At 44.9% G+C, this 142,386-nt stretch overlaps 5 protein-coding genes and 3 long non-coding RNA genes across 14 annotated transcripts in view; 4 read left to right on the forward strand and 4 right to left on the reverse strand.

The window, feature by feature from the left end:
• The first annotated feature begins 284 nt into the window (after positions 1-284).
• Positions 285-10,840, forward strand: TMEM272 (transmembrane protein 272). Of its 5 annotated transcripts, XM_083435501.1 has the most exons (6): positions 285-972; positions 2,079-2,406; positions 5,606-5,687; positions 6,586-6,645; positions 7,832-7,914; positions 10,004-10,840. In XM_083435501.1, the coding sequence occupies exons 3-6, from the start codon at positions 5,630-5,632 to the stop codon at positions 10,364-10,366; spliced, it is 564 nt and encodes a 187-aa protein (XP_083291627.1). In that variant the 5' UTR covers positions 285-972; positions 2,079-2,406; positions 5,606-5,629; the 3' UTR covers positions 10,367-10,840. The 5 variants fall into 5 exon arrangements, with proteins under 5 accessions (XP_083291627.1, XP_083291626.1, XP_083291629.1 ...); XM_083435500.1 differs by lacking the exon at positions 285-972 and having other exon boundaries at positions 1,917-2,406; XM_083435502.1 differs by lacking the exons at positions 285-972; positions 2,079-2,406 and adding an exon at positions 5,206-5,244.
• Positions 10,841-15,490: 4,650 nt separating this feature from the next.
• Positions 15,491-29,079, forward strand: DHRS12 (dehydrogenase/reductase 12). Of its 2 annotated transcripts, XM_083435465.1 has the most exons (11): positions 16,174-16,233; positions 16,320-16,827; positions 17,552-17,685; positions 19,635-19,717; positions 20,925-21,017; positions 22,273-22,354; positions 24,118-24,179; positions 25,726-25,830; positions 26,635-26,725; positions 27,307-27,444; positions 28,145-29,079. In XM_083435465.1, exons 3-11 carry the CDS (start codon positions 17,625-17,627, stop codon positions 28,258-28,260), a joined length of 831 nt encoding a protein of 276 aa, XP_083291591.1. In that variant the 5' UTR covers positions 16,174-16,233; positions 16,320-16,827; positions 17,552-17,624; the 3' UTR covers positions 28,261-29,079. The 2 variants fall into 2 exon arrangements, with proteins under 2 accessions (XP_083291590.1, XP_083291591.1); XM_083435464.1 differs by lacking the exons at positions 16,174-16,233; positions 16,320-16,827 and adding an exon at positions 15,491-15,687.
• Positions 29,080-29,341: 262 nt separating this feature from the next.
• Positions 29,342-77,651, reverse strand: WDFY2 (WD repeat and FYVE domain containing 2). Of its 2 annotated transcripts, none has more exons than XM_083435425.1 (12): positions 77,410-77,651; positions 57,325-57,392; positions 55,004-55,077; positions 45,123-45,177; positions 41,577-41,727; positions 40,458-40,570; positions 38,980-39,106; positions 37,483-37,588; positions 33,947-34,048; positions 32,702-32,832; positions 31,616-31,724; positions 29,342-30,325 (listed from the first exon to the last, which is right to left on the reverse strand). In XM_083435425.1, the coding sequence occupies exons 1-12, from the start codon at positions 77,544-77,546 to the stop codon at positions 30,296-30,298; spliced, it is 1,203 nt and encodes a 400-aa protein (XP_083291551.1). In that variant the 5' UTR covers positions 77,547-77,651; the 3' UTR covers positions 29,342-30,295. The 2 variants fall into 2 exon arrangements, with proteins under 2 accessions (XP_083291551.1, XP_083291552.1); XM_083435426.1 differs by lacking the exon at positions 77,410-77,651 and adding an exon at positions 75,054-75,104.
• LOC310675281 lies at positions 67,102-70,727 on the forward strand. Its single transcript, XR_014510027.1, has 2 exons — positions 67,102-68,140; positions 68,510-70,727. It is a non-coding gene; the product is annotated as an uncharacterized lncRNA (long non-coding RNA).
• A 4,570-nt stretch (positions 77,652-82,221) lies between the features above and the next one.
• Positions 82,222-85,382, reverse strand: LOC310675245. Its single transcript, XR_014509990.1, has 2 exons — positions 84,893-85,382; positions 82,222-82,664 (listed from the first exon to the last, which is right to left on the reverse strand). It is a non-coding gene; the product is annotated as an uncharacterized lncRNA (long non-coding RNA).
• Positions 83,478-85,254, forward strand: LOC310675242. The gene is made up of 2 exons (XR_014509984.1): positions 83,478-83,717; positions 84,269-85,254. It is a non-coding gene; the product is annotated as an uncharacterized lncRNA (long non-coding RNA).
• An 8,454-nt stretch (positions 85,383-93,836) lies between the features above and the next one.
• On the reverse strand, positions 93,837-114,820 carry SERPINE3 (serpin family E member 3). The gene is made up of 10 exons (XM_083435424.1): positions 114,725-114,820; positions 113,061-113,139; positions 105,512-105,802; positions 103,357-103,593; positions 102,057-102,254; positions 99,958-100,156; positions 98,170-98,270; positions 96,624-96,710; positions 94,861-94,944; positions 93,837-94,019 (listed from the first exon to the last, which is right to left on the reverse strand). The coding sequence occupies exons 3-10, from the start codon at positions 105,768-105,770 to the stop codon at positions 93,976-93,978; spliced, it is 1,209 nt and encodes a 402-aa protein (XP_083291550.1). The 5' UTR covers positions 105,771-105,802; positions 113,061-113,139; positions 114,725-114,820; the 3' UTR covers positions 93,837-93,975.
• A 19,382-nt stretch (positions 114,821-134,202) lies between these two features.
• FAM124A (family with sequence similarity 124 member A) overlaps positions 134,203-142,386 on the reverse strand; it is a 15,479-nt gene continuing 7,295 nt past the window's right edge. Inside the window, exons 3-4 of the mRNA XM_083435359.1 lie at positions 139,781-140,511; positions 134,203-137,076 (exon numbers count right to left, since the gene is read on the reverse strand). Of these exons, the coding sequence (XP_083291485.1) occupies positions 136,291-137,076; positions 139,781-140,511 (1,517 nt within the window). The 3' untranslated portion in view covers positions 134,203-136,290. The remainder of the gene's footprint in view (positions 137,077-139,780; positions 140,512-142,386) is intronic.

The following is a 142,386-nucleotide window of genomic DNA, read 5'->3' on the forward strand; positions in this document are numbered from 1 at the left end:
GCGTGCTCTGGTCCAGGGGGTCACGAAGAGTCGGACATGACTAAACAAGAACAATGCAACTCTTCTTGTTGTTAGCCCACCCATCTAACTGGGTTGCCCCAGCCACTCTGAGCGGATTCTAACATATACAAAAACATTAAACATTAAAAAAAACTTCTCTATACAAGGCTGCCTTCAGATGTCTTCTAAAGGTTTAATAGTTACTTACCTCCTTGGCTCGGGAGTTGCATAACTCCGTACCCTCCAACATCTCTCTGATGAAAATAGGGACGTCCTAAGGGAAAGTGGGACATTCTAGGATCAAATCAGGAACTGGGGTGGCTTCTGTAAATTGGGGACTGTCCCTGCAGAATAGGGATACTTGGAGGGTCTGCAAGACACGCTTGAAGGGTGTACTTCTGAAGAGGTCTTTCGTAATTCCCAAGGAAGGGTGCACCACAACTGCTGGGGTGACCAGTGAGAAGGCCCTATCCTTACTCAAGGGAGTGGGCTATGGGAAGGCAAAAATGGCTAGCTTGCCCTGTTATCATGCCCTATTAGCATGATTCATAGACAGTCAGGATATTGGTATTTATAATTTGAGTACACAAATGATCTGAAAAACCTGAACAGCTCCATGACCAGAGGAACCAGAGCAAATATGGCATTGGACTCAACTCAACACCACCTTCTTGTCTCAAACAATGGCAGTCTCTGAAGTTGCCACTAGTAGTAGTAGTAGTAGTGTGTGTGTGTGTGTGTGTGTGTGTGTAATTCAGAAGTTACCTTCCATAAAATTCACCAGACAATGTTACGCTTTTGCAGGAGAATTCTTCAAAAGCTGAAAATATAATTGGAGCAAGCTTTGAATGTGCAGGAGCAGTCCTCATAATGACAATGATTGCTGCTCTGGCCTAGGCTGTTATATGAAAATCTATTCATTTCTTCTTTCTTAAAACCATCCCATGTATTCATGGTTCTTTGTAAGCCATGGTGTGTCTAAATTGCTATTAATTTGGCAGGTTGATTTGAGTAATAAGGGGGAAATCAGACCTTTAACTCCTCTTTTTGAGCATTGACATTATCAGCATTAGTCATCAAGGTTGGGTGCTTGTTCACACTTCTCCCTTCTGGGCCGAGGGTGTCGCAGGAGGGTAGAATGGGAAAATCGGAAGTTCAAAGCCTAGGCCCTGCCCAAATGCTTGACCATTGGCTCAACAATCCAGTCATTCAAAGCCCAATGTGCCACATGGAAGAGCGTGAGTGCCATTTGAAGCCTAGATGTATCGTGAAGAAATAGCTGCAGATCATACATGGCAATGATCATGCTATAGAGGAGAGAACCACACAGGGTTTCTTTGTCTGTGTGATTAAATCCCCTTGCCCCAATGATCTGGTAGTTTAACACAAGGGTCTAGATTTACCCTGTGAACATTACCATACCTTTAAAGTACATTCAAAGCACATTCCCCCCCCCCCAAACAATTTTGAACAATTGTCGTTTGTTTAAGGCTTGCTTAACTCTGTGAGGGACTCAGGTGGTGCTGTGGTCTAAACCACAGAGCCTAGGGCTTGCCGATCAGAAGGTCGGCGGTTCGAATCTCCGCGACGGGGTGAGCTCCCATTGCTTGGTCCCTGCTCCTGCCAACCTAGCAGTTCGAAACCACGTCAAAGTGCAAGTAGATAAATAGGTACCGCTCCAGCGGGAAGGTAAATGGCATTTCTGTGCGCTGCTCTGGTTCGCCAGAAGTGGCTTAGTCATGCTGGCCACATGACCTGGAAGCTGTACACCGGCTCCCTCGGCCAATAAAGTGAGATGAGCGCCACAACCCCAGAGTCGGCCACAACTGGACCTAATGGTCAGGGGTCCCTTTACCTTTAACTCTGTGAGGGGGTAAACTTATTTGGCTTATTTGAGGGGGGGATGTGCTTTAAAGCTTTCTTGTGTACGTAGCCTTAGTCTTAAAGATCCTGACCTCCTTAGACCCACCTTAAAATCCCAGGGTGCGAAGAGGGGCTGGCTGTTAAACCACTCTGAAAATTGCACTGAAACAACCCAGAGGACATACCTGCTTTATGACTACCTGCTTTCATAAAAGTTCCAGGTCTCCTTTACTGTCCTCTGGTGGCAAGTTGAATGCATGCAGTTGCTTGGCTGTGGAGGGAACCGAACGTGGGAGTGCAGGGAATAAAGGATAAGAGCTTTCATCGCAACAGCAGGAGCAGAGAAACAGAGAAGCAGAAGCTCACAAACAGCCAGTGACCCCCAAAGGGGCTTCAGAACGTAGGAATTAAACGCCTCAGCTGCTTCAAAGACCTGGATGCAAAGAGAAGCTTTATCCAGTGTGTCACTTAACACCACACACTTTTTCTTGAGGAATATTGGCTCCAGTTTTTTCTTCCCAGATCTCTGCTTGGAATAGTAAGGTGAGTAGGGAATGGCGCTGGGAAGCAATTGCACCTGACAGTAATAGGTGGGGTTGCCAGCAACTTTAGGAACAGTGTGGCATTAGCTGTTGGAGGGGAAAGTGAGTGTGTGGCTGCTGCTGTCAGTCTTGAATGATGAAAAGGGGGGGGGGGAATAGGTTGATCCTGGATATCTTGAGGATCAGATTTTGTTGGTGTAAAAGATATGCAAGCTTTTGAGTTGCACAAATCTCTTCATCAGGTGGGATGGAATTGCTCGTTTTCTGCCAGCAAGGCTTTTAAAATGGTCTCCGATCACTGATTTTGCCCCTTGCAAGTTGGGCCAGTTGCACCATCTTCACAAGCTCTACCAGGGTTTCCTTTCCCCTGGTGAAATCAGTTCAGCTGGCATTGTTCATTATGTCATGCTAACAGCAACTAAGGACTGTCACAGCTAGAAGCAGAGCCTACATTTTTATCTGTTCCTGGAACTTCCTTTCTCAGCAGGCACTGGGCTGATCTAGCTTTGGTGGCTCATTCTGTAAGGTGATTCCTTGCTTTGTGCTGTACAGTGGTACTTTGGTTCTTGAGCTTAATCCGTTCTGGGAGTCCGTTCGACTCCTGAAACCGTTCGAAAACCAAGGCGCGGCTTCTGATTAGCTGCAGGAGCTTCCTGCAGTCACGTGGAAGCTGCGTTGGACATTTGGCTTCCAAAAAACGTTTGCAAACCAGAACACTTTTTGTTCGGAAGCCAAGCCATTCGAGAACCAAGGTACCACTGTATTATTGTTCAGCTTCATCAAAGGTGGCCAGCATGGTGTCACTGGACTACAGCTCCCATCATCCCTCACCTTTGGCCATGCTGGCTGGAGCTGATGGAAGTTGGAGTCCAAGGACATCTGGATAACATCATATAGACTACCCCTGGTTTTTGACTGATTTTATGGACTGCAGAGCTAAAGTGGGTGCACCCTGGGCCTCACCACCTGCTAAGAGGAAAGGGATCACTGGGACATTGCTTCCTGTGGCTCCCAAGAAGAACAGCATAGCAAGGGGAACATCAGCCTAGCCCAACACATCAGCCAGAGATGGACCAGAAAAGACTCTACTCCAGGTCATGTTGCTTGTTTAGAAGGAGGGGAACTTTAATCTGGCCCCATCCTGCAGAGGGCGAGGGGCTGCTGGGATAGCTCAGTTGATAGGAGCATGAGACTCTTAACCTCAGGGTTGTGGGTTTGAGCCCCACAACGGGCAAAAATTCAGGGAGTTGGACTACACAGCCTTCATGGTCCCTGCCATCTCTACACTTCTGTAATCAACCAATCCCAAACCTGGCATGCTCCAGATGCTTTGGTGTGTGTGCATCATGTGTGTATGTATGTTATCGTTGCTTTAAGCCGAGATGACTGAGAAAGACGGGTGCAAAACTTCAAAATAAGTAAGTAAACAATAAAAAGAATGTATACTTGTTGAGAGTATTTATTTGCCAGAATGAATAATCTAACTATCCTTTCAGCTAGGAAGGTAAATATTGCCCCCTTACACACACACACACACACACACACACCAGTTCATGCTGTTCAAAATTGTGGAACAGCTGCAATGGCCTGAGCTTCTTTGAAGAGTGGTCAGCATCACAGGCCACCCACAAGGCCCACTCCTCAGTAACAGTGGCGTAGCGTGGGTTGTCAGCACCCGGGGCAAGGCAAGTAATTTGCGCCCCCCCCCCCCGCTGCACTGTCCCTCCCCCAGATAGTCCCTCGCTCTCTCTCCGCACCGCACCGCACGCCAGGCACCCTCCCCTCCACAGTGGGCGGCGACCTGGCGGCTCGGATCGGATTCGCACAGCCAGCACTGCAGTGAGAGAGAGTGAGTGAGCCAGGTAGGGGCAGAGAGCTGTGAGTGCGAGCGCGCGCCCCCCCCCCCCCAGATGTTGCGCCTGGTGCGGCCGGCCCCCCCCCCCGCACTCCCCACGCTACGCCACTGCTCAGCAAGGTTCTGCTGCCCAACCTGCAGAGTATTCTCCCTGCTGCAGCTCGTTCCCATAGGCATCTGACCAGCAGCAACCTGTGGAACAGGATGATGGACTAGGTACAGCAGGACTCTTCTGATGTTCTTGCTTTGTCACTCCTCCTCCCTGGCTCCCCATATCTGCTGCCTGAGGTGGCTGCCTCACACTGCCAAATGTTAGGACCGGCCCTGCTGTAGCGTCAAGAGTAAATCATGGCAGACTAGGGGGACAAATAGCCTGATATTGTATAAGGCAGCTTCCTGTATTCCATGAAGGATCCGGCTGTTGAAACAAGCACACACTCCTCCATCAGCTTGGAACAAGCTAATGGATGTTTGTTGCCTTGTGTGACAGATCTATAAATAGTGTGCATTTTAGAATCTCTCTCTAGATTTTCTCCCCTTTTGCATTTGAGGTGCTGTTAAGATGTTACATCTGTTCCAAAACTTATTGGGGAAGAATGTGTAATTGACTGAAGGGAAGAAAGTATCTTATTTCACCTACAAATGCCAGTTAATTCTCTGGGCATTCCTGTGACATCTGCGGGAGTTTGTAAGATGATCCCAATCCTGGCAGTGGGTGAGAAGCCAGACTTAACTTTTAAACATGGAGAACTGGCCTTTTAATTTTTTTAAAAATGACTGAAGCACATTTATCTATATGCCAGTCTCCCTAGGCTGGAGTTTAGCTGTAAAGTGAGAATATTATTTTTTACGCATTCCTGGCTTGTCTATGTCATCATGACTACACAAATTTCAGAACAGTTTTGCCTTAAAAGTCGAAATGTCTAGACAGTGGTGTGATTCTGCCTCCTGCTCTTTTTCTAAGCATTTGGACAACACAACAGTGTAAGTTTAGCAACTGTTTTGGTGTTTTCTGCTTCAGTTCTGCATGAGTTTTCTGATGTCAGTTGCCTGAGGTTTCAAACACAATGCATTAAATAGCATCAAAAGCATCAAAACTCATGCCCTAAGCCCCCTGCCTTAGACTTCCTCTTGAGCTCAGTTTTGTTTTGTTTTGCAATGAGCTTCTGGCCCCTGGGTGGCTGAATGTCTCTGACTTGCGAAAGGATGAAGACTCGTGGAAGCCCTAACCAAGGAAAGAAAACAAAAAAGTGGCCTTTATAGTGAGACTCTTCTTAGTTGATTTTTGCAATTTGTGGGTGTGTTTTAAGTTAAAATCATACACATGGTTTCTTGTTTCCTCAAGGTCTGCAGAAGACTGTCATTCGCAATGGTTGCAGGCTTCGAGAAAGCATGCCATCGATGCATCTCCAAAATTGCCAGCAATGGTAGGTTTCCTGAGAAAGGGAGATAGTGGCAAGAGATCTGGAGCACTACAGGGATTCAACAAAGGATGCTGATTGCAGGTCAAGCAGGGAGGCTGCAACCAAGCAATACCTGTCTCAACTCAGTTTGCATCACTGCCTGATAGCAATGGATGAATCCATCCGTTTCGGTTCTCAAAGTTTCCCATTGTTCCAATTTTAAATGCAGTTCTCCACACGGTTGCAGTAATTTGCATTAAAAATAATCCGTATGAAACTGTCAGCATTTTAGTGCAAACTTCTAATATGCATTTCTTTGTATGCAATTTCCCCAAATAAACACATTTTTGCAAAACAATTCCCCCAAATGTAATGTATGTAATTTCCCCTAATATATGCATTTTTGGGCACATTTTACCCCAGTATCTCCTGCCAACCTAGCAGTTTGAAAGCACACCAAAGTGCAAGTAGATAAATAGGTACTGCTCCGGTGGGAAGGTAAACGGTGTTTCCGTGCACTGCTCTGGTTCGCCAGAAGTGGCTTAGTCATGCTGGCCACGTGACCCGGAAGCTGTACGCCGGCTCTCTCGGCCAATAAAGCGAGATGAGTGCCACAACCCCAGAGTCGGCCACGGCTGGACCTAACGGTCAGGGGTCCCTTTACCCTTTACCCAGTATATGTGTTTTTTACACATTGCTATTGCAACATTTAGAGCGGTGAGAATTTTGAAAAATGGCTGTTTCAGTTCCTATATTGTTTTGGAAAGTATGAATTAGATAGGTTTGCCTTTAAATGAGAAGAGAATCTAATTGCTCCTTCATTCCTACTGTCTACCTACATGTGTATGTGAGTGACAAAAATGGAGGGCATTTGGGGGATGTTTTAATCACGAGCTATAACTCGTCTTTTATTTCCTTACAGCTTGCTTCATTTTTGGACTCCTTGCTTTCCTGGCATTACCACTGTCTATGGCGTTTACAGGTAAGTACACTTCCCAAATAAAAAAAAAATTACTATAGCAACCAGAAGATAATGAGTTAAATGATATGGATAAAACCCAACATTGTGCAAGCAGGTTTTTTGCTTCCCACCTTCCAGAGCAGGTTTTTGGGTCTGGTTGGGGTGGGGGAAGAGGGGAGTTGCATGAAGTCTGATTTGTTTGTGCAAAACCACGATTGGATTCCAGCTTCATGTAGGAAATTAGCAGGGGTTTTTTTGTTTCCCTATCTCACGAGAGCCATCACCTCCTAAATTCCTTGCATGTCAGACAGTTGTTGAAACTGCAGGAATCTGCTGGAAGGACGTTGGTTATCCTAACTTTGGCAGGAATGATAATGATATTATGATAATGATATTATGATTATTTCTTAGTCACTTAATCTTGCCCAGGGCAGCCCAAAGCAACTTACAACCAACCAACCAACCAACCAACCAACCAACCAACCAACTCCAGATAGATTACAACCAATGGGACACGGGTGGCACTGTGGGTTAAACCACAGAGCCTAGGGCTTGCCGATCGAAAGGTCGGCGGTTTGAATCCCCACAACAGGGTGAGCTCCCGTTGCTCGGTCCCAGCTCCTGCCCACCTAGCAGTTCAAAAGCATGTCAAAGTGCAAGTAGATAAATAGGTACCGCTCTGGCGGGAAGGTAAAAGGCGTTTCCATGCGCTGCTCTGGTTCGCCAGAAGCGGCTTAGTCATGCTGGCCACATGACCCAGAAGCTGTACGCCGGCTCCCTTGGCCAATAAAGCGAGGTGAGCGCTGCAACCCCAGAGTCGTCCACAACTGGAACTAACGGTCAGGGGTCCCTTTACCTTTAGATTACAACCTAGAGGAAAGAGAAATACATTATAAAAATCCCACCCACTTCTAAAAGGCCACAGATATTCAAAGGCCATAGGCCTGGTTATAGAGGGAAGTTTTTGCCTGATGCTTAAAGATATGTAGCGAATGCACCAGGGGAAGAGTATTCCACAAATGGGGGGCCACAGCAGAAAAGGCCCGTTCTCATGTTGCCACCCTCTGGAATTCTCCTGTTATATTACACGTTGTGCAAAATGTGTTAGGGCTGTAGCACCACTGCAGTTGTGAATCAGTGCACCTGCCCTTTTGCTTCTGCACGTGAGACTTGATCGAAATAATTTACTTTGTTTGTTGTTCCTCAGGAATGAAGTTTTTAGACGACTGTCCAGTCCAGCCGCTAATCCCCTTATATCTGCTTGTGGGTGGTGTGGTTGGCAGTTTGAAGGTATTGCTGTTCACTGAACAATATTTTCCTCTGAGGAGATTTGTAATGAAGTTTGTATGGAATTATCTTCACTCATAGAAGAGACAAAAAAAGCCCAACCACCATGGTTATATCTTAGTGAATTAACTTCAAGGAAATAAGGATCTGACTCAGGAGGAGACTTCTGGATTCAGAAAGGATCACACATGGTGTAGCCTTTTAAAAATGTTTCTATTTAAACTATTTTATTCAGTACAATAGTTTTGTGTGTGAATCTTTTAATGTCAGTTTCCTCTCGGTTTCTCATTTTTTCTCACTCTTTTCTCACATTTCCACATCAGTCTGTGATTATTTTTTTAAAGTCCACATGAAAATCCATCAGCATTTTGATGCAAATTTCTTTGCACTACTTTGTATGCAGTTTTGCCTAACATTTATTGTAAACCACTTAGAGATGTTGCCACGAAGAAGCAGCAGCATATACCGCATTTTTCGCTCCACAAGATGTACCTTTTTCCTCTTTAAACCTATGGGAAAATGTCTGTGTGTCTTGTGGAGCAAATGTGTGGTCCCTGGGGCTGGGGGAACCCGGGCTTCCTTCGCCAGCCCAAGCTTGGGGAGCAGCTCCCCGGGGCTGGCGGTGAGGGAAGCTCGGCTTTCCCCACCGCCAGCCCCACAAGCGCGGGGAGCAGCGGAAAGGCTGCATGCAGCCTTTCTGCAGCTCCCTGACCTGCTCTTTGGGGCTGGTGGTGGCTTTCCCCAAAGAGCAGGTTGAGGAGCAGTGGAAAGGCTGCTCCCCGAACTTGTGGGGCTGGCGGTGGGGGAAAGCCGCGCTTCCCACACCACCAGCCCCGGGGAGCAGCGGGAAGGTTGTGCGCAGCCTTTTTTTTTTTTTAAATAATATTTATTAAAAGTTTAATAGTTACAGAAAAAGAGAGAGTAAGAAAAAAAAGACAATAAAAAAACAATAAAAAATTTAACAAGCAATACATCAAAAATAAGGGAAAAAAAACAGAAAACAACAAGAAAAACAAAAAAAATTTAAAAACACATCCAATATTCCATATCTTTACCTTTCATTTACTAGTTTCATCGACCTCCTCACACCTCCCTTTTTTGTATTCTAGTTCAATTAACTATTTCAGCAAATCCTTTCCATCTTTCTCAATTTTTTGTTCTATAATTTATCTTAACACAATCTATCTTTAAATTTTCCACTTTAACCCCTTAACAATCAGTTTTTACTTAATTCTTTATAACATTTCATTCCAGCATTCTTCTAACATTCATTAATTTTGCAATATTTCTGTAAATATACTTTAATTTTTTTCCAATCTTCTTCCACCGACTCTTCTCCCTGGTCTCGGATTCTGCCAGTCATTTCCGCCAATTCCATGTAGTCCATCAGCGGTTGTGCGCAGCCTTTCTGCTGCTCCCCGACCTGCTCTTTGGGTCGAGTAGCTCTGGGGTAGCCCAGGAAGCCTCCTCAGGGCAGCGGGGAGCCTTCATCCCGCTGCCCTGCGGAGGCTTCGCGCGGCTATCCCTGGCTTTTGCGGGAGGTGGGGGAAGGGACAGAGCGAGGCTCTCTCACTTCCCCCACCTCCCGCAAAAGCCCCCAAGAGCCGCATATTTGTTATCCTTGAATTCCCCCCCCCAAAAAAAGTAGTTGTGCCTTATGGTCAGGTGCGCCTTATGGAGCGAAAAATACGGTAAATGCAGTGGCGTAGCGGGGGGGGGGTGCAGGGGGGCCGGGCGCAACATCGGGGGGGGGCGCTCGCACTCGCAGCTCTCTGCCCCTACCTGGCTCACTCACTCTCTCTCACTGCAGTGCTGGCTGTGCGAATCCGATCCGAGCCGCCGGGTCGCCGCCCACTGTGGAGGGGAGGGTGCCAGGCGTGCGGTGCGGTGCGGAGAGAGAGCGAGGGACTATCTGGGGGAGGGACAGTGCAGCAGGGGGCGCAAATTACTTGCCTTGCCCCGGGTGCTGACAACCCACGCTACGCCACTGGGTAAATGTTGTTAAATGAAAACAAATGTTTGAAACCAAGGAGCCAAATCTGGAATATAATGATCCCTCTGGGATTTTTTTCAACCTTTGTGCAATGTCTAGGTTGGTCTTCTGCTCTTTGACTCCACCCGCATGAGGCAACTGCTTACCAAATCGGTTATGATTGACGACGACGACGACGACGAGTATCCCTGGAGACAGAATGCTCACAAATATTACATACACCTCACCCTCAGCCTCTTCCTCTTCCTCTGGTTCATCCTCGGGAACTACTGGGTGTTTTCCGTCTACCTACCTAATTTCATCCCACCTTTCCATCACCCTCAAGATTACTGTGATAAAATCCTGTACGTTTTTGCAGTTGGGGTGCTTGTCGTGAGCCACACAGTTCTGGCTTTGCTGATCTTTTGCAGCTGCTGTGTTTATTGCTGCTCCAGGCAACGATACGCCACAGAGGAGGACTGAAAAGGGGGTGGAAAGCCATAGAAGATGAGCCGTGGGACTATTAGAGACGCAATAGGGAAGAGAATGAGGCAATTCTGGTATTTGTTGGTCATGGTCACCCTCCCTGAACACATAGAGCATATGACTAGCAAACTCCATGGAGGTCTGTTTTACATGGTTTTTTCTCTCCTGTGGAAATAAATGTGGACGATAGACAAAGTCTGTCTATTTGAAAGGTAGTAAAAGGGGTCTTTTTTGCTCTGGCGCATGCCAAGGAATGCCCTGGAAGTGAGACGCTTGCAATGCCACAACACGCCCTTTTTTTTTTAATGCTTTCTCAAACGTATTTACTGATTTCAGTGGTAGAAATGACGGAAGTCTGAAAGTTGCTCCAGATTGTTTGCTTATTGAGTATTTATGTTGATTTGCTTGCACAGACGTTAGGCGATGTTTGGTCTTTACTGAGTGTTTGTTCCTATTTGTTTGTGGAGAGGATTTGCGTGTGTAGGTCCCCAGGCCACCCCTCAATAACTTCACACATAACACGTAATTTTAGTTTTTGTTTGGGGGCACTATTTTGGCCACAACTTTATTAAAATACAAAATCAGTGAGTGGTTGTTTAGACATTGGTTATGACTATCTGTCCTCCTGCCTGGGACAGAACTGACATCCCGAGGTCCGATCGGTAGCCAGTAGAAGGGAAAGTCAAACTTGGGGGTCATTTGAGCTAAGCGTCGGACCCACGCTGCTCACCCCAGCAGCTCCCCAAAAGCTTGCTGGCCCTAGTCCCATGACAGGGATTCCCATGACAGGGATTGGACGAAATCGTGGCAAGCCCCAGGATTCCTTTAACGGAATTCCCTTCAGCGCAATAGGAGGGGCAGGCACAGCCTATCCTGACCCCTCCACCACCAGCATATTATAACCAATGCCTAACCACAACCTTACAAGTTGTGACGAATTGCTGAGTAGTAGGCAAAAACCAAATAGCACAGCCAATCACCAAATGGCAAAATTCCTACTAGGCCCCTGCGCCAAGGCAGACGACCCCATGACAGGCAAAGCAAGGTCAACCGGAAAAGAGGGTGGGCGGGCGGGCGGGTGATCCGATGCACTCTGCAAAGAGAAAGAGAAACCAGAGTGCACCAATATTTAAAGACTATGGTCCCACCCACCCAATTTGCAACATACAATTTGCCCCAGCAACCTGGTTATCCAATCACAATGTCAAGCAACAACTATTAACCTGCCTGGCAACAAGAGGCCTGGCCCGGTGGCCCACACCGCAACACGTGCTCTCATTTATTGGAGAACACGCTATACGACAATGAACATTTGCTTGCACAGAACTTATACTGCTTTCTATTAATGATTTACATCACACTTTTTAGAGCATTTCCACATCATTTTCTTTTTTTCATGTGGGTTTGTAGCGGCAGAACACTGCACAAACCTGCATTTTGGCTATGTGATTGAATCCCAGTTCTTTTCTTTCAAAGAAAGTAGCAGCTTACGTTTTCTTTGGTTTGTACAAAATTTTTTTTTGAAGGACTAAAAGTAATGAAAAATTTTTGATCACCTACTCAAAGGTCTCTGGTTTCATCTCTAAACCACTGCAAGAGGCGTGAATTTACATATTACATGTACATATTACATTTGCTTTGATATTGCATTGTTTGCACTTTCAGGATTTCAGCTTGTTTCCTAGAATGATGCATGTTGTGTATATCTTCTTTGTGGATTGATGTGATGAAACAGCTACTTCTTCATGACAGCTGTAATGTGCCAATAAGGCAGCAGCATTGAGATTGCTTTGTTCCAGACTCTGGTGCCTCCAAATCTATGGTACCCGAAAATGGTATGAAATGTGTTCTATTTGTTACTTTTCCTCCATGTAACATCACTACACAGTTATCTGTACAGGATTTTTTTTTAATAAAAAAACAAAAAAAATAATAGATAGGAGTTTTAAAAACCTAAATACAGTGGTACCTCGGGTTACAGACACTTCAGGTTACAGACTCCGCTAACCCAGAAATAGTACCTCGGGTTAAGAACTTTGCTTCAGGATGAGAATAGAAATCGTGCTCCGTTGGCGCAGCAGCAGCAGGAGGCCCCATTAGCTAAAGTGGTGCTTCAGGTTAAGAACAGTTTCAGATTAAGAACGGACCTCCGGAACGAACCCGAGGTACCACTGTACTTACAGATCTTTATCTTTTTTGCCTTCACAACAATCTATGAAGTAGAACATGATACAGATACTCTTACCACCGTAATTGTGGTAACCATGACCCCCGCTCAGTGTTGACAAAGACCAAACACCAAGCTTAAAAGCAGAGGTGTGTTATAGCGCTAATTAAAAGACCTTTTGAGAGTGGAACATGCATTAGTGTGCACTCCACAATTATTTAAATGGTTAGAGGGGAAAGAAAAGTTCTGGATATGGATGCAGCCAGCCAGGGAGGCCATTATAGATAATTGAGGAATAGTCTTAAAATGCTTTTTAGAAGTTGTCCATTATCCAAATGCCTCCCCATTTGTGTAATACAATCGTTTTTACTTTGAAACAAGAAGAAAATAATTTAAGTCCTCCCATTCCATTTATTGCTCTACTTCTTCAAAATATATAGAGAAACACTAGAACACGTGGAAGGAAATGTTGTTAAGTAGAGATGGATTAAGTTCATTTCAAATTCCATACAGTATTTCTTAGACATATCCCTGCTTTAATTTTGTGATTATACATTTGTGTGTGTTTTTAAATGTAATGAGTTATATTGCAATTTATTTACAATACGTACATATGAACTGCTTTGTGTTTCAGAACGCTAGCAATGGCTTTGTATAATAAAGTGATTCTTGCCAATTTTCATAAAGTGTTATTTTCATATTGAAAAGTTTCCTACTGTAAAGCTTGTGGCATATGCATAAACAAGCGTAAACATACCTTGAAAATAATTTTTAAGTCTCTTGTTTCCCCCCAAAGCGGGGTTATTTATTTTGATGCTCTAGCTTCAGCAACAGTCAGGTATGGGGGAAATGGCAAAATAAAAGCACTTTCACAGGGAAATCCTGTAGCCTGGACACCAGGTGAAAGCTATGCTAAATGGTCCACCAGTGCAGCAGGGAGAAATAGAACATGTTATGGGTGCGCTCTGACTCAGAGACCAAATTTGGCCCACCAAAAGTGGCCATTTCACTGTTTTTCACCATGCAGAGTGTTTTGCAAGCCTTGCATTGGGCTTCAAAGTCCCAACAATGAAAGATTTATATTTGCTTGCTTCAGTGCATGGCTAGAGGCAGCTGCATGCACATCAACTAAAGCAACATGGAGCTTGAAAATAATAATAATAATAATAATAATAATAATAATAATAATTTCTTTATACCCCACCCATCTGGCTGGGTTTCCTTAGCCACTCTGGGCGGCTCCCAACAGAATATTGGAAACACAATAAAACATCATCTTTATTATCAATATTTTTGTACTACTAAAAATATGAAAACCCTAAGAAGTTTATGCAAAAATGCTAAAATCAAAGTTTTAGATAGCTGTATCACAATGCTACAAAATATGATTGCTTTTTCCAAAACTCCAGGCTACATCTACTAGAACCACCTGACTGTCTGCTTAAAAAAAAAAGTGTCAACAAAGCAGAAGAAACAGATCTTAGCCTCACAACCAAAATGCAAGCCAAAAATATTCCTCTTGTGAAGATCCAAAAAATCCAAGAATCTCCAAATCTTAAGAACTACAACACAATCTGTTAAAAAGCAGCAAGAAAAATGTCGTCGTCCCCCCCTTGAGCCTGATTTTACAGTACTCTGCAATACTGGAGTGATCTTAGCAGCAGCGCCAGTGAGGACAGGCTCATGTGATGGGGAGATAATCAATTTATGAGTGAGGGTTTCCTCCATTAAACACTGATGTCTACATTTGTCCCATTTTATTTTATTTTTTTTAAAGATTTTTATTGATACAGCAAGAAAAAAGAAAAAAACACAAATACCAAATTACACACAGGAATAACCATAGACACATAATTTTCTTAGCAAACAATAAAACATATATTGGTCTTAACAGTAAAGACCCAACCTCCCGTCTATTCCATATTTCGATTTCATATTACTTATTGCCAATACACACTTTTATCATAATTAAACTTTTTCTTAATATATCTAATTTCTTATATCTACCTTGCAGCTATTACTGAAGTTCCTCGAATGCTGCAACAGAATTTAAACTACTATATTTATTTTCCAGATATTCTTTGAAAACCTCCCATTTTGAAACAAATTCCTGTTTTGATTTATTCTTTATTTTTTCTGGTAGACCATCTAATTTGGCATATTCTGTCAGCTTTTGGATCCAATCTTGTATAGAGGGGATTTCATTACTCTTCCATTTTGCTGCCATCAGAACTCTTGCTGCCACTATCGCATATAAAAAGATACCCTTCCTCTTTTGCGGAATATCCATACATTTGTCCCATTTGAATTGTACCTGTAGTCCCGTATATCTGTTTCCCTAGAGATGCCGGGTGTATGGATCCTTCTTTCTTCGGCTTTTTGGTGTCTCAAAGGAAGATTGGAAATAGGCATTTTTTTTTCTTTTTTTAAAAAATTATATTTATTAAAAGTTTAAAGATTACAGAAAAAAGTAAGAAAAAAAAGAATAAACAATACAAATCAATACATTACAATACATAAAAAACAAAAAACACAATACATCAAACAAAATGTATAATTTTTTTCTCAATTTTTTGTTCTATAATTTATCTTAACACAATCTAACTTTAAATTTCCCACTTTGGCCCATTAACAATCAGTTTTTGCTTAATTCTTTATAACATTTCTGCTAAAACCCTATAACTTCATTCCAGCATTCTTCTAACATTCATTACAGTGATTTATGTGCCTTTTCTGTTTACTTCTTAAATTCTGACTGTGCAATATAACGGGCCTACTCAGAAGTAAGTACTGATTGCTTCGATGGGACTTCACCTTCCTCCCAGGTGTGTTGCGTAAGTTACTTTTGTGTTATACCGTTGGCCAGAATAATAATAACAATTTATTATTTATACCCCGCCCACCTGACTGGATTTCCCCAGCTGCTCTGGGCGGCTCCCAACAAAACATGTGATGGGAGTTACACAAGGATTCCTCTCACACACCCGCGGCCTAACGCAGCGCCGCCACGGGCCAAGTCCAGCTCCGTCGCCGAGCGCCGCCTCTTCGCCAACGGAGGAGCCGGGCGAGGGAGCGGCCCTCGCCCCGTCCTCGCCATGTCCCTCTACAGGAACTCGGTGTGGTTCGTGAAGGGGCTGCGCCATTACTGCCGGTAAGGGAGCGGGCGGCATGAGGCGGGGGCTGCCATGGCCGTTTCCACACGGCGTCGGCTTATGGAGGGAAGACGAACCCCCCAAGTACGTGGGATTCGAGCCCATTCCCCCTCCTCCGCCCCACGCTTTAGGGACTTTTATGTCACGGGAGGGGCGTTTCCACGTTTCCTTTTGCGGGACGGGCGCCAAGTTCGCGCGAGCCCCTTTGGGTTCGCCGCGGTTCGAGGAGGCAGTTCGCCGCGAGGCGCAGGCGGAGGGAGGCAGAGAGAGGGGGTGGGTGGGTGTGCATTAAAAGGCGAACGAGGCGCACCTTTGCAATTCTTATTAATAAATTATTATTAATAATAGTCCTAACTAAAAGTTGTCCCTGCAGTTCCGAGGTTTCGGGTTTCGGTTCTAGGCTAGTCCTAAGGCTGGCCCCAGCCGTGGTTTCTTAACACCCCCCAGTTTTGCAGCGTTGTATAACTTTTTTGCATTCAGTTGGAAGCTGTGGTGTCATCTAGGAAGCAAGTCTTGCCCTGGCAAGATTTTAGATAGACACGTGTGTAGGTGCATTCACATGACCAAGCAGGGGCTACTGAACATCAACAACAACTTCTTTTTCTTCTTCTGTATATTGTCCTTTATCCAGAGATCACAGTGCAGTTCACAACATAAAAAGACAAAATGAAAACACAAAAATAGATAGTTTTCTCTGATTGTGGAATAAATGCTCTCCCCAGAGATCACATGTCTTTAGGCGCCAAGCAAAAACATTCCTCTTTAGCCAGGCTATGGCTATTAAGTAATCTGTAGTCTGTGAAAGTGGGGGAGAGAATTGTTATGATGACTTATTTTATTATTAGGCTGTGGCTGTCTGTCAGCATGCTTTTTATGATGTTACTATGTTTTTATCATTGGCGTTCTATGTTTTTAATATTGTACACCGCCCTGGGATTGTTTGATAAACAGCGGTATATCAATTCAATAGTAGTAGAGCAAAACAAGCAAATTGTAGTAGTAGTAGTAGAAGAAGAAGAAGAGCAAAACAAACAAATTATCTGCCTCCCACATACACATTAAAAGGCCATAGGATGTTTATGAGCCAAAGGCCTGGTTGAAGAGAAATGTTTTTGCCTTGCACCTTCTTTAGCTGCTAGGTGAGTCTCCTTGGGGTGATGCAGGATCAGGCAGCAACAGGCTCTGGGCAGAGGTTGAGGGCAGGGCCTGCTACCAGGAGGGGTACTTGCAGGGCCACTTTTGCATGAGGACTGTATGCCTGAATGCAGGAAGCTTCAGCAAAAGAAAGTTGTTTTTGGCCTGAATATAAGCCTCACTTTCCCCCCAAATTCCGACTGTGAAAAGTGCAGCTTATATTTGCAACATTACAGTATGCAGCCAGGAGCGCGGGGCGCCCGCCCCGTGTGTATGCCCCACCCGTCCTCTCCCCAAGGGCCCCCCCCCTCTGCCCAGTATGCAGCCAGGAAGGGAGGGGCTTATATTCGGGTATGTTTTCTCCCCCCCTCCAATTTTTAGGTGCGACTTATATTTGGGTGTGGCTTATATTTGGGCCAATACGGTACTTGAATGTATGTTGTTAGAAATAAAAGTTACCTGTATTGGTAAAGCTAAAATTCCAAACCTTTTGTTTTCTACTAGTTACTCTACCATTGTGAAAAGTCAGCTGCTAATAATGCTTGCATTATATATTCAATCTTTTTTTTTTATAGTTTACAACAAAAAATACACTTTAGAGGGAGGAATTGAGTAATATTATAAATGTATAAAACATTCAAAAACTTTTCAATAAAATGTCCCCCCCACCCCTGTTTAATTCTTCCCAAGTATTCTTTCCCAAGCCTAAGTTTTCATTGACTTCTGCAGGAGTGGCTATGAATCGGCAAGCAAACACTTTGTTCCAGAAGACTTGGAAGTAGATGTAACTGGAAGGCATTTCATGGTCACTGGAGGAAATAGTGGCATTGGCAAGGCGGCTGCAAAAGAGATAGCCAGAAGAGGTAAGTTGAAGCAGTACTGCTGCTATTGAGATTATTTCTGAGGCTGAGTTTATACAAAACAAGAGGTCTTATTTTCTCTCCTCAGTTGTACAGTTGTATCTCTTGCTACATCAGTCTCCGGTTGCGTTTTTTCTGGATACGAATGCGGCAAACCTGGAAGTTTATACTTCTGGGTTTCGCCGTATGCGCAGAAGTGCTCTTTGCGTCTTGTGCATGCGCAGAAGTGCTCTGCACACCTTGCGCGTCCGCAGAAGCAGAGCTCTAGTTGCAGACTCCGGAACAGATTGAGTCCATAACTAGAGGTACCACTGTATTGACAACTGCCTGCAGAAACCTGGGTGGGGAAGAGGTGGAAGAAAACCATAATATTTAAAGAGAGTGGTTACAGCTAGATCTTCACCTGTGGTGTGAGCCCGGCTTCCACCTGAGTTCACAATTTGCACAACATCTATCAAGTTGAATAGTCTGGCTAGGCCCTTCTCCCATGTTGCAGACTGGCTCCCGCAGTTTCTTTCATTTTTCCTTGTAGTGCCACATCTTTGTTTATCTGTTCTTCTGTTGAAGGAAGACTTTTAAAAACAGTAGCAATCTCTGGGGATCGAAAGGAATAGTGCATTGTCATGAGTGCTAAACAGGTGGCTTTTGCTGTAATTATGTAGAACTTGGTTTTTATCCATGTGCCTGCTTGCTTGCTTGTTGGGAGCTAGGCTCTGAAAATATGCTTTAAATAAGCATGGTCTGCACACCTCCAAACCAACCCTACTTGTTACATCTTACTTTACATATAGTGTGAACCAACTGCTTCACAGTGGCAGAGGACTGCCACCAGACTCTGGGAGATAGCAGTTGTTACAAGCATGAGACTTATAATACGGATAAAGCCCCCGTTAGCCCCAGTGTGGATTTTGGAGGCTGCTTACATAAAAACAACAACATAGACTATAGAGCTCTCCACAGTACCTAGTAACCCTGAGTGAGCTGCTTAAAGCATTCTGGGTGGTGTTGTGTGCAAAATATTCTCATTTTTTTCTATGGCCACCAGTGCTGAAATAGCATGGAGCAGTAGTGTGTCACATTTTCTTTCTCTCTGCTACTCCTAACCTCCCATGTCAACTTGTCTGGAGGCCAGTCACATGAGTCTTCCTCCTAAAAAAAAGGGTGAGTGGGAAAAGTGGGGGTGGGTGGAGCCAATATGAACCAGGTCTCCCCAAGATCAGGTGTTCAAAGATAGGAGATTATCTTTTTGTCTTGCTCCACTAGCACTGTATTTTAGCAGTTGCTTCCAGTGAATGTAAGAATAATAGACCTGGTAATATTTCAAGCACCCTGTAAGAGTGTGCTATTTGGAGGCGTAGTTTGGCGCTCTTGGTAAGGAGACATTGGTGCCGCTGCATCCCTTGCATCCTTGCCAGAGGAGCTGAACCAGAGTGGAGAGGCATGATTTTTGCCTCCCACCCCCGGGCCTGTGCCCTTGGTGAGGGCCAACCTGGACAGCCCCTAGGTATGCCCCTGGTGCTGTTGAAGTTCGCCTTCTAAATAGCTAAGGGACTTTGAGAGGAATTCAGCATAGCACTGTGACCATTGTTCCATCGGTACAAACATTTCAGGTAACCTGCAGAATGACTCCCCTCTCCTCCTGTTCTGGGGATTACCTGAGCCCTCAAGAACCAATTGGGAGTGGGAGAAGAGGGGAGGAAAAGCTTGATAGTGCTAGCAGAAGCCCTTGCCAGGCTTCAACTAGCAGGGCTCATTGGTTGAATCCAGCCCCTAGCTGCCCGAAGATCTGCCATTTGTCCAAAACTTCTCAATTATAAAAAGGCATTCTCTGTGCATTTGCGCAGATTAAACATTCTGTCAGATATGAAACTATATGGAAACTTGATTTGAATATTTCTTTCATGCAGATAGTTCTATAGTCCTTTTCACTGATTGTTTCTGAATTCTTTCAGGGGGACTCGTTCATCTAGTTTGCCGAAACAAAGACAGAGCTGAGGAAGCTAAGAAAGAAATAACAACAGAAACTGCTAATCAGGTAAGAGTTGACCTTGGATGTTTTTTCTTCTATGCTTTCTCATTGGAAAGATTACATGTTGCATCCAACTAAGTCATACTTGTAGTATATTCATTCAAATTATTGAAAATGACTAACTAACGTCCATTTATTTCAGTAAATTCCAACCCTACAGGTTTTTGTGGACAATTCGCCTGTCGGCCACAGTTGCATTTCTTTTGTTTGATTGCATTTGCCACCGCTGAATAGCGCTACAAATCCTGTCCCTGTTTCTGTGGATGTTTGGATGTATTTCAGCTCCTGGAATTTGAAATAAAAAATTAACGTTTTTTGGAATATGGAACCTGGTATTCAAGTTCCACCACAGTTACAGCTGGATCAACTAAATGGAGGTTTTTCATTCCATGTTCTGACTCAGATGATATTTCTAGTGCATAGCTAAAAGTAAGATTAAAAAAAAATCACCAGAAATTATTAGTGTCCTTTTTTAAAAAATAGATGCTCCCGCATCTAAGGGAGTGACAAATATTGCCACAAATGCGCAACAGTCAATTTTGCATTAAAACTGCCTTAAAACTAAGAAAATGTGCTCCTTCTTTGGATCCATCTGTTCTATAATGTAATTTAAAGCAGTGTTATGCTACTTTAAACAGTTACTGTTTCCCCCAATGAATTTTGCATGATGCTGAGATTAAAATCTTTACCTCGGAGTCTCAGACAGTGGTACCATGATTACCTTGTATGCACTTGCATTTGTGGAATAAGTAGTCACAGCAGTGAGCAGCAGCTACATTATCAGAAAAATGAACTTTCATTCTATCCTCTCCCTTCTATGGAATCTTGAGTCAAAAATAGCTTCTGGCGTTATGAATCTCATTGTGGGCAGCACCTGCAAGTTGCCAGGTTACTTCTTACGCAACACATGAAACAGTCCCTATGTTGTGTTCTGCATTTTTTGCTGCTTGGATTTCTCTGTCAACTACAAATATTCAAAGATTCTCTCTGCCATTCAGATACAGCTTGGCTAAGTGGATATATTGTGTTCCTGCTATCTGATTATGTAGTGTTGTTAAAGCATGTTAAATGAACCCTTTCAATCTTGTGGTGGGGTGACTGAGCTGTGCTTGGGATGTAAGATTTGGAGCCAGGTGATGCTGCAGAAAGCTACTGAATTGGTTGTAGGAATTTTTTTGGTTTGGTTAACAACTCTTCTTTTCTCCTTTCCTAGAATGTTTTTATCCATATTCTGGACATGTCTGACCCCAAAGGAATTTGGGAATTTGCTGAACAGTTCAAGAATGAACACAGATTAAACGTCTTGGTGAGTTGGGAACTTAAAAGTGAAGCCCATCTCTAGGGATTTGGTGGGCTGCCAAACATTGACACCAGAGTTTGAAACTCCTATTGTTCTGGGTGCATTACGCAACAGGGAATTTCAGTAATTCGAGCAGTTTCTGAGTTGTGGGAGCTGTACTGTGCCTAAGTTTTTACATTAAAACTGCCACTGCTGGAACAAAAGGAGGACCTTTTTCTGCCTCCCCACTTCCAGCTACTCTCTGAGAACCTGTGAAGGGACCCTCATAAGAATATTAGGGGGTGGGCAGGGGAAGTATGGCTTTGTTTTTTGCAGTCTTCAGATGAGGACTAGACTATGTGAAAAATGAATATAAGATTTTAGCTGCAGTTAATTCGTTTTCAGCTTTGTATTCTTGTTATAAGGGTCGCGGGTGGCGCTGTGGGTTAAACCACAGAGCCTAGGACTTGCCGATCAAAAGGTCGGCAGTTCGAATTCCTGTGACAGGGTGAGCTCCTGTTGCTCTGTTCCTGCTCCTGCCAACCTAGCAGTTCCGAAGCACATCAAAGTGCAAGTCGATAAATAGGTACCGCTCTGGCGGGAAGGTAGACGGCGTTTCCGTGTGCTGCTCTGGTTCGCCAGAAGCAGCTTAGTCATGCTGGCCACATGACCCAGAAGCTGTACGTCGGCCAATAAAGCGAGATGAGCGCCACAACCCCAGAGTCTGCCACGACTGGACCTGATGGTCAGGGGTCCCTTTACCCCTTTATAAAAAAATTGCGCCTAGACATTCTGTTGTGGTGCCCATAACCTCGGTTTAAGGTGCCGTTTAGCTCCTAGCTTTCACACCTCAGTTTCTAACACTGATTGACACTACCTAGCAACTAGCAGTTACTTGCTTGAACAAGAAACAATTTGGTAATATTCTTTGTACTGCCAGCACTGTAGCCAGAAATTCTAAATTTCTGTGCAAGCGTTATTTTCACATGGTGGCTTAATGCTGCACAGTTGAGATTTATCATTCTTGAAAGTATTGTATGCAGCATAGTGCTTTGACTCCCATAAATGGGAAGCTGCCTTACTCCTTTCAAACCATTGCTCCACCTTGCTCAGTATGCAGTATTCTGTTATCTATACTGACCGGTAGTGGCTCTTCAGGGTTCCAGGCGAGAGTTGTTTCCAGTCCTACCAAATTCCTAGAACTTTCTGCATATTCAAAGCGCATGCTCTGCCACTAAGGCACAGCACAGATACATATTTTAACTATATTTTCTTCTTGTAGGTCAACAATGCAGGCTGCATGGTAAACCAAAGAGAACTAACGAAAGATGGGCTTGAAAAGAATTTTGCTACAAATACTTTGGGTATGTAGGGCAGTTTTCCTGGGAAGTTGTCGTTGTCTGGAAGCGGAGGTTGTGCGTTTCTGAAGTGTTCTTCTGAAACACGCTTGGCTAATGTTTATACTGTCTAATAGGGCCTCCTGACACATAATACAGTGGTACCTCGGGTTACATACGCTTCAGGTTACATACGCTTCAGGTTACAGACTCCGCTAACCCAGAAATAGTACTTCGGGTTAAGAACTTTGCCTCAGGATGAGAACAGAAATCGTGCTCCGGTGGCAGTGGGAGACCCCATTAGCTAAAGTGGTGCTTCAGGTTAAGAACAGTTTCAGGTTAAGATCAGTTTCAGGTTAAGAATGGACCTCTGGAACGAATTAAGTACTTAACCCGAGGTACCACTGTAGATTGAACATCCAGTTCACTCTTTTAAAAAGCAACAACACAGAGGAAGAAACATGCATACAGAAATAACATACTGTTGAATTGGATTGCCATAGATAACCTTCAAATTGTTTTCTTCCTTGTCCAGTGAGGGTCAGACAAGAAGCAGTGGGTTTAGACTAAAGGAAGGTGGTCTTGGGTTTAACTCTGTAGGTGAGAGCAGTTCAGTTTCTTGGTTGTGAAATGTATCTCTGGAATTTAGATTAAACAGGTTAAACAGGTGTATGCTGCTGTTTTACACAGAATATCCTGTTTTAGGGCATGCAACTGTACTTGGATAAATAATCAAACTGGGATGCGGATGGCGCTGTGGTCTAAACCACAGAGCCTAGGGCTTGCCAATCAGAAGGTAGGCGGTTCGAATCCCCGCGATGGGGTGAGCTCCCGTTGCTCGGTCCCTGCTCCTGCCAACCTAGCAGTTCGAAAGCACATCAAAGTACAAGTAGATAAATAGGTCCCGCTCCGGTGGGAAGGTAAACGGCGTATCCGTGTGCTGCTTTGGTTCGCCAGAAGCAGCTTAGTTATGCTGGCCACATGACCCCGAAGCTGTACGCCGGCTCCCTCAGCCAGTAAAGCGAGAGGAGTGCCACAACCCCAGAGTCGTCTGCAACTGGACCTAACGGTCGGGGGTCCCTTTCCCCTTAAGTAATCATATATCAGGTTTTTAACTTGGTGCATTATTTGAATGGTCCTCTCAAATAACAGGGTGCTTCATGCAGTGGCGTAGCGTGGGGGTTGCAGGGGGGGCCGGCCGCACCGGGCGCAACATCGGGGGGGGGGGCGCTCGCACTCGCAGCTCTCTGCCCCTACCTGGCTCACTCACTCTCTCTCACTGCAGTGCTGGCTGTGCGAATCCGATCCGAGCCGCCGGGTCGCCGCCCACTGTGGAGGGGAGGGTGCCAGGCGTGTGGTGCGGTGCGGAGAGAGAGCGAGGGACTATCTGGGGGAGGGACAGTGCAGCGGGGGGGGGCACATATTACTTGCCTTGCCCCAGGTTAGGGGGCGCAAATTACTTGCCTTGCCCCGGGTGCTGACAACCCATGCTACGCCACTGGTTTCATGGTCCAAGTACAAAGTTTTAATGCTGAGTCCTTTGCTAACTGAAGGATTGCTACTGCACTTCCCATGGGCATCTGCTTTGCTGCAGTGAGAATAGAGTGCTTGACCTAGATGGACTTTGTCCTGATGCAACGGGGCTCTTCATTTTACTTCTCTTTAAAAGCCTTGTGAAATGTGAAGCAATCCATCCAGCTGAAGGGTAGGAGAATGAAGTTTTATTAAATATACAAAAAACAAACAAACTTGTGGAAGATAATACATGCTAAACATTTTTTATCTTCTAGGTACATATATTTTAACAACAGCCCTTCTACCTCTCTTGGAAAGAGCAGATGACCCTAGAGTTGTAAGTTTGTATGTCTTAGTTTGGGGAAACTTGGCTGTCCCTTTCATTGTCATTCGTGTTCTCAATATTCATAACTCCTAGGCAAGTCGGTGCTCTACTGTTGGGCAAAGGGGCCCTATCAATTATGATTTTCCTCACTGCAAGCGGACCACTCTCTCCGCCTTCAGAGGAAGAGATATGAAATGTTTTGTAGTGTCTGGCAACCCACCCAGGGATAGGAGGACGGTGAGGCGCATTGTAGCTAATAGCATCTTAATTGGGGAACAAACTAATTTAATGTCTGACTCAATGCCACGACAAACCATTGCCTATGCTGGCACAAATGTTGAGGTGCCGTGGTGCTAATGTGTACCTTCATGCTTCACTGAAACAGTTTTATTTACACAATCCAAAATGTTTGGTGCAAGCGAAGCAGTTTAATTGCCTCCTTTAGTGTTTGCCCTCCTGAGTGGGAAGTAATGTTTTGCGTTGTGTCAGAAGCCACTGAGTGTTTAAAAGAATTACCATTCCAGTTTACAAATGAATTATTTCCAACAGCGGTGTATAAAAGGTACAGTTATATATTTCCAAGGGGAAAGAGTGTCAAAGACAGAGAGAGATTTGGCCTGTTCTGCTCTGGTCAGACCTCACCTGGAGTACTGTGTCCAGTTCTGGGCACCACAGTTCAAGAAGGACACTGACAAACTGGAACGTGTCCAGAGGAGGGCAACCAAAATGGTCAAAGGCCTGGAAACGATGCCTTATGAGGAACGGCTAAGGGAGCTGGGCATGTTTAGCCTGGAGAAGAGGAGGTTAAGGGGTGATATGATAGCCATGTTCAAATATATAAAAGGATGTCACCTAGAGGAGGGAGAAAGGTTGTTTTCTGCTGCTCCAGAGAAGCGGACACGGAGCAATGGATCCTAACTACAAGAAAGAAGATTCCACCTAAACATTAGGAAGAACTTCCTGACAGTAAGAGCTGTTTGACAGTGGAATTTGCTGCCAAGGAGTGTGGTGGAGTCTCCTTCTTTGGAGGTCTTTAAGCAGAGGCTTGACAACCATATGTCAGGAGTGCTCTGATGGTGTTTCCTGCTTGGCAGGGGGTTGGACTCGATGGCCCTTGTGGTCTCTTCCAACTCTATGATTCTATGATTGATGTGGTTGCATTTTGTGTAAGAACCTTTGCAATGTTTGATTTGAGTAATTAATCCACTCTTGCAGTGTGACTTTTAAAGGGCCATTGAGAAGATAGAAACCAACAGGTCAAGGGAGTCGGCCGGCATTGTGAATGACTCTGAATTTCAACATGCAGTTGCCACTCCTTGGGTGGGGGCTTGTGGCACTAGATGATGTTGGACTATACATCTCATCATCCCATGCTGGCTGAGGCTGAATGCAGCTGGGATCCAGCATCTAGAGAACCACAGGTTTCCCACCCATGCTTTAAGTGAACTGCTAAACTCACATTGTCATTGTGATTATCTACCCAAGTTGCATGTAAAAACAAGTCTGCTTGTGGATAAGGATTTCATAGTTCCTTTGGTTTGTTTATTTTATTTTGCAGATCACCGTCTCCTCAGGAGGAATGTTGGTTCAAAAACTAGATGTATCAAACTTGCAATCAGAGAATGTGGCATTTGATGGGACAATGGTCTATGCGCAGAATAAGGTAAGATCTGTAGTTCTTGAACAAACAGCCACAGACTACGTAGCTGCTTTGCAATCCTGTATTTTTGTCACACTATACATTTTATGTACTTTGCTTGCTCTTTCTATAGATAATGCTTTAAAATATTCTATGTAAAGTCTTGTCTTACAACCAGCACCCATAACAGTTGAGCTATTGGGACTATTATACACTTGTCAAGTTGGGTCTTTATTTACATAGAAAAGACTCCTTTAACTCACTGTATCTCATAGAGGCATTGTTCAGTTTGGAGATTCTAAAGTCCAGATATTACTTAACGTTAACTAGTTATTATTTAAGAGAAACTTGATTTTTGAAAAGCATTTTTCCACCCTGGTTTCAGGTGTAAGATTTTGGGGGGACGACAACGACTTTATTGGGCAGTACCAAGTGGGTGGTCATTCTCCACTTGCTTGAAGGCAGGAGAAAATGTCATTACTGTACCTTTGCATCACCCTCTTGGAATGGTAGTTCATTTTTCCTGCTTTGCTTGAAGCAGACCAGATTTCAGAGGTGCTCTTCTGGCCTAGTGTGTGTCATGAGTAGTGAGTGTGCAATGAGGGCTATACTTGAGAGCTCCTTTGCCCTTCTCTCATCTAAAACTGGAATAGAAATAGAAACCTGCCCTGTTGTCACACACAAAGAAGGCAGGGCACAGGCTAGCTGCAGTGCTGAGCTTCCAAAGGAAGAAATAACTGTGCTGCCTAAGTCAATACTGAATATGAAGATGCCAGACTAATGGCCTATTGATCTTTTTTCAGTTTTATGCCTTTTGTCGTATCCTAGAGACAGCAAGTGGTCATGACAGAACAGTGGGCTAAAGCACATCCCAGTGTTCACTTTTCTTCTATGCATCCTGGCTGGGCAGATACTCCAGGTACTTGTTGCTGAGCAGAAATATTTAATCTCTTTGGCTAAATCGGGAGTGGGGCACCTGTGGGCCTCTCTAGCTGTTACTGGACTACAAGCTGCATCATTCCCAGTTGTTGCCTGGGACTGATAGGAGTTAAGAGTCCAACATTCACCCCAGAGCTAAACAGAGAGTATCTTTTGCTATTATACGAAGGGAATGGGAGAAAGCGGAAGGAGAAGTGGCACACTCTTATTATTCCTGTTTCTCTTTGAACTTTTGCATTTCTTTCACCTCATCCTTGGTTTAGCTGCTTTGGAGAATCCTGCCACCTTGCAGGTAACTTGTGCCCATGCATAACTTCGAGCACACGCCATTGTGTTTAAAGGGCTCTGTGTTTTCCAAGCGCTTAGGTAGTGTGAGGAAGAATAGAGTCTGGTAGCGTAAAATCATATGGAGTGTTAAGGTTTGTAGGAAGTAATGTCCAAGGGCCTTTTGTAGACTGAAGCCCAAGATTAGGGTAGTAGCAGTCAAAGAGCATAATTAGTGGTAGGCATGTGTTTGTCGGGAAGCTGTTACATATGCTTATCACAACTGTCACCTTGCAGCAGTGAGGTCATCTATGCCAGATTTCTACGAGAAAATGAAGAACAGATTGCGGACGGAGGACCAGGGGGCAGACACGGTGGTATGGCTTGCAGTCTCCCATGAAGCAGGCAAGCAAGCAAGCGGGCAGTTCTTCCAAGGTAAGGGAGTTAATGTATCATTGAACGCGGTATAATAGTAGAGAAGGACAGAATAAGCTGTCCCTAGTAATATACATAGGGGCACAGGTGGCACTGTGGGTTAAACCACAGAGCCTAGGGCTTGCAGATCAGAAGGTTGGCGGTTCGAATCCCTGCAACGCAGTGAGTTCCCGCTGCTCAGTCCCTGCTGCTGCCAACCTAGCAGTTCGAAAGCACGTCAAAGTGCAAGTAGATAAATAGGTACCGCTCCGGCGGAAAGGTAAACGGTGTTTCCGTGTGCTGCTCTGGTTCGCCAGAAGCAGCTTAGTCCTGCTGGCCACATGACCCGGAAGCTGTACGCCGGCTCCCTTGGCCAGTAAAGCGAGATGAGTGCCGCAACCCCAGAGTCAGTCACGACTGGACCTAATGGTCAGGGGTCCCTTTACCTTTAGTAATATATATAAACCAAATAGGGTAAACCTAAAAAAATGAACACATTGAACTCATATACAAACTGTAGAGGGCTAGGATTGGCTGCAACTCCCTACTGAATATATATTGTGGAAACCTGGTTTTGTCGTGCTACCCTAACTTTATGAACATTTACATTCCTGCAAGCTCTGTCCTCCCTTCAGTTCACTGATAGGAAGGTCAGAAAAGCAGGTTCAAGAACCCAGGTTCTTGATTGTTGAAATAATTTATTTTGCCCTTTTGTTTCCAGACCGGCAGCCTGTTCCAACCCACTTACCACTTGCACAGACCAAATCTTCACCGGGCGATGAAGCAAAACTGATGCAGTGTCTGGAAGAGCTCTCACAAAAGTTTAAACCCAGATAATCACTAGAGTCTAGAAGCATTAACAGTGTGTACTGAACTAGTGACCTCTTGACAATCTGCAATTGGAAAGCTATAATATGTGCAAGTGAGTATAACATGCTTTATTATAGGGCAAGAAGAAAGGCACTGTTAAAAATTCAGTGATTCTGTTTTGACATGCTTTGCATCTTGATAATTGTAGTTTCTGGAATGTTTTCTAGAAGAAAGTTGAAAATACTTGGGCTGCAATTTCATTGAAGCTAGGTTTCAGTCAAGAAAACTGTAGGCATACTTTAGTTTGCAAAAGATTTGATTATGGAGCACAAAGAAGAGTATTATTTGTATGCCTACATTTGCATTTTCTCCTTGTCATGCTGTGACTTCTGTATCCCCTTTATTTCACATTTCTTCTTTTAAAAATCCCAAATGCTTGGGGATGAGATGCCGTGATGGTGAGTGCTTGTATTATTAACATTCCTGTCGGAGCAGTGTCTATTTTCTAAAAATCTCTCAAGGTGCTAATTGTAAGAAGGCTTGGGCCCATCTTCTTTTTATGTAATAATCATGCATCAAGAATGCCCACTGTGCCACAATAAGTATGAAACAGCCCACCTTCTGGAATCACAGAATTGTGGAGTTGGAAGGGACCCCTAGGGTCATCTAGTCTAACTTCCCTGCAGGAATTATACATGACAGATGGCCATCCAACCTCTGCTTAAAAACCTCTGTAGAATTGTAAATTTGCTAGAATCTAAACGTTTTTGAAATTGTATTTTGGTTTGCACTTCTGAAGTTTTCCTGCAAGAAAAATCTAATTAAAACCTAATGTTTGAAAAAGCATTCTGTTTGTTCCAGGGCATCCTTTTTTGAAGGACGGACAGCTACATTTAAGTTCATATAGATATCTGTATGAATATTTAAGTTGGCAGTACTTTGCATAGTTTCTTATGTAGATAAAGCTCATATATTTTGCACACTGCTTTCAAAAATCCCAACAGAGAAAGGTGAGTGGGAGTTTCCCTGTAGGAGGATCTTCCCAGTTTGGTAGAAAATTAAAATAAATGGCAGAGGTTTAGAAAATAGATGAGTCTCTTATACCAGATGCTATGAAAGGAAGTTTTTATTTCAGCAATTTACTTTTTGAAAAAGGCAGCAAAACAAAATATGAAATTAAACCACATTAATTTGGGGAGGGGGGGCAACATTGAGAATTAGAAACAAATCACAGTTATCAGCCATTTTAAAAATACATCCTGCCAGAGAGGTGGCAGGAATGGAATAGTTAGTTTCAAACCATGCCCAGTAACACTAGCATAATTCTCACCCTGCCTTCTAAAAAAAATGTTCAGGTATCACTGGTCCAGCTAAACAAGAATATTTCCACACTGGCAAGGTATGGTAATTGCATAAAACTATTTTATGCAGCTCTCAGTTTGAACTGGTTTCTGTGCTCATGGGTCAAGCCTGAAAAACAGCTTAGCAACTTTAGAATTTGTTGCTAAACAAGCATTTCTCTTGGCTAGGCAATGAAAAAGACTGGACGTTGTCTAACTTTTTCTCCCCCTCACAACCCACAGTACCATTTGCTAGTATGTCGTTGCAAAGGACGACCTTGACTGTTGAGGTTCTTGCTCAGTGACTCTGCTGGGAAAGATAGAAAGAGGAATCCTTTGCTTTGCTTTTAGCCCCTAGGAGCAGATTCAGCCTCTCCAACCTAATATTGCAGAATGCTACTCACATTTGCAAGAATTCCTCCACGCCAAACAGCACAAGTCGACAGAGAACATGAAACACAAACCGCACCGCACACAGACTCCCCAGACAAGTTCCAAATGGCTGAGCAGAGCCAGATTGTATAGTTGTTAAGTTTAAAAAAATATTTCTTGCATTTTGAGAACAAAGAAGTAGAGTGTTTGGTGCAAGTGTTCACCCTGGATCTAGTACGTCACTTGAAAAACCATCCGGAAGTTAACAGTCGCCACACAGCTTGCTTCATCTTCTGCAGTACATTGAGAATCCCTTCTTCAGTAATGCTGCTTTGTGTTTCACCGATGCATCAAGATACTACAGGTGTCATATCCCACAACTGTTAAAAAGATACAAATGTGGGCAGTGAGAAGAGATTCAGGTGAGATTTACTAAATTATTTGTGGCTAGTTCTAACAAGTCGACAGCGGACAGGGAAGAACCCAGTGAGGGACAGATAAACCCAAAGTAGGGTGGCATGCGGTCTGCCTCTTCACAAAAGTGTTAGAAAATCAGATATATAAGTTAATTGCCAAATGCCACCTTAAACCTAGGCTGTGGTCACCACAACAGAATGTCTGGGCACCATTTCCCCCGCAATGGAATTATTCATTTCATTTTTATACCATTTTATATTTTAAATAAAAATCTCACATTAAAACATCAAATAAAGCAATCCAGAATAAAACAAACTCAAACTAAAACAAACTCAAATAAAAGTTCCTTCTCTAAATGACATTTTACTTTCCCCATATGTATTTTCCTACTTAATTTAGGGACGCGGGTGGCGCTGTGGTCTAAACCACAGAGCCTACGGCTTGCTGATCAGAAGGTTGGTGGTTTGAATCCCCACGAGGGGGTGAGCTCCCGTTGCTCGGTCCCTCTCCTGCCAACCTAGCAGTTCAAAAGCACGTCAAAGTGCAAGTAGATAAATAGGTAACACTCCAGCAGGAAGGTAAATGGTGTTTCCGTGCGCTGCTCTGGTTCGCCAAAAGCAGCTTGGTCATGCTGGCCACATGGCCCAGAAAAACTGTCTGGACAAACATCGGCTCCCTCGGCCAATAAAGCGAGATGAGCGCCGCAACCCCAGGGTCGTCCGCGACTGGACTTAACAGTTAGGGGTCCCTTTACCTTTACTTAATTTAGATAGCTGCCCCATAGCAGAAGTACTGTAAGAAGCCAGTGTGCTATAGTGGTTAGTGTTGTACTAGGAACCAGGAGATCAGGGTTGAAAAATCCCCACTCAGTCATGAAGCTCAGTGGGTGAGCTCTGACCAGCCACAGGGCCCTTGAAATTATAAATAGCAAGAAAAGGCAATTCTGCCTTGATATATAGTAAAGGTAAAGGGACCCCTGACCATTAGGTCCAGTCGGGTCCGACTCTGGGGTTGTGGCGCTCATCTTGCTTTATTGGCTGAGGGAGCCGGCGTACAGCTTCCGGGTCATGTGGCCAACATGACTAAGCTGCTTCTGGCGAACTAGGTTGGCAGGAGCAGGGACCGAGCAACGGGAGCTCACCCCGTCGTGGGGATTCAAACCGCCGACCTTCCGATCGGCAAGTCCTAGGCCACCCGCATCCCTCTTTGAGATATAGGGGGCATACCTATAAATCCCACCAGGGAGTACTTACCTTAATAACTTTGTCTGTCCCAGATGTCAGGAGCCACCCTCGTGTTGCATCAAAGTGTACATGGACGACATTGTGTTTGCTGTCATGGAAAGTGGCTGTGGGAGCACGCCTGAGGGAAAAGAAAACAATGAGTGAAAAAAGCTCTGCTTTAGAAAGGGTGGTGGAATCTATTAGTAAGTTGATTTCTCATGTCTGTGTTGCTCTGAGGGAGCATCACTATGGACACATAATTCTTAAGGCTTGGAGAAGAAAATTACCAACAATTATCATAGAATCATAGAGATGGAAGAGACCACAAGGGCCATCGAGTCCAACCCCCTGCCAAGCAGGAAACACCATCAGAGCACTCCTGACATATGGTTGTCAAGCCTCTGCTTAAAGACCTCCAAAGAAGGAGACTCCACCACACTCCTTGGCAGCAAATTCCACCGTCGAACAGCTCTTACTGTCAGGAAGTTCTTCCTAATGTTTAGGTGGAATCTTCTTTCTTGTAGTTTGGATCCATTGCTCCATGTCCGCTTCTCTGGAGCAGCAGAAAACAAGCTTTCTCCCTCCTCTATGTGACATCCTTTTATATATTTGAACATGGCTATCATATCACCCCTTAACCTCCTCTTCTCCAGGCTAAACATGCCCAGCTCCCTTAGCCGTCCCTCATAAGGCATCATTTCCAGGCCTTTGACCATTTTGGTTGCCCTCCTCTGGACACGTTCCAGTTTGTCAGTGTCCTTCTTGAACTGTGGTGCCCAGAACTGGACACAGTACTCCAGGTGAGGTCTGACCAGGGCAGAATACAGTGGCACTATTACTTCCCTTGATCTAGATGCTATACTCCTATTGATGCAGCCCAGAATTGCATTGGCTTTTTTAGCTGCCGCGTCACACTGTTGGCTCATTTCAAGTTTGTGGTCAACCAAGACTCCTAGATCCTTTTCACATGTACTGCTCTCAAGCCAGGTGTCACCCAATTAGTCTGTTGCAATATCAGTTTCCCACAGAAACTGGAATGTTTTGTCATGGATGGGTGGAAGGCAGGATAGGTAGACCACAAGGAAGGAGGGGAGAGGACCAGGGGCTGCTACTTACTCCTCATCTGTTATCGATTCGTAACAACTATCACAGACTCTCACATCAAATTCGAACCCCATCAGTGGTATGGAAGAGCGCTTTGAACTGCACTTGCCGCATACTGCCTTCCCGCACTTCCGGCAATGATGCTGAAATTAAAAACACAGCGAAGCGCAACTTGGACGAGATGAACGAATAAGGCCAGACATATTTGTTTACATGTTGTAGCTTATCCTACAAAGTTACAAGGGTATTTTGTAAGATTTGTCAATCCGGATCAAGAATTGGCAACCTATTCTGGAGAGGAGGAAAAAGATGAAACTTTATAGCTCCAACTCTATCTAAACCAGCATTTCATAACATAAAGCCACTATTTCTGTAAGAGACATTGCCTGCCTTAAAGAAACACACTTTCCCCCTCTAGACTGCAATCCTATCTCAACATAGGATCAAGTGCCCTCAAAAGCCAGCAAAATGAAAATCTATGGCAAAACAGTTCCCAAAACCTTCCAATTATGACAATCGCATTTGACTTACAACTGCAGCCTTCTCATTTATTTGAATGCTTCAACCCTAACAAACAACTCATTATTGGTGGTAATAATATATTGATAATAAGTTTACCTACGGGCTTGCATGCTAAGTAACATGAGCAGAAGGCAAATAAAACGTGTGTTTAAGTTTGAACAATGGATGATTTCACCTTTCCCCAGCAGCTCCCCACACAGCTGAGCAAAGCCATTCAAAGCACAAGGTATTCTATGATCCACCTGATACCCCCTTCTTGATGACATCCACATTTTATGTACAGGGAGCAGGGCCTACCCATGAGGCAAAGTGGGGCAACCAACTCAGGATCCACAGCGGCAGCAGATCCCAATGAAGATCTTAATCCACCAGGGAAGAGGGGCACCATTTTGTGGTTCACCTTAGGTGCCAATATGTCTTGGGCTGGCCCTAACATGGAGGAACTGAGAAATCCACCACAAACACCTGGGTTTGAAAATATTACATTATTTCAGTGGGAAAGGTCCTTATCTACACCAGTCCCATTTTAACTAATTTGTACAGATTCATTTCCATTGGCTTCTTTTTGCAAACCTTGGATTTCACTCAAGCCTAGTGATACTCTCATCTTGGCTGTTTGGGCTATATAAGGATCCACATTAGGTGAATGAGTTCACTATTTAATTTAGATAGGACACTGATCAAGTGAAAACAGGAGTGTGCCTTCAATTATTTAAGGAGCAGCATACCACATACCTGTCTAAGGCCTATTTTCTTGCAATCCCACATTTGTTTGAAGTTCCAGAAGAACGGCTGATCACACTTTTGACAAGAGTCGCTATCCAGCCATTCAGGCGTCTAATGCAAGAATGAAATGGAAAAAGCATCAAGTCTAGCGGCAAGAGGATTCTATTAACAGATCAAAACTGTAACAGGATTAGGGCCTCTTACGACATCCAAGCTAACACTCCACTATGGGGCTGGTTCTACTGTGCAGCCAAGAAATTCCACATTAAAGTACTTCATGCAAGTTGGCAAATTTTATACATATTTTCTTATTTTGCAGAGTTTACCTGCACGGCCTGAGAGGCAAGACGTTACAGGGCAAACATGGTTTCCCAACACTGTGATTACTAATGACAGGGGAGCACTAATGGGCAGGAAAGGATGTCTTAATGCTTTGCATTCCTTGTCCATTTCTCCATGAAACCTTCCCCCAGCATGCTCTGAGAACAGAACATAAGCTAACAAGAGAAAAACTGGCTTGGCGAAGGACTGGTAGCAGGGAAAGCATTAAGCATTTCCTTCCAGCCTGTCATTTCTCTTCTGTCAAGTGACTTTTTACCCCACACATTACTCTTAACCAGCAAACATCTCTTTTGCCAGGATAATATATAGTCTCACCCGAGTTGAGAGTGGTGTGGCTGAATTAAATGCATTTAATTATAAGCAACTCTCAAACAGAGTCCCTGATCCTGAAAAGCGGGTTCCCATCAGAATGAGACACTCTCAGCTTCACAAAAGGGCACTTTTAATAAACTCAAACCTGGTTAAGAGCCAGAGTGCCAACAAAAAGAAACCCTTCTGAAATCCTAAGCCCCATTCTTGCCTTCATTTCATTTTCACACTGAATGCAGAGAGGGAGGGCCACTTCATTAGTTGACCCAGTCCCTGCTGACTGCATGTTCAGCCGGCAATAACAATGGGCCACATGTGTACACGTATATACAGGGTCTCACTTGTGTACATTGGGTCTCACTTGTGTACATTGGGAAACCAGCGTATGTCAAAGTTCCTGGTCATGCATATAGATGTTATGCCTATAGGACCCATTCTGCCCTATTGCTGGACTTGCTTCAGGTCAGGGATGAGGCCGCTGGCCACAATACTACTCCTCCATTTGGTCAGTCTGAGCATGAAACGAGAGAGTATACAGAGATACTGCTTTCCTTCGTCTACTGCCTAAAAAGAAAATACCTTATATTTGGATACAAACTGGATCAGCTCCCCATGCCCTGGTTCAACACATCTGTGCAGAATCGCTGGTCTTTTAGATCAGAATCTTTGCTTGCTGACAGCCTGACCCATATGTAAGCCCATTTCAAGCTGACTATCAGTGTTATAAAGTAGAAGGCTAAGATAATCCCACTGTCAGAGGTGGGGAATTTCAGGCCTGGGGGCTGAACGTGGTATCCTGGCCACTCACTATCTGACCTTATATTTGAGGAATACTGCTCAGGCCATATCCCCTCTCTCCTGGCTGTATCCTTCAGCAAATCTGCTCTCTGCCCTCCATAAGCGCCAGGATGGACTGTGTACTTTAACTGCGGAAATGTCTGCTGCTCACCTGGGTGGAAATTGAATACAGGGACTGTATACACAGGTACATGGAGACAGAAACCTCTGACGTGGGGTTGGAAGGTAGCAAACTGAACAGGTCTGTTGCTCCGTCCACTTTTACTTCTAGTCACACCCATTTTTACTTCTGGCCCTCCAGAGGTTGCTCATAAGGGGACGCAGCCTTCAAGCTGAAGGTTTTCCCCACCCCTGAGATACAGGGACACATGAGACAGAAAATCTACACCTGGACACTGGACTCAAGTGCCATCAGTTCATTACCAAGTGCATCTCCATAATCGTGAGCCACAGCTTTGATAAATAGGCACAGAGATTTTTTTTATAAAACCAAGTTCTATTCCAAGAGACGGATTCCATACAGATTGAATTAAAATTTAACAGAAGTAGTCATTCCAGTCCAGTGACTGTTTATGTCTAGGATTATAGACCGCAACTGCAATGCCCTGCAAAGCATTGTCCTGTCCAACAGGAACTAGTTCTGCCATCCTTAATGGTGCAAGACTGGAATGACATGTACAACGCAGCAGGGAAGTTATTCAGGGCAAAACAGAAACTTGCCGTTTGTGTGAGGCAAAACAAAACCTTTGTTTTTCTAACTGCAGCAGCAGAACTTTCCACAGGTTGGAAACTAGCCTGTAGCTGATAGTTAAGAGCCTTTTCCACCTGCTTTTTCAAAACAAGGAACGTGATTTCTTGTTAGAAATCCAGTGGGGACTTCGTATTCCCAGAAATTGATCTGCAGATCAAGCCAGCACCAGGTTAAGACTGTTTGGGGATTTTGATTCATCTGTGATCTGTTTTTTGAATATAGGAGGTTCTTTTTAGTTTTATTGCCTCTTGTTAGTGTATGCCACCATGGATCAGTCAAAAGTGCAGGATACAAATTTTGGAAATAAATACATGGCTGACATTTTTTAGATGAAAGAGCCATTTTCCAATTACTGGCTCTAGCCTTTGTTCAAAGCAAGCTTGTTTAACCCGGTTAAGTATTGCTTACAACTTGCCCCACCCCAGGTTCAAAACATAGCTGAGCAGAAAGGTCTGCCACAAATCTGTATCAGGCAATACTGTAATAACAACAGGGAAATTCTTAAGAGTAACTGGATTTAATGTTTCAAGACTGGAAATTCATGTCTGTAATAGAAAAGGCATTCTACAAAGAAACTCACTCCTAGGAAGAAATATGTACAAATTCCTAGAACTGCCTATGTTTAAGACACTAACTGACCCACAAAGCCTTTTGTTCAAAATCACCTGAGTGCAGCAACAGAGGGATTTATAAAAGTTAGGCATAATCCTGAGATACAATTTTCTTCCTCTCATACTACTAAATTTTGGGATTACCCAACGAGCTGTCGGTAGAGCATGAGACTCTTAAACTCATGGTTGTGAGTTCAAGTCCCTTGTTGGGTGAAATTCCTGCATTGCAGGGGGCTGGACTAGATGACCCCGTGGTCCCTTCCAACTCTAAAAATTCTGTGATTGGCAGTAGATGCAAAACAGGTAAGCACTTCTTCACTGAGTTGATAATTAACTTTTGAAATCCGATGCCCCAAGATATGATGTGGGCCACCGGCTTGGATGACTTTATAAGGGGATTAGATAAATTCAGTGAGGATGGGTGTATCAGCAGCTATTAGCCATAATCACTAAAATGAACCCTCCATATTCAGAAGATGTCTACAAAAACATCTCTCCCTCCCTGCACAATGTGTCACACCTACAACCCTTAAGTAATGCCCATTTAATGCTGAAAATATCAGTGGATAAACAGATGTACCTAATAGAAAAAAGTGCTATATGAACCCAAGTTGTGATCAAGATCAAAGAGAGACGTTTGGGAAAACTGGCCTTCAGTGTACTCTCAAAAATATTCAATACTGGAAAAGCTGTCGTTTCCCTGACCAGATAAAGGAGAAGAACTGAGTATGCACCTCCTGTCTCTCAACATCCATATTCCAGACGACGATTCCTCCATCTGCTCCACAAGAGATAAGCTGCCGTGTGTGATGGGCATAGAAGAGTGACTGAACTTTATCGCTGCAGTAAATATACAAAAAATAAAAGTTAGAAGACAATTGATGAGTAGGAAACAGCAATCTGAACGTGCCCATTTCCCTCTGTGTCAAAGAAACACATTCATATGCTTGGAATGGGTCAGATTCTGCAGCGCAGAAAGCCCAGTTGTGCAGATGAAACAAAAGCATGACAAAATTAAGCAAACCAGAACAAACTATAGCACCATTTGCGAGGAGCAACAATTTCAGCTGCAAGCAATTGTACACCCAAACATAAGTTGTCTATTTCTGTACTCCCGCCCCGGTGTGTTGTTCTGGAGGTCCTCCTGCCATCCAGAAGCAAACATTTAAGGGTCTGGATTCCAAGCTTGCATCTAATCCTACTCCCCTTATTTAAAAAATAAATTCCTTCAGTGAGACGCCTCACCTAGCCTTCATAGCATCAAATACATATTTTGATACCCGCATCACATCCTGCGAGGAAGCTCAGAATGGTATCTACAAGGACTCTCATGCGGGGTTCTCAAAGGATTGTTGTGAAGATAAAACTGCATAAATCAGGCCGAGCTGCTAACTCAATCATCCAGCGAGTTTCAGGACTGATCTAAACCCCGCCCTCTATTCCGAATTAAATGGAATCCACTGCAACCCATTGCACCTCATGTTGGTTTAAAATTTGGAGGAGTGAGAGTTCTGAAGGCTATCTGCACTTGGGTGCACATGTCAGTTCTGGAAGTGTGAATTAGATGGGTTCACATTGTAATTCAAAATTCTCACTCCAAATTTTTGCAATGCAGTAATCCACCCCCAAAAAGTACAAAATGGGTCATTATATAGGGAAAGTGCTTGCAAAATTGTGTACGTTAGACAAAATGTCATACAAAGTTAAGTTTTCCTGCAAACTTTTTTAAGAATTGCAGAATGATGTGTAGATGGTGTGAATTCCACAAGAAATGAGAAACTGAGATACCAAAACGTGTGTGTGTGTGTGAAGTTTGTTTTTGGGATAGCCAGGTTGCCTGTCAATCAGAACAAAATCAGCCACAGTGTAAGAAAGGCCAAGAGGATGCAAAGAGTAGCAGCAGTAGTTGCTAGGAGTGTTTTTAATTGGCTCTTTACTCCAGGGGGATGGGAAACCTGTAGCTCCAACTCCCAACAGCATGCTCAGCACTCAGGGACAATAGGCCTTGTGGTCCAACACCTTCTGGAGGGTCACAGATTAACCGCCCATTTTATACTTTACTTGCTAGAAACCAGTTTTTTAGAGCGTGTGGGCTGATTTGAAGGTTCCTGAATTTTATTCTGAAAACTTCATTATATCCACAATTCTCAGTGAGAGATATCTGCCTGAATAAAAGCAGGCACGTTCTGTGGGCGAGATATATCTAGAAGGGCAAAGCATTTGATCAGTACTTGTGTCCTTGCAGTTCGATGGCTGTTCCTTTTCTTCCTCCGATGTCCCACATAATAATGGAATGATCAGAACTGCCGGAGAACAAGACACGCTGCACAGGATCCCAACAAAGGGCAGTGATTCCACCTGGAAATATTAGGACAGGGAAGAGGGGAAAGGGAGGATTTTTACTCTTGAAATACAGGAGCTTATGTAAACTGCCAGATCATCATCAAGTAGTTAAGGATTTGTCTGCATTTGCTTTAAATCTTTTAAGAGCCTGGGAACTGGGCTGGCAGCATTAACCCTATAGATGATAGACATGCATAGGCTTACACTAACCTGGGGTACTGATGAGGAATTCCTTCTCCTCCTGAATTTCACTTTTCTCACCCAATTGTGACAAACCTGAGCTTGAAGCATCAGTTAGAAGAATGCACTACTCTATCTGTACTGTCATCAAACTGGGGCAGTCTGCTTGTGTGCAGCCTATCTTTGAGCAGACTTGCTCTTTATGTAGCACAGCTGTCAAACCAATGGACGTCTTTTGCATGCGAAAGGTGCTGTGCAATCCCTCAGTGACAGTACAGCTTTGTGAACCACCACATGTACTTTGCGAACTTTGAAACTTCTTTCACTGACATTATTTTGGAGCTCTCTATTCGTTGGAGCTCTCTATTCCTTTTCTGAACTTAAAAATGGAAAGCGTAATGTTGGTGGTCATCAAAAGAAGTTTAAAGACTGTCTCAAGGCAAATCCAAAAAAATGTAGTATAAACACTGACAACTGGGAAACACTGGCCTGTGAGTGCTCCAGCTGGAGAACAGCCTTTACCAAAGGTGTCATGGGCTTTGAAGACACTCAAACTCAGGACGCAAGGGAGAAATGTGCTAAGAGGAAGGCACGCTTGGCAAATCCACACCGTGATCATCTCCCGCCCGGAAACCAATGTCCCACAGTGGAAGGACGTGTGGATCCAGAACTGGCCTCCACAGTCACTTACGGACATTGTTAAAACCGTGTTTATGGAAGACAATCTTACTTGGCTGTGAGTGATTGCCAAAGAAGAAGACGACGACATTTACAATATGCTGCTCAAGCTGCATGGCCCTGTAAACCTTCAATAAATTTCAAGCAACCGCAGCAGCTAGAAAAAACGTATTGCAAAGATTGAAGCAACTCCCACAGCCCGAAGCAAAGTGCAGGGGTGGCACTTACCGTGGGGGTGGCACTCCTAGGAGTGACGCAGTGGCTCGGCCACCTGCTGGCTCCGAGCTGCCCAAAATGGCATGGGTCTTGCACAGCTGAGGGGGAGGCAGCAGTGGACCCCATGGGTGGCTCGCCCTGGCACAGGGCACACAAGCCTCCTCAGGTGCCAGAGCAGCTAGCTACGCCGCTGCCCACAGCTAAGAGGCAGTTTCCTAGCCACTTGCATGGCATTCCCCATTAGTATTCATACATAGCAATCCCAGGGAACTAAACATGCACCGAGTCATACCTGTATGTCCCCTAAAAGTTGTGATCAGGTTGCTGTTTTCTTGCTCCAGTTTCAGGATGGTCACTTGCCCGGAATGATCGCCGATAAAAACATGCCGGGTCTCCATATCAAATCTGGCGAGGAAGCACTCAGGAATCTAACAAAGTTCCAACTCTTTAAAAGTGTGTGTGTTGCTACCTTTTTGAATGACTTTGCACAGCAGTCCCCAAAGGACTACGGTTGCACCTCAGGGCTGCTGGGCAAGAGGCAACATCCGTACAACTCATCTGGCAAGCACTTGAGCACAGCAGCACACAGCACATGCTCACAACTCACAGTCTGGCTTCCATCGCTCAACCTCAACAAGATCATCGTCCCTGGAAAGGGATGCTTTTCATTATGTGTCTGTGCATGCCAGAAAATACCTGGGCAATGGAAGCTTTACGTCTCATGCATGAGGGGAAAGGACTACTATACTATGGATCTATTCATGTTTTTCAGTGACAGCAAATTCATTTTCTATGTGGCACCAAAAAATTTCTGCCTTGGTAATAACGTTTGTCTTTACAGAACACACTACTGGAGGCATTCATTCATTCAAATGCACACATGCACACATTTCCACTAGTTAACCCCAGCAGCAAGCAACACACAAACCACAAATGCTAGGGTAAGTCAGCGCTTAAATCTCAGAATGTTAATTAACCACAACCAACCACAAACATGAAATCTTGCCGCCCAGATTGGCATCCCTAATTCAAGTTACGGTTTTTGTTTCCCTGAGATGTTAAAGCTGACTTGAAATTAATAACTTGGAAAGTGGTTAAAGGATTGCTTTTTGAGAAAAAAGGTTGGTTAAGAAAAGTTTTGGATTCCCCTAATGGCACAAGATACAATTACTTGCTGTTTATACTGCTTATATTTTGTGAACTGCTGCAAGGCTCAGTTTACTTTTGGCAGCTATTATTGGCAGCAAAGTCACTTTTACAAATTCTATGCTCACCATTTTTGGAGCACAACAAGGTTATGAAAATGTAAACTCTGAAAGCTCTTATAAATCCTTAAGAATTAAAGCAACACACACACACCCCGCCAAAAAAAAAGGCGAATGAGAGATGCCACAATTACTGTAAAGGATACTGGAGTCCGCAGGCACCTGCAGTAATGCGGTAAGTGCCTAGTCGCTGCCCACTTTCTGAGCAATGCCATGTGAAATGCTTATCCTGTCCTATGCTCAGGATCCATTCCATCTCCAGAACAAACAGAACCATCAAAACTCTGCTCTGGTGAGCTGCAAAAGGAAAGAGGAAGAGAGGCATTAACATCTTGTGTGGGAGTTTCTCCATCTCCACCTCCCATCTTCCACTCCATCCTTAAAGGTAAAGGTAAAGGCCCAGTTGCAGACGACTCTGGGGTTGCGGCGCTCATCTTGCTTTATTGGCTGAGGGAGCCGGCTTACAGCTTCAGGGTCATGTGGCCAGCATGACTAAGCCGCTTCTGGCGAACCAGAGCAGCACATGGAAACACTGTTTACCTTCCCGCCACAGAGGTACCTATTTATCTACTTGCACTGGCATGCTTTCGACCTGCTAGGTTGGCAGGAGCTGGGACCGAGCAACAGAAGCTCACCCCGTCGCGGGGATTCGAACCACTGACCTTCTGATCGGCAAGTCCTAGGCTCTGTGGTTTAGACCACAGCGCCACCCGTGCTATTCACATTTCTTCCATGCTACCCTAATCTGTGCTATTTTCATGTATTCTTTAATGCCATTAAAATGGGGTGGGAGGATCAGGCCTGGTGTAAGCCTGATTCAGCTAGAGAGAAGCAAAGTGCTGGTGGGGTTCTGCATGTTTGGGGTGGGGGGAGAAATAATAGCTGGCTGAACAGAGTACACGGCCCTAAAAATGTGCTGCAATTAAATGCGGTGTTTCGGATGTCAGAAAAACAACTGGTCAAAAGACGAGGCAGCAAAATGCCAGTGTGAGCTATTCCTGCTTTCAGTGACCATAGTTCTTTCACCAGGCGAGAGAGACCTGGGGTTCTCCAGATGTTGGATGATGGGACCGCAGCCCAGCAACATCTGGAAGGCCACAGGTTCCCCACCCCTGTTCAACACCAATAGGAGAGAACAAAGGTAACAGAAGCCACTGCAATCACTTCCACATGCAATTAATTCATACCACATTTAAGATTCCAGAATTGTTACAACATCAATTTTGTGGTTTGTTTTTCTGGGTCCACCACAGCACAGTTAGCCATTTTATTTGCATCCTCCCCATTAAAAGATGGGGGTGGGGTACTCAAACAAACAATCATCTGTTCAATCCAATTATGTATTTATTATTGCTGTTATTTATTAACCACCTTCTACATATATGCCTTAGGGCAATGTACAAAATATGGTAATAACAACTGGAAAATGAATTAGAGTGCTGATTAGCCTTCCTCCTCTCATCAGCTCCATGTCACACAATGCTATTCAAGACGGCTTTTGTTAAAGAAACCACTGTTTCGAAACACCATGCTTTTGGATTCCCAAATGCTGGCGCTTTTGTCAGTATATGGAAACATCACAGCTGCAGACAGCCAGATTGTTGACATCACATGATGCACCTATCTGTGGGAAAGAAGAATTTCCCAGGAAGTTCACAGGCTGGAAAAGTCTCTGTGAAGAGTGTAATTTGAAACCTTCCGTGTGCGCATGTACAGGAAGTTTGTCAGACGTGCTGGAAGAACTGAACTGACAAGACGTGTTTTTCTGTAGTGCTGTAATGTCAGAAATAAACACCATGTAAATAGATTTCTGACTACTTTTTTCCCCCCTGCGGAAGCAGGAGGGAGGGGTTGTGCATTTTACCCACGCTTGGGAAAATGTCGCCTATCAAAATCTCCCTGGTCTGTCTGGATGTCAGCCAGAGGAGGTTACCGGTAAGCAAGCTCCGAGGACAGTGAGAAGGGGCCAGCCTCTATGGAGGGGGCTTGCAAACCGACAAATGTTGACCAAAAATGTTAGAAATGTGTGCGCCGCTGAGCACAAGCGGGAGAACTGTGGCAGCTGCAGCATGCAGAAGCCAGAGCACGGCTTAAGTACTCTGGGGAGGATACAGAGAAGGCTGGAGAGAACTAAAGGATGTGGTGAGAAATTGGCTTTGATGAGAAAACTGGCTTCCCACAGTTGTAACAATAGGTTTATCAAACACCTCCGCAGGCTTTGAAAAACCAAATGCAAACTGCAAGCACAGTGTACAGACCAAGCAGGTATAAAATTATGATGAAATCAGTGCTTTTTTTAAGGAGGCCAGAGCTGAACAGCTCTAGGAGACCTTAAGTATCAAACCTTACAGTTTTGAGAACTACAGATTTAACTATCATTCAAGTTACACGTTCTTTGTGGAGTCCAATGCACAAGGCTGCCTTTTTGAAGTGCACAAAGTTTCCAGAACTATTTCCTGCTCTATTTTTTTTTAAGAGTTCAGCAATTCCTAAGGGATTTGCTATGTATTTGGGGGCCTGAAAGATGCCACACATAGGGAAGAGGCTGAGCTGATTTCGCTTTGTAAGCGACAAAACACGGAACAGAACAATAAATGAAATGCACAGAAAGGTAATGTAATTCTTTAAATGTCTTTCACTCTGTCCCTGTGATTCTCCAGACAGTGTTTTGAGGTGGGGTGGTCATTCTGATCCACATACAGCAAACTGCCCCTTCATAGAATCATAGAGTTGGAAGAGACCACAAGGGCCATCGAGTCCAACCCCCTGCCAAGCAGGAAACACCATCAGAGCACTCCTGACATATGGTTGTCAAGCCTCTGCTTAAAGACCTCCAAAGAAGGAGACTCCACCACACTCCTTGGCAGCAAATTCCACTGTCGAACAGCTCTTACTGTCAGGAAGTTCTTCCTAATGTTTAGGCGGAATCTTCTTTCTTGTAGTTTGGATCCATTGCTCCGTGTCCGCTTCTCTGGAGCAGCAGAAAACAACCTTTCTCCCTCCTCTATGTGACATCCTTTTATATATTTGGATGTGTTTTGAGGTGTGGGTGATCATTCTGATCCACATACAGCAAACTGCCCCTTTGTTTGGCCTCTGAATCTCATGTTCTGCAACCATGTGGTATCTGAAGAAGTGTGCATGCACACAAAAGCTTATCCCCAGAACAAACTTAGTTGGTCTCTAATGTGGCACTGGACAAGTTTTTAATTTTTTAATTTATTTCGTCTGCGTCAAGACCAACACGGCTACCTACCTGAATGTGGCGTATTTGTTACTATACTATGTTTTCACACAAAAGCAATAGGTCTGGGAAGTATAGACAACTCATTTCAAACTCACTTGATATTTTCAAAGTGCATACTTGAAAAATGACCAAGTTCTCTTTTTAAAAAAATGAATTCATTTCAAAAAAATAAACACAATAGCAGCCAAACTATTACTTCATAATCCATAATCTAACAGTGAAGAGGACAGAACAGATTAAACGTTTTGGAGATGTTTTGGCTTGTTTGCAAAACCATTCTAAACTTTCCCAGAAAACAGTCTCAGGCCTGCCGGAACTTTAAAAAGAGCTGATCTAAATATTCATAAGCCTATGTGGTCTCTTGTTTTGAAGGCCAATGAGGCAAGATAAGATAAAAGTAAACCTCTTTTTTTTTCCCTTCTACAAGTAGGATTGCATCTCTTACCCTGGTAACTTTTAAGTGGAGTCATCTTGTTGTAATCTTCTGATAAAATAAATTCCTGGAAAATAACAAAGTAGCCACTTTAGAATGTGAAGTACGAAGTAGATATCTACAGAGTAGTTTGCAATGTAATGTTTCTTGTTAAAATCCAAGAATTTATCACTTTGTTCATTGCTCTGGACTGGAGTCGCATCTTTTTAGATCAACATGTGTGGAAAGTTAAGCTCATCAACTCCATCTGCCCAGTTAGCAATACAGAAGAGCTGTGTATGGGTATCACAGTTAGGGATGCATGGAACCTATATCCCTGGTCTGTCTTCTCGGCCTCTTCACACTCTGGGGATAGCTGTGGAAAGTCCACAGAATGGCTTGCATATCTTTGCTTTCCTCAATACACTTGTGGGCATGCAGAGTTCCCTCCTTACTCCAAAACAGCAGAGATGCATTACAGCAATGGGCTAGAAGCAGCGTGCGTGTTTACTAGCTGCGGAAGGAAATTCCTATTTCCACGGAGAACACATCAAGAGAGCCACCCTCAGATTCAGTTTCTGCTTCTCCCTGCTCCCCTTTTTGTCAGGTACAGTGGTGCCCCGCAAGACGAATGCCTCGCAAGATGGAAAACCCGCTAGACGAAAGGGTTTTCCGTTTTTCAATGCGCTTCGCAGGACGAATTTCCCTATGGGCTTGCTTCGCAAGACGAAAATGTCTTGCGAGTCTTGAGATTTTTTTCCGCTCCCCACCCCCTTTTTCTAAGCCGCTAAACCGCTAATAGCCTTTTAGCAACTAATCCACTAATCCCTTAAGCCTTTAATAGCCGCTAATAGCCGCTAAACTGCTAATAGCGCTAATCCGCTAATAGGGTTGCTTCGCAAGACGAAAAAACTGCTAGACGAAGAGACTCGCGGAACGGATTAATTTCGTCTTGCGAGGCACCACTGTATATGGAATCATTTTATTTTATTTTATTTTATTTTATTACAGGAAATATTTATAGGCTGCTTTCATTGAACTCATGCAAGATGATAACAACAACAATAATAACAATAACAATAACAACAACAACAACAACAATAATAATAATAATAATAATAATTTATACCCTGCCCATCTGGCTGGGTTTCGCCAGCCACTCTGGGCGGCTTCCAACCGAATATTAAAAACAATACAGCATCAAACATTACAAACTTCACCAAACAGGGCTGCCTTCAGGTGTCTTTTTAAAGTAAAATTGTCTTTTAAAAGATCGCTTACACAACAGTTAAATATACAAATGAACAGGGAAATAATTTGCACTGGCAGGCACTGGTTCTTTTCCCCCCGATGGTAAGTCAGTCAATATCCAGAACCTTGCGTCTGATTATAACAGCCCCCCAACTTTGCACATATACATGTGCAAAGAACTATTGCCAAGGAAATAGTGCTCATTACTCGTGTCTCATTCTAATTCAACAGGAAGTTAACACTTGGGTGAAAGTGTACTGGCTCCTTTGAGCCCAAGGAAGCGAGACTTCTATGCCGCACTGATGTTACCGTTTCACAATACTGACAATGAGACTCATGAGTACTGTTCGTTCAGACCAAGCATCTGTGTCTTTAGGCAGGCATGTGATTTAGATTAAGAAGCAGAAGGGAAAGCTGTGCAACGAAGAAATCAAACGAGGAACTAAATAGCGAGGACAAAACGAGAGGACGCCAGCAACGACAGGAAAATCATCGTTACCACCACCAAAATCCTATCCCAATTTTTTTATTCAATAAAGTACTCAATAAAAAAGGTAAATGTGGGTATCTCAGAAACCCGGCTTAGCACAGATCTCAAAAAGATGACAAATTTACATGAAGGTAGCACTGCCTCCATTTCTTCCCCTTCTGTTTGCCAGGTCCCATCACCTCCTGGCAAATCGAAGGGGAAGAAATGGAGGCAGTGAGAGATTTTACTTTCTTGGGCTCCATGATCACTGCAGATGGTGACAGCAGCCACAAAATTAAAAGATGCCTGTTTCTTGGGAGAGAAGCAATGACAAACCTAGACAGCATCTTAAAAAGCAGAGACATCACCTTGCCAACAAAGGTGCATATAGTTAAAGCTATGGTTTTCCCAGTAGTTATGTATGGAAGTGAGAGCTGGACCATAAAGAAGGCTGATCGCCGAAGAATTGATGCTTTTGAATTATGGTGCTGGAGGAGACTCTTGAGAGTCCCATGGACTGCAAGAAGATCAAACCTCTCCATTCTTAAGGAAATCAGCCCTGAGTGCTCACTGGAAGGACAGATCCTGAAGCTGAGGCTCCAATACTTTGGCCACCTTATGAGAAGAGAAGACTCCCTGGAAGATACCCTGATGTTGGGAAAGGAGAAGGGGACGACAGAGGACGAGATGGCTGGACAGTGTTCTCGGAGCTACCAGCATGAGTTTGACCAAACTGCGGGAGGCAGTGGAAGACAGGAGTGCCTGGCGTGCTCTGGTCACGAAGAGTCGGACATGACTAAACGACTAAACAACAAGAAGCACAAAGCCATGAGGAGAAACTGAAAATCTGTAAATTTCACCCAAGTTTGTTTTGTTTTTTTAACCCAATGGCTTTAAGACAAAATAACAGCAACCATTATTACGTGGAATCTAAGGGAAACTTAGCCCCGGTCATCTTGAGGAGAGATCAGCCTGGGTAGAACTGCGCCCCTGCCCAGAGCTTTGCTTGAGGTTTTCGCTGTTTCACGCAACAAGCAAAGCTAAATGCTCATCTTTCTCACATGCATAGCTTCCTCTGGAGCCCAGTCAGGCATTACGGCTGCAATTTGACAATATTAAAGAACCCAGTTCTCCAGCAACTTGATCACATACTTTCTATTCATAATCCACGAATGGAAAAAAATAAATCAGAAATCCAGCTTTGCCCTTTGTGTTCTGTTCGTTTGCAAATATTTATAATTTTGAATTGCCATACAAACCCCCGCATGGTAACCCAGATGATCCCAATGTTTAACAGCAATAAGCCTTGTGAAAAAAGAAAAAAAGCTACTCATAGCAATCACTGGAAACTTGTCAATAAAACAGAAGCCAGACTTTACTGACTATGCTACCAGTACAGATCAATATCCAACTCTGACCTCACTCAAATATGCTTATCGATCTTATGATATCCTACGGTCAATTCCCTGCTGGCAGTTTCATTTCTGTTATCCATTCCACTTCCTCTCTGCAACTTAGGAAGCAAAATGGAGGCTCCTTCCCTCCACTTCGGGTGACTCCTTTGCACAACAGCCAGGCCTCAAGAAAAGCAAGACTCTAATGGCCTTGATTTTTGGACTCTTACATGCCAAAGACAACACAGCTTTGTAATGCCGTGAAGATTCAGCAACACACTGACTTAAGGGAAGACGGGAAACATTCTTTAAAAAAATCACAGGAGAATCCCACCCTCTCTTGGGAGTGCACAAATTGTTCAGGATTAGAAGAGAATAAAAGGTTCCAATTACAGAAAATGATCTATTATACAGTACATATGATGAAGCCTGGCTTAAATTAAAAAGCGACTCGAATATACCGTATTTTCCCATGTATAAGACTAGGTTTCCCCCCCGCAACAATAATGTCAAAAATTAGGGGGTGTCTTATACACAGGGCCATTTCCCCCCATTTTCTTAAATCTAAGTCCCCAAAAATGTCTTATACATGGGGGCGTCTTATAGACGGGAAAATGCAGTATTTTGTTTGCTTTTAAAAAGGTGCATTTTAAAGATTGCACGTCTGTTGGGATAAATTGATAAAGAAGATAAAGAAATCCAAGATTTCTGAAGACAAGGATTTGGAAAAAGAATGGAGCTTGAGGAGACAGCTGGAAGGGAAAGGGGGAAAGAAAACAATATTATTTGTTCTCATTTCTTCCCACCACCTCTTTTAAAATGCTGTCTTTGGCTTGCACAAAATTAAACAATCGCAATGGAAGAACAACAGCGTTTGCTGTATGGTGAGCGACCCTGTGATCACACCTACAAGTTGTGTGAACAAATAACTACTGGGAAAGATGTGCCCCCCTTTTTTAGCCTAATAAAAAGGGGAGCAAGCTACAAGAATAACGATTGAGGCTGAAATTGTGTGACTAGAATGCTGCCCAACTGCAAGTACCCCAAAGTGTCCAGTGAATTCAACTCAGACCCATCCCTGAGACACATGTTCTTAATCGGCTAATGAGTTACCCGTGTGTTTTGCTCTATAAGACGCACTTTTCCCCTCCTAAAAAGTAAGGGGAAATGTGTGTGCGTCTTATGGAGCGAATGCAGGCTGCGCAGCTATCCCAGAAGCCAGAACAGCAAGAGGGATTGCTGCCTTTGCTGTGCAGCGATCCCTCTTGCTGTTCTGGCTTCTGAGATTCAGAATATTTTTTTTCTTGTTTTCCTTCTCCAAAAACTAGGTGCGTCTTGTGGTCTGGTGCGTCTTATAGAGCGAAAAATACAGTAACTTTTTTTATTTCAGGAACCGAAAAACCCTCAATGTGGTTTACAAAAGACAAAACAGTAAAATCAAGAAAAAGTCACACTCATGCTTTAAAACACACGACAGTCAAAATACTAAAACAGATTTAAGGTCACCTGAAGTTTCTAAGCATCTGGGTAGGCTTGTCTAAACAGGAATGTTTTTAGCAGGTGCCTAAAAGGATACAGTGTAGGTGCTTGCTAGATCTCAACAGGCAGGGAGTTTCAAAGTTTAGGAGCTTCCCCACTAAATGAACAGAGTTCTTACAAGCCACTCTTCTCATTGGCAAAGCCAGTTCCAAGCCATTTTGCTGTCTTGGGGCAAGATGGTGCCCTCAACAACTCATGCAGATGCTGGCTAGACTGGTGAATCTTGCTTCAACGCTGGTGACAGGAGTGAGGAGATTTCACCCCTCCCATATCCAAGAATCTCCTGAGGAGTCTGCTGATTCTGCAGAGAGGAGGAGGCGTGTTCTGCTCTCTACTTATTCTGCTCCAGCACCACATCAAAGGGTCAGTGAGTGAGTCGGCCAGTGTGTGGGTCAGTCAGTGTGTCGGAGAGAGAGAGACTGAGTGTTAGAGATCGTGTGTATAGATAAGGTTGCTGCTAAGAGCAGCTGCAGGCACTCAGTGCGGTTCAGCATTCTTTATGCTTAGATCTCATTTAGCTCTGTACAGTGGTGCCTCGCAAGATGAAAAGAATCCGTTCCGCGAGTCTCTTCGTCTTGCGGTTTTTTTCGTCTTGCAAAGCAAGCCCATTAGCGGATTAGCGCTATTAGCGGTTTAGCGGCTATTAGGGGCTATTAAAGGCTTAAGGGATTAGCGGATTAGCTGCTAAAAGGCTATTAGCGGCTATTAAAGGCTTAAGGGATTAGCGGATTAGCTGCTAAAAGGCTATTAGCGGCTTAGATCAGCTGATAAGCGGCTTAGATCAGCTGTTAAGCGGCTTAGGGGCTTGGGAAAAAGGGGGGGGGGAGGGGAAAAAAACCCCAGGAATCGCAAGACATTTTCGTCTTGCGAAGCAAGCCCATAGCAAATTCGTTTTGCGAAGCACCTCCAAAACGGAAAACCCTTTCGTCTAGCGGGTTTTCCGTCTTGCGAGGCATTCGTCTTGCGGGGCACCACTGTATATAGTTGTATAATAGTTGTAGATAGAATAAAGAAGATATTCTACAGAGCTGCTCTCCGAGTTGTTTATATACTCTTCTATACTCTGCTGTACTCTGCTGTGCGACGACTGTCTACTTGTGGAAGTGAATCCGGTGCTCACAACTCTAAGCTGTGAGTCCACAGCACTTTGACTGGAAGTCCACTGGAAGTGCTACCTAGCTCGCCTAGCCCAGTCGGGGCTGAAGTGGATGAGTCCAGTTAGTGGCACTGGCTCAAGGGCGATGCTGCCAAGGAGAGTGTCCTCCACCTCACCCAAGGGAGGGAGATAGCTTAAGTGGTGCAGGGCAGGCCACACATAGCTCTGTTTGTTTTAACCTAAACTAAATGAAATGTACTGTAGTCGAAAAACCATGAACTCCTGTCTTTCCTGTGAACTAACTAATAATTGCCCCCCTTCTTTCACAAAGAGATGCGAACATCTGCAAAGTAGAAAGTAGAAAGGTTTGGTCTATTTAAGCCAGGCTTCCTCAACCTCGGCCCTCCAGATGTTTTGAGACTACAATTCCCATCATCCCTGACCACTGGTCCTGCTAGCTAGGGATCATGGGAGTTGTAGGCCAAAAAAACATCTGGAGGGCCGAGGCTGAGGAAGCCTGGTCTAAGCAGTTGTGTTTGGGCTGCTTGCATTGATATTTTGACTGATACAAGATCGTTAAAGCTGAAATGGACTTCTGCCATCTGTAAACTGTAAACCATCTTTATAATGTAACAACCTCATTACAATAATTAATGTGAATGTTATGTGATAATTTGCCATTTGTAATATTGGTGAACTGGAAAGTTTTACATCATTCTGCATTAAATTCATGCACTGATAGGATTTGATCGAAGGATTTGATTATGGTTATACGATTATCTTTTTGTATTGTCACTGGACAGTCCCCACCATGATATTTTACTGCTACATTTCATATGTTGAATACCCATTTTACAGTAGTTCCTTCTATCTCATGTTCCATGAGCTAGATACCATGAGGTATCATTCAAAATATTTGAATTGCCTCAAAAGCCTTTCTGAAATCCAATCATATTTTCCTTCTGTTTACTCTGCCAATTGCGATCAAAAGAGCTGTGCTGGCATAAAACCATGCTGACTGCTAATAAGCACTTCCCTTCTTCTAGGTGCTTACGGGTTTGCTGTTTAATATCTGCTCTAGTATCATCTCAGGTCAAGAAAGTCAAATGAGTAAGTCCAACAGCAAGTTGCTGCTCCAATGATCAAATACTGTGCAAATTCTTCCAGGGACCAAGCTAGTTTGCTCTGTACTTCCCTGTACAGTGGTGCCCCGCAAGACGAATGCCTCGCAAGACGGAAAACCCGCAAGACGAAAGGGTTTTCCGTTTTCAGAGGTGCTTCGCAGGACGAATTTCTCCATGGGCTTGCTTCGCAAGACGAAAATGTCTTGCGATTCTTGAGGTTTTTTTCGCTCCCCAACCCCTTTTTCTAAAGCGCTAAGCTGCTAATAGCCTTTTAGCAGCTAATCCGCTAATCCCTTAAGCCTTTAATAGCCGTTAATAGCCGTTAATAGCCCTTAAACTGCTAATAGCGCTAATAGCGCTAATCCGCTAATGGGCTTGCTTCGCAAGACGAAAAAACCGCAAGACGAAGAGACTCGCGGAACGGATTCTTTTCGTCTTGCGAGGCACCACTGTATAAAGGTTTCCATTTTGGAAAGCGGACCATCTAACCACTGTATGAAAGTCATCAACTATCATCTACCTGCAGCAGAAAAAGAGGGATGGGAAACATGGGATAGGAGGGACTTCAGGAACTGGTGCCTAGTTGCCTTGTTTTCCCCTTCCCTCCTGTTTTGTTAAACATTTTAGAGTATAAACCTGCCAGCAGGGAATATCTTGGTTTTTTATTAGTGCTGAGTGCTGAGTGATGCTTCAAGCAATAGGATAATTAATAGTAAATCCACACCCCTCCCCAAAAGAAAGAGCATCAGGAAGATGACTCCAAGGGATGAGTCTCTGAACTGGGTGGAATCCACAACAGACAAGTTAAAGCAGTCATTTTCCTGGAGTTTAAAAAGAGCTTTTTTAATATCAGCTTTCAAGTGATACCACATTTTATGTCCTTTTTTGAGATGCTTGGCTCCCATTCTTTCCCATTTTATCTCACGTTTTAATATCAATGTAGCGTTTGTGGAACTGTTCTATCTGAAAGCCACGTTGTAAATTCGGTGACTTTAAAGGCAGGGTGAAAGCCTCTAATACAAGAGACCAGGCTCATTTGAATTCAGACCAATCCAATGTTTTTGGAGATGGTCCTTCATTGCCCCGATCTCTTTTCACTATTCCCTACCCTGGTGTTTGCAAGTACTGCTAAATGCCTCCTTATTTGCAAGGACTGTGGCAAAATAGATCAGGAGGTAATTTCTGTTTTCCTCTAGCTCAGTGTAGTCTGCCTCATACAAGCAAAAGGACAGAGGCAGCTACAGGGGCCTTAGGGAAGGGGGAATGGAAAGAAAAAGTAAAGAAGATACACTGCGCCTTCGGGATATATTTTGAGATTCCCAACTGAAAGTAGCCTATGAACAAAAGGACAACTAGCACTACCGGCCTCAAGATGAGGAGAAAAAGGTGCCCTTCAGCAGTGATGTCTAGTGCTTAATTTTTTCCCATGGAAAGATTTCGGTTTCACACGTTCATTAGTAACAATGAATTGATGCAAACTGCAAATACTGCATTAGGCAAGCTTAGCCATTTCACCATTCAGTTTTGCTTATTAAAAGCTAGTAAGAAGAAGAAGAAGAAGAGTTTGGATTTGATATCCCGCCTTTCACTCCCCTTCAGGAGTCTCAAAGCGGCTAACATTCTCCTTTCCCTTCCTCCCCCACAACAAACACTCTGTGAGGTGAGTGGGGCTGAGAGACTTCAGAGAAGTGTGACTGGCCCAAGGTCACCCAGCAGCTGCATGTGGAGGAGCAGAGACGCGAACCCGGTTCCCCAGATTACGAGTCCACCGCTCTTAACCACTACACCACACTGGCTCTCTCTAGTAAAATAGACACACTAAATTAGATCACTCTCTAGGGCAGGGGTGGGGAACCTCTGGCCCACCAGATGTTCCTATTTAGCCAAGCTGGCTGGGGTTCATGGGGGAAGTATTTCGGCAGAATCTGGGTTGCCAAAGGCTTCCCACCCCGACTCTAGGGCACCAGCAAGATTTATGGTCTAAATTATCCTATGCATATTGCCCTAATTTGCATAGGATTAATTTCCAAAAACCCACATTACTGGACCTCAGATTTGTGCAACAGGAAGGATGGCAAAGATGAGCATTCCTAACCCTGGCAAGACAACGCAGTTCTCCAACCCTTAACAGCGCCTTTGAAAACTAGCATTACTGAAACGTGCTACAGCTAGGAATTTCCGTCCACGGGGCAGGCTTCTAATTCTTTGCACAAACCTATCTCTGAACTCTTGGCACTGTACAGATCCATGTACCTAGTAAATAAAGTAGGGAAAATCAGGAGTTTTCTCAGAACACCACCTTTGATATACTGTAAACCACCTTGTGATCTTCAGATGCAGGACAGTACAGTGATGGGAAGTTTTGTTTCTGCCTAGAATGTTCAGTTCATATTGAGTTCACCTGTTCCTGTTCTTAATGCGTGGTTGACCACATCTATGGTATGCGATGGTTATGCCCTTTTAAGTTTTGCTATATCAATCATTAGTTTAATGAGTATATCAATCATTAGTAAATAGTTTAATAAGGAGGTTTTCATACCTGTCTAACTCTGTGTTCCTTTCCCAAACCTTTAATCTATTGATGATTAATGCCTATATGCAGCCTATATGCAACCCTTGCTTTGTCTTTGTGTTACCCAATCAGCAACAAGCACATACGTGGCAATGCTGTAATATTCAATAAAAGGGACTCTCTGAGACATGCTCAAGAGATGCCTCCCGTATGACACTTGCCACTCGTCTGTCGTTTATTTCAACCCAACAGTACAGAAATTTAATAAATAAAATAAATTAATATTTAAATGTTTTACTCATGATTATAAAAATGGTGTCCATGGGATCCAAGCCCCCTAGTAATGAGAGTGCTACTGAATGCAGGAAAAAAAATTGCTTGCAACGTGCCATTTCCGGTACCGTAGATTTCAGCTCCATTCCCCTGCCATTTAATTAAACGCTCAAAAAGGAATTCTCGGAACACAGAGGCCTGATTTGGGAGTGGATGGGGGCACATCTTAACTAGAAATCTTATCACGTGTACTTACTGAGATTGCACCGTTATCTAGACCGACAGACAGCCTCCTTGTTTCTGGATTAATGCACATGCACGAACACGGAGCTGAAAAGGAACATATTGTTGAACTTAAGACCTTTACTGTTATTGCTCACAAATGTCAAGGCAGCTTTACTACAGTGAGGGAGACAGGGATGTGAAGATAGGAATCCAGTGCATGTCACCTGTTGCTGGTGAACCTTTTAAATGCACTTTTGGAGAGCAAGGATTTCAGAGGGGGCAAGCTGGGATACCTCAGTGGGCAGAGCACAAGACTCTTAATCACAGGGTTGTAGGTTTGAGCCCCGTTGAGCTAAAGATTCCTGCATTGCAGGGGGTTGAACAATATGACTCTCGTGGCCCCTTCCAACTCTACAGTTCTTACTTTTTTCTTTTTTTGAGAAGTAAAGCAGCTAGTAAGCCTGATCTTTATTTATTTATTTATTTATATTTTTATTAAAGATTTTCTTGATTTACAGAAGTATTGTAATGTCTCTCTCTCGTAATTTTTCCATGTAAAATTTTTACAAATCAGTTTCATTTGTTGAGACATTAGGAAGAAAAGGGGGAGAGGGGTGTTGGGGGGGGGGAGATGGGTGGGGGTGGGGTCGGGTGGCAATGTTTCTATTTTGCTTAATGTATGTAGGGCTTGGTGTCAGTGTGGCTTGTGCGCGTTCTTTGTTGTTCACTTGTGTTCCTTTGGTGGTGAGAGAGGTTGGGGTTGGCCTAGGGTGTGGTTATTCATTTGTGGTTGGCTGTGGTGGTCTTTGTTTTCATGTGTGAGTGGGGTGGGTGGGTGTTTTGGGTCAGGTTAGCCATATTGATTTGTATGCTGTTGGTGGATTATTGTCATTGTCTTGTTGGGCTGTGTATGTGATAAAGGGGAGCCATACTGGGGTAAAGGCGTCTTCTTCTGTTTGTCCCCGTGTCAGTTTCAGTTTATTGGTTAATTTTTCTAGTAAGGTTGTTTCCCATACTATTTGGTACCATTGGTCCATGCTTACTCCTGACAGGTCTCTCCAGTGCCTGGTTATGGTGTTTCTGGCTGCTTAAAGTAGGTGGGTTATAATGGGCATTGTTGTCTTGGAAGATGTTTAGTAGGGCCAATTCTGAGGTGATTTCTAATACTTGTTTAGTTATTTTACATATTTCTCATATGGCTGTTGTCCAGAATAACTCTACAGTTCTGTGATAGTGTTCTCAGCTTTAAGAACCATGAACTGGGGATTAAAGTTTCTGAACAGGAAAGCACATGGCAAGCTTGGGATGAATGTACTGTTCAATGCCCAGGACAAAGCTGTGCTATATTTCAGCTCCTCAAATCAGCTATGAGGCAACCAGGTGTGGATTAATCTACTGCTCCTCCCATAAGTACACATGGTTGCTTGCCCACAGGATAGGAAAAATAACTGAATTCACAACTTTTTCATGCTCTTCTGCACAGCTTTGATTATAAATCCCCCAAACACTTCCTAGTTCTGTGCTGCCTTGGCTTCCAAACGGCATCCTAGCAACGTTATGTTCCGACAAGGTTCTACGTCTGCAATCTTTATTCTTGTTTCAGTGGATACATGAATATACTCCTGTATATCAGTTCTGGCTCTTGCATTATAATTTGATAGCCTGCTTCTTTCGAATGCTAGATAAATATACCCTAATTATATAAAGTTCAAAATTTCCGTCAGCTCGCTTTTGGAGAACAGTACTTTTTAAAAAGCCTGATTAATGTAGTCATTTTAAAGCCTATGTTGCCTGGAAGAAGCTGATTTTGATCAATGGTGACAAATGGTGAAGCTGAGAGATAATCAATTCTGGTTTTTAAACTAATTTTGGTTCTGCTGTATTTATTTTAATACTGACACAGAAAATGTCTCTTGCTAACAATTAAGCTGAGCTTTTGATTTTAAGTTAACACACCGCCTGAAGTACTACACAAATTTAAGTTTACTTTCTTGCTATCAATGTTTTCTTTCTCATGTCTTTGGGAATCTCAAAAAGGAAGGGTATCCAATGCTATAGGAACATCATAGGCCAGGGTGGCCTATAGGATGCCCTCCACATGTTGCTAAACAACAGCCCCCATCAGTCTCAGCCAGCAGAGTCAATGGACACAGACAGAAAATGGAATCCAAGAACACTGGTGTCACATTGGTTAAATTTGTCATAAACCAGAATCTTTTGTTTTAAAAAGTTCAACGTATTTAAGTGTCATCAGAATTGTGTCATCCACACTGTGTTCCCAACAGCTAATTACTGGTGGGAGTGGTGCTGAAAATTGAGAATTAAAATGGACTAAAGATTGCAAATACTTACAAGGCAGTTGATGGTATATGCTAGGCCAATACTGACCACTGTCTCTCTTCAGCCACACACGAACAGTTCTGTAAAAGAAAGGGGGGAAGCATCTTTAGCATTTTCCCATCATTCCCATCTCATTAAAAAAAAATGGACACAAGTGCTAGCTGAGGATTTGGCTAACTCAACTTGGAAGCCTTGACAGCCATTAAGAATTAACCCCAACATGGAAAACCAACATTAACCACAATGGGCCCCATGCCTTCATATAACGAATATGGAAAAGTAGCTTGGTAAGCCATAAGCAACTGCATCAGTCTTATCTTGCCACTTATTTCCTGAATCTTTTTTAAAAAAGCAATTTATACAGTGGACACTCGGGTTGCGAACATGATCTGTGCAGGATGCACATTCAGAACCCACAGTGTCTGCAACCCACAGCGGCGCGTCTGTGCATGGGCGGGTTGTGATTCGGCGAGTCTGCACATGCGCCAAGCACGATTTGGCGCTTCTGCACATGCGTGACCGGCTGAAACCCGGAAGTAACCCATTCCAGTACTTCCAGATTTCGGCAGTCTGCAACCCAAAAAACGCAACCTGAGGTATGACTGCACTGGTTTTCTGGAAAATTCTGGATACCCCTAATATTAATTCATTTTCCCATGGGGAAGATACAAGAAAAGCAATAAAGTTTTAGTTACAGCATTTAAGAGCAATTTCACATATTGCAACATTCTCTCACAAGAGCACTTCAATCCCACACTTAACATGCCACCCACTGGCGCCTCCTATGAGCAGCTGAAGCAGAGGGCGTAAAGAGCCACCACTGAACCCAACTGGCACCATTTCTGGACATTTCCATATTGATGCACCATTAGGAGGAGTCCGTACTTCTCTTTTGTGTGTTTACAAGAGTTCTCAACCAGTTGTAGATGCAAAACAAAAATGCAGCTTTGGTTTGTCCTATGGAGTTCAAAAATATTGTCAGTCGAATGAGCACCAAGCTGAATATTATGAGCAAATCACTTTTCCCAGAGGCCATGACTTTGCTGTCATCTGTAGTTCTTGCTGTTGTTACTACTCATCTCTCGCTTACACTAAAAAGTAGTTATAGGGAGGAAATATGAAACGTTCTATGGAGGTATCTGTGATGTTGTTGCCAAGGAAGAAACCCAAGATCTGAAAGGATGACAGATTTTCATCTTGTTTTCTCATACTCAAAACAACATTATGGTTTAAACAAACAACACACACCCATTTTGGAGTAATGCATATCTATGGCCTTCCCAGCAGATTAGCTCATTGTTACTGTTTCTTGAATGGATGTGTCAAACACATCCATTCTTAAGGAAATCAGCCCTGAGTGCTCACTGGAAGGACAGATCCTGAAGCTGAGGCTCCAATACTTTGGCCACCTCATGAGAAGAGAAGACTCACTGGAAAAGACCCTGATGTTGGGAAAGAGGAGGGCACAAGGAGAAGGGGACGACAGAGGATGAGATGGTTAGACAGTGTTCTCAAAGCTACAAACATGAATCTGACCAAACTGCGGGAGGCAGTGGAAGACAGAAGTGCCTGGCGTGCTCTGGTCCATGGGGTCATGATGAGTCGGACACGACTGAATGACTAAACAACAACAACAACTGTTTCTTGTTTTTTGTTGTATACACTGCAAATAATTATTTGACACACACTTAGAGGCCTTAAGGGTAGGAAAGAAGCACCTTGAATTGAGCCCAGAAAACTAACTGGAAGACAGTACAGTTGGTCTAAGACCAACATAAATTTGGCTGCAGCATTTTGCACCAGCCGCTGTTTCCAAATACTCTTCAAGGGCAGCCTCAAGCAGAACATGTTTCCATAATTTGGATAGAAAATGATCAAGGCATGCATGTACAATATTTTACTAGAAATGTGAGTAGCGTGAATGGGAAAAGTAACAAATGCTGTGTGAGCTGAAGAGATAGGACATATTCCTTTCCTTTCTGCCAGCGCTACAAACTCAGGTATATAAACTAGGTGCCAAATGGCTCCTTAAGCCAGGGTTGCAGTTGCCAAAAGGGAATGCCTAGTTGCCATTTTGGGGTCAGACGGCTCGAAAAGTTGTATTTTTCAATATGACTTTTTGGTTCCTGAAATTCATTCTGGTTGTGCAGATAAAATATAACAGACATAATTCTACAGAATGTGTTGCTAGTGTGTGAAAACAGTCAAGACCCAAGCATGCACCTCCCAATAATGGAGATGTCAGGCACCATCCTGAGACCTGGGCATCTTCACTTGGTCACAAGTGACTGATAAAAAGGTAAAGGGACCCCTGACCATTAGGTCCTGTCGTGACTGACTCTGGGGTTGCAGTGCTCATCTCGCTTTACTGGCCGAGGGAGCCGGCGTACAGCTTCCGGGTCATGTGGCCAGCATGACTAAGCCGCTTCTGGCGAACCAGAACTGTGCACGGAAATGCTGTTTACCTTCCCGCCGGAGCGGTACCTATTTATCTACTTGCACTTTGGCATGCTTTTGAACTGCTAGGTGGGCAGGAGCAGGGACCGAGCAACGGGAGCTCACCCCGTCGCGGGGATTCAAACTGCTGACCTTCTGATCAGCAAGTCCTAGGCTCTGTGGTTTAACCCACAGCACCACCCTCGTCCTTAAGTGACTGGTAGCCACGTTCAAAATGCACTTGGCGAATTTCGAACGCTGCTCGCTGCAGTCCCGTCCCCAAATCTGCTCTGAAGGAGCCTCCATCAGATTGCTCTAATGTTGCAAGTGGCTTAAATTTTTGTTGGAATTTGTTACGGTCATTTTTGCACTCTTATCTACGATACTAATGTCTGAATAACTTCTTTCTCCAGATGACCAAACTATTATGCGCACAGAAATCTGCCATAAAAACAGTAACTGCTGACACACTGTTTTACGAGGATCAGCCAGTTGCTAATCTCTTAAATACTTCTCTCAGAGATACAAGATAGCATCCACAGCTAAGACTATAAAACCAGAAAGACTTTACAAACTTAATCAAAAGTGTAATCCCCGGCAGATGCCAGCTAATTAGTTTGAAATAAGCACAACTGACCCCCCAAATATCTTATTTATGTGGTGAATCAGCTCCAGCCTGTTGCGTTTGCAAAGTAAAGGAAGGATTGAACCCTGATTAAAAGCAAGACACGAGGCTTTGACCAGCAAGGCTCTCGGAGAAAAGTGCGTCCACCACACCCCTCGCCAGGCCATTTTATTAGCAAAAGAATCTTTTTCACAGTGCTCGTAAGAACCAATCATATTTCCTCTGAGCATTTCATCAAACCCACGTGAGGAGAAAGTTAAACCACTAAAGCTAATTAAGCACAAATATTTCTGGGGTAAATAAGTTGAGAACTACAAAGAAGAGTATCTGGCAACCCCAGAGGTCAGTACACATGATCAGGAGGATGGCCAGGAGGATAGCAATCAGTATCACCTTCATGTGAGATCTGTTTCCTGGCTCCAAGATTAAGAAAGTACATCAAAGAACTTGCCCACTATCTGGGCAAGCATGGCTGGGCAAAATCCTCATCATAGGTTTGCAAGTGCTCACACATTTACAGTGATACCCCTGGTTACGAACACTTCAGGTTACGAGCTCCACTAACCCGGAAGAAGCTGCTCCTGGTTGCAAACTTTGCCCCAGGATGCGAACGGAAATTGCGCGCCAGAGGCACGCACACGCAGCGGGAAGCCCCATTAGTGAAAGCACGCCTCAGGATAAGAACTGTTTCAGCTTAAGAACGGACCTCTGGAATGAATTAAGTTGGAACCAGAGGTACCACTGTATTCCACTTAGTGGAATGGAGCCTTTGAAATGGAGTTTGTTGCCTCCATTGATAGAATTGTTCGGATAGGATAAGATACCTAAAGGGAATTGTGTTCTTGTTGCTCCTTCCTCTTCCTTACCTATACATTTGGAAAGATGAAGAGTGGGCCCTGTAGTTTGCCCACTTCCCTTCTCTGTTCTTAAAAGAAAAAGATAAAGGGACCCCTGACCATTAGGTCCAGGGTTGTGGCACTCATCTCGCTTTACTGGCCAAGGGAGCCGGCATACACAAGGGAGCTGGTCACGTGGCCAGCATGACTAAGCTGCTTCTGGTGAACCAGAGCAGCGCACGGAAATGCCGTTTTACCTTCCCACCAGAGCGGTACCTATTTATCTACCTGCCCTTTGAAGTGCTTTCGAACTGCTAGGTTGGCAGGAGCTGGGACCGAGCAACGGGAGCTCACTCCGTCACGGGGATTCAAACCACCAACCTTCTGATTGGCAAGTCCTAGGCTCTGTGGTTTAACCCACAATGCCACCCGCGTCCCTTTCTCTGTTCTTAGGCCCAAGTTAATCAGTGAATAAAGAGTAATACCTTTATGTAGCCAAATAAATAAGCCTGCAAAAGTTTCCAATGCTCCAAATAATTACTAGTCCCACCGACGAGATCAAGAAATTCTTCCATTTTGCAGCTGCCTGCTATACTTCTGTGCTGGACCTGGAAGAGGACAGGAGTTTCCAATCACTGCTATTCCCCTTGGTTTCTATGCTTGACCCAAAGGAGGAATGTTGGGCTCCGACCCTCCTCTCCCAGGCCACGCGACGGTTTATTTTAGTTTACCTAAAATCCTTTGCTTACCCCACATTTTGTTCAAAAAATTGCTTTGCATAGGTAACTACATTAGAGTTACCAAAATTTTCAAAAGTAGGTAGTCCGTGGCTTGGCTTTTGAAAAACAGCGGGTCTGCAGTAATTAGCCATGGTAATTGGGAACCGAACTACTATCCTATGCAATGAATGTGCAAGCCATTGGAAGCTGGGCCCGCTGAGATGGTGCTGCTTTTGCTTCTATTCTGCATTTCAGAAATACTTTTATACTTCTGTAATTCCTAGCCACTTTAAGAATATTTGTGGTCAAGAGTAGGGTGTAAGTATTTTAAGTGAAATAAATATGCTGGTTAGAAGAGGTATGAAAAGATTTGTGCACAGTGCTGTAGATGCCTCTGCACTCGTTCAATCTGTTTAACCAAAGGGGGAGAGAGAGAGAGAGAGAGAAAGAGAGAGAGAGATAGCATTTCCAAGTGCAAACTCAAGCCTCGTGCCCGTTTTCAAGAAAGCCGGGAAAGATGAAATACAAACGCAATACCTCCCTCGAATGCAGGGATGCCACAATGAAACATGATTTAATGCTACGATATGATTCGTATTATGACATGATTCATTTGAAGTTCAGACAATCCCCACACCCAAGCAAGTGGGGGAAGGAAAGAGATCGGCAATGATTATCTGAAGCAAGGCCTTTCAAATGCTACAGCTTTACATGGCCCCTTATATGGCTGCATTGTGTACAACACAGAGGACATGCTTTCTGTTGTTGGGTGCCTGAAAGGCTAGTCTACGGGTGGAAATTGCAGATTTAACAATATGACTCAAGAACCAAAATATTCTGAAAACACTTGAGAATGATGAGGGGTACGTATCTGGGTGAGTCTAGGAGGAAGCTCCTGAGATTCAAAGGGACTGCAACAGGCTCAACAGGATACTCAAGTACATCTAGCTCAGCTTTCAGACTCTCTCTCTCCATATATATATATATATATATATATATATATATATATATATGTAAATAAATTTAAACCATACACAAGTCATAGTCCTGGGGTTCACACACAATGCTAAGCGATAGTTTATTAACTATTGTTTGTTTAATTGTCCAAACTCCACCTAATGGCTTAATGGTGTTTGGTAAGCCATGAAAAAACGTTGGTTACAGCTTATGGTTTGTTTGCAGTGAAACAAACCACAAGGCCAAGTTCAGCTGTAAAATCAAGCCAAACCATGGTTTATTTCTCACTAGAGCAACAAAGCAGAAGGAGAAGTAGCAAAGTGGCCACTATTTTCCATGTACCACCAGCATGCTTGCACATTCACATTAAGCCATCTTTGGCTTAGTGTTACATGCAAGCCAAGCCAATCTGAAGCCATGTTTGTGTTGACTTACAAACCTTGATTTGTTCTAGCTGTGGCCAGGTGTTGTGTGCCAACGCCTTTCTGAACCATGGTTTGCTTAAAACTTAGTAAACAAGAGGGAGCGGAATCCAATATGTTTAAGAACTTGAGTCCAACTCAAGGAAGCCACTACCACCCAATCCCTTTAGTGCAAGATCAGGCAGAAAGGGTTCCCGAGGTGTCAACACAGTCAGCAGCAGAAATGACACAGGCTTATGCAGAAACTTTTAATTACACCAGGCAGCTTTTCAACAGTACCATTCAGAGACTACCTAAAGAGCAAATCAAGTACAGCAAGAACATTAGCAGAAGGGATTTTTATTAGCCAGACCTCTGACTAATCCAGGGGCAGACCAGGAAAGACTTAAAAGGTGAATTATTTTTAGAGGAGGAAGGTCATAAGAAAATAGGAAATGCATTCTCCAAAGCATGCCCTGGCTTTGACACAGGAGTCTAGTAAAAGCAAGATACTTGCAAGCTATGTAGTCAATAGATATTATCAGGCCCTGTTCTGAAGCAAAAAAGGACAGTTCTCTGGTTGCCTTCTTGCACATATTTTTAGAAGAGTGCCCATGCAAAGTTTTTTACATGAGCATCTAAAAAGCATAACACATCCATGCAACAAATGTGTACTTAAAATCAGAGAACTGTAGAGTTGGAAGGGACCACGAGGGCTGTCTAGTCCAACCCTGGCAATGCAGGGACCTTTTGCTCAACGTGGGGCTCGAACCCACAACCTTGAGATTAAGAGTGTGAGGCTCTATTGACTGAGCTTCCCAGGTGTTCTGCACATGTCAGGCAGGTCGACAAAGAGGCTGAAGGGGAGGAAGGAGGCAAGTCTTATCAACACAACTCATTAATTCTCATGGAATTGTTTTGTTTACCTAACAGTCTGGTTTCACGGGCTGATTGAATTAAAGTCATACAACTGACTTAATCAGTTCCCAACAGACTTCTCCAGACTACGTTTCAGATGCAATGCCCATTGCTTTGAAAATTACTAATATGTATATGTACACATATGTGTATCTAGATGTATAGACTGACAGTGTGTATATAGTATATATACAGTGGTACCTCTGGTTGAGAATGGGATCTGTTCCGGAGGCCTGTTCGCAACCTGCGTCTGCGCGTGGGTCGTGATTTGCCGCTTCTGCACATGTGTGTGACATCATTTTGCGCGTCCGCACATGTGCAAGCAGTGAAACCCAGAAGTAACCCATTCCAGTACTTCCGGGTTGCCGCGGGACGCAACCTGAAAACGCTCAACCTGAAGCAAACGTAACATGAGATATGACTGTATATAAAAAGGGCACCATTCACCTAAAAAACCCTATCAACAAAAGCCCTGTCCAAGGGCTTCTGCTTGCATAATGGAGGTTCCTCCCTCCCGTTCCCCTGCAGGCCTCCCAAAATTGTCTTGTGGGTGTGTGTGTGTCAAGACAACCCCCAGATCTGCACGCAGGGAGAGTGGCAGGAGACACTTCCATCCGGCACGCTGATAGGCTTGTAATGGCAGAATGTTAAATATATATTTCTATCTACAGATATTCCAAATGAAAAATGATTAAGATTTCCAAAGATGAAAATTTCCTTCCTAACTATCCAGGAAAAGTAAGCAAGAGTTCAGCACGAAAACAGAAGCACAGTCACAATGGTGGTGCCCCTCAGCTACCCTATCCCCCAAAGAAGGACCTCATCATGATGATTCTGTCGTTCCTGAACCCAGAAGCAAGGTCCTGTTCTCTTCCTGCGGCAGCCACAAGAGAGAGAAAAGGCACATCTTGTGCACACCCACTTCCAGCTCGTTCAGCACACGGCAAGATACCTGGGTGCACACCATTCTAGGAGGATTGTCATTTCAAGTGTCACTTTTGAAGCATTGCTGGGCATCTCTCTGGTACGCAGTGAAGTGAAATCCCAAGAGCCACTTTCAGTCTGAATTAAAGCCTTTAGCAGGAGATGCACAGAACTGCCTCCCTGCAGGATTAAGTCAGCTGTGAGCTGAGCTTTTTTCCCTTCATATTTGTTCCACTGTCTGAGCAGCTATAGTTTCCAACTCCTCTCTCCCTGCCTCTTCCCTTTTTTATTCTTCCCCTTTATTTTGGGAAGCTGCCCTTCTTATTCCAACTGCTTCACAAATGAACCCTAAACTCTGAAAGAACTGTACAAGTGACTTAACTGCATAACGTACTTAGACTAGGGCCTATGTGATCACAAACAAAGGTTTCTGTAGCAGAAGGGAAAATAGATTGTGACTGTATTGTGATCCTTTTTATTCAGCAGAACCTCAGGGGGAGAGAGGCGAGAGACAAAGCACAAAGCATGGCAACTCCAAGGGGTTGGTGGGAATCTGTTAGTCCAACAAACAAGTTCTCTTTTTAAAATTCAAACCCCAGTTCAAATCTGACTGTGCTACGTACAACACTCTGCCTACACATCAACTTCATATTCTGCTGTCGTCTTATTTATTTAATTTATTTGCTGAATTTATCTACATCTATCTTACCGTGTGCATGAATTAGATAGGTCCTGGTTGTTTGATGCTATCCTACCAGCTACGGCAATGGCTTACCACTCCAGAAGGGCATGGTAGAATGTAATGCTAATATCCAATACCAAGATGAAGGTCTACCAGGCGTATGTGTTGAGCACGCTGCTTTATGGAAGTGAGCCACAGGCAATTCACAATTTCCAGGAGCCACATATGCTATGTCAGGAAGATTTTGGGCATCACATGGCAGGACAGAGTCTCAAAGATAGGCTCTCCCAAACCCACATTCCCAGCACGTTCACACTTCTGTCTCAGTGACGTCTATGCTGGGTTGCCCATGTCTACAGAATGGAAGATGGCAGGATCCTCAAGGGAGATCTCCAGGGAGCTGGCTTCAGGCACCAAGCCTGTTGGCAGACCAACTCTGTGTTACAAAGGTGTCTGCAAACAAGACCTGAAGGCTGGCAATAACCACCATTGCCATTTGATAATCCCTTGCAGACGTCTCCAGCACCCAGAGATACTCAGTCAAGGTTGTGCATCCACAGCAGTGACCAGCAGAGGAATAACTGCTGGGAGGAGCAGAGAGAAGAAACGCCCGGGTGCATCTGCAGCAGCACAATGAACACTTTCACCTGCCCCAGATGCAACAAAACATGTCTCCCCCGTGTCTGACTCTAAAGCCACAGCAAGTGTTGTAACCCCAGACGCAGTCTTCTATTGTCTCCCAAGACAGACGGATGCCAACAACAATCAAAGACACTACACTGCCATCTGGTTCCAAGAGAGCCCAGTCAGTCCTGCCAAGTCAACAGAAGGCACCACTGCTCTTTCCTAGCTCCTCCCTGTGTCTACATAATGGGTGGTAAGCCTCCAGCCCTCTGGCCCATTTCATACAGGCAGCAAGGAGGGGGGAAACAAGGAAGGCAGTGGAGGTTTAGAATCAGGGTGTTCCTTCTCCTCGATAGGCTACCTTTCCTCGCCTTCTTGAACATTGGACGCACTATTAGTCTCCTCCACTCAATCCGCCAGAGCCTTTCTTTGCGTGCAAGGGAAGTCCCTAACGCACAGAGGGTTTGAGACCCACCGGCTACCCCATTATGTGGATTATGCCAGCTATACTATCAAATTTAGTTTAACAACTTCTTCAGATTTCTCACAAAGCCTCCCAAGTTTTGGCCCTGACCTCCTGCTTAGTACAGCACAATGACTTTTCTACAACCTAAGCATTCAGGAAACAGATGCCACCATGGAGCAATCTTCCACACTGCCTACCAGTTAACTCTCAAAAGGAAGCAAATTGTGATTTGGAAAAAAGCTAAGACACAACTGAAGGTAATCAAGTTCTACTCAGAGTAAACCCACTGAAATAAACATACCGGTAAGTAAGTTAGAGCCTTTAATTTCAATGGGTCTACACTGAGTGAAATCACCCAATGTTTGGAATTTGTCCTGAGCCTGGCCACTTCAGTCTTTCACATACCCACGGATAATCATGAAAGGGATCTATGATAAATGGAGAAAGTTTGTTATGCACCTTGAGATATTTGTATAGGCTGGATTACAAATCTATTTAAAAAATCATCTGGGATTACTGAAATTTAAGAATGAAACAGCAATAGATCAATTTCCAGAGAAAACAGGGCAATTTTTATTAACTTATTAAGCATGTGAACACATATACCGTTTTTTCCGTGTTTAAGATGAGGTGTTTTTTTTAAATTAAATAACAATGCTTAAAATTTGGGGTCGCCTTATACACGGGTAGTGCTGAGATGGGACATGCGATTGGTGGCTGCCGCAAGCAGGAGATTGTCATTGGCATTTGGTGGGGTGAATGATGGCTGTGGCAAGGTCTGCTGCGGCAATCAGATGTGCGATTGTCGGCTCCTGGTGGCGAGCAGTCAGACGGTTATTGGTTTCGTGGATGCGTGTGATTGGCATTGGCAGTCAGGCGGGTGAGTGATTGTTGGCAATCGCTCCCCCAAAAAAGCTCAACGACTTTGGGCAATCCCCCCTAGAAAAAGCAATCTTTGTGCAATCTTCCCTCATTTCCTCTATTTTGAGTCCCAAAAAATAGGGGCCGTGTTATACACGGGGAAGAGGGGTGTTATACATGGGAAAATATGGTACTTTGAATAACTGGACTGTAGGAAAACAAATGAGAGCTAAGTACAACCTCAAGATGCAAAGAAAAGATACCAAACAATATTGGTAAGAAAGGACTGAAGGATCTAAGCTCCTGATTCCCAACAGGTCCACTTTTGCCAAATTACCGTAGTTTCAGAAAGTCATATTGTGTCCTTAAAAAGGCATAGGTAAAGGTACCCCTGCCCGTACGGGCCAGTCTTGACAGACTCTAGGGTTGTGCGCTCATCTCACTCTATAGGCCGGGAGCCAGCGCTGTCCGAAGACACTTCCGGGTCACGTGGCCAGCGTGACAAGGTGCATCTGACGAGCCAGCGCAGCACACGGAACGCCGTTTACCTTCCCGCTGGTAAGCGGTCCCTATTTATCTACTTGCACCCGAGGGTGCTTTCGAACTGCTAGGTTGGCAGGCGCTGGGACCGAGCAACAGGAGCGCAACCCACCGCGGGGATTCGAACCGCCGACCTTTCGATCGGCAAGTCCTAGGTGCTGAGGCTTTAACCCACAGCACCACCCGCGTCCCTTAAAAAGGCATACAGCGGAACAAATTTGAGTTGTATCTGGAACAGATTTCCTCTCATGCAAAGTTACTACTTCTTTACTCTGTAGTTCCCATGAACCCCCAAATCTGCTATGGATGATTGGGAGAACCTGCAGAAGAAGTTGGAGGTGCAGAATAGTTTGTTCAACTAGGCCAAGCATGTCCAAAAAAGCTCAATGATAATGATCACTGCAAGATCGCGGTCTCTTGGGAGTTGGACGCGCCTGATCTAGGCTGATGAAGAGACTTCAAACGCAATCCTGGCACCTGGGCACCTTCAGCTGGTCGCAAGTGGCCAACAGCAAAATGCGCATGGCAAATTTTGAATGTTGGCTATGATCAAAATTAGAATCACATCAAAGAAGGGATTCAAAATCTTATCTTAACAGGGCACATGAGATGGCTCATTAGCAGGCAACATTTCATTAGTATTACCAAATCTGACACTTTTATAATATGCTTTCATCTTTCATTAAGAGATTATATGAGTTTTAAAATATTTATTTCCGTTAGCTACCAACCAATCAAAGGGAAAATTGAATGTGATTTATAAAATTACCAACTTGCTTTTTAAAATGACCATTGCTAACAAGGCCAAAAAAACCCTTATTTATAAAATAATTGCCAACTTGGGAATTCTTATCAACAAAGATGGGAACTAGGCCAGTTAGTCCAATGAACCTAATTTTTTTCCTATAGCTGTGGTTTCCAAACCGCAGTCTGCAAAATCCATTCAGGTGGTCTTTTGCATTTCTATAAAAAAGACAATTAAAAACCATACAGCACCTAGCACAGTGCATTACCCTTGCTACAGCAGGCAGAAAAACCCTTTTAAAGGAGGGAAATACAGCTTAACAAGTCTTCTCATTCAGATTGGATGTAATTTTTGTACTAAAGGATGTTATCATAATTCAGAGTGTTTACAACATCTTGTTATTCTGATAGTGTGGGAAGTGTTTAAGATAGTAGCTTTATGATTCTTTGATTCCATACTTGGGAACCAGCTCAGGGTAGCTTTGGTAGGTTATGAAACAACCTGCCCAAACCAGGTGCCCTCCAGATTTTTTGGACTACAATCCCTTCAGTCCCAAAACACCTGAAAGGGCATCCCACTGGGGAGGCTCAAATGCCAGTGTTTAACAGTATCTTCATTAGGCCTAAAAGAAAAGTCACAAACATTTTGAATGCTTTTAGAACTCTTCGTTTGGCAAGATGTTACCACGTAGGGAACCACGGGGTGAAAAATAAAGCTTAGATAACTGAGGTGATTTTAATCTGCTTTAGTATTTTAACTTTTGTATGTTCTGAAGTACGGTTGTGAATTTTTCTTGATTTTCTTGTTTTAACTTTTTGTAAACCGCTTTGAGGTGCCTTTTTATTTAACAACCAGACTTTGTATAAACGTTATGAAACAATAAAGAAAACAACAACAACAACAACAATTAGGCTAGATATTGTAACCATGAAGTCAGACAAAATGGAGACCGCAGGCTGAGGCACCCATCCTGTCTTGCCTGTGCTTCTTAGATCATATTTTGGCTCATAAAAGGATTTAATTCTACACTGGGCACAGAAATATCGCCTCATAGCTATAGACCTATTCAGTTCCACGCAGCTCTGGAGAAAGAGTGATTACGGAGATCATTTTGTTACTGAAAACACTGATTGTTCAATGCATTTTTGGTTTACGTCAGCATAATACTGTCAACAGTTGAACACAAATCTGTTCTTTCACTGAGACATTCTAGAAGGGAAAAAACTATTGGTAATAAGAAGAGTTTTGCAAATTTTTTATAAAAAAAGAAACCAGGAATTAAATTGAAATAATATAATGCCTTTACAAAATCTGTTCCATAGGTGGAGAATCAAGACAGTTTTAGAAAACCAAATCACCAGATGATGTTGAAGTTACAGTCCTTTATTTGCACAAACATTTTTTAAAAAGCTTTATCAGAAAACCTATGAAAGAAGTAAATAACTTGAACCCGCAAAATAAGCTTTGTTCTATTCCATATCTATTATCTCCTTTACTGGGGTCTGTCTACGATAGCTTTCTCTAATCAAACTGCCGTACTTGGGTAATGCTAATAAATGTGATGAACCCAAGTTTGGACAACAGGATAAACCAAGTATTTTGGTTTGTTGCTTGCAGAGACAGTGGATGTGAGGACTTCTGAGCAAGTTAAGTTAAACATTAACCATGGTTTATTGACATGTGGTTCAAGATGTCACACACCAGAGAACTGACAAAACAAACTTTATGACTCTGCCTTGGTTGTTTTATTCTGCAAGTAATGCTGAAGGAAGAATAGTAAGGCATTCATTACCCCTAAGTTTAGCAAAGTTCCACAATACAAACAGGGCCAATTTAGGGTCATTAAAGACGGCCCTAAAATTTTCACAAACTTGAAAATGATCAAATATTAGATTATACGCCTATAACCCAGGGCCAGCAACCATATGCACCTAAATCAAAGTGACAAAGCCTTCCTATTCAAGGCCAATGGCAATCACTGGAGTCCTCCTGACCTAGTTAAGGCATCAGATTTTGCTTCAGTTATATTCACAAGCAGCACCAAAGTGCAAAATACCGTATTTTTCGCCCCATAGGACGCACTGGCCCATAGGACACACCTAGTTTTTTTTTGGGGGGGGGGAATAAAGAAAAAAACATTTATTTCCCCCCCAGGTGCGGAGCTGGGGCGGGGGAAGCCCGAGCTTCGCCCCAATCCCTGCCCCCAGAACAGGCTGCTATCCGCAAGCCGTGGGAGAGCTGCGCGAAGCCCAAAGCTTGGGGCGTGCTGAGCTCAGCGCGCCCCAAGCTTCTGGGTGCCGGCAAGCTCTCCGCTAGCCGTGGGAGAGCTGCGTCTCCCACGGCTAGCGGATAGCTTCCTGAAGCCTGCATTCGCCCCATAGGACGCACACACATTTCCCCTTCATTTTTGGAGGGGGAAAAGTGCGTCCTATAGGGCGAAAAATACAGTACATTTCTGTAAATGGAGAAGCTGAATAGCAGTATTCACTGCAACTGTAACCCAGGCTAGGAAGAAGCATGTAGCAAGCTGCTTCCATTCTCATGTAGGCCAAGGATGGCCAATGTATTGTACAGGCAGGGGGGTCTGTGTACAGAGGCACCCTTGAACAAAAGCAGGAGGGGCCATACTGCTCCTCTATTCATCAGAAAAGCCATGTAATAAACCTGGATCTGAGTGACTTTCTCTCATGCTATATTGCTACTCAACTCCTAATTGAGCAGTCTCATGGCAAGGCCACTCCCCAAGGCAGAGCACAATTCACATGTGCTGGGATGTGCACCAAAATGGACTAGATTGAGGCATGCTTATCGAAAAGGTGAAACACTATTGCGTCCCAGGACAGAGTTAGGACAGGCAACACAATGTCTCCTTTTCATAGTTTCAACCTTGTGTAAATTTAGGCCTTAGGTATCTTATTGTTGTTGTTTAGTCGTTCAGTCGTGTCCGACTCTTCGTGACCCCATGGACCAGAGCACGCCAGGCACTCCTGTCTTCCACTGCCACCCACAGTTTGGTCAGATTCATGTTTGTAGCTTCGAGAACACTGTCTAACCATCTCGTCCTCTGTCGTCCCCTTCTAATTGTGCCCTCCATCTTTCCCAACATCAGGGTCTTTTCCAGTGAGTCTTCTCTTCTCATGAGGTGGCCAAAGTATTGGAGCCTCAGCTTCAGGATCTGTCCTTCCAGGGAGCACTCAGGGCTGATTTCCTTAAGAATGGATGTGTTTGATCTTCTTGCAGTCCATGGGACTCTCAAGAGTCTCCCCCAGCACCATAATTCAAAAGCATCAATTCTTCTGCGATCAGCCTTCCTTATGGTCCAGCTATCACTTCCATACATCACTACTGGGAAAACCATAGCTTTAACTATACGGACCTTTCTTGGCAAGGTGATGTCTCTACTTTTTAAAATGCTGTCTAGTAGGTATCTTATTAGCCCAGAAAAAAAAAAAACCCATTCCAAGGAAGATGCTTTAGAATCACGTGATTCTTGAGTAGTAAAGACTCATCAAGCCCACATTCTTTGTAATTAAAATACACACACCCAGCTACAAATCCAAACATGACTGCTCAGCTGTGCAAAAAGTAGTCATCATGATATGGCATCTTGTTACTTAAGCACCCAAGTGCAAGACTTTGAATTAACATTATGAAAACAGAGCAGCGTGCTCTCAGTGGACGGGGTTTCCTGAATCTGCAAATCTAAGAACCGACTGCCCAAAAGGCATAACAGCTGCTGTACTACAAAGCTGAGACCCAAACTAACCCCTGATCTGTCAGAGAAAGGTGCATTATTTTCAACCTTTGTGCATTAGGAATGTACTATGTGGTGTGAAGCATCTAAGACATGGGTAGGCAAACTGAGGCCCAGTAGCCGGATCCGGCCCAATCGCCTTCTCAATCTGGCCCGTGCACGGTCCAGGAATCAGCGTGTTTTTACATGAGTAGAATGTGTCCTTTTATTTAAAATGCATCTCTGGGTTATTTGTGAGGCATAGGAATTCGTTCATCCCCCCAAAAATATATATATAGTCCGGCCCCCCCACAAGGTCTGAGGGACAGTGGACCAGCCCCCTGCTGAAAACGTTTGCTGATCCCTAGTCTAAGAGATCCTGTACCTCAAAGAAACAACACCCCAAGGGAGTTTGTGAACTTCTACACTACAAAACCTGTCTTAACTACAGACATCATGGAATATTAAAGCATTAATGCAATGACACAAAACCTAGCTTATGCCATTTGCAACTGAGCTTTTACATCTGTAACCACTGCTGAAAACTACCTACACATTTTTTTGAAATATTGTGCTTGTAGACCCAAAATATATTAGCCTGAGTAAGTGGTGCTTTTTTTTCAATTCACAAAACACCTCTGTGGCTAATACAGATTAAAGATAAAATGAGGTTGGTTTTTGACAGACTGGGGTAATAGACTAAAATAAGAAAGCCAACCACAAGAATGAATTATTTTTCAGCAACCTTTCCAAATGAAAAGTTATATTTTAATGTCTCAAATAGCAGACTGCTTAGGGAGGTAATTTATAGATGCCTTTTGGAAAGTAATTAAATACCTGAGAAGAAACAATGTTAACACCACAATAATGATAGCACCTCCAGAATGTGTTCAGCAATTGTCACATCACCAGTCACTGGGCTGCCCAAATATTTAATGATAACACAACTCAAGCACATTGGTGGACTGAAAAAAGACAGTGGTATGCAAATAGAAACTATGTCTATAATTTTTTTAATTAAAGGGGGGTACTAACTATATCGTATTACACTTCAGATGGAAAAGCCCCAGACAGATTATTATCTAACAGCGGAGTGAGCACAGTTGCTAGAATACTCTCAGTTCAACTTCTAGTCTGAAAAAGAACTTTTGTCTAAGATTAAAACACCACACAGGCCCTAGGGAGAGGCAGAGCTTTATGGGGAAGCTGGGGACTAGAAAGAGATCACAGGAGATAGTAAAATGAAGGGGTGGAGAGGCCAGAGGCAAGGTGGCCGGTGGAAGCATGCAGCAAGGCAATGGATTGAAAAAAGAGGAACCCGTGAGAAGAGCTGGAAAGTGAGACTTGAGGAAAAGCACAGAACGGACAGAGAAACGGGGAAGAAGGCTCCAGCGAGACAAGGAACTTTGGAGAACATGACAAGCTGCATTGCACCATACCACAGACAACATTTCAAGTTGCAATCTCAAAGTTTCCACTTAGCTGACACATACATTTATCCTATCAGCAAAAAAAATAGGATGTATAACAGAGTTCTTAAGAAGCAATGACTGCTGGAGCTGGAGAGAAAGTGCAAATGGGACCAAACCTCACAGAGAATAGCAGGCTTTGCAAGCGCCTGTCTCATCAACATTGCAAACAGATGCATGAAAGTACAATTTGTCATCTCCTACTTATTTTAAAAGAACACTGTTGGAAGAGGGCTGTTTTAAGTAGAGAATGAAGAGGAAAAGCCCCCCCCCCACTCTCTAGACCCTTCTTCTGACTAACAGATTCCTCCCTCTCAAGCTATTTCCAGTTTGTTTCCACACTCTACCCTCACAAACACGGGTTCAGCACTGCACAGAGGGAGAAGCAGTTGGGGCTAGATAGGAATGGAGAAGTGGCAGGCAGAGAAAGGCTAAAACAGCCCTCACACTGCAGCTTTTCCCTAAACTGGCCCATCTCAATCAGCTTTATTCCCCATTCATTTTAAAGGTGATCAGGGCCTTGTTATGTATCCACATGCAATGGTAACTTGATCCTGACAAAACTACAACAACAAACAGTTATGCAGGAAAGGAAGTTTGCCTGTTGTTGCTTCTCCTGGGACTGCAATACTCAGCAACCTAGGAAGAGCAATGCAGGCCATCAGACAATGTGCAAAGGTGGTGAGATTAAATGTCACGTATTGATTTGAACCAGCCAGCCAACTGCTTGGCTGCAGGTTTCTAGGCGGAGTGTTATTGCTGTGCTAGAAGACAAGATACGCAAGCAGGTAAACCAATACAGTACCATTTTTTGCTTCTGTGTTGCACCTCTGAGGAGAACTTGCAAGCCTTTCAACTTTCCTGGGAGTACATATCAAAAAATACCCAAGAAAGGAAAAGTTCAGTCAAGAACAGAATCCAAATGGATCTTCTCAATTTTGCACCCCCTTTGCTTGGCGCTCTTTGCAGGGCAACAGCCTGAATCACCCTAAATCTGGAGCTGCCCACCACATACCAAGCTACCTTTTATGGAGTCCCCAGCAGCAATGGCTCTCCAAGGCCTACACTCAACACCAGGTGCTGAACCTGAGGCCCTCTGCATGGAAAGCAGGCACTCCATCCACAGAGCCTAGTTTACATTGGCCCCCACCAACAGCGCAGGACCAGGGGGTGCAAAAATTGTGCCTCTCCCCTCTTGCTCAAAGTAGTTAAGAAGCCACCTGCCCAAAGGAGCAGCACAGTTGCAATGGGGGCAGCAAAGCAACGCTTGAGAACGGAGTGCGAGTCCCAAATGGCAGTGTCTCCTCGGGGGAAGAATCCAGCCGCTGGTGGGGGCTGTTAATGCAAAACAGGCCCGACCCTTATGGCCGGGGGGAGTCACTGGCAGACAGCCAATGGAGACACAAAGAAAACATCAGGTCCGGTATACCTGAAGGAGCGTCTCCACCCCCATCGTTCTACCCGGACACTGAGGTCCAGCGCCAAGGGCCTTCTGGTGGTTCCCTCGCTGCAAGAAGCCAAGTTACAGGGAACCAGACAGAGGGCCTTCTTGGTAGTGGCACCAGCCCTGTGGAACGCCCTCCCTTCAGATGTCAAGGAAATAGGCAACTATCTTATTTCTAAAAAACATCTGAAGGCAGCTCTGTTTAGGGAAGTTTTTAATACAGTGGTGCCTCGCAAGACGAAAAGAATCCGTTCCGTGAGTCTCTTCGTCTAGCGGTTTTTTTGTCTTGCGAAGCAAGCCCATTAGCGGATTAGCGCTATTAGCGGTTTAGCGGCTATTAGCGGCTATTAAAGGCTTAAGGGATTAGCGGATTAGCTGCTAAAAGGCTATTAGCAGCTTAGTGCCTTAGAAAAAGGGGGTGGGGAGCGAAAAAAAACACCCCAGGAATCGCAAGACATTTTCGTCTTGCGAAGCAAGTCCATAGCAAATTCGTCCTGGGAAGCACCTCCAAAACGGAAAACCCTTTCGTCTAGCGGGTTTTCCGTCTTGCGAGGCATTCGTCTTGCGGGGCACCACTGTATTTAATGCTGTATTGTTTTTAACACTCGATTGGGAGCCGCCCAGAGTGGCTGGGGTAACTCAGCCAGATGGGCGGGATATAAATAATAAATTATTATTATTATTATTCCTTGACATCAGATGGGAGGCCATTCCACAGGGTGGGCACCATTACAAAGAAGACCCTCTGCCTGGTTCCCTGTAACCCAGGGGTCAGAAAGGTTTATCTTGCCTGGAGATCCCTCCATGGGCCAGATCACATGTGTGCCTGAGCATGCGCACCTGCGAGTTTCAGCACCACGGAAGCGAGTCCCCGCACCACGCTGTGCCAGTTTAGCACAGCACACGAGCAGGCACCTCAGTTCGGAGGTGGCTCATGGGCCTCCGTGGCCGCTTCTGGCCCATGGGCCTTAGGTTGTGGACCCCTCAGGAGATGGGCGGGGTATAAATAATAAATAATAATAAAAATCATAGTCCATGGTCTCTCGGGGGGCATTATTATTATTATTTTTATTATTGTCCATGGTCTCTGAAGGGGGGCATTATTATTATTATCCATGGTCTATCGGGGGGTCATTATTATTATTATTATTATCCATGGTCTCTGGAGGGGGCATTATTATTATTGTTGTTGTTGTTGTTGTTGTCCATGGTCTCTCGGGGGGGGCATTATTATTATTATTATTATTATTATTATCATCCATGGTCTCTGGAGGGGGCATTATTATTATTATTATTGTTGTTGTCCATGGTCTCTGGGGGGGCATTATTATTATTATTATCCATGGTCTCTGGAGGGGGGCATTATTATTATTATCCATGGTCTCTCGGGGGGATATTATTATTATTATTATTATTATTATTATTATTATTATTATTATTATCATCATCATCAATGGTCTCTCGGGGGGCATTATTATTATTATTATTATCCTCCATGGTCTCTGGAGGGGACATTATTATCATTATTATTGTTGTTGTTGTCCATGGTCTCTCGGGGGGGGGGCATGCTGACCCCTCTCCTTGCAAAGGGAGCCTCGGGGCGCCTCTGCGTGGCCCCGGCAGCCATCCCACCCCAGGCCGAGGCGCCTCTGGAACGCGCTGCCTCATGAAGCGCTGCCCCCTCGGCCCCGCCGCCCCGCGCCGAGTCCCCGCTGACCTGTCCTCCGAGACGCTGAGGAAGCCGTCCTCCTTGGGCACCAGCGCCGCCATGGTCACGGCGTGGTCCGGAGAGCCCTCCACCTGGCCGAGCAGCAGCGGCCGGCGACGGAGCGGCGACGAGGGAAGCGCCGCCATAGGGGGACCGAGGGGCGGAGAAAGCCCAGCCGGATTCCTCCCTCAGGTGCAGCCGCTTGGGAAACCAGGAGCCGGCCCTGCCCGACCACGCCGCGCATGCGCGCTGCGACGGAGGAGGAGGCGGCCGCAGAGGGGAGGGGCGGCGCCCAAAGGAGGCGGGGCTAAGAGCTTTCCAACGCTACCACCGGCTTGCGAGCGCACGTTCCGAGTCCGTTGCTCCCGCTTAAAGAATTCCGGGCGCTGCTGCTGCTGCTGGGAATTGTAGCTCCTCCCCTCTTCGTCCGCGTTCTCCGTCGCAGCGCGCATGCGTGGTCGGGCCGGCCGGCTCCTGGTTCCCGAAGAAGCAGCAGCATCTGCGGGAGGAATCCGGCTTGGCTCTGTCCGCCCTTTGGTCCCCCTATGACAGTGATGGCCAAACTTGCTGCTTTGGGACTACAACTCCCATCATCCCTAGCGAGCAGGACCAGTGGTCAAGGATGATGGGAATTGTAGTCCCAAAACAGCTGGATGTGCCTATGGCGTCCCCGGCGCTTCCCTCTTCCCCGCTCCTGCTGGGGCAGGTGGAGTCTGGCTCTCCGGACCCTGCCGTGACCCGGGCGGCTCTGGGGCTTCCTCGTCGTCTCGGAGGAAGGTGAGCCAGAGGCAGCGCTTCATGAGGCAGCCCGTTCCAGGGGCGCCTCCTCGGCCGGGGGAGGGAGGGCTCCCTTGGCCAGGACACCTGCGATCAGCATCGCCCCTCTTCCCGGAGAGACCATGGGAAGACACTCAAGATGTTGCCTTTGGGCCCCCTTTGGCTCTCTCCGCCCCCCCCCGCCAGAGGGGTCGGGTCTGTTCTGCTGCGCCCCCCCCCCCCCGGCTGCTGTAACGGCCCCCACCAACGGCTGGATTCTTCCCCATCCTTCAGCGCTGCTTCGGTGCCTCCCTTGCAACTTGCAGATTTTGGGGTTCATGGGAACTACAGGGGAAATTTCGAAGCAGTAAAAGTCTGCTCTGGATACAACTCTAAGGTTCTTCTGATGTCTGTCTTTTTAAGAACACAGGATGACCTTCTGAAACTGGCAAAAGTGATTCCCTATTGAGAATCAGGAGCTCTGATCCTGCCTAGGATATCATCCTTCCTTCCCAGTACAGTGGTACCTCGGGTTACATACGCTTCAGGTTACAGACTCCACTAACCTAGAAATAGTACCTCGGATTAACTCCATATGCTCCAACATTTCTCCGGTGAAAATAGGGATGTCCTAAGGGTGGCGCTGTGGGTTAAACCACAGAGCCTAGGACTTGCCGGTCAGAAGGTCGGCGGTTCAAATCCCCACGACGGGGTGAGCTCCGGTTGCTCGGTCCCTGCTCCTGCCAACCTAGCAGTTCGAAAGCACCCTAATTTAACGCTGTTAAGGGTTGGAGAAAGTGCAAGCTCTTCAGCTTCCATTCTCGCCAGCTCATCTGTTGCTATCCTTCCCGTTGCACAGATCTGAGGGCCAGTAATGTGGGTTTTTGGAAATTTTTCCTATGCAGATTAGGACAATTTACATAGAACCATAAAACTTGCTGGTGCCCTAGATGAGGGGTAGGAAGCCTTTGGCAATCCAGATGTTTCCAAAATACTTCTCTCATGAACCCCAGCCAGCTTGGCTAAATAGGAACATCTGGTGAGCCAGAGGTTCCCCACCCCTGCCCTAGAGAGTGAGCTAATTTAGTGTGTCTGTTTTACTAGCTTTTAATAAGCAACACTGAATGGTGATATGGCTAAGCTTGCCTAATGCAGTATTTGCAGTTTGCACCTATTCGTTGTTACTAGTGAACTTGTGAAACTGAAATCTTTCCACGGGGAAAAATTAAGCACTAGACACGTTTTTCTCTTCATCTTGAGGCTGGTACTGCTAGCTGTCCTTTTGTTCATGCACTACTTTGTTGGGAATCTCAAAATATATCCAGAAGGCACTGTGTAGCTTCTTCACTGTTCCCACTTCCCTAAGAACCCTGTAGCTGCCAAATAGGCATTTTCCTGCCTCTGTCCTTTTGCTTGTGTGAGGCAGACTACACTGAGCTAGAGGAAAACAAATGACCTCCTGATCTATTTTGCCACATTCTTTGCAAATAATGAGGCATTTAGCAGTACAGTGATTCATGCGATGGTCACCTCCAGGCTTAACTACTGTAATTCGCTCTACATAAGGCTGCCCTTGAAGCTGTCCCAGAAACTCCAGCGGGTGCAGAATGTTGTAGCGAGGCTCCTCATGGGATCTCTGCCATGGGAGTATATTCACCCAGTGCTTTTCCAGCTGCACTGGCTCCCAGTGGAGTACAGGGTCAGATTTAAGGTGCTGGTTTTGACCTTTAAAGCCCTTCACGGCCTAGGACCCTCGTACCTATGGGACCGCCTTTCCTGGCATGCTCCATGGAGGACCTTAAGGTCCATAAATAGCAACACTCTGGAGGTCCTGGGCCCTAAGGAAGTTAGATTAGCCTCAACCAGAGCCAGGGCCTTTTAAACACTGGCTCCGGCCTGGTGGAACGCTCTGTCTCATGAGACCAGGGCCCTGCAGGATCTGATTTCTTTCCGCTTGGAATCAATTTGATTCCCTCCCCCTCTTTCTTTTTTCCTTTCTCCTCCTGTGATGGAACTCCTATTTGGGGACTTCCCTGGCTTTTTTCTGGCCCATGTAGGACCAGTCTGGATGGTTGAAGACCTGATGTTTTCATCCCCCCAAAAGTTTTTTATTTGAGTTTCCATTGAAATGAGGCTGCATTTTAATGTTTTAATGTTGTATTTTAATCTTGTTTTTAAGTTGTATTTCAATCAATTTGTTTTTATATCGATTGTTAGCTGCCCTGAGCCTGGTCTTGGCTGGGGAGGGTGGGGTATAAATAAAAGTTATTATTATTATTATTATTAAAGGCAATCTTGTATAGGGAAGGTTTTTAAAAAATGTTTAATGTTTTATTATATTTATTTATATGGTGGAAGCTGTCCAGAGTGACTGGGGCAACCCCGTAAGATATGTGGGGTATAAATAGGAAAATTATCATTATGGAATGGAAAGTCCCTATTTTCATCAGATAAATGTTAGAGGGTATGATTTTTAAACAATTAACATATTAAAACTACCATTATAAACCTTTAAAACATAAAAAACACCCAGCCCATTAAATTTCCTGCCTAAAACTGTGATCTCAGAAAGCCACCAAGGAGCGGCCAGGGGGAGATGATACTCTCAAGGCAGAGATACTGAAATCACCTGCACCAAATCCCAGAGTTGGAATGAAGCATAAAAATGAAGGATGTGCTGCGGTAACTTTTCTTTCTGAGGATTGTGTAGGCTGAATCCTGATGTTCTAAGTAGTACTTCTGTTGTAAAAATACTACCTTCTCTGTGCCTGTGTTCACAGTCCCATTCATTGTGTGCGCTCACTGTTTCCAGTGCTGGGTTTTTAATCCTTGATCAACGGACATCCAGAATGCCTATGTATCCTGTTCTAAAATCCTACTGTTTTGCTATGGTTCTCAAATGGAGTGGAGTCCTTAAGCCTCTAGTCAAGGTGTGAACACCTGTTGCATAAGGCAAAGACACCCCTGACCTGTCAATGTCCCCTAGTGCATGCAGAAACAAAAACATATCTGACACTAAGGAAACCATGCTTGATATCAACAGCTAGTGGGAAAGAGCTGTGAAACACACTGGGGTGGGTGGGGAACCTTGACTGAGCTCTAAGACATTAAGGTTTAAACATCCTAATACTTCGGGGGTAACCAATGTGGTGCCCTCCAGATGTTAGTCGAAGACAACTCCCATCATCCCTGACCATTGACCATGTTGGCTGGGACTGGTGGGAATTGTGTAGCCCAGCAAGATGTGGCGGCCATTGCCCAGCAAGATGTGGCGGCCAACTTCCAGAGGTGTCTACTGGATAATGCGTATGGGATTTTTAATGATGTGCAAAACGACAATACTCCTCTCTTCTTCTCCCTCAACGTTCCACACATATTTTTGAAATCTCTTGTTGTACCACACAAGCATGGCATTGTTCTTAGAGCCCCCGCAACACGTGGCAAACTTGGTGTGTCTATTTATTTATTTATTTGCACAGTACTTTTGTCTGTATAATTCTAAGCACCATATCATGGGTTCCCTGGTGGTCTCCCATCTGGGCACCTCAGCAGACCTGCCAAATGTCCCTATTTTCAAGGGACAGTCCCAAATTTACAGAAGCCATCCCGGTTTCTGATTTGCCCCCAGAATGACCCTCTTTTCCTTAAAGGTAAAGGGACCCCTGACCATTAGGTCCAGTCGTGACTGACTCTGGGGTTGCGGGACTCATCCCACTTTACTGGCCGAGGGAGCCGGCGTACAGTCATGTGGCCAGCATGGCTAAGCCACTTCTGGAATCACCGTTTACCTTCCTGCCGGAGCGGTACCTATTTATCTACTTGCACTTTGACGTGCTTTCGAACTGCTAGGTTGGCAGGAGCAGGGACTGAGCAAGAGGAGCTCACTCCATCGTGGGGATTCAAACTGCCAACTTTCTGATCGGCAAGCCCTAGGCTCTGTGGTTTAGACCTTAGGACATTCCTATTTTCACTGGAGAAATGTTGGAGCATATGAAGTTATGTGACCCCCAAGCCCAGGAGGCAAGTAACAATACAACCTTTAGAAGACATCTGAAGACAGCCCTGTATAGAGAAGGTTTTTTTTCAATGTTTAATGCTTTATTATGTTTTCGTATATGTTGGAAACTTTCCAGAGTGGCTGGGGCAACCCAGTCAGAATCATCATCATCATCATCATCATCATGGAATAGGACATTTCTATTTTCATGGGGGGAATGTTGGAGGGTATAAGACAGGTATAGGAGACAGCTAGTGCTCAGTAGGTGCAGGAACAACTACAGCTGAAATCCAAATAGGCACATTTGGCGTATTTATCAAAAGTGGAAAATGGGAGAAAAGTCATATGAGAAAACTTAGTAGTGTCACTTAATAGGAGCAGTGCTTGTGGCTGCTAGTTTTCTCAGGGCCCAGGGTTGTTGGGTAACAAGGTTCATTGTGGCACCTTCCTCTGCTGGCTCATAGGTCGCCAGAGCTCTAGAAGGCCTGGGATCTACTATGCTTGGATCATTCTGTGATTGCGAGAGAAAGGAGAAGACATGCAAGTAGGATTTCTTTAACATCCAAATTCTTTGATGATAGAGAATTCATCTTGAGCATAGAGGCGTTAGAGAGCACTAACAGTGAGCCCCATTTCTCTTTTTCTTTAGGCTTTGCAGACTCAGAAAAGTGTTTTCCTGATTGGGAAGAAAGAACAGAATTTCGCCTATCCCAGAGACCTCATCCTTGCCCACCCCCTCTGGACCCCTCTTTGAGAGGACAAAAAAGGTAACACCCTTCAGCATATAGATGTTGATTTCAGAATAGGTCGAGGTTCCAAGATGCCGACAGCTTAGCAAGCAGGCTTCGGAGCTCCACAGATAACAGGACTTTAATTAGCATTGATTGCTACCCAGGGAAGTAATTTTTCCTTTTTCTTACTTCCCTACTTTTAAACTTGCCAACCTACTGAGATTCTATCAGCACCTTCTTGTCTATGCTATGAGAAATATCTTGGGCAAGTTCTGTGAAGCATCCTGGGCAGGCCACCAGCTGCTAGCTATTAACCCCCAGCTCCCTTCTATACTTTGTTCCTGGAACTCCTGGCAGTCTCCACACGGAGAAGCTCTTAAATTGAACAAACTGAGCACTTTCTATTTTTTCTCTCTTTTTTGGGTGGGGAAACCTGTCATGGTATTCCTGAAGAATGAAGGGGAGGAGCAGAGACAGGCAGAGGAAGGGGGCAGGAAGTGGCGGTGGAGGAAAGAAGGGACAGCTCACAGAGCCTCAACCAGAGCCTCAACACCGCACAGGAAGTCCTGGCACAGACAGTAAACAATGTCTGCCAAGGAAAGGAGAGTGTTAAAGAGGAGGGGACAGAGACATCACATGAAAATTCCACGCCTTTTCTCTTGGAGAAGGGGCGGGCATAAGGCACTCCCAGAATCTGAGCCGGAGGATTCGGATGCATGATTGTAACGTGCTGCTTGTACATATGTAAAATAAAGACTGTGTATATGTATCTCTGAGTGAGCAGAGGTATTTCTTGCGGAGAGCATTCACAAGCCATCACAAAACCTCTCCTTGTTTACTCCCCACGGCGACGCTGTGCCTGCTAGTAAACACTACAGGGACCCAGAGGATGTAGCTCTCTCACCGGTTCCCAAACAATCTAAAATAGAGGACTTTTAAAAACAAATCTGCTTTTATAGTTCCAACAAAAAACCGGGTTTCTCCCCTTGAGGATGATTGTGAGTGTGGGGAGAGTATTCAAGGTGAGAGCGTAGAACTGGATCCAGCAATGGGGCAAGTTGCTCCTGTGCCGCTAAGAGAGGAAGGAATAACAAGTAGGGAGAGCACCCAATTAACTCTAATTGCAAGAACGGTTGAGCATATCTTCCAACAAATTAGAGGTATTGCCTCTCAAATAACCCAATTATCCAAAGAGGTCCAGAGTTTATCAGTTAATAACAAGCAGGCATTAACAGAACACCATAGTACCAAAGTGAATTGGCGACAATAAGAGCAGACCCCTAAGCTCGGCTCGACGTAGAACGTGCAGAGGTTCTTAAAACAAACTCTTCTTATTTAACCTTCCAACCAAAAAAGATCTGCATGACAATTTGTGGAAGGCCAGATCAAACTCCTAACTGGAAAGGTGCGCAGCGTTCCAAACGACATTTATCAGACTTACTTGGCGTTGGACTTACAGATTTCAGAATAATATTAGTCCCTAAGGTCTCTGAACTGTCTGAGGCCTATTTTGAGGATCAGAAAAATAAACATACCACATGTGGCTCTTTGTTTTTTCTGTAGGCTCTGCATACCTCCTCCCCTCTTCATGTGGAGAAAGATGGCGAAAGAGCTCCTTCATTGGAGGAGCTCAAGAAAGGCCCAAGACAAGATGAAAGAAATGTCTATTTCCAAGAATATTTTCAGTGTATATAAGAAAGTCTCTCTAACTGCCAGCCTTCTCTTCTTTTCCGTTCAGAAGACCTAATCGTAGAAGACCTTGAAGAAGACTGTGAGCAGTGGTAAGTGCAGTTAGGATTTCACCCTTAGTAAATCAGTTTTCAGCCAGTGGTCATTCATTCTACCCCAGCCTTGTTTACTTCCCCCTTCTGCGCTATTTTAGCCTTATGGTTATAAACTGGCCATTCATAAATATGGATTGTATGAATCTAAAAAATGTATGAATATGCAAAAGGTCTGAGTTCTAATATACATCTCTAAGGTTACTTAGGAAAGGTCTCTCTGTAACTGTCTGAGGCCTATTTTGAGGTTCAGAAAAATAAAAAAAATCCCATATGGCTCTTTGTGTCCCTGTAGGCTCTGCAGACATCCTGCCATCCTGATCTGGAGGAAGATGGTGGGAGGAAGAACACTCAGGACAATATGAAGGTATGTCTATTTCCAAGGATATGTTCAGGGTATATAAGAAAGTCCCTAAAACAGTTATAATTGCTAGCCTTCTCTTCTTTCTTTTGGACAAAAGGGAGCACATTGGCCCAACTGCAGCATTCTCTGGGCTACAGCACGCATGGTAAGGCAGCCTTCAGAGAAACAGCTTTTCGGTGAGCAGTGCAGGCTGTTGTGAACTTCGCCTTACAGCGTGGACCCGTCCTGGGGGGGAAAGCATATAAAAACAAAACAAGTCATACAGGGGGATTTACTTCTGAGTTAACCCACTTTCATTCCATGCTCTTTACTTCAACGGGCTTTACATGCGCATGCTACACATTGAAAGTACTGTATTTTTCACTCTATAGGACGCACCGGACCATAGGACGCACCGGACCATAGGAGGGGGAGAAGAGGAAAAAAAATTTTTTTTCTTGTTCTCCCCCTCTAAAACAAGGTGCGTTCAAGAGCAGGTCAGGGAACAGCGCAAAGGCTGCATGCAGCCTTGCCGCTGCCCCCCCCCCCGAGCTTGTGGAGCTGGCGGTGGGGGGAAGCGCTGCTTTCCCCCACTGCCAGCCTCAGAGATCCCTTAAGGCTTTTGGAGCGCAGCTGCACTCCAAAGGCTTGAGGCTTTGGGGACAGCCTTTCAAGCCTCTGCAGGGCAGCGGGGTGCCTTCACCCCGCTGCCCTGTGGAAGCTTTGCGCAGCCATCCCGAAGCTAGAACAGCTTCAGGCTGCCGGCTGCTATCCGGCTGCTTGCGGAGAGCTTCCTGAAGCCTGGAGAGCGAGAGGGGTCAGTGCACACCGACCCCTCTCGCTCTCCAGGCTTCAGCGAAAGCCTGCATTCGCTCCATAGGATGCACACATATTTCCCCTTCATTTTTGGAGGGGAAAAAGTGCGTCCTATAGAGCAAAAAATACGGTACATTCTTTCCCTCAAAGGATTCTGGGCACTGTAGTTTACTCCTCACAGAGTCACAATTCCCAGCAACCCTTAACAAACGGCAGTGCCCAGAATTCTTTAAGAATGTGTCTTGGCAGTTGGACTAGATGACCCTTGAGGTCCCTTCCAACTCTACAATGCTAAGATTCTGTGAATGCACATATATTGGTGTGTTCACTTTGGCTCTGTTGAAATCAGTTAGTCACAGCTATCTAAGTCCCATTGATTTATGAAAGTGTGACTAATTTACAGCATAACCCCATATATGTCTACTCAGAAGTAAGCCCTGTTAACTTCAGTGGGGGTTAAAGGTAAAGGTACCCCTGCCCGTACGGGCCAGTCTTGACAGACTCTAGGGTTGTGCGCCCATCTCACTCTAGAGGCCAAGGGCCAGCGCTGTCCGGAGACACTTCCGGGTCACGTGGCCAGCGTGACATCGCTGCTCTGGCGAGCCAGCGCAGCACATGGAAACGCCATTTACCTTCCCGCTAGTAAGCGGTCCCTATTTATCTACTTGTACCCGGGAGTGCTTTCAAACTGCTAGATTGGCAGGCGCTGGGACCGAACAACGGGAGTGCACCCCGCTGCGGGGATTCGAACCGCCGACCTTTCGATCGGCAAGCCCTAGGCGCTGAGGCTTTTACCCACAGCGCCACCCGCGTCCCAAGCAGTGGGGGTTACTCCCAAATAAAGTGGGTACAGGATTGCGGAACATAAATCCTGGCTCTCCCCATGAGCAGGAGGTCTGAAGGGTGCAATAGATATTTAGGAGGAACACTGCATCAGTTCAAAACTATTATTCATTCCCTGAAATGGTCTTCTAACTTCAGTGAGCCTAACTGGACTGCAGCTCAGATAAATGAATGGTTTCCCACAAGCACTGGAGGTAAAGAGACAATGCAGAACTTTAGCTCCAGGACTTTGATATGTAAACTAAACAGACTGCAGGGCACCTTCTTTCTGGAACCCAGGTTGATAAGAAGCACATGGGGAGACATTGCAAGAAAAGGGAACAGCTGCTGTCACGGCAGGAACATGAGAAGCTGCCTTCTACTGAGTCAGACCATTGGTCCATCTAGCTTAGTATTGTCTGCACTGGTCGGCAGCCCCTTTCCATGGTTTTAGGCAAGATTCTTTCCCACCTGGGCTGGACCTGGGAGCTTCTGAATGCAAGTAAATGCTGTTCTACTGACCTTTCCTTTTTATTATTTGAAATATTTATATAACCAGGTTCTTGGACCATTTACAAGGATATAAACACACACAAAAAATACATATAATGAAGCAGATACACACACACACACACACACACACACACACACCCTTTCTCCCATCACCAAATAAATCAATCGTATTCCCCTTTTCACAGCAGGTTAAGAGAATGTCCTATTCAAAACCATTTTCTTCCTTTTATTGTTGTTAAATTTTTATGCCACCCTTAATCCGTAGATCTCAGGGTGGTTCCTTGATTAGCAGTTCCTCATTCTATTAACCCAGTTATATAAAGTTATATGATTTTTGTCTAGAAGTGAAGGTTGCTAATGAACATCTTTCCCATTTCCACTTTCCATATGTGACTGACTTTCATTAATCATCTCTACATCCCCTCTCCACCCTGTTCTATACAAATAATTAAATTTAAGTTCAATCAGTATGACCATTTATAAAATGAAGTTGAAGAAACCAATAATAAATTCTTTTTTTTTTTTTTAGATGATCCCTAGCTGGCAGGACCAGTGGTCAGGGATGATGGGAATTGTAGTCTCAAAAACATCTGCAGGGCCGAGGTTGAGGAAGCCTGGTCTAGGGTGTGTGGCAGGGGATACTTCCATCTGGCAAGCTGGTATGTTTGTAATGGCAGAATGCCATATATATGTTTCTATCTACAGATACTCCAAATGAAAAATGATTAAGATTTCCAAAGATGAAAATCTCCTTCCTAACTATCCAGGAAAAGTAAGCAAGAGTTCAGCACGAAAACAGAAGCACAGTCACAATGGTGGTGCCTCTCAACTACCCTATCCCCCAAAGAAGGACCTCATCATGATGATTCTGTCGTTCCTGAACCCAGAAGCAAGGTCCTGTTCTCTCCATGCGGCAGCCACAAGAGAGAGAAAAGGCACATCTTGCGCACACCCACTTCCAGCTCGTTTAGCACACGGCAAGATACCTGGGAGCACCACACCATTCTAGGAGGATTGTCATTTCAAGTGTCACTTTTGAAGCATTGCTGGGCATCTCTCTGGTACGCAGTGAAGTGAAATCCCAAGAGCCACTTTCAGTCTGAATTAAAGTCTTTGGCAGGAGATGCACAGAACTGCCTCACCGCAGGATTAAGTCAGCTGTGAGCTGAACTTCTCCTTCATATTTGTTCCACTGTATGATCAGCTATAGTTTCCAACTCCTCTCTGCCTGCATCTTCCTTTTTTATTCTTCTCATTTATTTTGGGAAGCTGCCTTTTCTCCTCCATTTGCTTCAATAATGAACCCAAATAATAATAATAATAATAATAATAATAATAATAATAATTTATTATTTATACCCCGTCCACCTGGCTGGGTTTCCCCAGCCACTCTGAGTGGCTCCCCAGAATATTAAAAACACAATGAAACATCACACATTAAAAACTCCCTAAACAGGACTGCCTTTAGATGTCTTCTAAAAGTAAGATAGTTCTTTTATTCCTTGACATCAGATGGCAGGGCATTCCACAGGGTGGGCACCACTACACAGAAGACCCTCTGCCTGGTTCCCTGTAACCCAGGGGTCAGCAAGGTTTATCTTGCCTGTGCTGGATCGGTCCCACGGAGATCCCTCCATGGGCCGGATCACGCATGTGTGTGAGCATGCACACCTGCGATTTTCAGCACCATGGAAGCGAGTCCCCGCACCACGCTGTGCCAGTTTAGCACAGCGCGCAAGTGGGCACCTCAGTTTGGAGGGGGCTCGTGGGCCTTAGGTTGCTGACCCCTGCTGTAACCTCACTTCTCACAGGGAGGGAACCGCCAGAAGGCCCTCGGAGCTGGACCTCAGGGGGTGGAGATGCACCTTCAGGTGTGCTGGGACCCTAAGCTCTCAAAGAACTGTGCAACCGACTTAATTGCATAATGTACTTAGGCTAGGGTCTATGTGATCACAAACAAGGTTTTCTGTAGCAGAAGGGAAAATAGAGTGTGATTGTATTGTAATCCTTTTTATTCAGCAGAACCTTAGGGGGAGAGAGGCGAGAGACAAAGCACCAAGCATGGCAATTCCAAGGGGCTGGTGGGAATCCTTTAGTCCAACAAACAAGTTTTCTTTTTAAAATTCAAACCCCAGTTCAAGTCTGACTGTGCTACATACAACACTCTGCCTACACATCAACTTCATATTGTGCTGATTTTTAGTTGTCTTATTTATTTACTTTTTGAATTTTTATACATTTATCTCACAGCGTGCGTGAATTAGATTGGTCCTGGTTGTTTGATGCTATCCTACCGACTACGGCAATGGCTTACCTCTCCATTTTAGGGAATCCACTTTTGCCAGTTTCAGAATGTTATATGTATAACATGTTATACGTACATACTGTGTGAAGACATACAGTGGTACCTCGGGTTACATACGCTTCAGGTTACAGACTCCGCTAATCCAGAAATAGTAGCTCGAGTTAAGAACTTTGCTTCAGGTGGAGAACAGAAATTGTGCTCCGGCGGCACGGTGGCAGCGGGAGGCCCCATTAGCTAAAGTGGTGCTTCAGGTTAAGAACAGTTTCAGGTTAAGAATGGACCTCCGGAACGACTTAAGTACTTAACTCGAGGTACCACTGTACATCAGAAGAACCTTTGAGTTGTATCCAGAATACAGAACCTTCCCCATCATTGTTCTTCCTACTGAACCAGACTGAGAGACCATTTAAAGGCTCAGGAATCCATTGCAGGTGTTATGGATTGAATAGCTACTGCACCTTTTCACAATATTCTAATTTTCTGAGACTGTTAATTTGGGGTTTTCATCAGCTGTGCGCCATAATCATCACAATTATAACAAATAAAGGCTTGGCATATCTCGCTTTGCGTGTCATGAATCTATCTTACAATGATACCTCGGATTAAGTACTTAATTCATTCCGGAGATCCATACTTAACCTGAAACTGTTCTTAACCTGAAGCACCACTTTAGCTAACGGGGCCTAGTCCTGCTGCTGTGCCCGATTTCTGTTCTCATCCTGAAGCAATGTTCTTAACCTGAAGCACTATTTCTGGGTTAGCGGAGTCTGTAACCTGAAGCGTATGTAACCCGAGGTACCACTGTATTAGTTTCACCTTTTAAGTTGAACTACTGAAATAAATGAACTTTTCCACGGTATTCTAATTTTTCGAGTTTCACCTGTAGACTCATGCAAAATTACTGCTTCTTTCCCCAGTAGTTCCTATCATAGCGGTCAACGTTTTCCTTTTTTTAAGGGAAATTCCCTTATTCCCTATTTTCACTGGAGAAATGTTGGAGCATATGAAGTTACCCTAAGGTGCTATTTCTGGGTTAGCGGAGTCTGTAACTTGAAGCGTCTGTAACCTGAAGCGTATGTAACCCGAGGTACCACTGTACTGGGAAGGAAGGAGTGATATCCCAGGCAGGATCAGAGCTCCTGATTCTCAATAGGGAATCACTTTTGCCAGTTTCAGAAGGTCATCCCGTGTTCTTAAAAAGACAGACATCAGAAGAACCTTAGAGTTGTATCCAGAGCAGACTTTTACTGCTTCGAAATTTCCCCTGTAGTTCCCATGAAACCCCAAACCTGCAGTTGCAAGGGAGGCACCGAAGCAGCGCTGAAGGATGGGGAAGAATCCAGCCGTTGGTGGGGGCCGTTACAGCAACCGGGGGGGGGGGGGGGCGCAGCAGAAGAGACCCGACCCCTCTGGCTGGGGGGGCGGGAGAGCCAAAGGGGGCCCAAAGGCAACATCTTGAGTGTCTTCCCATGGTCTCTCCGGGAAGAGGGGCGATGCTGATCCCAGGTGTCCTGGCCAAGGGAGCCCTCCCTCCCCCGGCCGAGGAGGCGCCCCTGGAACGCGCTGCCTCATGAAGCGCTGCCTCTGACGGCGTCTCCGTCCCTCCGCGCCTGCCCGGCCTCCCCGGAAGGGTGGCGCCCTCGGCCCCCCGCCTCTCGCCCGGCCTGCGCCCCGTCCCTCCGGCTCACCTTCCTCCGGGGACGAGGGAAGAAGCGCCGCCGCCAGGGGGGACCAAGAGGCGGAGAGAGCCCAGACCGAGTCCTCCCACAGCCGGCCCGGCCCGACCACGCATGCGCGCGGAGACTGAGGAGGCAGGGCTCAGAGAGGAAGGGCGGGGCCAGAGGGAATTCCGGGCGCTGCTGGGAATTGTAGTTCTCCGAGGGTAAACTACAATTCCCAGAATTCTTTGAGGCAAAGAGTGTGCTCCCAATGTGCTTTAAGAATACAGTGTTTATGCAGCGTATTCACACAGTTCCCTTCTTGCACACCTCCTTTACTGTCCTAAAAAAAATGAAATTATCCCTAACTAGACTCTCTCTTTTCTCCTTCTATGCTGAAAAATCATATTAAAAGCTTTGGGCGGCAGGGACAGAAACTTATAAAAGCATCTTTTTGAAAAGAAAAGTAGCCCTAATTCTATTCAAGCAACCAGAGCGAAGCAGGCTTTTGATGTGTATATCATCATCGTGCCATGCAGAAAGCGACTGTCAACCTGCCCTCATTTATTGACATCCGCACCCCCCACGTTTCCTCACCATTCTTTAAAAAAAATAAAATTACTCATTTTTCTTTTTCATTCATTACATACATCTCATATTCATAACTACTATGCATTCCTTCCTCCCTCCCCTCCTAGGCTTCCCCCAACTTCCGCTTCTGGTTTGATTCTCCTTTCACCCACTTTGCTACCTCCTAAAAGAAAAAACTACTAATAACATATTTATACAATAACATCAGCCCAAAAAACAAAAATGACAATGAATAAACCATATTATTTCTCTATCTTCCACACATTTTCTATTACTCACCATTCTTAACCTGCATGTGGAAGTTTCTGATCACAACTGGAATTGTGCAGTTGTATAGAGTGAGAGCTGGACCATAAAGAAGGCTGATCGCCAAATAATTGATGCTTTTGAATTATGGTGCTGGAGGAGACTCTTGAGAGTCCCATGGACTGCAAGAAGATCAAACCTCTCCATTCTGAAGGAAATCAGCCCTGAGTGCTCACTGGAAGGACAGATCCTGAAGCTGAGGCTCCAATACTTTGGCCACCTCATGAGAAGAGAAGACTCCCTGGAAAAGACCCTGATGTTGGGAAAGATGGAGGGCACAAGGAGAAGGGGACGACAGAGGACGAGATGGTTGGACAGTGTTCTCAAAGCTACCAGCATGAGTTTGAGTGAACTGCGGGAGGCAGTGGAAGACAGGAGTGCCTGGCGTGCTCTGGTCCATGGGGTCACGAAGAGTCGGACACGATTAAATGACTAAACAACAACAACATAGAATTCTCTTTCTCTTATATATCTCAACGGTGGAAGGAGGAGACCTGCCCTTCCCTGTTTGTTTTCCCGAACACTGCTGAATGTGTGGTGCCCTCAGCATCACGATTCGTTTTCAGGACTCCTATAATAAGATGCAGAATCGGCGGGAGGGAGGCTCTGACACTTTTGACCCACCAAACTTCTGCTGTTGAAAAAGCATGTCAGCTTCTTGAGTTATGAAAAGCTACAGAAAGAAAGATTAATTGTGGGCAGTCCAATACGACGTAAGATTTTACTCAGAATAAAATTCTGCTGAATTCAGTGTGGAATGACCACAGAATTGAGGCCTTAGACTTAACACGCCTGCTTAAATTTGTGAAAGACAAAGGTGTCTAAATAAATGGTGGAAACTTAGCACCCCTCTATCATCTGAAGTTGGTTGAAAGGACACCCTGTTGTGTTGTTTATTAAGAGATGGATATGAAATACTAAAGAGTTTTACATTCCCAAGTGATGCAGCCTTGGCAGCTCTGAGCGGGGTTAACCTTTCCAGACCCTTTATTTCCCTGGCAGATACTTGGGGTAGAAACTCCCTAACGCAAACTAGAATTAGTTGGCTGTAGCTGTAAGGGATGCGGGTGGCGCTGTGGGTTAAACCACAGAGCCTAGGACTTGCTGATCAGAAGGTCGGCGGTTCGAATCCCCGCGACGGGGTGAGCTCCCGTTGCTTGGTCCCTGCTCCTGCCAACCTAGCAGTTCGAAAGCACCTCAAAGTGCAAGTAGATAAATAGGTACCACCCCGGCGGGATGGTACCAGGTGGCCACATGACCCGGAAGCTGTACGCCGGCTCCCTCAGCCAATAAAGCGAGATGAGTGCAGCAACCCCAGAGTCGGCCACGACTGGACCTAATGGTCAGGGGTCCCTTTGCCTTTATCTGTAAGCAACAGGCATCTTTGAGCAGGCACAGCATATGCCGCCTGGCAATCCACAGATAGGAGAGGCTTGTTGCTGACCATCAGCTATAATCCTATTATGACAGGCTGCCATTCCTCAAGTACTTGAGGAAACTGAGTGGCCACACCTGGCTGGCACCAGGGGAGCTTGAGAACATAAGAATCACAGAATCATAGAATTGTAGAGTTGGAAGGGACCCTGAGGATCATCTAGTCCAACCCCTTGCAATGAAGAAATATATGGCTGGCCCATATGGGGATCACACCTGCCACCTTGACGTTATCAGCACCGTGCTCTAACCAACTGGGCTAAGCTGTTGAAGAGCTTCACCAAATGCCTGAGGGAAACCCACAAGATGATTTGAACGCAGGAGTGCTAAGGCATTTTCCAGAAGTCTATAACTGCTATAACAGAAGAGAACCACCAGAGAAATGGCAAAAAGCATCTCTTTTTATTTACAGCCATAAGTTTCACATAACTTCCCCTTGATAGTCACAACACTTAAAAGGTCCTATTAATGCTTTTTTATTTTATGGGAATGCAGATATATGGAAGCATGGATAGGACAAGTTTACTCAGTAGGATTTGTAAGTCTTCCTATAAACAGAATTGAACCTGTAAAAAAAAAAGAAAAGAAATTATTATTAGTTTCTTCAACTTCATTTTATAAATGCTCATACTGATGCAACTTAAATTTAATTATTTGTATAGAACAGGGTGGGGAGGGGATTTGGAGGTGATTAATGAAAGTCAGTCACATTTGGAAACTGGGAATGGGAAAGATGTTCATCAGCAGCCCTCACTTCTAGCAAAAAAATTATATAACTTTATATAACTGGGTTAACAGAAGGAAGAACAGCTAATGAATGAACCATCCTGAGATCTACGGATTAAGGGTGGCATAAAAATTTAATTAACAACAACAACAATAAAAGGAAGAAAATGGTTTTGAATAGGGCATTCTCTTAACCTGCTTTGAAAAGGCAAGTACAATCAATTTATTTGGTAAGGGTATGGGGAAAAGGGAACAGTTCTTCATAAGCCTCAGAATAAATGTGGCTGAAATTGTGTCCTTGAAAGCACCATCCAGGATGTGGAAAACTAATACCAGGAGCCATGGGTGTAAACAGGATTTATCGTGGGGCAGGCTTTATTTTGGTGGGTAAGGGCAGAGCCGAGTTATCTGTGACACAATTAGTCAGTTAATTAAGTATTTTTATTGATTTACTTGATTTAGGGAGCAGCTACCTCCCCTCCTCCCTGGCTACACCCATGTTAGGAGACTAACACACAGTCTTTGGTGTGGTGATGCTTTCAAGAAAGCAATCCCCAATGTTCATTTTCTTTGGTTTTGTGAACTTTTATAGACTTCCAAGCTATACTGTGTGTTAAAGAAGGCAATAGCATTTTGCTATCATCATCATAACGTCTACGGATAAATTTAATTGATATTTACCTGTTCTGCCTTGCCTAAGGAGAAAATTAAAAGGTCTATCAGCTTTGAAGACAGGAGCACGGGATCGTTTTAGCAACACCATAGCTGTGTGGTTAAAAAAAAAAAACAAGTAGGGAGTGCCAGAAGTCTCACAAGAAGTCAAAATTACCACGCTAGCGTTGAAATAAAAGTCTGTCCTGATCAGTCGTGGTTGGTGCCACCACCCCTGACCTGTTCAGGTGAACTGCAGGAATGTGGGTGTCATGGCCGATGAACACCAAGCCACTTCCTGGGCTGGTTCCCATATTTGCAGCCCATGTTCTCAAACTCTGGGAATATTCACAAGTTGGATACCCTACTGGCTGGGCCCTTGCACTTATGTAGATCCATGGGCCCTTGCCTGTTCTTTCCCACTGTAAATTGGAAACCTCTCACGGAGGTATGCTTTCTTTTATTTTCTTTTTTAAAAAAAAATTAAATTTATGCTTATACATCATACAAACAAACACTGAATAAAACGAACATATAATACAAAAACAGAAGAAAAAACAAAAACAAAATTACAAGGATATAAACATAACGTAAACTACAATCGGAAAAAATAAAATGAAAAATAAAAAAGTGACTTCCAACTAACTCCATGTGGAGCTTTATTCCTCATATGACTGGTTGTCTGTAATGATTAAATTTAATTACTGTATTTTTTGCTCTATAAGACTCACTTTTTCCCTTCTAAAAAGTAAGGGGAAATGTGTGTGCGTCTTATGGAGCGAATGCAGGCTGCGCAGCTATCCCAGAAGCCAGAACAGCAAGAGGGATTGCTGCTTTCACAGTGCAGCGATCCCTCTTGCTGTTCTGGCTTCTGAGAGTCAGAATATTTTTTTTCTTGTTTTCCTCCTCCAAAAACTAGGTGCGTCTTGTGTTCTGGTGCGTCTTATAGAGCGATAAATACAGTATGTAGCTATGCTTTCTGATGTAATCAATTTCATCCTCTGAAGGGAGGGAGGCTTGAGAAGAGCGTTCTCCCTTGTGAAATGGACTACAACAGAAATGGTTTGCCAATATCAGCATAGGTAACAGGGTGGCTTTTTTGTCAAGCTAGGCACTTTTGTGCAGTTGCCCTAAGCCCATCCCACCTTTGCACTATTCTGCTTGAGAAATAACTCTTTGGCAATGAACTCATGCTGAACCCACTAATCATCTGGTGTGGAATTTGGACTGCAGTTTGAATTGTTCCTGCCTATATTGCTTGCGGGACGCGGGTGGCGCTGTGGGTAAAACCTCAGTGCCTAGGATTTGCCGATCGCATGGTCGGCGGTTCGAATCCCCACGGCGGGGTGAGCTCCCGTCTTTCAGTCCCAGCTCCTGCCCACCTAGCAGTTCGAAAGCACTCCTAAGTGCAAGTAGTTAAATAGGTACCGCTTTAAAAGCGGGAAGGTAAACGGCGTTTCCGTGTGCTGCGCTGGTGCTGGCTCGCCAGAGCAGCTTCGTCACGCTGGTCACGTGACCCGGAAGTGTCTCCGGACAGCGCTGGCCCCCGGCCTCTTAAGTGAGATGGGTGCACAACCCTAGAGTCGGACACTTCTGGCCCGTACGGGCAGGGGTACCTTTACCTTTACCTTTATATTGCTTGCAAGCATTATGGACATAACATCCCAGATGACAAACTGGAGGAATTAGTTCTGTGGGACTGAAGGGCAATGGTTTAGGAATTGAATAAATGTAAATAATCAGCCTGTGCTGGTTATCAAGGCTAATGCAAGAATCATCTCCACCTGGTTTACCTGTAGTGCCTGAGGCCTTTGTTCCATCTTCTGTCACTTCAATCTTTGCTCTGTGGGTGGCTTCTGAGATATAAAGATGTTCTTGTTCTAGCAAAGAAAACAATTACTAGTCATTCCAGTTGTCAAAGCAAAGGCAATACAACCTTAAAAGTAAAGGTAAAGGGACCCCTGACCACTTGGTCCAATCGTGACCGACTTTAGGGTTGCGGCACTCATCTCGCTTTATTGGCCAAGGGAGCCGGCTTACAGCTTCCGGGTCATGTGGCCAGCAGGACTAAGCCGCTTCTGGCGAACCAGAGCAGTGCACGGAAACGCCATTTACCTTCCCGCCGGAGCGGTACCTATTTATCTACTTGCACTTTGAGGTGCTTTCGAACTGCTAGGTTGGCAGGAGCTGGGACTGAGCAACGGGAGCTCACCCCGTTGAGGGGATTCGAACCGCCGACCTTCTGATCAGCAAGCCCTAGGCTCTGTGGTTTAACCCACAGCGCCACCCACACCTTACTTTCATATTTACTGAAAATCTTATTTGTCTAGTGCAGCTGAATGGTGCAAGAGTCAGAACACAGGAAAAGATGGACCTTATTTGTAGGATGTAATGGTGGCTGCCAACCTGAATGGCTTTAAAAGGGACTAGACAAATTGATGGGAAATAGATCCACTGATGTACTGCTGTTTCAGAAAGACATATCACAGTGGTTTACAGCAATATAAAAACATGAAGCCCAATGATGAAGTCATGAAAAGTTAAAAGCGAAAAGAAATTTAAAAAAGACATCAGTAGAGCAGAAAGGTTTTCAGCACGCGTTTAAACACTGGCACGGAAAGAGCCCTCTGCATCTCTACTGGCAGCGTGTTCCACAGGATTGGGCCAATGGCACTAAAGGCTTGGTTTCTTCTTGCTGTTAAATGAACATTGCCAACTCAGGGAACGACCAAAGGCCCTCCTGCAGATAATCTCCATGGTTCTATTACCTCCAGGTGGAATAGCAAAATGCTTCTGAATTGCTGGGGATATTGAGAGGGAGAGGACTGGTTGTTGGTTCCCCATAGCAGTGGCGTAGCATGGGGGGTGCAGGGGGGGCCGGCCGCACTGGGCGCAACATCTGGGGGTTAGGGTTAGGGGGCGCAAATCCACGGGTTAGGGGGTGCAAATTACTTGCCTTGCCCCGGGTGCTGACAACCCATGCTACGCCACTGCCCCATAGGCATCTGGGAGGCCACAGTGGGAACAGAATGATGAGTGAGATGGGCTTTGGGGCTGATTCAGCAAGGCTCCCTCCGCTGGCTGGCCAAGCCAAGAGGAAACAAGCAGGTAGTGGCGTTTACCCTGGTTGTCTGAACTAGAGTAAAGGGAGCAAGCTGGAAAAGAGGTCCACAGGGCTCTGGTTAGGAGGCCCTCTGCTGGGATGTTGGTCCTCAGGAGATGCCCAACCATGCGGACCTTTGACTTTGGCTTTGCCAGTTGGAAAGACCTGTTGCCCTGAATCACTGCCACAAAATGGACAAGGGGAACCAACACACTAACAAGGTGTGTGAGACTTACCTGAAATCCCTTTAAAATTGGCCATAGTTGGATCAAACATGTCTGTAATTCCTAATGTAGGCAAAACCATTTTCAGGTCCAAGTGGTTTTCAATTCTGAACCTGAAATTTCGATGGGTGGACATTTAGACAAGCCACTTGCAAGCTGCCCCTATCTTTCTTTTGCTCCTTATTATAACCCGCCTGTTTACAGGAATAAAGCCATGGCCATTTACGTGGCCCTGGGTTGAGACTCCCATTCTTCAGGGCATGAGGACTCAAAATCAGAAGGAGAATTGCACCCAGGGACAAAATTAGAAGCACTCTCACAACACTAAGCCACACTGGTGGTCTCTGCATCTCTTTTCCATCCTCACTCACAGATTTTGACGCTGTACTCCTTTAGTTTGTATGTATTTAGTTTGTATGTATTTAGTTTGTATGTATTTACTTAAAAGACCAATTTCACCGCAGCAGTTTATCATAGCCATCAGTTGAGAAATACAATATTTCTTTATTCAGTGAAACAAAACGATGACAGAAAAACAAAGCAATGCAATATTATGATGGAACCATAAGATGTGCTGGCAAAGTGCCATCCAGAATGGGATGTACCGTATTTTTTGCTCTATAAGACTCACTTTTTTCCTCCTAAAAAGTAAGGGGAAATTTGTGTGCGTCTTATGGAGCGAATGCAGGCTGCACAGCTATCCCAGAAGCCAGAACAGCAAGAGGGATTGCTGCTTTCACTGCGCAGCGATCCCTCTTGCTGTTCTGGCTTCTAAGATTCAGAATTTTTTTTTCTTGTTTTCGTCCTCCAAAAACTAGGTGCGTCTTGTGGTCTGGTGCATCTTATAGAGCGGAAAATACGGTAATCATGTATGCAAGATGATGCAGGCATGAAGCATTCCAGTTACTTCCCAGTTACTTTCTGAGAAGGCTCCTATTGATCATTTGTATTCTGAGTTGGCTTCTATAATGTGGAAATTACATGCATTATGACTACTACCAATGTTGCTGAGGTAAAATACGGGTGCATGACATTTCGTCAGCGCAGCTTATTTATTGCTGTTTGTCTCAACTCTGCGAATGCAAAAGCATTCCATCTGCCAGTTTTCTAAACCTGTTTGTTATGTACTGAGTTGAATAGGATCCAAAATGCAGCAGTCTGATTGGTCCTAGAACAATAGGATTCAGAATGCAGCAGTCTGATTGGTCCTAGAACAATAGGATTCAGAATGCAGCAGTCTGATTGGTCCTAGAACAATGCAGCAGTATGATTGGTCCGCAGGAGACACCCAATCCAGCTCCAGGTGGAAGTGAATCCACAACCTAATTGGCCTACAGGAGAATCCCGGAATTAGCCAATCATGTGCAGCCCATTGTGTAAATAATATATATAAAGCAGATATTTGGGGGGAACATTCATTCCTCACTACTATGAGTTAAAAAAAGAGCATGAAATCCACACTCGACTCCGAGTATATTTCACTGTTCCTAATCTAAAACCCATCTTGTAAGTCTGCTAAATGGTTTGAAACTAAAGGAGCACTTAGGAAACCCTTAGAAATTCTGGTTTATGTGCATTACACTTCTACTCGTTCCCCCTCTCCTCTCACCCCAACTGACTCTCATAAAAGTCTCTGTTTTTTTACAATTCCAGCCACCCCAACTTTAGTCATCATTTCCTGTTCATAATAATGTTGTCAACCCCTACAGTTGTGTTCACGCATACCCACACCTCCTCTCTCCACAACCAAAGATCAAATTCCAAAAAGGCCAGGCAAATGTGTGTACATCTAACCTTTACCTGGGGAGAAAGAGGTCCATCTTTGTTCTTCTCAGGCTGTTGGACCACAGCGGGAAGTTTCGGGCTGAGAGGTATCTCTCGATCTCAGCTAGAGATGTTCTCCTGTCAGATGGAAGCACCACAAACATACTGACTGCCTCCCCCAGGTAGGGCAGTTCAACCACACTGACCCGTTCCAGAGAGTCCAGTAGGAATTCACCTGTGTTTTGGGGGGGAAATATTTGTTTAGGACTATTCAAGTGACTCAGCGGTTAAGATTAATCAGAAAGCAATGGCTTTAGTAGAAATGTTATAAGGATTTAAGTATAAATAGATTCATGGAATTTTAAAGGTAAAATAAGGTTAGAATGTGTTAGGATAATTATAGGACAGATAACAGAGGAAGATGGAAAGGAATTGCTGAAACATTTGACAGAAGTGGAACACAAAAAGGGAGGTGTGAGGAGGTCGGTGAAATAAGTGAATGAAAGATAAGATATTGAAATTGTTTGAGCGTTTTAAATTGTTTTTGTTTGGTTTTGTTAGTTTAATGTGTTTAGTGTTATGTAGTGTTTTTATATGGTACTGTATTGTTTCTTTTTTCTGTTTTTATTTGGTTTTGTAGTGTTTAAATTGTTCAAAATGCAATAAACATTATTTAAAAAAAAAGATTAATTGGAAAGCACTTTTGTAGTAATGACAGCAACAAAAATAATGTAATATTGGCATTTCCGTGCCTGCATTCTGCTTTTGTAGCTGCTTCTCTGCCCTTTTGGCTTTTTCAAAGGTCTGCTGGCAATGCAATGTAATGGGATTCTGAGTTTCAGGACATCGCTACAGGTCATGAAGCCAATTCAGGGTGAAACTGATGCACAACTCATACAGCGGAGTGGCAAGCATAGCAGGTTTTTTGAGAAACAGGCAGCTCTTGTTTACTCTGAGAATGACAGCTCTTTCCCGAATGGTGGAAGTGGTTGCTCCCAGAGTAAGTGTAAAGGTAAAGGGACCCCTGACCATTACTGGCTGAGGGAGGCAGACAGCTTCTGGGTCATGTGGCCAGCATGACTAAGCCGCTTCTGGTGAACCAGATCAGTGCACGGAAACGCCATTTACCTTCCCGCTGGAGTGGTACCTATTTATCTACTTTTCACTTGACATGCTTTCTAACTGCTAGGTTGGCAGGAGCTGGGACCGAGCAATGGGAGCTCACCCCGTCGCGCCAACCTTCTGGTCAGCAAGCCCTATGCTCTGTGGTTTAGACCACAGCGCCACCCGCATCCCTCAGAGTAAGTGAGGCTTAGTTATTTCCCTAAAAGCTCAGTGCTGCAACTGCAAGGCAGACCAAGGAGGGGGAAATATGTGGAGCGTGCTTTTCTCTATCTCTCTCCGTTAAACCAAATTTACAAAGTTTGCAATCAAGCAGCAACATATACCGTATTTTTCACTCTATAAGACGCACCAGACCACAAGACGCACCTAGTTTTTGGAGGAGGAAAACAAGAAAAAAAATATTCTGAATCTCAGAAGCCAGAACAGCAAGAGGGATCGCTGCGCAGCGAAAGCAGCAATCGCTCTTGATGTTCTGGCTTCTGGGATAGCTGCGCAGCCTGCATTCGCTCCATAAGACGCAAACACATTTCCCCTTACTTTTTAGGAGGGAAAAAGTGAGTCTTATAGAGCAAAAAATACGGTATATGCACAATGACACATGCAAGATAATAGCTATGCAACTTATTCATTTGCACCTCTCCTTGGCTGTCAGTATAAAAGCTTTTGGCTGTCAAATAGGCCTGATTTTTAAGGCTCTGGATCCATTAGATCTCAATAAGCAAAAACACACGCCTCTGCTGCTGCAGAGGAAACTGACAGAGGAGCACAGCTTTCACCATTGTTTTCTCCTTCCTTGGAGGTTTTTAAGCAGAGGCTGGAGGGCCATCTGTCATGGATGCTTTAGCCGAGATTCCTGCATTGCAGGGGGTTGGACTAGATGACCCATAGGGTCCCTTCCAACGCTACGATTCTACGATTCTGTGATACTCTGTATGCATTGCAGATTACTTCAGCCGAGAAACTGTGTGTGGACAGTCTGTGTGGTTTGTATCCACCCCCAATATAATTACCATAGTTGACTTCTGCGCTGAGATACATAGTAGGCACTTTCAGGGTGAGGCCCTCTGTAGTTGTAAAGGACAAGGTCTGAGTATCTGTGAAGGTGAATTTCCTTTGCCAAGTGCTTTTGAAGGACATCACGCTCACCACAGCTATCTGGTTAAGCGGGGAATCAAGAGTTTCCAAGGGTAGGTAACTTGTTTCTCCATCTGCAAAGATAACAGTCGTTGAGGGAAATCCTGTAGCAAAGGTCACATTGATCACTTGTACAGTGGTGCCTCAGGTTAAGTACTTAATTCATTCCGGAGGTCCGTACTTAACCTGAAACTGTTCTTAACCTGAAGCACCACTTTAGCTAATGGGGCCTCCAGCTGCTGCCGCACCGTCGTCATGCGATTTCTGTTCTCATCCTGAAGCAAAGTTCTTAACCTGAAGCACTGTTTCTGGTTTAGCAGAGTCTGTAACCTGAAGCGTATGTAACCTGAAGCGTATGTAACCCGAGGTACCACTGTATTTGAAAAGGATACTCAGAAACAGATGTGATTTCCTGTTTGGTTTTAGTCTGTTCAAATAGAGTTGGGGACATACAGGTGGGAGAGGATCCTGCCTAAAACCATGCAAAAGCGCTGCCTACCAGTGATGACAGTACTGAGGCGAGATGGACTAGTGGTCTGATTCGGTACAAAGCAGCTTCTCATATTCCTACCATGATAGCAGCTGTTCCCTCCCCACCCCCAATGTGCTTCTTAACAACCTGGGTTCTAGACCGAAGGTGACCTGCAGTCTGCTTAGCTGACATCTCAGAGGCCTGGGTAGCTCAGTTGGTTAGAGCATGGTGCTGATAATGCCAAGGTTGCAGGTTCAGTCCCCATATGGGACAGCTGCATATTCCTGCATTGCAGGGGGTTGGACTAGATGATCCTCAGGGTCTCTTGCAGCTCTTTGATTCCATGAAATGACCTGGTGCTAAAGTTCTGCATTTAAAAACAGAGGACAAGAAGCCCAAGACTACATTAAATGTAGCTAAATTCTGTGCGTCTGCAATCAATCGCAGAAAGCAAGTGGTATCCCATAACGCCAAATCCCCTAAATGTTAATTACAGGGGGCACGTTAACAATTAATTTTAATTTTTATATTTAAATCCTTGTCATTGTCATATTGTCCCTTGTATTTCTGATATTTTTATGATTTGTGATATTGTGTGTGTTGTGTGTGTGTTGAAGCTGGTCTGTGACCGTATTAATAAATTCATTCATTCATTTAAAAACTGCGTGGCACAACTGTGGGGGAGGGGAGCATTGTCACTTTACCTCCAGTGCTTGTGGCAAACCATTCATTTATCTGAGCCGCGGTCCTGTTAGGCTCACTGAAGTTAGCCTGGTGTACTGTGTTGTTTGCCCAGAGTGCAGCATGCTGAACAAATGGCGGCAAAAGATGCGTTCCGGCTTGAACAAAGAGGGCACACGCCAGCTGCGCTACCACAGGGGTTTGGCTTGAGTTGGTCACTTCTCTGTACACAGTGTGCAGAAAGTCTTGTACGTCCTGATCTAAGAACAAAGTAATTTATTGGGGGTTATCAATCTCTTAAACAACGGACAAACAGTGGGATGAAAAATGCCCTTAACTGTCAGCCCGTGATCTTTAGAAGACCATTTCAAGGAATGAGGCAGTGTTCCTCCTAACCAGGGCCTTCTTTCTAAAAGAATGTTTAGGGGTACTCTCATTTTGACTCAAGAAAATCACCATTTTATAGTTCAAACTGGGAAAAATAAATACAGTAAATGGACAAAAGTACAAAGATTCACAAAATGTTTAGGGGTATGCATCCCCCCAGAAAAAAAAGCAGTGCTTCTAACTATCTATTGCATCCTCCTGCTCATGGGCATAGCCAGGACTTATGTTAGGGGGGCAGGATTTATGTTGGAGGGGGCAGAACTAAGCTATCAGTGGCATGACTGGTCAGTTAGTTAAGTATTTTAGTTTATTTACTTGATTTAGCTACCCCCCTGCTCTCCCGGCTACGATTAGTTCATATTTGTTTACTGTGCCTTATAAGCTTAGTTACTATTGCATATTCATGCATTTTTGTAGAGTCATACAATCCATATTTATGATGGCCAGTTTATAACCATAAGGCTAAAATAGAAGGGGGGAAACCCCAGTATGAGGCTGGGATAGAATGAATGACCACTGGCTGAAAACTGATTTACTAAGGGTGAAATGCAAACTGCACTGACCTGGGAGCAAGAGCCACTGCATTCAACAGGACTTGCCTCTGAGTAGACATATACAGGATTGTGCTGGATGCTACCACAATAATAGTGGTAATAATTATTCTGAGATTATTCTTTTCGTTTTACATTCTTGCCATGTAATTACTTCTTTGTCCATTTACTTGGGAGCAAGCCCCATGGAATAAACTAGGACTTAGTTCTGAGTAGACTTCCTTAAGTTTATACTGTTAAGTCACTTTCCCAATAAATTGTCCATTTCAGGTGAGACAGTTAAATCAAAAGCCCCCTCCCCCGCTGATACGAATCCACAACCCTGTACCCACTTATTTGGGGGTAACCCCTGCTGAAGTCAACAGGGCTTACTTCTGAGTAGACATGCATAGGATTGTGCTGTAAATTAGCCACACTTTCATAAATCAATGGGACTTAGATAGCTGTGACTAACTGATTTCAACAGAACCAATATGTGGATAGCTTTCAGCACACACCACAGAATCATAGAACTGTAGAGACAGAAGGGATCTAAGGGCCATCTATGGGATGCGGTGGTGCTGTGGATTAAACCAGAGTCTAGGACTTGCCGATCAGAAGGTTGGTGGTTTGAATCCCCGCGACGGGGTAAGCGCCCGTTGCTCGGTCCCTGCTCCTGCCCACCTAGCAGTTCGAAAGCATGTCAAAGTGCAAGTAGATAAATAGGTACCGCTCTGGCAGGAAAGTAAACAGCAATTTCCGTGTGCTGCTCTGGTTTGCCAGAAGCGACTTAGTCATGCTGGCCACATGACCCGGAAGCTGTACGCTGGCTCCCTCGGCCGGTAAAGTGAGATGAGCGCCGCAACCCCAGAGTCGTTCGCGACTGGACCTAATGGTCAGGGGTCCCTTTACCTTTAAGGGCCATCTAGTCGAATCCCTGAGGCACATTCTTTCCTGAAAGAATTCTGGGCACTGCAGTTCATTCATTGTTGCTGGGACTGGCAACTCTGTGAGGAGTAAACTTCAGTGCCCAGAACTTTTGGGGGGAAAGAATGTTCTTGAAAGGTGTAGCATGCACATGTAAAGCCCATTGAAGTGAAGAGCATGGCATGAAAGGGGGTTAACTCAGAAGTAAATCCGCTTGTATGACTTGCTTTTGCTTTTATATGCTTTGCCTACCAGGACAGTCCAAGCTGTAAGGCGAAGCTCACGACAGCCTGCGCTGCTCACCAGAAAGCTGTTTCTCAGAAGGTTGCCTTACCATGAGTGCTGTATCCCAGAGCATGCTGCAGCTGGGCCAGTGTCCTCCCTCGCGCCCCAAAATGCAGAAGCCCCAAAGAAAGAGCCACGCTCACTGGGGAAATGGCGAGGTTGGTTCCGTGGTTGCGCTCTGCCCAGCGTTGGTAGAGAGTGAGGGCAAACTCTGTGTTCAGCTTCTGTGGTTCATGCTTCTGCTCGCAGCCTCCAACGTTCGAGGAACCAAGCGACAGGAGGAGGGCAGTGATGGAAATGGGCAGCATGAAGGCAGATCTGCCGGAAAATGGTCTCAAGTCTGCATAGCAACCAGCAATGGTCAATCACCAACAGAAATGACAATCGAACCAAATACAAACACAGTGTTGTGAATATCCCACTAAACTTACTAGCCTGCAAAAAGTCTTACTAGCCTGTCAGGGGCTGGCAGTGGAAAGGTGGAGAGTTGTGTTTCTATGGCGGTTGGAAAGGAGGGAGCGTTGTTTAAAACAACATTTGTAAAGAAACCAGAAGCTTTTCCGTTGGATATTTTAGGACAAGATGTGAAGAAAGAATTGAGAACACTATTGTGATGGGATGAAGAGCTGCTTGTGTGTGAACTGCAAATCCCTCAGAGTTTGAACAGTTTCTCAAACCTCTGCCTGTGACGGAGCCCCTCCAGCATGGCTGCGTCAGTCGCTAGCAGAATCCGAAAGTGGTTGCTTTCGGAAACGTTTCCAACATAAAAGCTCCTTAACGGAAACACGTCTTCTGGACTCTCTGCGTGACAGTTTCCGGCGAGGAACGGGTGTCCCTATAGGAGGACCTGAGACATCCCCACTGTTTTCGCTGGAAGCATCTCTGAGCCATTCCTCCGACTCTCCTTCCCTTGACATTCCTGTTCGCCCCCTACTGGTTCCCTCTTCAGGTGTTACGTCTCTCTCTACTTCAGAGAGCCTTGGCACCTCTTGTGCTGCCGATGGCAGTTCCCTGACATCCACCTCCCCTCCAGGGCCCCCTTCACCCCCTCCCGTCTCCTCCCCTTCGGGTTGGGAGGAGGCAAAACCCCGGAAAGAACCTTCCTCATCGTCTGAAGTTTCGAACACCTTTCTCCACTTGTTGCGGTTCCTAGTCTCTCGGTACTCCTCGTCGTCTGAGTCCGTTCCTTCTTCCAACTCCGACTCCGCGAATCCTTCCAGTTCCTCTTCCTCGTCTGTGGTGCCGAAATACTCCCTCCTAAACCTTGCTGCCGGCTGTGGTTTCCTCGGGAATCTTTGGTGGAACGTTTCTGTTAAAACCTCGTCATTGACCTCCTCTGCTGTCACCCAAGTGTTTTCCGACTCCGGTTCCCCTTCCCACGCCACTAAATACTCCACCTGATTGCCCTTCCACCTGGAATCGAGGATTTCCGCTACATGGTTACTGCTCTCCCTCTCTTCCAAGACTGGTCCCCTGTTGTACTCCCCTTCACCTCCCCCCTTGTACGGTGACAGTAACGACCTGTGGAACACTGGGTGCAATTTCATGTGGTTGGGTAACCGGAGTTTGAAAGCCACTGGGTTGACCTGCTGAATGACCTCAAAGGGTCCCAATCTCTTGGGTCTTAATTTCTTACAACCCCCTTTGAACGGCAACCCTTGGGTGGACAACCACACCTGATCCCCCACCCTTACTGTTTCACCTTCCCTCCTGTTCTTGTCTGCCTGCTTCTTATATTGTGCCTTGGCCCTTTCTAAGTTGAGCTGAAGCTGACGATGGATCGCTTCCATCTCTTCTACAAAATGTTCGGCCGCTGGGACGCTCCATCTCTCGCCTCCCTCCCCCGGGAATGCCCTGGGGTGACACCCGTAATTGGCCAAAAAGGGGCTCATCCCTGTGGATACATGCTCCGCATTGTTGTAGGCAAATTCTGCCAGCGCCAGCTTTTCGACCCAATCATTCTCTCTGTCATTGACATAACACCTCAGATATTGTTGGAGGATGCTATTTGCTCTTTCCGCCTGCCCGTTGGTTTCAGGGTGCCGGGCCGTCGAGAAATTGACTTCCACGTGCAGCAAGCTCATGAGCTTCCTCCAGAACCTGGAAGTAAATTGTTTCCCGCGGTCTGAGATAACCCTCAAGGGGGCGCCATGCAGCCGGAAGATGTGTTCTACAAACAACTTCGCTGTTTCTTCCGCTGTGACTGCATGTGAACATGCTACAAAGTGGCACATCTTAGTCAACAGGTCCACTACTACCATGATGGCCGTTTTCCCTTTGGATTTGGGCAGATCCGTCATAAAATCTATTGATACCGCCTCCCAAGGCCGTTCTGGCGTGGGTAGTGGTTCTAATAACCCTGCCGGCGCCCTTCTTTCCCCCTTGGCCCTCTGGCATTGGTCACACCCTCTTACATACTCCTTTACATCTTCCCTCACCTTGGGCCACCAAAATTCCCTGGTGACCATCCACATGGTCTTGTGTTGTCCAAAATGTCCCGCCGTGGGACTATCATGCAACTGCTTGAGTACCCTCCCTCTCAATTCACCTTCTGGTATATACAGTGCCCCTTTGTAATACAATGCCCCATTTCTTTCTTCAAAACCCTCCGGGCTCTCACCCTCTCCCCTGAGACCTCTGAGCTTATTTTGGGCATATTCGTCATTTTCCGTTTCTTCTACCAGTTCTCGTCTCCCCACCAGCGCCGCCCCACACACCCAGCGGTCCTCAGGAATGACATGTCTTTCTTCGATTGCCCCCTCCCCCTCCAAGTACTCTGGTTTGCGTGAGAGAGCGTCCGCCCTGACGTTCTCTGGGCCTGGTACATAACAAATCTCGAAGTGGAATTTGGAAAATTCCTGTGCCCATCTCACTTGTCGTTGGTTGAGTACTCGAGCTGTTCTCCAATACTCCAAATTCTTGTGGTCGGTGCACACTTGCACCTTGTGTTGTGCCCCAATCAATAAATGTCTCCACCTCCGGAACGCTTCGTGAATGGCGAGTAGTTCCCTGTCATACACCGTGTAGTTCCGCTCGGACTTATTCAGCTTCCTCGAGAAAAAGGCACACGGTCTCCACTCCGACGTATTTCTTCCCGGCTGAAGAAGCACCGCCCCCACCGCTCTGTCTGACGCGTCTGTCTCCACTCTCATGGGCTTCTGTAGGTCCACATGCAGAAGTTGTTCTTCCGAAGCGAAAGCCCTTTTCAGTTCTTCAAAAGCTCTCTCCGCCTCCGCCGTCCAAACAAATTTCTTCTTGCTACTGAGGCAGTCGGTGATGGGCGCTGTCAAGTGTGCAAAATTCTTGATGAACTTCCGATAAAAGTTCCCAAACCCCAGGAACCTTTGCACATCCTTCTTGGTCTTCGGTGTCTTCCATTCCAGCACCGCCTGGACCTTGCCTGGATCCATGGCCAATCCTTTGTCTGACAAGCGGTACCCCAGGAATTCCACCTCCTTGGCATGAAACTGGCACTTCTCCAGTTTCACCCACAGCTGATTGGCTTGCAGCCGGCCCAACACTTCTCTCACGTCCCTCACATGCTGCTCTTCATCTTCCAAATACACCAACACGTCATCCAAAAAGGCCACACAATTCTTGTAGAGCAAAGGTCCCAAGACGTGGTTGATAAAACTTTGAAAACATGCGGAGCCGGCTTGGAGACCGAAGGGCATTACGAGGTATTCAAATGCTCCCAAAGGGGTGAACATGGTGGTCTTCCATTCATCCCCCTTCCTTATCCGTATCAGATTGTACGCCCCCCGCAGGTCCAGTTTTGTAAAAATCTTCCCCTTCCTTACCCTGGTCAGAATGTCATCAATTCGGGGCATAGGAAAAGCCAGGGGTTCCGACACGGCATTTAGGGATCTGAAGTCCACTACAAGCCTCGGCTTATCTGTGTTTTTTTTGTCCACAAAAAACACTGGGCTGCCCCCCACCGCTCGGGACTCTCTGATGAAACCCCTCTTCAGGTTTTTGTCAATGAACTCCCTCAGCTCCTGCATCTCCCTGTCTGACATGGCGTACAGCTTGCCCACTGGGAGTTGAGCCCCAGGGAGTAGGTTGATTTGACAGTCAAAGGGTCTATGCGGCGGCAGTTTGTCCGCTTCCCTTTCGCTAAATACGTTGCTCAGATCTGCATATTGCGGAGGCACCTCCCCTTGCTTCATTACCTCCATCCCAGCTAGGGTGAGCTTGGCTCCCCCTGGATCCTTTCCCTGCTTGCAGTGTTCTAGGCAATGCGCTGACCCAAAGGAGACCACCCTCTGGTGCCAGCCCACTAGAGGATCGTGTAGTGCCAGCCAGCTCATCCCCAAAATTATGGAAGCTCCTCCCAAGGTGGCCACATTAAACGCTATCCGCTCGGTGTGCCTTGCCACCCTCATTGTCATGGGGACTGTCTGTTGGTTCACTTCTCCTCCCAACAACTCTCTGCCGTCAATCGTGGTTACCTGCAGGGGTTTACTTAAGGGGAGGGTTTGTATCTGGTGCTCAGCTGCGAACTCCTTACTCATGAAATTACAGGAGCTGCCTGAATCCAGAAGGGCCTTGATCTGTAGAGGATGTCCGTTTGGCAGCTCTAGCAACACCTCTATCACTAGAGCAGGTCTGGGAGGTTCTGGTGCGGGCACTCTCACTGCTTTTGAGCCTGGCTGCTGTGCCCCGACGGCAGCCAGGCGTTGGCTTTTACTTGCTCCGTGCTTTCCTCCTCCTCTCCCCCAACAGCTCCTGCCATGCCTTGCCATTCCTTTCTCCGTGGACAGACTCTGGCAAAGTGTCCTGGCTGTTGGCAGAGATAACATTTCTTCCCGCCCTTTCCCTCCTTCTTCCGCCCTTCACCGATGTTTGAAACTGCGCGCGCACGCGCTGTTCCCACTTCCATCGGCTCTGCCGGCGGGAAAGGCTGCTCTGGAATGTCTGGAATGCGGAGCTCCCTCCAACGTTCTCCTTTCCCCTCCCGCTTCTCCAAAGCCCTCGCTTCCTGGCGCGCCCCTATGGCCAGCGCGGCTTTAGTCAGCTGGTCCATAGACTCCGCTCTGGGGGTCCGGGAAAGTTCATCTTTCAAGGACGAAGACAGACCTTCTTCGAAAAGCATCTGAATGGGCTCAGAAGACAAGTCCCACCCCAATCTATGAATCAGCATAGTGAACTCAGTCCAGTACTCACGGACAGTCCTGTTTCCCTGTCTGCAAGCCATTAACTGCCTTCGCACCCCTCCCTGCTCAATGTCGCTGGAAAACATCAGGTCCATGGCACGAAAAAACTTCCTTGTGTCCTTTAGGATCTCATTATTTGCTGCCATCAAGGGTCTAACCCAGTCCTTCGCCCCTGATTCGAGATGGCTAATTACAAAAGCCACTCGCGATTCCTCATCAGGGAAGTCATCAAATTGCAGATTGAGAGCGTATTGCATCTCTGTCCTAAAGGCATGATAGTTTCTGGGGTCCCCCCCAAATTTCTGCACCAATCCTGGCATCTTTCTGTTGAGTGGGGTGGCTTTCTCCTTCCCCCTTTCTGCATCCTGAGCCCTCCTCTCTTCCAGCCTCGCCGTCTGCAAGGCAAGCTGGATCTCCAACGTCCTGTACCTTTCTTCCAGGCTTGGACCTCCTCCAGCTGCCCCTCCAGTTCCGGCTGGTTGGCTCATGATGCCTCTCCCTGGCACAAGCTAGCTGTCGGTGACTTTCGGATTGCTATGATGGGATGAAGAGCTGCTTGTGTGTGAACTGCAAATCCCTCAGAGTTTGAACAGTTTCTCAAACCTCTGCCTGTGACGGAGCCCCTCCAGCATGGCTGCGTCAGTCGCTAGCAGAATCCGAAAGTGGTTGCTTTCGGAAACGTTTCCAACATAAAAGCTCCTTAACGGAAACACGTCTTCTGGACTCTCTGCGTGACAGTTTCCGGCGAGGAACGGGTGTCCCTATAGGAGGACCTGAGACATCCCCACTGTTTTCGCTGGAAGCATCTCTGAGCCATTCCTCCGACTCTCCTTCCCTTGACATTCCTGTTCGCCCCCTACTGGTTCCCTCTTCAGGTGTTACGTCTCTCTCTACTTCAGAGAGCCTTGGCACCTCTTGTGCTGCCGATGGCAGTTCCCTGACAACTATGTATGCGACAGGGGACACGGGTGGCCCTGTGGGTTAAAGCCTCAGCGCCTAGGACTTGCCAATCGTCAGGTCGGCGGTTCGAATCCCTGCGGCGGGGTGCGCTCCTGTTGCTCGGTCCCAGCGCCTGCCAACCTAGCAGTTCGAAAGCACCTTCGGATGCAAGTAGATAAATAGGGACCGCTTACTAGCGGGAAGGTAAACGGCGTTCCGTGTGCTGCGCTGGCTCGCCAGATGCAGCTTGTCACGCTGGCCAGGTGACCCGGAAGTGTCTGCGGACAGCGCTGGCTCCCGGCCTCTAGAGTGAGATGAGCGCACAACCCTAGAGTCTGGCAAGACTGGCCCGAACGGGCAGGGGTACCTTTACCTTTATCTTTATGTATGCGACAACAGCAGCAAGAATTTTAATGGCACAAAACTGGAAGACGGGAGAAATGCCATCCAAAGAATAATGGCATGAAAAGTTGATAGAATATGCAGAATTAGCAAAATTGACAGACAAACTGCGTGAAAAAGATAATAGTGACTTTGGAAAAGAATGGGAACCTTTTGTAACATATCTGCAGAAACAATGTAAACGCATGGATTCTTTGGCAGGGTTTAAAATAAACATATATAATGTAATTAGAGAGAACAAGAAAGATAACAATGTGATAATATACTACTATATATAAGCAGCAGAATGCAACAAGTGGTTTAACAAACCAAAAACGGAAATGGAGGGAAGCCAAGGGGGAGAGGGGAATTTATAAAATGATTGTTCAGTTATGTTTGAATAATGTATGAGAACTAATAAAAACTGATATTTTTTTTTAAAGTAAAGGAGGGAGCATCCTTCCTCTTGCAGCCCACCTGAGAAGGGGCAGGTGGTCCATCTTTCTCCATCAGTCCACTCATTCGCCTGCATGGAATTTCTGGTCACCTGTGAGTACCAGGCTACTGATTATTAAATGCCATGCCGGACATATAATGTAACATCTGTAATGGCAAAAAGGTTCTCGCTCCATTCCATGTGTAAGTAAAGTTGGCCAGAATATTTGGTCAGTCAAGTTGTACACAAGTTGTACACAGATATTAACTTTTAATTTTTTAAAAAATGGTACATGTGTGTATGTGTGAGAAAGAGAAAGTTGTTTTTGCTATATTGATCCTAGGAAACAAGAGATACAAAACAGGAAAAATGTTCACTATTACTGAACTTTGGTATGTGCATGATAAAAGTCTATTAAAAGTCCTTAAGCTAGACAAAGTTATAGAACAGGGAAAATGCAAAGGTAGCTATTTTTCAGCTATAGACTGAACAAGGACTTCTAATGCATATTACTTTTAAATCTTCCTAGGCAAATGAACAAAAGAGACTCGCCAGCTAGATTTTAAACAACCTCAGTGGTTCTCTGTGTTCAGAAACACAGTGTCTTGTTTCATTCCAGAATTTTACACACAGACGTCTACCACCGCGGCCCTTTTCGAGCAAATAAGCTCCGAAGACTTACTCACCGCAGTTTCCTTCGGATTGCAATGCAATGCCTTTCTCTTTGTTTCAGCTGAGCCCGGTGTCGTGTGTTGGGTCTACCCGCTTCTTTAATATATCAAGAAGTGGGGTGTTAGTCATAAGACCTCCCTGAGAGGGATAGTCAGCGATCGTGGTCTCTGTCGGCGATGTCTGTACCACCCTGTCCAAATTCCCATGGGCTCTGCATGGAGCCAGGCGAGGAGGCATGTAAGTGCCCAGCAAATCCCAGGCAAGGAACAAAAAGGTACTGATGGAGAAGGAGCCAGCAAGCACCATTCAAGCCTCCGTAGGCGTGTGACCTGCTTCAACCGAGAAAAGTATCACCTTCCAGTATCACTGACCTCCCTCCCGCTTCTCTTTTCATGCATTCCATAGATTTCTCATTCCCTAATGGAAGGGGTAAACCATGCCTGCCGTGTGCCAGACACAAAGCTTATCTCAACGGAGGTCGGCTGGTGGAAGCAGCCACTCTGGACAAAATGAGTTAGAAACTTAGGAAGCTTTCTTGCACTAAATCACGCCCTTGCCCCACCGGGCTCCGCAAAGACTGACAGTGGCTGTGCACCATTTCAGGCAGGGGACAGTCTGCTCACCCGTTTGGCATGCAAAAGATCCCAGGTTTTAAAACCCCAGCATCTCTAATATAATAATAATAATAATAATAATAATAATAATAATAATAATAATAATAATAATAATAATAATAATTTATTATTTGTACCCCGCCCATCTGGCTGGGTTTCCCCAGCCACTCTGGACAGCTTCCAACAAAGATGAAAAATACACTAAAATGTCACATATTAAAAACTTCCCTGAACAGGGCTGCCTTCAGATGTCTTCTGAATGTCAGGTAGTTGTTTATCGCTTTGACATCTGATGGGAGGGCGTTCCACAGGGCAGGTGCCACTACCGAGAAGGCCCTCTGCCTGGTTCCCTGTAACTTGGCTTCTCGCAGCGAGGGAACCGCCAGAAGGCCCTCAGCGCTGGACCTCGGTGTTTGGGCAGAACGATGAAAGTGGAGACGCTCCTTCAGATATACTGGACCAAGGCTGTTTAGGGCTTTAAAGGTCAGCACCAACACTTTGAATTGTGCTCGGAAACGTACTGGGAGCCAATGTAGGTCTTTCAAGACCGGTGTTATATGGTCTCGGCGGCCGCTCCCAGTCACCAGTCTAGCTGCCGCATTCTGGATTAGTTGTAGTTTCTGGGTCTAAGCAGAGCTAGGAGAGATTCCAGACCCTCCAAGTAACCCTCTTTTCCAGGGACAGTCCCAGATTTACAGAAGTCACCCCGGTTTCTGATTTGATCCCGGAACTACAAGGCTGCTTCCTCTGGTCTTATCCAGATATGTTGGGAATCGAACCTGTGGCTTTCTGTATGTCAATCAGACCACCTACCCCTGAGGTACAGTCCTTCCAAGGAGTTCCATGGCTCCTCACCCCAAAACTTTACTAGGATGTATCCCATGAGAGGAAAGCGGTTCACCTAAATTATCATCCCTACTGCCATTCTTCGGCTCTGGCTGATTGCTTCTGAATTTTTTATTGGAAGAGAGGGTATCAGGGTGGCCAAATTTTCATATGCTGGTTTCAATGCACACATGCAAATTTAGAAAGAATTAGCATAATGGAAACACAGCGCCTCTCACCCAGGCAGGGAAGACTTTGACTAGGTGACCTATTTGTCTTCTCAGTCTGCTGTCCTGCTGCTCACAGATTGTGGTCAACTTCAAGGCCCCTGCGCTTCCTTCAGGTCTTCTAGGATGATGTCATCTCAGTGAAAAAGAAGAGAAGGCTAGCAATTATAACTGTTTTAGAGACTTTCTTATATACACTGAACATATCCTTGGAAATGGACATTACCTTCGTGTTTTCCTGGGGTTTTCTTGAGCTCCTCTGACATACGCAATAGCACAACGGCACTTTCTCTTCCTGGCGCCACTGGGCTGGTCCTCTGTTTCACTTTCCCTCAGGTGAAATCCCCAAATGGAGAATGAATCACGAGCAACAGTGGGTTTTTTCTTTGTGAAAACAGGTTGCAAACAAACTTTATTATAACAGATGTAAACAAGGAGTTTTGGTTCTTCTTCTTCCACCAAAATGTAACGAACAGTGCTGTTGCTTTTTACTAAAATGAATACGGTTTCAAGTTATAGGCTGTATGCTGCAGGCTTAAGGTAAGATCTTTTACACATCTTCCATAGATCAGACTTCTCTACACACTTCAGGAATTTAGGATTTTAATTGGACTGCTTCCTTAAAGGTAAAGGTAAAGGGACCTCTGACCATTAGGTCCAGTCGTGGCCGACTCTGGGGTTGCGGCGCTTATCTCGCTTTACTGGCCGAGGGAGCCGGCGTACAGCTTCCAGGTCATGTGGCCAGCATGACTAAGCCGCTTCTGGCAAACCAGAGCAGCGCACAGAAACACCGTTTACCTTCCCGCCAGAGCGGTACCTATTTATCTACTTGCCCTTTGACGTGCTTTCAAACTGCTAGGTTGGCAGGAGCAGGGACCGAGCAACGGGAGCTCACCCCATCACGGGGATTCGAACCGCTGACCTTCTGATCGGCAAGTCCTAGGCTCTGTGGTTTAACCCACAGCGCCACCCGCATCCCGACTGTTTCCTTATAGACCCCCAAATTCTCCTTTGCTTCAGAATCACTTCTGCCCTTTCCTGTCAGAGTATTCTCTCTGAGGACCATTTTTCCTGAAAGCATCATGTGGGACTGTGTCTTTTCTATTTTTAACAGTGTTCTGCAGTTCAGAACCTTAGAGCATATACTGTGAGTTCTCAGCTCTCCTCAGCCCTACTCCGTCAGAACAAACTTTCCTGACATAATCCCACTCCCAGACCCCATGAATCTCTCACACCATCTCTCACTCCACTCCACCTGCCTCCCTTGGAACTCTGGCCAATCAGGAGCTGTTGCTAGTTGACTGTTTGCTGGCAGGGAAAAAAACATGCACCTAAACTCAAGAGGAATTCACTATCATCACAGAATGCAGATGCTGAGAGAAATCCTACTTACATGTCTCTTCATTGGCGATCACTCATAGCCAAGTAAGATTTGTCTTCCATAAACACAGTTTTAACAATGAGTCCATAAGTGACTGTGGAGGCCAATTCTGGATCCACACATCCTTCCACAGTGGGACATTGGTTTCTGGGTGGGAGATGATCACGGTGTGGATTTGCCAAGCATGCCTTCCTCTTAGCACGTTTCTCCCTTGCATCCTGAGTTCGAGTGTCTTCAAAGCCCATAACACGTTTGGTCAAGGCTGTTCTCCAACTGGAGCGCTCACAGGCCAGTGTTTCCCAGTTGTCAGTGTTTATACTACAGTGGTACCTCGCAAGACGAATGCCTTGCAAGACGAAAAACTCGCAAGACGAAAGAGTTTTTTGTTTTTTTGAGTTGCTTCGCAAGACGAAAACGTCTTGCGCCTTTTTCTTAAAACCGTCAATGCATTCCTATGGGAAACCGTCAATGCATTTCCTATGGGAAACCGTGCTTCGCAAGACGAAAAACTCACAAGACGAAAAAACTCGCAGAACGAATTAATTTCGTCTTGCGAGGCACCACTGTACATTTTTTCAGATTTGCCTTGAGACAGTCTTTAAACCTCTTTTGTTGACCACCAGCATTACGCTTTCCATTTTTAAGTTCGGAATAGAGTAGTTGCTTTGGAAGACGATCATCAGGCATCCGCACAACATGACCCCACCATAGGAGATCACTAGGCCTTTTAACACTCTGGTGACCAATGAGCCAGCAGAGGGAGGTGTCCCAATGAAGCTTGTGACCCAACAACCCTGGGCCCTGAGAAAACTAGCAGCCACAAGCACTGCTCCTATTAAGTGACACTACTAAGTTTTCTCATATGACTTTTCTTCCAATTTCCACTTTTTATAAATATGCAAAATGTGCCTGCTGCTTTGGATTCCAGCTGTAGTTGTTTCTGTACCTACTGAGCACTAGCTCCCTCCAACATTTCTCCCTTGAAAATAGGAATGTCCTATTCCATTATTATTATTATTATTATTATTATTATTATTATTATTATTATCATCATCATCATTATCATTATTATTATTATGATTCTGACTGGGTTGCCCCAGCCACTCTGGGCAGTTTCGAATTTATACAAAAACATCATTAAACATTACCCCCAAAAAACAACAACCTTCTCCTTCAGATTTCTTCTAAAGATTGTATAGTTACTTATCTCCTTGGCTCAGGGGGTCACAGAACTCCATATGCTCTAACATTTCTCCAATGAAAATTGGAACGTATTTAGGAAAAGCGGGTCATTCCGGGGTCAGACCAGAAACCGGGATGGCTTCTGTTAATCTGGAGCTGTCGCTGGAAAATAGGGACACTTGGCAGGTCTGCTGAGGTGCTCAGATGGGAGACCACCAGGAAACCCATAATATGGTGCTTAGAATTATACAGACAAAAAGTAATATGTAAATAAAGGTCTGAGGGCCGGATATAGAAGGTGATTGGGCTGGATCCGGACCCCAGGCCTTAGTTTGCCTACCCATGACCTAGAACATTCCCAGATCTTCCATATTATGCCTAAGACACAAAGGAAAAAAGGGGCTTTCAGCCCTGTCCTGTTTCGGAATTAATAATAGCTGCAGAAAGGATTACATTTCTTAAGAGAGGGAGGCCTCCCATTTGGTGAAATGGGCCTACTCCAACGTAATCCATGCTCTCTTCTTTTGTTCACCTGCACATAAATGAAGCCGTAATTGGTAGCAGAAACTGCACAGTCCAGGAAGACACAAGATCTACCCACCCGGGAAGAATGGCAGATGAAGTTGATGGACTATATGGAACTGGCGGAAATGACTGGCAGAATCCGAGACCAGGGAGAAGAGTCGATGGAGGAAGACTGGAAAAAGTTTAAAGACTATTTACAGAAATACTGTAAAATTAATGAATGTTAGAAGAATGTTGGAATGAAGTTATATGGCTTTAGTAGAAATGTTATAAGGATTTAAGTATAAATAGAATATTAAAGGAAAAAATAAGGTTAGAATGTGTTAAGATAATTATAGGATAGAAAACAGGGGAAGATGGAAAGGAATTGCTGAAACAATTGATAGAAGTGGAATACAAAAAGGGAGGTGTGAGGAGGTCGGTGAAATAAGTGAATGAAAGATAAGATATTGAAATTGTTTGAGGTGTTTTAAACTGTTCTTGTTTGGTTTTGTTAGTTTAATGTGTTAGTGATATGTAGTGTTTTGTATTGTATTGTTATTTTTTGTTTGTTTGTTTTGTAGTGTTTAAATTGTTGGAAAAGTAATAAATATTATTTTCAAAAAAAGAAAAGAAAAGAAAAGAAACTGCACAGTCCAGCTGATGACTGATGGGCACACAAGATCTGGCACCCCAGGTTGTCATCACCACACATTTCGGCAGGTGAGGGTGAATGAAAGGCAAAATACTACAAATAGTGCCCACAGATCTTAGAACCTTGGCTGCCTAAGAAGTAGCTCCTGACAATATAGCAGGGATGGAGAATATGTTGCCCTCCATATGTTGATGGACTACAACTCCCATCATTGTTGGGAAACTGTGTATGTGCAGCTACTCACACAGAGTCAATTAAGGTTTGGCAGACAGCCAGAAGGCAATCTGAAGGAGTAAGTCTGCCTGGTGATAACAGAGACATGGAGTCCACTCCCTGATTGGTCAAGCTCTCTCAAGGGGGTGATAATTAATGGCCTACTAACTGGAATGTGTTAGTTCAGTAGTTCAGTTGTTCTGTGTCAGTGTGGGAGTTGAGAGTCGTGTCAGAGAGAGCTAGCTAAAGATCCGAGTTCTGTTCCTGTAAATAGTCCATTGTATATAATAAACACCTAACTACAAGTTCCTGGTTCCTGCTTCGTCTATCCTGTCTGCAGCCAAGTTACCAATTGCTTCCGTGGATTCTGCGTGTACTCTGCTAGGTCTGGCTAAGGTCTTGCATCCCTTCCAGTCGGGATTCAGGCCTCATCCTGGGACTGAAACTGCCTTGGTCACACTGGTTGATGATCTCCGGCGGGCTAGGGACAAAGGTGAGAGCTGTTTCCTAGTTCTGCTGGATCTCTCAGCGGCGTTTGATACCATCGACCATAACATCCTTCTGGACCGTCTAGAGGGGCTGGGAGCTGGGGGCACTGTCATACAGTGGTTCCGCTCCTTCCTCCTGGGCCGTGTTCAGAAAGTGGTGGTGGGGGATGAGTGTTCAGACCCCTGGGCTCTCACTTGTGGGGTGCCTCAGGGTTCTGTCCTCTCCCCCATGCTTTTTAACATCTACTTGAAGCCACTGGGAGAGATCATCAGGAGGTTTGGGCTGGGTGTTCATTAGTATGCAGATGATACCCAGATCTACCTGTCTTTTAAATCAGAACCAGTGAAGGCGGTGAAGGTCCTGTGTGAGTGTCTGGAGGCGGTTGGAGGATGGATGGCGGCTAACAGATTGAGATTGAATCCTGACAAGACAGAAGTACTGTTTTGGGGGGACAGGAGGCGGGCAGGTGTGGATTCCCTGGTCCTGAATGGGGTAACTGTGCCCCTGAAGGACCAGATGCACAGCCTGGGAGTCATTTTGGACTCACAGCTGTCCATGGAGGCACAGGTCAAATCTGTATCCAGGGCAGCTGTTTACAAGCTCCATCTGGTACGTAGGCTGAGACCCTATCTGCCTGCAGACTGTCTCACCAGAGTGGTGCATGCTCTGGTTATCTCCCGCTTGGACTACTGCAATGCACTCTACGTGGGGCTACCTTTGAAGGTGACCCAGAAGCTACAACTAATCCAGAATGCGGCAGCTAGACTGGTGACAGGGAGCGGCCGCCGAGACCATATAACACCGGTCTTGAAAGACCTACATTGGCTCCCAGTACGTTTCCGAGCACAATTCAAAGTGTTGGTGCTGACCTTTAAAGCCCTAAACGGCCTCGGGCCAGTATATCTGAAGGAGCGTCTCCACCTCCATCGTTCTGCCCGGACACTGAGGTCCAGCTCCGAGGGCCTTCTGGCGGTTCCCTCACTGCGAGAGGCCAAGTTACAGGGAAGCAGGCAGAGGGCCTTCTCGGTAGTGGCGCCCGCCCTGTGGAATGCCCTCCCATCAGATGTCAAAGTGATAAACAACTACCTGACATTCAGAAGACATCTGAAGGCAGCCCTGTTCAGGGAAGTTTTTAATATGTGACATTTTAGTGTATTTTTCATCTTTGTTGGAAGCCGCCCAGAGTGGCTGGGGAAACCCAGCCAGATGGGCGGGGTACAAATAATAAATTATTATTATTATTATTATTATTGCAACTAGTCAGAAAGTTGTGAAACACCAATAGGTTTTACCAATAATCATCCCTGATCATTGGCCATGGTCTCACTGGGCCTGATGGGAGCTGAAGTTCAGGAGAGCAGAGAACAAGAAAGCAGCCTGAATGCAAAGAACCGGAGGTGCTGAAGACCAACAAAAAAGCACAGATGCATGATGGGAAAGTTTAATTGGTGGCCAATCTTCCACTATCATAGTTTGTGGGAAGCCAAGGGGTGAGTAAGGCTCCTCCACTCCATCATCTTTCATTACGAGAGACATTTACGTCAAAGCAAGCTCTTTATTTTTCGGAGTTGATCTCCTCCTGCGGCTTATGACCCTCTCAGTGCGATAATCCTGCATTGGTGACATCACAGAGTTAGCTGCAGTGACCAGAGTGATGTCACAGAAAGAAGATTAGGACCTTAACTGGGAAATAAGCTGTGAAACTCCAAGGAACGCTGACAGGACAAACATTTGTAATTATGTAAAGGCCTAGTAAATTATATAAGGAAAGCTGTAAGAAAGATAGCTGTCAAAACTGCTGTTGAAGAAATGTTAAGATGAAGTGTCTATCAGTATCAGAGGCTGCTACAACTTAACAATTCTAGTATAAAATTATTCCAACCCCCCCACCCCAGAATTTTAACTTGATGGTATTTTTAATCCAGTGCAGAAATCATCACCTCGTTTCAAATCATTTCATAGTTCAACTGTATCTCATACAGAGATGAACACATAAAATAAGTTTGGCACTCTATGCCAGACCCTCCAAGTGTCCCTATTTTCCAGGGACAGTCCCAGATTTACAGAAGCCATCCCAGTTTCTGATTTGATCCTGGAATGTCCCTATTTTCGCTGGAGAAATGTTGGAGGGTATGCTATCCAACCAAGATATAAACTCAGGGGGAAATGCAGCCAATATTGGCCTGTGAAAGGGGAGCCGGGAAGCACAAAATGGCAAATGAAGAACAGGGGTGAGGAACATCAGAACCAGGGGGCAGATGTGGCCCTCCAGGGTTTTCCATCTGGCCCTTAAGAGCTTCCTCAAGCCACACCCCTCACTGGTTCTGCTCAACACCTGCTTCCATCTCTTTTACCTGATAAGGATGTTCTTGAACTGTAATAATGTCTCTTGATTGCCTGGGTGGCAGTGGCGTAGCGTGGGGGGTGCAGGGGGGCCCGGCCGCACCAGGCGCAACATCTGGGGGTTAGAGTTAGGGGGCGCAAATCCATGGGTTAGGGGGCGCAAATCCATGGGTTAGGGGGCGCAAATCCATGGGTTAGGGGGCGCAAATCCACGGGTTAGGGGGCGCAAATTACTTGCCTTGCCCCGGGTGCTGACAACCCACGCTACGCCACTGCTGGGTGGAGAGATGTGCATCCGTCTACTGTACCTGTGGGGTCTGCAAGGTTCCCCACCAAAGCCTGTGATTTTCAGGCTGAAAAGGGTTCTTACCACCATGTAGAAAGTTATTAAACCACTAAACCAGAAACTACAATGCTTCTCCCCGCGCCCATGATGCTGACCTATATCTTTTAGTTTAGCCTAAAAGGCAAAAATCGAGCTCATCAGTTTCTTCCTGCTGCAAATAACAGTCTTTCATATCAGGAGTTGACCATGGAAATTAATCTAGACAGTTTGTCAGTGGCTTCATCTCTTGGTTATGTCTTTCTGAGTAGCTACATCTAGGAAAGGAGAGGTGCGAAGGGGCCAGAGAAGGAACAGTCATGTGCAGGGAGTCCTATATGCCATCGGCGCACCTCCCCAAACGCACCAATCCTGCTGCAGCCTGGAACTGGGTGTGTGCAGACGATTTGTTGAATGGGACACAGACATGGGCAGCCAGAGGAACCTTCAGCAGATGCTGTCGCCTGTCCACAAGTCCTAAAGTGCCAGACTAGGGTGAGGTCAGCAGGTTCAGGGAACCCTTTTCATTGTGAGAGAATTTGGGGTGACCTGTGAGTTTGTTTGGGCCTTGGCTGAGAGCCAGGGTGGCTGGGAATAGAATGAACGAATGAATGAATGAATGAATGAATGAATGAAAACCATTTTTTAAGAAAGGCACCAGGGCTTGGCTTCCTCCACTGGGCAGGTTTAGAGCATCTTTTATTTTATAAATTAAGTTGGTGGTGGGGAAGGAAATAAAGGAAGGAAAAAAGGAAATCCGGAGGAGTTCTCATGCAATCTTCCACCTTTTTCCTTCATGCCACACCGTGGGACTTGTTTTCCTCTTGCATGTCTGATTTCATCTATGCTGACAAGTGTCAAAAAGGCCAGAAAAATAGCGTTTCAATGGAAGAGCCACTATTAGTTAAGTTAAATCTTCCTGTCACTTGTCTGGCCTAGTAAGATAAGTGTAGGGATAGGGGAGGGGTGTTTATTGCACCAAGTCTTGCTAGGATGGGGACAATCACAGTAAACTTTCTAGTGTCCCAATGGATGATGTCTGCTGTCTGAGAAAGATGTTCTCAGCTCATCTCACTCTAAAGGCCGGGAGCCAGCGCTGTCCACAGACACTTCCGGGTCACATGGCCAGCGTGACAAGCTGCATCTGGCGAGCCAGCGCAGCACACGGAACGCCGTTTACCTTCCCGCTGGTAAGCGGTCCCTATTTATCTACTTGCACCCGGGGGTGCTTTCAAACTGCTAGGTTGGCAGGCGCTGGGACCGAACGACGGGAGCGCACCCCGCCACGGGGATTCGAACCGCCGACCTTTCGATCGGCAAGTCCTAGGCGCTGAGGTTTTACCCACAGCGCCACCCGCGTCCCGCGTTCCTATGATACCAAACATGTTTTGTGTGATGCTGGATCCTGGGAGCAGAGCCTGACCTATGTAAAAGCCCTTCCACATGGCAATTTATTATGGAGTCTGTTCTGGTCACACATGGCAGCTTTTGCACAAGGTCAACACAGTGTTGTCCTCCATAAAGTGTCATTCCATGTTATTTTTTCCATTTAATCAGCACTTACTGTTTTTGAAGAAAATCCTCCTAGTTCCCCCCCCCCCATGTAAAACTGGTAAATCCAGATTAAATGGGGTGAGGGTTGGAATATGGGATGGCATTTTGAGGAGGGTGTTGTGTGGATGCTCAAGACTTTACAACCTGGAAAAAAGAGACAATTCATGTTCTTTTCTAAAGCAAGAAAATCTTTAATAATTTTTTTCTTTTAAGAGTAGTAAAGAGCCCACAATCACCTGCCATGTGGAAGCAGCCTAAGAACATAAAAAGAGCCTGTTGAATCAAGTCACTAGCCCATCTATAGGGTCCTCTTCTTATGGGGCCAACTAGATGCCTGTGCAAAACCCTCAAACAGGATTTAAAAAAAATAAAATTATTCAAAATTAAAACAAGACATATTATCTAAAAACATCATCCTTGTCCTCCCCCCCCATTTTTCCTTCCTCTCCTCATCCTCCCCCCCCCAACTTCCCTCAGTTCCAGTCTTCCCTCAGTTCCCTCAGTTCTCAGTTCCCTGAGACTGCTGTTTTCTGCATGTTACAAAGTTGTATAGATCCTCAAACTATTTAACTGATTATTGTCAATAAAAAGTTTGTGAATGTTTATTCAAAACCTGCCAAGGAGTCCAGTTCGCTTTGTTGCGTCTTCAGATACTTTTGTAAAGGGTTCCCATTCATCCTTAAAGTCAAAGTTATCCTTGTCCCGTAGCTTATATGTCAGTTTTGCCAGTTCTGCATAGTCCGTCAATTTTTCTTGCCCTGATTCTTTAGTTGGGGTTTCTTCAGTCTTTCATCCTTGTGCTATTAAACTCTCGCGGCCGTTGTCGCATACATGAAGATGTTTTTCAGCTTTTTTGGCAGGTCTTTCCCTACAATCCCCAACAAAAATGCCTCAGGTTTTTAAACAAATGTTAAATGGAACATTTTCTTCAATTCATTGTATATCATTTCCCAAATTTTTAAAATTACATTACAATCCCACCACATATGATAAAATGTCCCCTCCTTTTCCTTACACTTCCAACATAGATTTGAACTAGTTTTGTACATTTTCCCTAACTGCACTGGTGTTGTGTACCATCTGTACATCATCTTCATGTAATTCTCCTTCAAAAGGGAACAATCTGTAAATTTTAAATCAGTTTTCCATAAGTTTTCCCAATCTTCCATTGAATCATGACTGATTTTACCTCTTCATCTTTTGTCTCCCGCCCTGGTTTTCAGCAGCTGGTATTCATTCTTTTTTTTAATAAATATTTTTTACTCGATTTTTCCAATATAAAATTTATACAGTTCATACATCTTTTTTATATCCATTCTCTTTTTTGACTTCCCCCAACTTGACTGATACTCCTTCCCTTCTCCAGCAGCTAGTATTCAGAGGCATTGCTGCCATCAACTGTGGCGGCAGAGCACAGCCATCAAGCTTAGAAGTCATCGACAGCCTTCTCCTCCATGAATTTGTCAAATTCTCTTTTAAAGCATCTAGCTTGTATCTAGCTGGACCATAAAGAAGACTGATCGCCGAAGAATTAATGCTTTTGAATTCTGGTGCTGGAGGAGACTCTTGAGAGTCCCATGGACTGCAAGAAGATCAAACCTCTCCATTCTGAAGGAAATCAGCCCTGAGTGCTCACTGGAAGGACAGATCATGAAGCTGAGGCTCCAATATTTTGGCCACCTCATGAGAAGAGAAGACTCCCTGGAACAGACCCTGATGTTGGGAAAGATGGAGGCCACAAGGAGAAGGGGACGACAGAGGACGAGATGGTTGGACAGTGTTCTTGAAGCTACCAGCATGAATTTGACCTAACTGCGGGAGGCAGTGGAAGACAGGAGTGCCTGGCCTGCTCTGGTCCAGGGGTTCACGAAGAGTCAGACACGACTAAATGACTAAACAACAACAACAGCAGCAGCTTGGTGGCCATCACTGCCTCCTGTGGGAGTTCCATAGTTGAACCATGCACTGTGCAAATAAGTATTTTCTTTCTTCTGTCCTGAATCTTCCAACATTCAGCTTTGTGTGACATCTGCAAGTTCTAGATCGGAGGGAAGAAGTGTGTTAGAAGAGCTCTCTTAGTGGCACAGGATCAACTTGCCCCATTGTTGGATCCAGTTCTATGCTCTCACCTTGAATACTCTCCCCACACTCACAATCATCTTCAAGGGGAGAAAACCTTTTTTTGTTGGAACTATAAAAGCAGATTTGTTAAAAAAGTCAATTTTAGATTGTTTGGAAACCAGTCAGAGAGCTACATCCTCTGGGTCCCTGTAGCATTTACTAGCAGGCATAGTATTACGGTGGAGAGCAAACAAGGAGAAGTTTCCTTAACCGAAGAAGAGATAAAAAATAGAAAGTGCTTGGTTTGTTCAATTTAAGAGCTTCTCTGTGTGGTGACTGCCAGGAGCTCCAGGAACAAAGTATAGAAGGGAGCTGGGGGTTAATAGCTAGCAGCTGGTGGCCTCCCCAGGATGCTTCACAGAACTTGCCCAAGATATTTCTCATAGCATAGACAAGAAGGTGCTAATAGAATCTCAGTAGGTTGCAGTGGCGTAGCATGGGTTGTCAGCACCTGGGGCAAGGCAAGTGATTTGCGCCCCCTAACCCGGGGCAAGGCAAGTAATTTGCGCCCCCCCCCGCAGCACTGTCCCTCCCCCAGATAGTCCATCGCTCTCTCTCCGCACTGCACGCCTGGCACGCTCCCCTCCACAGTGGGCGGCGACCCGGCGGCTCGGATCGGATTCGCACAGCCAGCACTGCAGTGAGAGAGAGAGAGTGAGCCAGGTAGGGGCAGAGAGCTGTGAGTGCGAGCGCGCCCCCCCAGATGTTGCGCCCGGTGCGGCCGGCCCCCCCTGCACCCCCCACTGGTAGGTTGGTAAGTTTAAAAGCAGAGAAGTAAGAAAAAGGAAAAATTACTTCCCTGGGTAACAATCAACGATAATTACAGTCCTGTTATCTGCGGAGCTCTGAAGGCTGCTTGCTAAGCCGTCACAATCTTGGAACTGCCCCCCTCAAAGAGCTGTCGTTTTCTCATTCTTGTAATGTTGTTCTCCCTTAAATTATATTATATTAATACAGGTGGTCTAAGGAAAACAGCCTGTAACATAACAAGAAAGTGTAAAGAAACGCTGGCACGCACTAGAAGAAAAAGAAGAAAAACAAGATATTGTGTGTGAGTGCAAGAGACAGAAGGAAGGAATTACCGTATTTTTTGCTCTATAAGACTCACTTTTCCCCTCCTAAAAAGTAAGGGGAAATGTGTGTGCGTCTTATGGAGCAAATGCAGGCTGTGCAGCTATCCCAGAAGCCAGAGCAGCAAGAGGGATTGCTGCTTTCGCTGCACTGTGATCCCTCTTGCTGTTCTGGCTTCTGAGATTCAGAATATATTTTTTCTTGTTTTCCTCCTCCAAAAACTAGGTGCGTCTTGTGCATCTTATAGAGCAAAAAATACGGTATATTCCTAAGAAATGTGGATGGTTTGGAAAGAGAATTTCTAACCTGGGCACCCCAGACTTCACATACAAGGGGGCTATAGGCAGAGATGCTTCCATGGTGATTTGAGGCTATGGGTTTATACAACAATTTCCAAGCTTCCAGTTTTAAAACTCACAAGAGTGAGTTAGACCTGCCTCCAGGAAGCATGTGGAATGGCAAGATAATCCAGCTCACTTTACCTCTATGTACCTGGTAGCACACTACTCTGCAATGAGCAAATATCAGAAGTGTGTGGTTTAATTAGAGTCGGATTAATTCAAGCTGACTGCCTGTCTCTGTGTGTAAATAGGGCACCAGAGGTCAGAAAGTACTAAGTACCTTAAAGGTCTCCTTGCATAATGTGAAAAGCTATGGGAGATGGATGACCTTTGTGTAGACATAAGAATTAGGAAAAAACAAGTAGTCAACATTTGCTACCATTAATCTCTTTAAGACCACTGTCCCCTTAATTATTGAGAATAACAGAAGTCTGACGTTCTGCTGATAGATTTTTTTTTTTTTTTAAGGTGAAGGATTTATACGATTTGAAGAGAAACCGCAGTATTATTATTTTGTAAAGCACTTGCCCCATGCATTAGTATGTCAGCCTTTTTTACACTTTCTTGTTACATTACAGGCTGTTTTCCTTAAAGGTAAAGGGTAAAGGGACCCCTGGCCATTAGGTCCAGTCGTGGCCGACTCTGGGGTTGCGGCGCTCATCTCGCTTTATTGGCCGAGGGAGCCAGCGTACAGCTTCCGGGTCATGTGGTCAGCATGACTAAGCCGCTTCTGGCGACCCAGAGCAGCAACTGGAAACGCCGTTTAACGTCCTGCCAGAGCAGTACCTATTTATCTACTTGCACTTTGACGTGCTTTCGAACTGCTAGGTTGGCAGGAGCAGGGACCGGGCAACGGGAGCTCACCCTGTCGAGGGGATTCGAACCACCAACCTTCTGATCGGCAAGTCCTAGGCTCTGTGGTTTAACCCACAGCGCCACCCACGTCCCTGCTGTTTTCCTTAGACCACTTGTATTAATGTAATATAATTTAAGGGAGAACAACATTTTCCTAGTTCTGTTTCCTTGCATCATGTTTGTTTCCATGTAATTTGTTAGTAAGAAGAAGAAATTAGACACTAGGAAAGGAAAGAGATGGCTGCTTGAAACTGTCTTGAATCTATGCACATGTTACCAGAAGTGTCATGAAATGGACCCCTTACATGAACTATGATGCAGATACCAAGGATATTTAAAACAAAAACATGGTGCTACTCATAGTAGGCAGATGGGCAAATCTAGTATAAATCCAAAGTAAATGCCTGCATAATACATAAGAATCATGGAATAAAAGGCATAAAAATGGATTGTGCTACTCAGTAGAAAATGTAAGTAGGATTCCTCAGCAGTTTCTGTATTCTGGTTCAATTACTAACTATTACTATTTTATGAGGGCTCCTTCCTCCCCAGGGTTATTGGTGATTTGACGCAGTCTTTAGTATGATATGGACATGGGTGGCGCTGTGGGTTAAACCACAGAGCCTAGGACTTGCCGATCAGAAGGTCGGCGGTTCGAATCCCCGCGATGGGGTGAGCTCCCGTTGTTCGGTCCCCGCTCCTGCCCACCTAGCAGTTTGAAAGCACGTCAAAGTGCAAGTAGATAAATAGGTACCACTCCAGCAGGAAGGTAAACGGCATTTCCATGCACTGCTCTGGTTCGCCAGAAGTGGCTTTGTCATGCTGGCCACATGACCTGGAAGCTGTACACCGGCTCCCTCGGCCAATAAAGCGAGATGAGCGCTGCAAGCCCAGAGTCGGCCACGACTGGACCTAATGGTCAGGGGTCCCTTTACCTTTACCTTAGTATGATATACAAAATTTTTGCAGGGCTGGCTCTACCATTAGGCAGCTGGTTTGGGGTGTCTTGAAATGACAGCAAATTGTTATTTATTATTGTTGTTCAACGAAGCCTTATTTTTGTGTGGTCCCACCTGCTGGCTGATGTGGTAACTACTACTAAAGACTGAATAGTGAAATTCAGTCCACCTCTTTATCTTTTCCTCTTGACAGATTGCTCCTTTCATTAAATTGCTGGATAAAATGATGAACAAAAGAAAACTATTCTGGGTGAATATTGACAAGGACTGATAAATACTGCAAAAGATTTTCTCCAGTTGAAAAGTTTTATTAATGACTTGAAAGTTGAAGAAAAATGCTCAACATTCCTTATGAATAATCTTTTGAGATACCCAAGGAACTAACTGATTCTAACTAAACTTAATTGACTGCAATAAATTACACTTAACTGAGACATTTGCTAACTTGGTGGACTTGACTGGCTGTGCAGAAAGAGTTTATGAAATGCCTGATAAACTAAGTTTAAACTCCTTGAGACAACAGATGAACTGCCTAGGGCTGTGTCCACATTAGAATGTTAACACATAAGTAGGCTACTATTTTAGGTAATACATTCACAGTACTGAGTAATAGGAAATAGGGCTATAGTGTATGAGAATAAATATAGAAAAATCAGAAGCAAATAGAAGGAATTGTGACAAAAACAAAAAGGCATCTGGGAAAAATCAGGGAAATATAATTGCTGGAATAAGATTTCATTCAACAGGAAAACGTAGAGTTGTTATATGAAAATGCAGAAGTATTAGAAAACAAAATTAGCAAGAACAATAATTGTCTTGAGGCCTTAATTGGATGGTAGAAGTTTAATATCTAAAGTATATTCAAGAGTTTTATTGATTTAGTTAATTTACATACTGCTTAGGATTTGAGCAGAAATTGCTAAGTGGCTTACAAAATCTCAACAAAAAGGAATTAATATAATAAATACAAATTTCAGATTCGAAATCTAACAATAATTAAATTAAACTATGAATAATCATAATCACAATTCCACAGTTTAAGTAACTGTCAGATAATTAAATAAATATCTCTAGGCAATGTGCATAAAACAACAGAAGCCACAAAACAAACCATACCACGCAAAACATTGAAATATATCAAAGTATCTCAAAATGCAACATAATAACAATATATCATTTTTTTAAATATAAACATTTAAAAAATCAGGTAATTTGACAAGTGAAATAATTAACCTACACATCCACACTACACAAAACTAATCTAAACACACAGTCCACACAAGCACAATTACTCAATGATTTCCTTACATCATTCCATCCACTTAATTTTCACTTTAATAAAACACTCCAGTGTTTAAATAACAAATAAATAACAAAGAAGTAGCTGATAGTTGCTTACATAAAAATAGACCCACTAAATAAAAATGACTGTGGAATTAGAAAAAAACAAGTATTATTGATTTCCTTTCCATATCTCACCTGCAGACATCCTCTCCCTATTGCTCACCTAGGGAGAGTCAACCTTTCTCTGCCTTTCTCTATTGGGAGTTGGTCCAACACACATGATGTTCACTATCTCAAAGGCAGCATCCTAGCCAATCAGACAAAAATAAATAAAAACAGCCCAACTTTAAGTGCAGTGCTCCAACCATGAACAAGTTAAAAGTTAGAGCCAAACCTAAAAAAAGAATAGATACAGAGAGTTCTTATTTAGCTTACAAGATGAGGACTTGGGGGGTGCATTATTATTATTATTATTATTATTATTATTATCATTATTATTATTAACAACAACAACAACAACAACAACAACAACAACAATTTATTTATACCCCACCCATTTGGCTGGGTTTCCCCAGCCACCCTGGACAGCTCCCATCAGAGTATTAAAAACACGATAAAACATCAAACATTAAAAACTTCCCTAAACAGGGCTGCTTTCAGATGTCTTCTAAACGTCAGGTAGTTGTTTATCTCTTTGACACCTGATGGGAGGGTGTTCCACAGGGCAGGCACCACTACTGAGAAGGCCCTCTGCCTGGTTCCCTGTAGCTTCACTTCTCGCAGGGAGGGAACCGCCAGAAGGCCCTCGGAGCTGGACCTCAGTGTCCGGGTTGAACGATGGGGGTGGAGGCGCTCCTTCAGGTATGAGTTATTATGTTCTGATAACAAATGATGTGGTACTTGTGCCACTATTTCACTCCTTCTTAAAGCATTCCTTAAAGTAACCAATAACTATAGAATGAATTTGCATTGCATTGCTTTTTTACAAAGAATATTTCTGCTTCTTCAGTTGGCAGTTTCACTGAAACAATTTCCACAGAAAACCAAAACATGAAATGTTGTCCCCCTCCTGCACTTAAAACTCATATTTTAGAAAGCTAGTTTCATCAGATCCTAGGATGATTTGAAATCAGTTCCCTGCAAGATTTGGGTTTTTTTATATGCTTAGCCTGTTTTTTTTGTCCATGGAGTTTTCTTGGCAGGGATACTGGAGTGGCTTGCTGGTTCCTGCTCCACGCCTGCTTCTTGGGAGAAAAGCGATGACAAACCTAGGTAAAGGTAAAGGGACCCCTGACCATTATGTCCAGTCGTGACCGACTCTGGGGTTGCGGCGCTCATCTTGCTTTATTGGGAGCTAGCGTACAGCTTCCGGGTAATGTGGCCAGCATGACTAAGCTGCTTCTGGCAAACCAGAGCAGCACACAGAAACGCCATTCACCTTCCTGCCAAAGCAGTGCCTATTTATCTACTTGCACTTCGTGCTTTCGAACTGCTAGGTTGGCAGGAGCAGGGACTGAGCAACGGGAGCTCACCCCGTCACAGGGATTCGAACCGCCAACCTTCTGATTGGCAAGTCCTAGGCTCTGTGGTTTAACCCACAGCGCCACCCACGTCCCTTTATGACAAACCTAAACAGCATCTTAAAAAGCAGAGACATCACCTTGCCAACAAAGGTCTATATAGTTAAAGCTATAGCATAGTGATGTATGGAAGTGAGAGCTGGACCATAAAGAAGGCTGATCGCCGAAGAATTGATGCTTTTGAATTCTGGTGCTGGAGGAGACTCTTGAGAATTACATAGACTGCAAGAAGATCAAACCTATCCATTCTGAAGGAAATCAGCCGTGAGTGCTCACTGGAAGGACAGATCCTGAAGCTGAGGCTCCAATACTTTGGCCACCTCATGAGAAGAGAAGACTCCCTGGAAAAGACTCTGATGTTGGGAAAGATGGAGGACACAAGGAGAAGGGGACAACAGAGGACAAGATGGTTGGACAGTGTTCTCGAAGCTACCAGCATGAGTTTGACCAAACTGCGGGAGGCAGTGGAAGACAGGAGTGCCTGGCGTGCTCTGGTCCATGAGGTCACGAAGAGTCGGACACAACTAAATGACTGAACAACAAAATGTTTAGTAGAGCAATCCAAACTTGTTCTGGGGTTGGCAGAGTCACGGCTGCATCATGTGAGACAGCGTAGAAGTGGGCTGAGTGCTTGGGCTCTACTTTTGCTGCACCAATAATAGCATCTGTGGTGATGTCTCCCAACCCCAAAGCCAGGTAGAGGAAGAGCTCTGCCACAAGTCAACCTCAGTGGCGTAGCGTGGGTTGTCAGCACCCGGGGCAAGGCAAGTAATTTGCGCCCCCTAACCCGGGGCAAGGCAAGTAATTTGCACCCCCCCCCCGCTGCACTGTCCCTCCCCCAGATAGTCCCTCGCTCTCTCTCCGCACCGCACCGCACCGCACCGCACGCCTGGCACCCTCCCCTCCACAGTGGGCGGCGACCCGGCGGCTCGGATCGGATTCGCACAGCCAGCACTGCAGTGAGAGAGAGTGAGTGAGCCAGGTAGGGGCAGAGAGCTGCGAGTGCGAGTGCGCCCCCCCCCAGATGTTGCGCCCAGTGCGGCCGGCCCCCCCTGCACCCCCCACGCTACGCCACTGGTCAACCTGCACCAGTATTGAAGATCAGGGGTTAGTACTACAATACGTAGTGACAGAAATATTTATGCTAGCTGTGCAATGAAGATGTAGCTGACCACCAATGCAAACTAAATGGGCATAGATTAACACTCAAAACCCATGAGTGGAGAACATTTTAACTTTGCAAGAAGTGGTGCAATTGAGGCAATGCAGATTTCTGAACTACCAACCTTCAAGACAGAAATAGGTAGTCATAAAAAATATTAATAGATTGATTGAACCTAGTTTTTTAAAAAAACAACAACTCAGCATCTATTTGAGGTATGTGTGTATGTAAACAGTGGGTGCTTTTAGCCTAATCTTGGCATCACCTTGCCAACAAAGGTCCGTATAGTTAAAGCTATGGTTTTCCCAGTAGTGATGTATGGAAGTGAGAGCTGGACCATAAAGAAGGCTGATTGCCAAAGAATTGATGCTTTTGAATTATGGTGCTGGAGGAGACTCTTGAGAGTCCCATGCACTGCAAGAAGATCAAACCTCTCCATTCTGAAGGAAATCAGCCCTGAATGCTCACTGGAAGGACAGATCCTGAAGCAGAGGCTCCAATACTCTGGCCACCTCATGAGAAGAGAAGACTCCCTGGAAAAGACCCTGATGTTGGGAAAGATTGAGGGCACCAGGAGAAGGGGACGACAGAGGACGAGAGGGTGGGACAGTGTTCTCAAAGCTACCAGCATGAGTTTGACCAAACTGTGGGAGGCAGTGGAAGACAGAAGTGCCTAGCCAGCTCTGGTCCATGGGGTCACGAATAGTCGGACACGACTAAACGACTAAACAACAACAAAGATACACATTAGACCAAACCAGAAGATGGAACCAGCAGCCCACAGATCAATTTCATCTCTTTCTTAAAAGAATGAACAAGAATGGTTCTAAAGGTGCACAAACTTTTTTTTTTTGGCTTTTCCACAGGCTGGTTCTAGATAACTTCTCCCATAGTATTCGCTTGTCACATGCTTCAAAAATTTTAAAGCCACAAAGACAGTATGCAAACTACTAACCATAATGCATTTGTATGTAAGTGTACATATACCAAACTATTTTCTATGGTTGAAACCTGAATGCAGAAAAACAATTTTAATATAGGTATTTGGCATATCATTTTGCAAAGATTCAGGCTAATTCCTCCCTAGTCAGATCAGTCTTCTTCAACCTGGTTCCCTCCTTGGGACTGCAACTCTCATCAGCCCCATCCAGTTCTGGGTGCACCACATGGGGAGAAGGCTCTGTTAGGTTATCACCTGTCTTATAAGTACCGTATTTTTTGCTCTATAAGACTCACTTTTTCCCTCCTAAAAAGTAAGGGGAAATGTGTGTGCGTCTTACGGAGCAAATGCAGGCTGCGCAGCTATCCCAGAAGCCAGAACAGCAAGAGGGATTGCTGCTTTCACTGCGCAGCGATCCCTCTTGCTGTTCTGGCTTCTGAGATGCAGAATATTTTTTTCCTTGTTTTCCTCCTCCAAAAACTAGGTGCGTCTTGTGGTCTGGTGCGTCTTATAGAGCGAAAAATACGGTAGGTCCCACTCAATTTCCACCCTAAGGAATGAATTATGAAAGTTATGATTTGGCAACGGCACACACCTACCAATCTAAATTGCTTTTTAACTTCTTGCTAGCGACATCCCTGTCCTCCAGACTGTTTTGGTTAGCAAACTGTGCAATGATCCCTTTCTACCTTCTCAAAATGTGATCTTGGGCCAAGGGATCAAGATAAGAAATGACAGTGTCTAAGGTTTTGATTCAAGACTAAAACCAGCCGTTAATTTATTAAAATAGCAAGGAAGTGTTGTTTCCAAGTCTCATTTGAGATATTTGCCAGGAAACCGACTGCACATAGAGTGACAACCGTTACTGAAGAATTTTATTCCAAAATGAAGTTCCTCAACAGGAATAAGCATAAATGCCTTTCCTGATAGGACTTTTTATAACTCTGTAAGCTTTTGCATTCCCTATTCAATCCAGTAAGATCTTTAACTGACAGTTCAGAGTTATCTACTTTAATCTGTTTAGCTGTGCTTTTCTTAGCTTCACAGCACTCCTGATCACACCAAGCCTCACCGTTAGTGCTGTCCTGCTATGGGATTTAGTTGGAACTGCCAGAGATGCTGTAAGATTATCAGCTAAGATACTGAGAGACTGAATCTCAGGGCTCAAAAGAGTGTCACATAGTTATAAGCAGTGGCCTAAGGTATCCAGAATACTGTCTCATTTAAGGCACCTAGTCCCTACAATGTCAAGTTTCTCTATCAGATAGCATAGCTAATATTTTTCACTCCAGCTGGAAAATCTAAACTGGGTTCTAACTGGCTGACAGGCACTGCAACCAAACGGGAGGGAGGGCTTGGGTGTGTGGGAATGGGAGAAATCTACAAAACTTCCAACTGTACACAATGGAAAAAACCGTAGTGCACTGCACTAACTCCCAAAGTGAGAATATATGTAAAATCGTCATATTATCTTCAGAAAACCTTCAGCTTTAGCACTGCCTGTAAATTACAGCTGCCTGAGGGAGACAACAGCTAGCGGAAGAGAGACCTTGTGCTGCCATCATCAGTCAAATACTTTTTCCACCTGCCATGCTCCACCCTCCAGCCCTAGGAAACTTTCCCAGACTATGACTTCAAGAACAGCAGAAGCAGCTGGAAAGAGAGGACTTCAGGGATATATATATATATTTTTAAACTGCATAAGTTGTGTGTCCCTGTTTCTCAATTTGATCCTTTTACATGGTTTTGTATGCTTTGTGGTGTTTTGTGCATTGCGACTTGCCGTTATTTTTACTAATTATAGTTTAAAGGTAAAGGTAAAGAGACCCCTGACCGTTAGGTCCAGTCATGTACGACTCTGGGGTTGCGGCGCTCATCCCACTTTACTGGCCGAGGGAGCCGGTGTACAGCTTCTGGGTCATGTGGCCAGCATGACTAAGCCGCTTCTGGCGAACCAGAGCAGCGCATGGAAATGCTGTTTACCGTCCTGCTTGAGCGGTAACTATTTATCTACTTGCACTTTGATGTGCTTTCGAACTGCTAGGTGGCAGGAGCAGGGACCGAGCAACGGGAGCTCACTCCATCACAGGGATTCGAACCGCTGACCTTCTGATCAGCAAGTCCTAGGCTCTGTGGTTTAACCCACAGCTCCACCCGCGTCCCAATGTGCCACCCGCGTATTATAGTTTAGTCATTCTTTATTGTGATTGTTAAGAGTAAACTGTTTAATTATTATTCGCTGACATTTAATTTTACTGTTTACTATTATATTCTAATGGATTATTGAATATTGCTTTATTTGATGTAAGCTGCTTATTTTAAAGTTACGTTTTTATTACTGGATCAGATTGTTATTAGGTGTGTGATCTTTGCTGCCTATTTTGTTGTTTCTTCAGCTTGCAAACCACCTTGTGTATAGTAATATAGAAAGGCGGTGTACAAATTAAAAGGGAAATGAAATTAAACATACACACTTACCGCAAGACCCCAGGGCAGCACACAGGTCTTGGGCACAGGGTGGAAACTGGCTCAGTAACCAAGCACTTAAAGAAAATAGCTTTCTCTTTATCTCTCTCTCTCTCTCTCTCTCTCTCACACACACACACACACACACACACAGGTTCAGATGTAGAATTCTTCTTCGTTGCTTTTTCCACCGCCAGTTGTTCTGCTGTCAGCAAAAGGGAAAACGGTTCCTCTTGGCAAACATTTTATCTCAAAGGAACCTGCTGAAGTAGAACCTGAATGTGACTCTGAAGAGCTGGAAAACCAATCAAAAGGAAAAGGAAGCGAGCCGGAAGATAATTCAAAGATGTTACACTTGTCTGATGGGGATCTTCTTCGAGAGCCAGGCTCCTTAAATCTCTTGACACTTTGCCCTTGTACAGGATACTTAGTCTTTGCTTCCACGTCACTACTGAACCCGTCTGAAACTGAGTAAGCCGAGACCACAGAGAGATCAGCGAAGGCGAGTTTCATCCCTGTGTCCACATCAGTCTCCTGAACTCCTTCCAAGTCATCAATGTTAACTCTGCTTCTTGTCCTGTGCCCAGAAGAGAAAGTGCTCAATGAATTTGGCTCGCTAAAATGAAAAGATTTGGGGGCCATGGAAGAGCGCGTTGTGGGCAAGCAAGCAAGAGACTTGCTTCGCTGAAATGAACCTGAGTTGGCGGAGGCTCCACCGGGTCTTCCGGTGGAAAGTGCTTGGTTGTGACTTCTCAAGTCCTGCTGGGAAACGCCAAGGCACAGACTGGCATGGTGAAACGCAATGGAGTAAACTGGTTTTGAAGGATCGCTGGCTTTGTTGAGAGTCCATCTGCTGCTTTGGGGAAGAAAACTTGGAAGGTGCCGTGCAGGAGATGGCGAGCAAAACTTGTTCAGCTTACCACACTTCCTATAGCGGGCCTGCTGTGAAGAAGAGGGATGAAAAGGGAGGAGGCCACATTAACAACAAACATTTATTTCCAGAGCTGAATTATCTACTACATGTTAAATGGCCACTGGTTGCATTAATCAGTAACAGTAATTGGTTGGGATGCCTGGAACTTAGGGGAGATGTAGTGGAAAACATCAGAATTGTACCAAGTTGATGAAGGCTACTGTTTACCTTGGAGGAAGTCTTGTTGAATTAAATGTTAATTGCTTCTGAGTAGGCATGCATTGGATCGCACTGCAGAACCAGAACTTGTATCCTACAACAGATTAACACTGCTAATATACAAAGCCCTAAGCCTTTTCTTCTTTCTTAAATGGTGGCATGGAAATAACTAGCTTATAAATAAAAAAGCATAGCGGAGAAATCTTATTCCCTGCTTTGGAGAACTATCCTCTCCAGGGATAAAACCCTCCAGCTGGTTTAAGGAAAAGAACCACTACTGCATTGTTGCCTTTTCTTTCTCCTTTATATTTTTGGTTTCTGCAGGGCCATTAGTGCTGACACAGAACTGCTTGTTTTCTGCAGAATGAGTCAGAAGCAAAGAGCACGAGGAACATGGACTCAACTGGAGTCTGCAGTTCTAAGTAACAAAAGCGCTATGTACAAACTGATACACTTATATCAGCAAGGCAATAAAGAACTGTTTCTGTCTTAAACAGAGCTGCACAGTTGCCAGACGTCGCACCAGTTTATTCTGATTGCACTGTGCTCTAGATGACGCGAAGCCTAGCAACTATACCATTCTCTAAAAGTAAACATAACGACATCCTTCAAAAATCTTGCACCGATTTCCCAAAGTTTCCCACTAAATGCACGTAAGAATAAAATGATGCTATCCTGCTACGTTCTATACCAGACTCAGCTGCTTCCATAAAGTTCCACAGGTTGCCTGATTAAACGGTAGAAAAAGAAATCTGCTGCTGAACGAATTGTTTCCAAAGTTAAGCACCTTATTACAACTTGTATGTAAAGAGTGCCTGAGAAACTGATAGTAAATAATTTTCAACTTTCTGTTTTTAGGAATCATTTCTGCAACAGCTTGGTTCGCATATCATGGTAAGCCAAGACCATGCAAAAATAGAATCATAGGATTGGAGAGTTGGAAGGCATCCCAAGGATCATCTAGTTCCGCAATGCAGGAATCTTTTGCCCAACATTGGGCTTGAACCCACGACCCAGAAATTCAGAGTTCCATGCTTTACCAACTGTGCTATCTCAAGCACAGCTTGCAGCACTTTGCTTTTGCTCCCATACTGAGCTAAACCACGGTTTGGCTTAGTGTGTTAACTAAACTTGGATTCATGACTACACAATCTCCTGACTAACCACAACCTGCAGACAAGAACACATCTATTCTATATTCTTCGTCCTTTGAAAGTACTTTGCCAATATCATCCTAAGAGTGTTGCCTGTTGACTAATCCAATCAAATGTAGTTACAATGTTATTGTTCCTGTAACACAGCTGAAAGATCTTTGTATAAAACAACCTTTAGCCCTTTTTACCTCTAATCTCAAGGAAACCATGGCTAAGCATGGACATATGAGCATGTGTGTATTCATGGCAAAATTTGCAGCCGTTTCCCTCCTTCCTCAGTCCTGCTGCTGCTGTTCCACGACACAAAGATGAGCCATGGTTTGGTTTAGCGCTACATCTGAACTTGGGGGTTTGTGGTTTGTCAAGGTTCACACGTAACTCTAAGCCATACCATGGCTTAGCTCCGGGGAGTAATCCAGCAGTACCAGGACTAGGGGATGAGCAAAGTGGCTGTGATTTTTGTACTCAGTTCCCACATTCATGGTTTACATGTGAACTAGGCCTTTGGCTTCTTGCCATTTTTGAATTCCTCCATCATGCACAGTAAAAAAATCTGACAGATTGTGGAAAAATATACAGAGTCAGCCCAGGAACAAACTAACATGGAAAAGAGTTGACAAGGTTCTATCTGTTTATACAAGACTTCTACTTTCTGCAGTCCATAAGGTTCAAAGGGAAAGTTTAGAATTGGAAGCGATGGATCTTTCAAACTACAGAAATATATGTGAATTGTGCTATGGGACAGTAAACTTTATTCACCCTCTGGTGTGTTGCCATCATCACCCCAGTCCACACCAAAAGACCAGAAGTCTTTGGCAATGGATGGTGATTAGTAAGAAACAATTCATACTGGTATTACAAGGAGCTCACTAGACCATAGTAATCACCGTATTTTTTGCTCTATAAGACGCACCAGACCACAAGGTGCACCTAGTTTTTGGAGGAAAACAAGAAAAAAAATATTCTGAATCTCAGAAGCCAGAACAGCAAGAGGGATCGCTGCGCAGTGAAAGCAGCAATCTCTCTTGCTGTTCTGGCTTCTGTGATAGCTGCGCAGCCTGCATTCGCTCCATAAGATGCACACATATTTCCCCTTACTTTTTAGGAGGGAAAAGGTGAGTCTTATAGAGCAAAAAATATGGTATTTATTATATGGACAATATGCAGGCAGCACATTTCAGTTTGGAAACAAAAGTAGGGCCTTTTCTGATGGAACTTAATAGTACTTATTTCCAAGGAAACGTTACACAGAATTATGCTGCATATCGTTCAAACACATTCTGATTCCCACCCCATGCATGGCAACTTAAAATCTGCATTCCCAAATGCCACATGGAGATTTAGGGGTGCTAAGAAATACCTGCAGGAGGATCTTGTTCCCATCAGGATCTTCCGTTTGCCACCTGCCTTCACTGATCCGGCTGCAAGGATTCGGCAAAAGAGACATCAGCTGCTCAATATCTTTTACTCGGAATTCCAGCAGCGCTGACTCTGTGGGACTTGGCACATGGCCTTTGGGAAGCCTCTTTAAAGACAACTGAATATCAATATCCACATTGGAATAGACAGGGAACACACAAAAGCCTGCCTTTTTCTGACAAACCCGTCTTCTCAGGATGAGTTCGTAGAGCTTCATAACGCTGGCAAATTTTTCGTTCCTGCAGTAGATGGTGAAGCGTATTATTTCCTTCCCGTAATGCACTGGCCGTATGGCCCACAGAGGCGTGCCTTGGGCCAAGGTGAAAAAGTCCTGGCTGCCTGGCATGTAAGGGAGGAAGTTGCCATGAACCTGCTCCGTGTGGTGGTAATGCCAGGGTGGCCTTTGAAAGGACTCGTGAAGTTGCAGGATCGGCTCCTCATCATATTCTTCCTTCAGGAAGAGGATTACTGCAAGGGCTGGCTGGGAGACGGTGGCCTTGTCGGGCTTCCTTGGTTTCCTCCTTTCCGAAACGCGGAAGAGTTGGAGATCTGGGTGGATCCATGCCAATAGGCTATCGATGGCTTGCTGGAGGACACCAGAGTCTCCTGGGTCTGCAATTAGGTGCATGCTAAGAAGGAACGGATCCTGCACATTCTCCACACAAAGTTCACCTGAATGGAGGAGGGGGAAATCCCAGTCATTCTGGTTTGGTTTGCAACGGTTTACATTCAGTTTTCTAAAAAGGTGTGGTTTTTTAGTGGTGCCTCGCAAGACGAAATTAATTCCTTCTGTGAGTCTCTTCGTCTAGCGGTTTTTTCGTCTTGCGAAGCAACCCTATTAGCGGATTAGCAGATTAGCGCTATTAGCGGTTTAGCGGCTATTAGCGGCTATTAAAGGCTTAAGGGATTAGTGGATTAGCTGCTAAAAGGCTATTAGCGGTTTAGCGGCTTAGAAAAAGGGGGTGGGGAGCGAAAAAAAATCTCAAGACATTTTCGTCTTGCGAAGCAAGCCCATGGGGAAATTCGTCCTGCGAAGCGCATTGAAAAACGGAAAACCCTTTCGTCTAGCGGGTTTTCCGTCTTGCGAGGCATTCGTCTTGCGGGGCACCACTGTAACTAAATGAGCAAATGGAAGAACTTCCACCTATGCAATAGGACTCCCCCCACCATTTTGTCCCCCTGCACACACCCCACACTGTCCCCAAATCTGCTCCAAAGGGTTGGGGAACCCCCATAACAGAGTTAGGGTGTGTGGAGGGGGAATCCCATTGAGCAAGAAGTCATTTCACTCCTGCAAAGCATTAATAATAATAATAATAATAATAATAATAATAATAATAATTTATTATTTCTACCCCGCCCATCTGGCTTGGTTTCCCCAGCCACTCTGGTCGGCTTCCAACAAAACGCCAAAATACAATAACCTATTAAACATTAAAAGCTTCCCTAAACAGGGCTGCCTTCAGATGTCTTCTAAAAATTTGGTAGTTATTTTTCTCTTTGACATCTGGTGGGAGGGCGTTCCACAGGGCGGGTGCCACTACCGAGAAGGCCCTCTGCCTGGTTCCCTGTAACTTGGCTTCTCGCAGCGAGGGAACCGCCAGAAGGCCCTTGGCGCTGGACCTCAGTGTCCGGGCAGAACGATGGAGGTGGAGATGCTCCTTCAGGTGTACTAGACCAAGGCCGTTTAGGGCTTCAAAGGTCAGCACCAACACTTTGAATTGTGCTCGGAAACGTACTGGGAGCCAGTGTAGGTCTTTCAAGACCGGTGTTATATGGTCTTGGCAGCCGCTCCCAGTCTTTGAATACAACCCCTTGCAATCTGTATTGGGTCATACGTGCCACAGGTTTGGGTCCCAAACAGAGAATTCAGTCCACGTCTCCATCATAAATCTGCATACATCAGATAACCCATAACTGCCAATCCTGTTCCAAGACATAGCTGGACCACTAGGCTCTCAGGGTTGAAGTGTGTCTGGTCCAATGGTGCCCAAGTAAACAATATTCCTGATGGAGTAAACGGCATCCCAGACAGATTTCCCTGTGCTGCTAACTGAGTGAGACACTCAAACCCCAAATTCAGTAACACAATAAAGAACTGGCTGCAGGCAAGGGGAGAATTTCTCTTCATTTTAAGCTGATGTGTGCTCTGGCTGCTCAGTTCCATCTCATTAATTCTGAAGCCCACATCAGGAGCTGCTGCCCAGCAGGCTTCAGAATCTGAGGTGAAATTCTCTTCAATGCTCAGGAAGACTAAGGAGGAGATAGAGCACAGAATTTCATCAGCTGGATAGATGGAGCAAGAAAGAAGTTGGGAAAGGAGGAAAGAAGGCTAGTCCATCCATCTAGGCATTGCAGAGGAGGAACCATTTGTGATATCCTGCCAAAAGTCTCAAGAAGGTGGTACGATGCCAGAATGCCGAACAGGCAAAGAATAGCCAACAAGTTGTCCTCTTTTACGCAAACATGGGCAATGTCACTTCAGATCATTCATCTGCCTGCCACACACAGATGACCAGCGGTTCTGCCTTTGATGCGAAGCAAAAA

This window comes from Podarcis tiliguerta, assembly GCF_965153285.1.
Source record: "Podarcis tiliguerta genome assembly, chromosome: 3".
In the NCBI taxonomy this organism is placed as follows: domain Eukaryota; kingdom Metazoa; phylum Chordata; class Lepidosauria; order Squamata; family Lacertidae; genus Podarcis; species Podarcis tiliguerta.

What these genes read in the sequence shown, in the direction of transcription:
- TMEM272 (XM_083435501.1), top strand. Translation starts at nt 5,630, where the DNA reads ATGGTTGCAGGCTTCGAGAAAGCATGCCATCGATGCATCTCCAAAATT. An exon ending in ACTGTCTATGGCGTTTACAG is followed by an intron (nt 6,646 to 7,831) that starts GTAAGTACACTT and finishes GTTGTTCCTCAG; the next exon opens with GAATGAAGTTTTTAGACGAC. An exon ending in GTGTGGTTGGCAGTTTGAAG is followed by an intron (nt 7,915 to 10,003) that starts GTATTGCTGTTC and finishes TGCAATGTCTAG; the next exon opens with GTTGGTCTTCTGCTCTTTGA.
- WDFY2 (XM_083435425.1), bottom strand. Translation starts at nt 77,546, where the DNA reads ATGGCGGCGCTTCCCTCGTCGCCGCTCCGTCGCCGGCCGCTGCTGCTC. An exon ending in AACTTTTAGGGGACATACAG is followed by an intron (nt 39,107 to 40,457) that starts GTATGACTCGGT and finishes TAATATTTCCAG; the next exon opens with GTGGAATCACTGCCCTTTGT. An exon ending in GGACAGACAAAGTTATTAAG is followed by an intron (nt 30,326 to 31,615) that starts GTAAGTACTCCC and finishes TCTTTTTAACAG; the next exon opens with TTGTGGGATATGACACCTGT.
- DHRS12 (XM_083435464.1), top strand. Translation starts at nt 15,632, where the DNA reads ATGTCCCTCTACAGGAACTCGGTGTGGTTCGTGAAGGGGCTGCGCCAT. An exon ending in CAACAGAAACTGCTAATCAG is followed by an intron (nt 19,718 to 20,924) that starts GTAAGAGTTGAC and finishes CTCCTTTCCTAG; the next exon opens with AATGTTTTTATCCATATTCT. An exon ending in AACACAGATTAAACGTCTTG is followed by an intron (nt 21,018 to 22,272) that starts GTGAGTTGGGAA and finishes TTCTTCTTGTAG; the next exon opens with GTCAACAATGCAGGCTGCAT.
- SERPINE3 (XM_083435424.1), bottom strand. Translation starts at nt 105,770, where the DNA reads ATGCTGCCCATTTCCATCACTGCCCTCCTCCTGTCGCTTGGTTCCTCG. An exon ending in ATGGACCTCTTTCTCCCCAG is followed by an intron (nt 98,271 to 99,957) that starts GTAAAGGTTAGA and finishes TCGAAATTTCAG; the next exon opens with GTTCAGAATTGAAAACCACT. An exon ending in AAAGGCCTCAGGCACTACAG is followed by an intron (nt 94,945 to 96,623) that starts GTAAACCAGGTG and finishes TTAACCACACAG; the next exon opens with CTATGGTGTTGCTAAAACGA.